The following is a 144,179-nucleotide window of genomic DNA, read 5'->3' as shown; positions in this document are numbered from 1 at the left end:
TCTTAATTATGCAAATGTGGACTGGTCTGTTGGTGAGCCTGAGTGCTAAATAGGTTTGATCATCACACCATCCATGGTGTTCAGAAACAGTCTGAAAAGCTTGTAAGGATGTTGCAGGACACGTTACGCTGAGAAATAATTGTTAAGAAAAAATTCCATACGTTGAGGCGTTTCCTAGTTATTAGCATCGAAGTTAGCCAACCACGCCGTCGCGCTCCCAATATCAAGCGACCCGCCCGATACATTGATTTTTCTCATAGCCTATATGATAGCGCAGGGGACTGCTCAGTTTCGATCCCAACTACCACCCCTTGTCCAATTTTTGTATCGGTCTCTTGTCAGTTTTAGGAAACCAAACGAAGAACGCGTTTGGCGACTCATCACTGGCGGGCCGCTTGAATTTACTCGCGCAACGACCTAAAAGGCCAACTTCCATGCTGATTAACTCGCAGACGGTGCATCGTATCGAAGTTCTCCTTTACAATTATTTCTCACCACTATCTACCCTGCAACTTCCTTACAAACTTTCCAGACTGTTTCTGAGCGCTCTGTATAGGCAGAGACGGAACATGATGCCGGCTTGGTGTCTTCCGCAGAGTCACGAGGCGTCTTTCGTCAGTGGCACCTGAAAGCGTTTGCAGTTTTTAACTTACTGTCGCCATTTTTTTGAACAGACTTTACACTGTGGCGGTTGTAATAAATCAAATTTTTGTATTGAGATATTTTTTTATTTGCAGGATGGTAAAACTAATTACGTATTACTTTACTGCTGAGAAGTATATAAGCATAGAAATTACGCGATAGATGAGAGAGGACTTTTCAATCAAACATAATTTTTCCTATGATTTGAGTCGCTAGCACCAATGAATTACTTCAAGATAGTCTTTAACAACATACAACACAGGCAGCCTTTAGTTCGCTGTATAGCTTCGTCACACGAAGCATATGCCTGGAGATGATGGCAAAATTGCAATACCTTATATTGCGTGTCGCGTGCTCAACGCAAATGAAAAACACTCATTATTCTCCTTCTCGGCAAAAAAAAAAAAAAAAAACAGGGATGTATGAGGAATAAAAATGTTTTGGGTTTGCTGAAACCAATTATGGATGTAACCAAATCCCAAAACAAATTTAAAAATACTATATATAATGTTCATGGGTTTCCAAATGAGAGTCTTTCGAAATGGCGCTGCATTTATGTGTCACTTGTGGTGCAGTGGTATTCTGGAGAAAATTTTTTCAAATCATCCTCCGGACATCTGAATTTGTCTGCTCCCTGATTTCTCTTAATTCCTCAAGACGAATGCCTATATGGTTCCTTTACAAGGACACGGATGATTCTCTTAGCAAATACTAGTTTGCGGTCCCCCTTTAACGTCCTTCCTTTCTTGTGGGGCGGTTCGACCTCTCAGTGCCACAAGGCGAGTGGGAGGAGCAAGATGGTCTGCGGTAGGGTCTCGCCGTCGTCAGTCTGCATAGATACTCCTCAAGCCACGATACGGTACTCCGTACCACTTCTACTCACTTCTTTTCCTGTTCCACTCGCAAATAGAGAGAGGGACAAACGACTATCTATATGTATACGTTTGGGCCCTAATTTCTCGTATCTTCGTGAAATTTATAATGGCGGCAGTAGAATCATCCTGCAGTCAGCTTCAAATGCCGGTTCTCTAAATTCTCTCACTAGAGTTTCTTGAAGTCGCCCTCCCTTCAGGGATACCCATTTAAGTTCCTGAAGCATCTCTGTAGGCTATGCGTATTGTTCAAACGTGCTCGTAACAAATCTAGCAGCCCGCCTCTCAACTGCTTCGATGTCTTCTCTTAACCTGGTATGGATCCCGAACATTCCACCAGCACTCAAGGATAGGACGCACAAACGTCCTGTATGCGGTATCCTTTACAGATAAACAGCACTTTCCCAAAATTCTCCCGATAAAGCGAAATCGATCATTCACCTTCCTTATCACAATCCTCAAATGTTCTTCCCATTTTAAATCGCTTTGCAACGCATGCTTAGATATTTGAACGACGTGACTGTGTCAAGCGGGACACTACTTTGGCAGTTCTTACTGTCTGAAATCAATTAGCCATTAAGCTCGCTAGTATCTGTTTTGCGTCAGACTTGTCGCATTGGTGATCTGGGACAGGCTCAACCCCTCATTGTTAACACTAAGTCACTTTTGTAAAGTCTGAGTTCCAAGTTGTTATCGGTTATCAAAGCGTGGTCTGTACCGTGTCTTACCTGAGGGGAATGTTTTATATTATAGGCTAGTCTAGTTTTTGTTGAGCTGTGATCAGAAACTTGTTTCAGTCATTGGGCCATATGGTTATTTTTCCTCACTTGTTCCAAGCAGCTCTACATTCTCTCTACTCCCTATCAAAGTTACTTGTACTTATTTATTGTTACTCTCGCTGATAGTTTTAAAATACGTGTAATCAAATTATCATTTACTTATAAGCATAGCAGTTCAAAAAAGTATTCTCCTTATTTGAGGAGGTCTATACATACGTATATATTTGGAGGCTGCTTTATTGTTCGTAAATTTTTGCAGCCTACCCCTTATTTATGTGCAGGTCGTGGTGTATCACTAGATTATGCGTTCATCTGTGCGGTGAATCGACCTTTTTATCATTTGCATGGAAACTAACTGGTAGTCTGTTTATGTTACAGACTTGCACTGTAATTTGGTTCGTGGCTATTCGGTCGTGGCGTTTGTATGGCAGTCGTATTTGGGCTGTCCGCTGCCTCACGCCGGGAGATCCGTTGCGTAGGTGTGGCCGGTGATTGTACCGGACGGTGCGTCCCTCGTATACGCGTGTTGGCCGTTAAGTCAACGCTTATGGGCGCACCGTTAAGCGCAGCATTATTAAGTTATGTTATTCACTTGTATTGGTTTCTTACTGTAGTCTTAAGTTTTGCTTGAGTATTAACTGCTGTAGCTACTGTAGTTTTGCCGTTTAGATGTTCGGAGGGTGCCCGATTTTATGTTTTCACTTTGATCTACGGTCTTTTACTGAAAGTGATGTGACTCCGATCAACAGGAAACGGCTCTCTGGTACCTGGTCCTTGGATAGATTTGTTTTATTATTTTAATTTAAACCAATGCCTGATTGTTTTTTCTTCAATACTTGCCATTATTAAAACAAGAATGTTTTAATGTTCCGTATAGTTACATCAATAAAATGTCATGGTAAATGATGTTCAGTTAAACTGTCTTGGCCATTCCTTCCATGACTCCTGCTTCTCAGGCACAACCAGTGCTGGTTCCTGGTGAGATGTTAATTACTACCGAAAGTTGTATGTTTTGGTTTGTATGCCTCTCTAGGAAATCGGTATCACAACGGTTCCACATAGTTGTCAGTATTTCATGTAAGAGAAGGGCAAGCTGAGTTTCGCACAAGAAATGCTTCCTAAAACCGTGCTGATTCGTGGACTCAAGAAATTTTGTTATATTCCACTTCGCACCACATCGAGTGCCGTCTGTCTCTTGACTTGGACGTCTTCAGCGTATTGTTGGCAGTAACTGGTTCCAAGTGAAGCTCAGATGGAACCTACAGTTTACCATGCCATCATCAGTCCTAATTTCGACTTCCTACACCACGCGCATCCAAAATCAACTGGCCTTGCACACGACTCTGGCCTACCCAAAATCCAACATAATTGTGCTCAGTGATCACAGTACCATCTTGCTTCTCCCGCATCCAAATATCAATGTAGACTGCTGACTGATTCTATAATGATTTTTCTCTCGTGGATGGCGTTGGGGGGTTCCAAGGAGTCATAGAGGGCCTCATTTCCATGTAGCCTACAAAGATGGTGACGTCTACATAGTTGGGTCTGAGGCACACAGTCTTAGCAGCAATGTCCTCAAAATTTTCCCTGGCGCCTGGTTACACTCCATAATCAATTCTTCCACTGTTCCCAAAACCGGTCACGATAGTGGAAGCAGGTGCTGGTGACGTAGCGTTGCTCCATAAATGATAGTGAATGTTGCAAAAGAACTCCGCCAATTCTTGATTCGTACGAGTTCTTTACCTGTTGACATAGTGGCCTGCTAAAGGTTTCATTAGTTCTTCGAGCTGGCAGTGTTTACTGTCGGACGTAGGGTGTAGGTTGCAACGTACGGGGAGTTTATTGTAAAATTATCGATATATTGAAAAATATATGTTTGTAGTCTTAGTCGACCTAGAGTTGCTATCTGACCTAAGTTGGCTCTGTTTAAGCGCGCGGTTATGCCCCCAGTATCATTTGCATCGAAATTATCATTACACTAATTATTAAACAAAAATATGGTGATTGCTAGCTACGAAATCAATAATGCGGTGATTAGCATACGATACCAAATTAAGATTTATTCAGAACAGGATGAGCAATATTTCTGGCATAACATGACAATACAATACAATACACTCGCTAACCAAACAAGCCTATCATTGGCACAATGTATCCTCTTTTCCTAACTACTTAAGTCAACACTGAACCCGCAAGTGACTCTATTGCAGTTCTGCCTGAACGGACACAGACTCGCGCCAGTCAAAGAGCTATCGGAGTACGAACTCATTTAGAATTACATTGCCCTACTTTGGCTGATGACTGCTAATATCACCGTAATTCTCCGTGATGATTACGACGGTCGGCCCAGCCAACGTCGTGATACCGTCATTCCCGTGAGCGAGCTTGGCTTTAATCTCCAATGTGGACGTGGTTTGCGACCGTAAACTCCCGTACGTAAGTGTTCAACTGCGGAGTCCGTCACTAGTCAATACTCAAGCTACTTGCACATATGCCAAGAGTAGTTGGTCGACTCCAGTGCGCGGCAGCAAAGGTACACTTCAGATTGCATAGAACACCACAAGTTAGTACAAATCTGTTTCTCTCCTCAGAGGAGCAGATAATGATACGTGTGTGGAGTCGTATGCTCTAAACTATTCAGACTTGGAGAGTAACCCCTGGACTCAATGCCGGTAAATTCTCCAACCTACTTCTCTCCACGCTCTCCAAGCAGGGCAGCCAGACACCGCAACTGCTCTCCTCCACAGCCGACCCCAGAGTTCCCCTACAGAGTTTCTGCAAACCTGGCCGTTCTTCGCCGCATGGATCCGTGCGCGTTTGTACCCAACCACGACACAGAATTCTCCCGCGGTTACTGTTGCCGCCAAACTTTTAACACATTTCTCTACCTGCTCTGCGGAAATCCCGTCACAGTCTTCCGCAAATTTTCCACTGTGGCGCGAAGTCGTCTTTCTCTCTTTCGCATATAGCTCCTTCTCGTTCCTTATTGTGATGGCTCAGCCTCTCCGGACGTCTTTGGTGGTCTGAAGTGCCAGCTGACAAAGGGGTCCGGCCGCGGCCATCCCGTTAGTTTGACATGACATAAACACCTTCCTTAGGGGTTCCGGCCGTGATCCAGCCTCTGAGCCTATCTCGTTAGTCTGACATGACGCACACAACTTCCTTTTCTGTGTCCATTCTCTCCTACCGGTGGGCCAATTATCAATTATTATTCGTGTATTAGTCTGATTTAGCATCATGTAAGGTGCAAAATCTGCTACCTTACAAGGTGTCTTCGGTTTTGGTTCCTTTTCCCTTTCCTATGACAAGACCGACTCCTCCGGAAATTGAATAGGCCACAACTGATGTCGTATTCATCGTGAGTTCCTTCCACACTGGATCCTGCAGCTGCGCTCAGATTTCCTAATGAGACCGCAGTGGACGCTCTGTATTGGAGTTCATAGGTTTACAAAGCAGCCTGTATATCAACGTGCGGGGGGAAACAGCTTCCGATGCCGGCATCTGTACGGTGGACTACCGGCGGCAGACGGCCCAAGGGGAGGGGCGGTGTGGCTAGGCTGCGTCCCACCCAACTGCCAGCAGTTAATCTGCGGCCGTGCCGCTCAGGCCCAGGGGAAGGGGAAGGGGGAGGGGCCAATCAATAGGTGGGGGCGGGCTCTGACGTCACTACCTGCAGCGGCCGTCCGTCTGCCTGCCACCCGTCCGCGGCGAGCCGCCCCATTATCTGGGTGTAGCAGCGCCGCCGGCGAATTCCTCTGCTGGCTAAAATAATTACTTACGTCTCCCTCTGCTTCTTGCAGTAAACCGCCAAACGCTCCTCAGCAGGATCCCCTAAACCCGTCTCCGGGTGAAGGCACCATCCACCATGTCCCGCCGACAGCGTGCCGTAGAAGCTCCAGTTCCACTGCTATTGGCGACTCCGTAACGACGCCTCTTACAGACCCTCAAAAACCTCCAGGGTTGCAGGAGACGCCTCAACGCAAGCTATCGGAAGCAACCAATAATTAGGGTCGCCAATACGGAAACTAGCCGCATGTTTGCTACTGTGGGACACTCAACTGCTATGCAAGTTAGGGGGTGGAATCGCGATGTTATGCAAATCACACCCAAGTGGGTTTATATTCACTCTGCACAAGGTGTATAACGCAATATTATAGTGGCCCTGATAAAAATATGCATTAAATTAATCGATCAAAGTTCCCCTCCAAAAGTGATGACGGGAAAGAATTTTGGCAGGTGTGGCTGTTTAATATATGAATGCCTTCCAAAAAATTTCAAATTACGTTTATTTTCTTTAAATGGAACACAAGATTGATCGAGATTTTGTACAAGGAACAATAATATATATTAACATAAACTAAACACGTAAATACATCAAATGTATTTTCAATTGCGAGTAAGGATAACCATCAGCTGTAGAATGGATTGCCGACAGTGAAAAATTGTGCCGGACCTGGACTCGAACCCGGACCTCCCGCTTGTCGCGAGTGGGAAATCGGGGTTCGAGTCCCAGTGCTGATGATGACTTCTACTAGTGATTGGCTGCGCTGTACGGAGATGGGCTCCGCCTTATAGACCGACCGAAGACGAGTGCGAAAAATCTTAAATATTTTTTCCTTGTGGCTGCGCAAGTGAAACTTCGAATGAAATTACTCTGCAACAGAAGTGGCAAAGTACGTGACCGACTCCTGTGGTGCACAGGAAGCAACTCCTCTCATTTCCCTTCCATCCTGCATCCAGAGATCGACCCTTCTGCTGTGACAGAACTCGGTCAGTCGTCGCCAATAAACATAACTTTCGCCAGTTATGGCCTTGCAACAAATTCATCTTCACTCCGAGTACCATACACCTCAACCTAGGTGCCAGTACCGTTCCTTAGCTCTAAATACCTACAGTGACAGCAAGCGTGTGCTGATGGGACAGTCGAGCAGCCTGCCATAGCCTCCACCAGGTCTTTGCAAGGAAAGTTTTTTTTTTTTTTTTGTGACAAGCGACAAAAGAATATGCTTATTGGGGTGCTTCATATGGCGCCATTCTGTCAGCTATCCTGTAGAGCTCAGCGACTATTTCTCTGAACCTCAGACAATAGGAAGACCATGAAGCAGGGCTGGCGCGTTCCTGTCCAAAACATGAGGCCTTCATGAGAAAACTGCCATTAGCCAATGTAGAAATAGAAAACGACCCTCAGTCTGGCCCCTGAGACCCGACATCAAAAGAGAAATCCTCCAGCCATAGGTCGGAACTCCATCAGCAACTCCACGTGACTGGATGTCCCCCCACTTCCTGATATAGTGAGCGGTTTGCCTCCTCAAAGCAGCTACGTGAAATGAACAGAATTACAATTTGCATTCATCCTAATCCCGATCACGTGCATGCTAGTACGCAGCATCCTATTTCCTTCTTTGAATGCCATTGCAATACGGTAGTGAAACATTGATTTGTATGTATGGAAAACCAGGTTTTAGAAATGCAGGATAGGCTGGTTTGATGGCCCTTAATAAGTGTATGACGACGCCAGAATGCCTGCCATTTTGCAAAAACAACATTAATTATACGAGAGGTGTTCACTAATAAACTCGTTTTTCTTTTCTGAATGCAGGTTGGTTTTACTCAGTATTTCTATACACCACATTATTTTCCACTCTTTTGGCTACAAAATACAATTTTTCAACATAATCTCCATTCAGTGCGGCGGTATTACGCCACCCTACTTGGAAGGCCTGTATGTCCGTAAGGTACTATTCTAATGGTCGACGTTGGAGCTAACGTCCTGCTGCATGAGTAACCTCCCCATCATCAGAGTACTGCTTCTTGCGGAGTACATCTTTCATTGGGCCAAACAGATGGAAGTTGGAAGGTTGGGAGATCTGACCTGTAAGGTGGATGAGGAAGAACTCTGGGCTGTGTAAACTTGTGTGAGGTGTAGTCAGGGGAAAGGAGAGATTCGTTTACCTTTTTGTGTGGACCAACACTGTGAAGTGGTTTCTTCGATTTCCTGAGATTAGCGTAGTACACTTGATCGTTGCACCACGAGGGAGGACATCAAGCAGAATAATCCCTCCAGAGCCCAGAAGACCGTCGTTGTGACGCTACTTGCTGAGGATGCGGCTTTGAACTTTTTCTTCAGAGGAGAGGTGGTGGGGCACCGTTCCATGAATTGCCGTTCTGTTCCCGATTCAATGTGATGAACTCATGTTTCATCGATCAGTCTTTCAATGCGCAAGCAATTCTGCACAGATGGTCTTTCGTTACTTTTTCTGGTCTTCTGTTAGCCGACGAGGAACTCATGGGGCACACACAATTGAGTACCCCAATTGGTGGACGAGTGCCGAGTTAAGCTTCGAGGTGTCTGATTGTGATCCTTCGATCATCTCAAATTAGAGTGTCTGCACATTCACACACTACAGGAGTCGCAGCTGCGGGCGGCCGGCCGGCACGTGGGATATCGGACAGGTCTGCGCGACTTTGCTGTGATGACAGACTCCTCGCCCAACGACTCACCGTGCTTTTTTTACCGTCAGGTCTGCGTAGATATTCTACAAGCACCTATTAATACTTGCGATGTTCTGGTTTTCCGCCAAAAGGTGTCTGTCTCTTCCATAATGTCTCATCACTAGCTAGATAATGACTCCATATTCTGACACCGTTTTCTTGCTACTAGCCACAAGCAAATACTCTAAGTCGCACACTTTACTACTATTGCGCACAGGAAACGCAAATTGAAATTTGCTTCTTTTCCGTACTGTGATAAATAAATTGCGTATTACTGTCGCCCATTAACAAACGAATTCATAAATCCGTAATACTCTCTAATCAGGACCATTCCAGAGAACTCACGACACTAACACGCCTATAGACTCTTATTTCCGAAGCTCCACGGTACTGTCAAAAAATCGTTTGAACATGCTGACAATCTCAAGAAGAGAATGCAAGCACTTGCAGTGGTACTTTTCGTTTCCCGCTAAAAGCACTCGTCTTGGAAGTGCCGGCAGCTGCTGGAAAACACCTGTCTCGATGGGAAAGCTACGCTTATCTCGACCGCACGAAAAGAAATCCATAGGAGTGAGTTTGGGAGAACGTATGTGTGGGAAACACCGATAACCACACCAGATTAGCTGATTATCCGACTTGCTGAAGCTGCAGCCATTATCCATCAAAAACTCGATCGCTTTCACCGTGTGAGACAATTATTAGCGCTCAGATACCAGCTGTACATTGATGTAAAAGGACGACACCTTCAGCAACATCTCAAAAGCAGTATATATCACACAGTAGCTAGCTCATATATAGAGTATGAAACGCGTATGAATACAGATATTTTTATATTTGGTAACTTAAAATGCACACACACCAGTGATGGTTGTTTTTCTCTTCGTCGAACAGTCTTCCTACTAACACGTCACAAACCTTAGCCACGGTGTTTGCTGTCGCAACTGCACCTATCAGTATAGATTACCCGTTTTGTAACCACGCGTCCACACTTCAACACCTGACCTGCTGTCCAGGGGGAAAATAACAGTTAATGGCCTGCTCTTACCATGGAAGACCTACACAACCTAAAAACATACAACTTGTTCTAGCTTAAATTATTAAGTCTAAAAATGAGGTACACTGATGAGCCAAAACATATTAATAGCTTGTTTGTCCGTCTTTGGAACGAAATACATCATTGATTCTAGATATCAGGGTCCCAACAGCTTGTTCGTAGATCTGTGGAGACATGTGGCATTAGACGTCTACGTACGGGTCATGTAATTTTCTTAAATAACAAGCCCCTGATTTGCGTACGCGGAAATGGTGCCCGATAGCGACCCAGATGGGTTCCATAGGATTCACATCACACGAATTTGGTCGCCTGGACATCAACGTAAATTCGCTATAACGCACCTCAAATCTATGTAGCACGTTTCTGGCTCCAAGACTTGTACAATTGTAACGATGAAAGGTGACATTGCTGTTGGGGAAGACATGAAGCATGAAAAATGCAGGTTGTTCGCAGCTGTCAGGGTGTCATCGATTACTATCACAGGTCCCATGCAAGTGCAGAAGAATGTATCCCATGGCACAATACTGATCCCACGACCTGCGTCTATGGCGCTCTGCGCGTTTCGAGCCGCCGTTCACATCGACGACGCGTCTTTGGAGATGACCGTCCACGCATTGTAGGAACCCGAACAGCCGACGCGTTTCCATTGATCGATGGTCAAATCCCGCCTGTCCCGTGCCCACTACGATCGTAACTGACGATGCCGTTGGGTCAGCATGTGAACACGTAGGGGTGGTCTGCTGCAGATCTCCATGTTCAACAACGGTGTGCTAGGAGACCTTCTGCGTGCACCAGAGCACTGTGCTCTTTCGGCAGAGATACACAGTTCAACATCTATCCTACTTTACAGAGCAGACAAGCCTCCGAATCCCACGTTCTGTGAGGAGTTGTAGACGTCCAACCATTTAGCGTCTAGTAGTAGTTCCACTGTCCTTCTGCCTCTTTCCGTAGATGCTGACTACAGTAGCACGCCATTATTCGACCAGTTTCGCCGTTTTCCAGGTACCCGCTCGCAGGCTCTGCGTAATAATAATTTTCCCGTTGTCAATGTCGCCTATCTCAATGGTTTTGCAATTTGCAGCCCATATCTTCGCTATAGTGATCCCCCGTCCGTGTCTGATCCGCTTATTGTTACAGCGTCACGTGCCCACACCACCACCATGCGGTACCTGACGTCGAGGAGGGTTAGCGTTGGTGCATAGCGATAGCAGTGAGCCGGGGTGGGGGGTTGACTGACACTGTCAATATATACTGATAAAAGAAACATCACGCTAGTATAATTATGGATGGCTCTATTCCTGGGCACACAAAATTCCTTTTAAAAAATGATTGTGTTTGTAGCAGGAAACAAACTGACACCTTTCGCTGATATTGCACGTCGCATGGGAGACAGTCTAAAGAATATGAGGATCGGTGGATGCTATCAAGAAACGACTCTGAGAGCCATTCTTCTATCATTGGTCACGGCAAAGCATCTGGATTCAAACTAAATTGAGAGCACCGGAAAGAGAAACTACAGAGTAATCCACACGCTCTCACAGTGAACACGAGATCGGACACGCGTTTTATGAGGCAATGCTTAAAGACTCCATTAACGTTTACTCTGAACTGCACTTTCGACACATCAAAGAATGTGTCTCCTCCCGAAAACTGATCGCAGACTCGTAGCAGGTACCTTAACAGCTTGTCCCTTACTCCGTCAGGACGTGCCTGTGATTGGCTCGTTGTTCTCGACCAACGGCTGGTAACATGAATTTAAATGTGTCTTTAAACTATTGGGTGCGGATTAAAAGTTGCTGAATTTTTTATTAACAAGGTTCAAATGGCTCTGAGCACTATGGGACTTAACATCTCAGGTCATCAGTCCCCTAGAACTTAGAACTACTTAAACCGAACTAACCTAATGACGTCACACACATCCATGCCCGAAGCAGGATTCGAACCTGCGACCGTAGCGGCCGCGCAGTTCCATACTGTAACGCCTAGAACCGCTCGGCCACTCCGGCCGGCTATTTAACAAGCTAGCAGAGCAAGTAACGTCAGAAGTACAGCTGTAGAATGGTATTAACATTCAAACAATAAATATACATGGAAGTTACGCTCCTTTGCGCCAAGTCTCGTACGTGAGTTGTCCAGTACGATAAACACGGTACAACATCATCGCACCGTTCTCACGCTCTGAAGCCACTCGTCGCCACCCGCAAAGTGTGCTCTAATCGCTACCTTATAGCGACGTGAGTGTTCCTACACTGAACGTAAAAACATAGCAATGATTTGCATATAATAAAATGTAGATGTTGCTGTGGCATAAGCAGAACAGCGTGATGAGCAGTTTTTATTTGGGCTGAGTCCAGCTACACACTGCAAAAATGGAAGTGCAAAATCCTCCCTAAATACCATAGATATTGCACCTGATGACTGTTAGAGGAGAAACCCAGTATATTTTCTCTCGTGGCTTAAAGCACCAGCTTTCAACCTGGCTTCGTTGTGTGCTACACTACGTGTCGCAGAATTATGGGATTGCCAGTTATATCGAAATTATATTTACCCAAAGAGAACGGTACAATTCTGTTTACTCGAGAGTTGATTCACTGTATTCTTTTGTTTATTGAGTACGCTACAATTACTCTTCTACTCCCAATCACATTACTTGTTGGTGTAAGCAACGGCGTCAGCCAATAGCGTTCTGAGAGGACATTATATTAGCCACAAGTGATAAAGTGAATGCTAACACTTTTGACACAGCAATGCGCACTCAATATCGGAAACGCAGCGGCACGTCAACACTGAGCGGTGACAGTTACATACACATAGTGAGCTAGCGGAAATGATTTGCATGTACCGTTGCGCTGTTGGAGTTCAACGCAGGGCAGTGCAACTGTGTCGAAAAGCCCTCCCGCACAGACGACAGCCTTATAATCAAACACGCAACATGTGGAAACGATGTTCTTAAGACCGCAAAGAGTGAATTGTGAACTTCGGAAGGAGAAGAACCACTGTAACATCTGACCTGGAGGAGAGAACCTCGCATTAGTTTCTAGGAGAGAAACACGTGGAGAACACTTAACGAGCCGCTTCTGCACCCACACCACCTTCAATGTGCACCCGTAAAGTTTTGCTTCTTAATAGAAGTACGATCATATGGGATATGAAATAACGTTTTAAACCTAACGATTTCTTGATGAGCAGGCCGCATAATGTTTCTTGGATGGAGAGTAATAGACCAGAACGAAAGTACTTCATCCGTGCCGAAGAGTGTTTTGGGACCCTGGCTGTTTGTATTATTAATGACCTTCTCCTTCTTTAATTCTGAGGAACTATAAGCTCCCGCGCCGATATCACACGTTACCTCCTTATTCTTCTGTCTTGTGCTGCTTCCTGCTACGCATTTACGCCCGTGTTGTTGCTTTTTGTTTTAATTTCGTTTATCCATGTACTCTTGGGTCTTCCCGTTGGTCTCTTACCTAATGATTCCTCCATTAATATTCTTGAAATCACTTGATTCTGTTTCATTCTCGTCATATGGCCTCACAATTGAAGCCCATAAGAATTTATTTTGGTCATTATTGCTGCCTGTTGTGACAGCTTGTGGATTTCTGTGTTGTGTCCTCTCCTCCAGCTATGCGATTGATCATCATAGTATCGACCAAACATTTTCCTAGGAACTTTGTTTTCAAATATCTGTAGCTGGTGTTTCTCCCATTTTTGCAGATGACGCAACTGTCTGTAGTGAAGGACTACCTGGAAAAAAGTGCAGAAATATTCATTCTGATCTTGATGGGATTTCAAAAGTGTGCAGAGATTGACAACTCTCTTCGAGCGTTCAAAAACCTAAAACTGTGCACTTCATAAATTCAAAACCGTAGCTTCCTATGAAGTGGTAAACTCATACAAGTTCCTGGCTGTAAGAAGCTGCGGGATAACGAAATGGAATGAGGACATAGCCTCAGTCGTAGGTAAAGTAAAGTAGATGGTTGACTTGAGTTCTTAGGTGAGGCACCCGTGATATGCAATCATCCTATAAAGAAGATTGTATACTCAACTTCCGTATAACCCAGCATAAAATGTTGACTGAATATTTGGGAAAAGTACCAAATAGGAGTAACAGAGGATACTGAACGTAAACAACGTGGGATCCCACAAATGCTCATAGGTTTGTCTGCACCACTGGAGAGTGCGACGGAGATGTTGAAAAACCGCAGCTGCCGGCCACTTGGAGGTAGGCGTCAAGTAACCCGCCAAGGGCCTGCTTACATGGTGTCAAGTGCCGGCATTAAATGATGAAACTAGACGTTTACTACAGCCACCTGCGAATCGCTCCCGGGGAACAGTGAAGATAATATTAGACTGATTATACGGAGCACAGAGTCACTGAAGCACTCTTCCCGCGCTCCACATACGAATGGTATGAGAGTAAACTCAACTACGCCATGAATAAGAAACGATTTTATGCTTTGCAGTTCACTGTGGTTTCTTGAGTACGGATGCAGATGTAAATGTAGTTTTCCATTTAAGTAACAGTAATACATCAATATTAATGTGGGACTTGATACGTATGTTTTATATGTTGTCATACAGTGAATAATGCACCCGCCAGGATAGGCGCGAGCGCTAACGCGCTGTTTCCTGGACTCGCGTAGGTGCGCCAGCCCCGGATCGAATCCGTCCGGAGGGTTAACGACGACGGCCGGTGTGCTGGCCAGCCTGGATGTGGTTTTTAGGCGGTTTTCCACATCCTACTAGGTGAATCCCGGGCTGGTACCCACGTACCGCTTCAGTTCCACGACTCGCAGACATCTGCAACACATTCACACTATTTCACGATTTCCACTAGACGCAGAGAGCTGGGGTACACTACTTCCGTCCCGGGGGGGGGGGGGGGTATGGGGTGGCGGCAGGAAAGGCATCCGGCTACCCTTTACAATTAACCACGCCAAATCTGTTCTTAACCCTGCCGACACTGCGCACAATGCGAGATCAAGGCAGTAGCAAAAGAAACATGCAGTGAATAATGCGTTCCTACCACAAATTTTACCTCCACACGAACAATCATGCTGTTCGTGCATAGTTGGGCTCTAGACTACTTCAGCCAGTAATTTCTAAATTCACCTACTGCATCTGCAGACATGTAGCCTTGCAGGAAGATCGGTACGGCCCAGTTCAATAGCCTCAACCTAAATTAGATAGATGTGGTCTGTGTAAACATCTAAATTACTTTGTGTAAGCATTTACGATCAGCACTCACGACATCACAAGCTTATTGTGTGTACTTGAGATACCATTCCCAGCGTCAAGATTTTTTGGTAGAGTGCCACGTCTCCATGGGTGCACTGAAGAAGGTGGTGGATACTTGGTCTTGTGCTGCGAGTCACTATTGCAACGGACAGGTCTAATACTTCGGTGGTTATAGAGTTCAACGTACTACGTAAAATCTGTTGCATTTTATTCACGCATGTTTGCATATATAGCCAGTAGACCAAATATTGTCGATGTTCATGTAACATTTCTGACTTGTATTTAAGTTTCCAAACATGGTAGATCAAAACGATAGAAATGGAAATTGGCAGGGCTTCGGTTAAAATGCTCGTCTAACCACTGTGATTTACATTTTTCGTGTGCTGCTGGTCCCGGCGGAGGTTCGAGTCCTCGCTCGGGTATGGGTGTGTGTGTTTGTCCTTAGGATAATTTAGGTTAAATAGTGTGTAAGCTTAGGGACTGATGACCTTAGCAGTTAAGTCCCATAAGATTTCACACACATTTCTTTTTAACATTCTTCGTAATTTCCCTACATCACTTTGCGAAAATTCCAAGATTGAAATTTGCTGCCCAGATTTTCTTAATCCGAACGTGAACTGTATCTGAAATCCTCTTCGGGACAGTACCTTAAATCCCAACCGTCCTTGTCTTATTGTGTTTCTAGTCATGAGTAAGACATTCCCTACGTAATTAAATAAAAACAAAATTAAGTAAACCGAAAAATAAGTGTCTGTATTTAAGCAAAAACCAAATTAAAGAAATTAAGAACAAAACGAATGATATTATCACGAGTTATAGCTCGGCTATTCAATTAGATCGCCAGGGTAAGTGACGAGAAGCCAACAGAAAAGTATTGCCCATTTAGTTTTACGGTCATTCTCTTCCACTGTCAGCTAACGCTGTACCTAACTGTAAGCGTTCACAACGTGAAATTTGGGCTTTTAATCATCAAATGCCTCGTGCCCCCAAGGCGAAGGCAAATCCCGGAATCAGAACAGTGGGCGGGAAACACGGACTTGCCGGTTTGCCGCAAAGAGTGTCCCGATTAGAATCGAGGCACGCAAAGCCCGCAGTTACACACGACGGCAGCATCAATATTTGAGTGACCCGCTGCCCCCACCCTGGTTTCCACTGCTCTCTCTGCAGTGCACGTACTTGTGGCTAAAGCTGCTCCAACACACGCGCCATCGATGAATGCTTTTGAACTGAGCTCTGGAAAGCCTTCACTCATTTCCCTCTGGTGTAGCAGATTGAAACTGGCAACGCAACAGCACGTGTTTCGCGGAATTGTTAATTAGAGTAGTATTACGTGGCGAAACTGGCCAGTTCGCTGGGTGACCACAATTACCCTTCATATCACTGGGTGGGAAAGTTTACAGGATGACTGATGGTGGTAATGACGATGCCTGTGACCATAAATAAGCAAAAAATTACAACGATCGACACACGGGATTTGTTCAGATGGTTCAAATGGCTCTGAGCACTATGGGACTTAACAGCTGAGGTCATCAGTCCCCTAGAACTTAAAATTACTTAAACCTCACTAACCTAAGGACATCACACACATCCATGCCCGAGGCAGGATTCGAATCTGCGACCGTAGCGCTCACACAGTTCCAGACTGAAGCGCCTAGAACCGCACGGCCACTCTGGCCGGCCCACACGGGATTGTTTGTTCTATACACTAAGAAGCATATTGTGCTAAATTTGCAGACATGAGTCACGTGAAGAAATTGGTGGTATAAATAGTAAAATTTTTGTGTTTGCACACACTATTAGACTGTCAGTTGCACAAGTTTTCGATAGAATTGAAAGATGGGTATATTCCCGTAAATTGCGTTGCTTAAGTCGAGGGGCGTGCCTGGTACGATTTTTCTATTTCAAACCTGTTGTTGTCATTGAAATTATGAAGAAAAAAGTAACGCAACAACGAAAATTAGAACATCGGAAAGGAATTGCCGACCTTACATTTTAAATGCACTTCACTGCTCACAGACCACAGTAAGACATTGCAAGGTGAGAAACAACTTAATTCTGCTTTGATGGGGATGTATTTAAAAGAAAATCACGTTATGGAAGGGACATAATCTGACAAAGACAGTCCAGTTCCCTACGTTCACTGCTAGGTTTTAAGAATTTGAAAGAATTTTTGAGGACACTGACAATTTTGCATCTGTTTTCGAGATAATTTGCTGTTGCAGTTGAATATGCACATGTAACTGACTGACCTGAAGGATAATTCATGTTTTAATGACTAATCCTTTTATGTTAAAACGGTCAGGAGGTTCAAATGGTTCAAATAGCTCTGAGCACTATGCGACTTAACTTCTGAGGTCATCAGTCGCCTAGAACTTAGAACTAATTAAACCTAACTAACCTAAGGACATCACACACATGCATGCCAGAGGCAGGATTCGAACCTGCGACCGTAGTGGTCGCTCGGCTCCAGCTGTAGCGCCTAGAACCGCACGGCCACACCTACGGTCAGGAGGTTTATGTTGCTTTCCTCAGGTGGAGTTTCCACGTCTCCATAATGAGGCTGCAAAATACTACAGTATTTCGATCGACACATTATACGGTTATGAAACTAAGCAAGTCTTCGATAACATGGCAATTTGAGTGCGAAAATCTGTGAAATTGTCTCCGTTTGGCTGTATGCCGATACTTTACATCAGATAAAAACTGTATTAAGTCTTCAATGTAGCAAAAATAATTAAATAATACTGAATTTTTTTGTTAATAACCTATGTTGTTGCAAAATATGAGGCATAAACCAAGTCGTATGCAGTACTGCCATTCAAATGAGGCGCGTTTGCAGTTTCCCCCTCTTCCTCTCCTCACGTTCCGACAGCGTGCCGTGGCCGTGGGGTAAATGTGAGCGCTATGGCACTTGTGCCACGTCGTGGCTTATGAGCGGAATTCCTGGCCGCCCCTGCTCTACAGTGACGTTATCAAAAAACCACACTCTTGTTTGAAGAAATGTCTCGGTCACAAGGGTAACTATATTGAGAAATAAATATGTAGACATGATGATTAAACACGTAGAATATTAATAAAGTTCATTTAAAAAAATTAATGGTTGTCATATAAAAAATTCAGAGGCATTTCTTTTCAGCATACCCTCGTAAATGCTTTCGATAGAGTTCTCCATTTGTTGAAAACTGAACAGAATATCACTGAAAGTACATTTGCGATTGCAATACTTGCCTTACTGCAGAGTGCAATACTGCCATGATATCTTGAATACGATTAAGGACCTCACCTGTAACAAAGAAAATGTCTTTCTTACTAATCATGTCGAAGTGAGTCGAAAATGAAAAGTAGACTGCATTTTTTCCTGTAGTGAGAGTTGTATAATTTGAGCACAGAATACAGAAATAAGATGAGGAAAAAATCAGATGAAAATGAAATTATTTTAGCAAAGTAATGCCGCACGAAACATGCATGTGCGAGCACACACACACACACACACACACACACACACACACACACACACACACACACTGCTACGGCCGCTCATCGAGGACGTCCTTATAGTTCTGTCAACTTCCACATCTACACTCAACATGGAAGACCATACCTTTTACTGTACCTTGTAGTACCTTTTATTAAAATTTCTTCTCATTCCACTCATGTGTGGAGACTGCGAAGAAAGGCTGCTGGCACATATGTCTTTATTTTTTTTTTTTTGAGTTATCTGTCTTCTGATTGGTTTGATGCAGTCCACCACGAATTCCTCTCCTGTGCCAACCTCTTCATCTCAGAGCAGCACTTGCAGCCTATTTCCTCAGTTATTTACTGCTTGTATTCCAGTATCTGTCTTCCTCTACAATTTTTACCCTGTAATTCTCATTCGAGTACCATGGAAGCTGATCTCATAGCAGATGTCCTATCACCCTGTTCCTCCCTCTTGTGAGTGTTTCCATATATTCTGACGAGACCTTCCTCATTCCTTACTTATCAGTCCACTTACTTTTCAACATTCATCCCTAGCACCACATCTCAAACGCGTCGATTCTCTTCGTTCCGGTATTCCACAGTACATGATTCACTACCCTACAATGCTGTGCTCCAGTCGCAGCTCCAAACGAACATTCTCAGAAATTTCATTTTCAAAGTAAGACCTTTACTTGTTATTAGTAGACTTCCATCGGTCAAGAATGACCCTTTTGTCAGCGCTAGTCTGATGTTGATGCCTCCTTTCTCCGCCCTTCAAGGGTTATTTTGCTGCTTAGGCAGCAGAATTCCTTAACTTCATCTACTACGTGACCATCACTGCTGATGTTAAGTTTCTCGCTGATTTCATTCCTGCTACCTTCGGCTTTCTTCGTTTTACTTTCAATCCATTTCCTGTACTCAATACACTGTTCATTCCACTGAACAGATCATGTAATTCTTCTTCACTTTTACTGAGGATAGCAACGTCATCAGCGAATCTTATCACTGATATCTTTTCACCTTCAATTCTAGTTCCAATCTTATTTTGTTTTCATCATTGCTTCTTCGATGTATAGATTGAACAGTAGGGCCGAAAGACTACATCTTTGTCTAACACGCTTTTTACACAGAGCACTTCATTCTTGGTCTTCCACTCTATTATTCCATCTTGACTCTTGTTCATGCAGTATACTACCCGCCTTTCCCTGTAGCTAACCACTACTTTACTCAGAATTTCGAGCGTCTTGCACCATTTGACATTGTAGGACGCTTTTTCCAAGTCGAAAAATCCTATGAACATATCTTGATTTTTCTAAAGTCTTGCTTTCATTATCAGAATTGCCTCTCTTGTGCCTTTACCTTTCCTAAAGCCAAACCGATAGTTAACTATCACATCCTCATTTTATTTTCCGTTCTGCTGTATATTATACTTGTCAGGAACTTGGATGCATCAGCTGTCAATTGTCGGTAATTCTCGTACTTGTCAGCTTTTGCAGTCTTTGGAATTGTGTGGATGATATTTTTCCGAAAGTCTGATGGGATATCGCCATACTCGTAAGTTCTACGCACCAACGTGAGTAGCCTTTTTGTTGCCACTTCGTCAAATGATTTTAGAAAAATGTTATTTATCTCTTCCGCTTTATTTCATTTTAAGTAGTCCAAAGCTTTTTTAAGTTATGATTCTAATACTGGATCCTCTATCTTTCCTCTGTCGACTCCAGTTTCTTCTTCCATCACGTCGTCGGCCAAGTCCTCCCCTTCATAGAGGCCTTCAGTGTAGGCCTACTCTTTCCATCTATCCGCTCACTTCGCTGCATTTAAAAGTGCATTTCCCGTTGCACTCTTAATATTACGACCCTTGCTTTCAATTTCACTCATCGTTGTTTTGAATTTTCTGTATTCTGAGACAATCCTTCTAAGAATAATTTTCTTTACGACATCTTCACTTTTTTCACGCAGCCATTGCACCTTAGCTTCTCAGCACTTCCTATTTATATGATTCCTAAGTGATTTGTATTTCTGTATTCCTGAATTTCCCTGAAGATTCTTGTTATTCTTTCTTTCATCGAACATCTCAAATATTTCTTCCATTACCCGCGGGTTCTTCGCAGTTACCTTCTTTGTACCTATGTTTCCAACTTCTTTGATTGCTCTTTTTTAGAAATTTCCAGTCCTCATCAACTCATTACTTAGTATTCTTTGCGTATTAATTCTTCCTGACTGATCTCTTAAATTTTAGCCTACTCTTCATTACTACTAAATTGTGATCTGAGTCTGTATCTGCTCCTGGTTACGCCTTACACTCTAGTATCTGACTTCGAAATGTCTACCGCAATCTAACTGAAATTTTCCAGTGTCTCCCGTCCAAGTATACCTTCCCCCTCTTGTGACCAGACTATTAGCTACTGCTAGCTGAAATTTATGCAGAACTCAGTTTGTCCTTCTCCTCTCCCATTTCTAGCAACAGCCCCATATTCTCCAGTATAACATTCCTTCTACTCCTTCCGCTACAAATGAATTCCAATTCCCCATGACTATAAGATTTTCGTCTCCCTTTACGCAATGAATTACCCGTTCAATATCCTCATACACTTTCTCTCTATCTTCACCTTCAGCATACAACATCGGCATGTATACCTGAACTATCGTTATCGGTGTTGGCTCACTGTTAATTCTGATAAGAACAACCCTATCACTGAACTGTTCACAGTAACACAATATCTACCTTACCTTCCTATACATAACGAATCCTACTCCTGTTATACCATGTTCTGCGGCTGTTGATATTTCACGATACTCATTTGACCAAAAAACCTTGTCTTCTTTCCATTTCACTTCACTGACCCCTACTATATCTAGAGTGAGTCTTAGAATTTCCCTTTTCAGATTTTCTAGCTGCCTTACCACATTCAAGCTTCTGACATTCCATGCCCCGACTCGTAGAACGTTTGCTTTCGTTGACTATTCAGTCTTTTTCTCATGGTAACCTCCCCCTTGGAAGTCCCCTACCGGAGATCTGAATGAGGGACTATTCCGGGGTCTTTTCAAATGAAGAATTCAACATGATACTTTTTGAACTATAGGCCACATGTCCTGTGGATACACATTAAGTGTTTTTAATAAAGTGGTTTCCATTGCCTTGTGCATGCTGGTGCCTTTGATCATTGCAGGTTTATCAGCCTTTAGGGTCTAGCGAGTGTCCTGAACCTGTCATCATCTCCGCACTCTTTGACAATGCCGTTGGCAAATCAGTTTGAGAGTGACTTCCTATGCTGGAAGTCTTCGGCCGCCAAAGCTGATGATTTTTATTCAAAATACAAGCTGTGCCGGAGTTCTAACCTAGGATCGTGGACGTTTTGATTACTAATCGAAGACGCTAAACTTATTTTTGTGCAGCTGGTCGGGACGGGCGTTATATGACCTGTGCTGCTAGTTGATCTTTGAATAGTTCACTCATTTTTTTCTTTTATTACGGATGCCAGTCAACCCTCTGACCGAACACGCTGAGCTACCGTGCCAGTGGACCTCTAGACCACGCCTCTATGAGAGTTCAATGCAACTTTATACCTGTCTGAGATGTCATCTGCATATTTTTTATGCACGGTCTCTATTGAGTTGATGCGAAGTGGGCAGGAACATTCATAGTCCTTGCGGCGAAAAGTTCTTGAAGTTTTCTCAGCATCTTCTCAAGAGGTAAGCGGTGTCGCACCTGATAGCTAAGAATTTCATACATTTCTGTTACACTCTAATGTTAGTTAAGCAAGTATGTGACCATTCGAAAAATCATGTGCTATATAATCTCATTGCCCCCTGGCCGACCGATTAGACGTGGCTTCAATCCATTTCAGGCTTTCTATTTCACTCGGCGCGGTGTCTTTTCGGGCATATCCTTTAATAAGCTGTTGGCGTAAACTAAAAACGTAACGTAAAAACACACACGAATATTCACTGAAGACACTGTTCTGCGTCTCAAGAGACATAAATACACTCCTGGAAATTGAAATAAGAACACCGTGAATTCATTGTCCCAGGAAGGGGAAACTTTATTGACACATTCCTGGGGTCAGATACATCACATGATCACACTGACAGAACCACAGGCACATAGACACAGGCAACAGAGCATGCACAATGTCGGCACTAGTACAGTGTATATCCACCTTTCGCAGCAATGCAGGCTGCTATTCTCCCATGGAGACGATCGTAGAGATGCTGGATGTAGTCCTGTGGAACGCCTTGCCATGCCATTTCCACCTGGCGCCTCAGTTGGACCAGCGTTCGTGCTGGACGTGCAGACCGCGTGAGACGACGCTTCATCCAGTCCCAAACATGCTCAATGGGGGACAGATCCGGAGATCTTGCTGGCCAGGGTAGTTGACTTATACCTTCTAGAGCACGTTGGGTGGCACGGGATACATGCGGACGTGCATTGTCCTGTTGGAACAGCAAGTTCCCTTGCCGGTCTAGGAATGGTAGAACGATGGGTTCGATGACGGTTTGGATGTACCGTGCACTATTCAGTGTCCCCTCGACGATCACCAGTGGTGTACGGCCAGTGTAGGAGATCGCTCCCCACACCATGATGCCGGGTGTTGGCCCTGTGTGCCTCGGTCGTATGCAGTCCTGATTGTGGCGCTCACCTGCACGGCGCCAAACACGCATACGACCATCATTGGCACCAAGGCAGAAGCGACTCTCATCGCTGAAGACGACACGTCTCCATTCGTCCCTCCATTCACGCCTCTCACGACACCGCTGGAGGCGGGCTGCACGATGTTGGGGCGTGAGCGGAAGACGGCCTAACGGTGTGCGGGACCGTAGCCCAGCTTCATGGAGACGGTTGCGAATGGTCCTCGCCGATACCCCAGGAGCAACAGTGTCCCTAATTTGCTGGGAAGTGGCGGTGCGGTCCCCTACGGCACTGCGTAGGATCCTACGGTCTTGGCGTGCATCCGTGCGTCGCTGCGGTCCGGTCCCAGGTCGACGGGCACGTGCACCTTCCGCCGACCACTGGCGACAACATCGATGTACTGTGGAGACCTCACGCCCCACGTGTTGAGCAATTCGGCGGTACGTCCACCCGGCCTCCCGCATGCCCACTATACGCCCTCGCTCAAAGTCCGTCAGCTGCACATACGGTTCACGTCCACGCTGTCGCGGCATGCTACCAGTGTTAAAGACTGCGATGGAGCTCCGTATGCCACGGCAAACTGGCTGACACCGACGGCGGCGGTGCACAAATGCTGCGCAGCTAGCGCCATTCGACGGCCAACACCGCGGTTCCTGGTGTGTCCGCTGTGCCGTGCGTGTGATCATTGCTTGTACAGTCCTCTCGCAGTGTCCGGAGCAAGTATGGTGGGTCTGACACACCGGTGTCAATGTGTTCTTTTTTCCATTTCCAGGAGTGTATATTAATCATTGAGGATAATTGCTGAACACAATTCCCGAGAGGAGAACCATACAGAGATGACGATCCATGTCTTGGAACCTATTTTTAACGATGTTTGGCAATTGTTGTTAGCCAGGAGATGGGCTTTCTGAAATAACAGCTGACTTCAATTCTCGTTTTGCTAAGTGAACTTATGTCATGGTCGACAGATTGTATGTAACCTGAGCAAGAGGATAAAATAAAGAAATTCGACGATATTACGCACCTGTATATCATTACAGGCAACAAGCCAAATGCCGGTCGATGTGGACGAGCGGTTCTAGGCGCTTCAGTCTGAAACCGCGCGACCGCTACGGTTGCAGGTTCGAATCCTGCCTCGGGCATAGATGTGTGTGATGTCCTTAGGTTAGATAGGTTTAAGTAGTTATAAGTTCTTGGGGACTGATGACCTCAGATGTTAAGTCCCATAGTGCTCAGAGCCATTTGAACCATTTTGAACAAGCCAAATGTCTCCTGTTTGCAGTGCGATTCTTTGACAGGAAGACCGGCATACAAGGTAGACGCTTGTCAACAGATTCAACGTCAACGACAACAGAACATAACAAATAGGACGACAGACTGCAACGTGAGCGATCGTAGAATATAAAACAAATGTATACAGAATATAGCACAATGTACTGCAGAATATAGCACAAACGGCTACAGAATGTAATACAAACGACTGCAGAAAGTAAGACGAGCGACTTGTTAGCTTTCCCTCGTATGGTATAAATTATGTTGAAACAGAGAGATTCATATGTTTAGAGAAGATTTCATGAACATTTAGCACTGCCGTATTTGGTAAGCTGAGAAGTGTCAGTCACCGTCTAATGTCTGAGTCGTTCCATGGACAAAAGTAGCATTTAACACTTTCGACTGCAGCTATGGTCAAACCCTGAGATGAACCAGTCACGTTACCAAAATTTGTCAATGGGCTACAGTTCTCTTATGCTTGAAGGCGTACAGTTGTTTCCACAGTTCTACTTGCCGCCGGCTTGACAACTGAACGAGCCATTTCCTGACTGCTGAAAACGTTATTCTGGAATTATGCTGATTAATAATAAGTATACAAATATATTTCTGCGTTTATCACTGCGTTGTAGTGATTCATCTGCCTGAAGCTACTGGTGCAGCGCACAAGCAAGCTGTCAGCCTCAGATGTACATAAACAGCATAATAAAAGCTCACGTTTCACTAAAATCCTGGTGGAGCCCGCCTCAGAGCGATGGCGTCAGGAATCTCTCGCGTTGGACTAAGCACTGTGGGGTGTTACTACTACATACAGTGAATGATTCTGGGGAAAGCTGGTTGCAGCATATCGTCTAAATGATTATGATTCTCGACAAAGAAGTCAGTCGAGGACGGTCAAAGTTTCAGCAATGCTGCTGGGAGTGAAACGGGCCAGGTAGGGTTGATAGAAGTGCGATCTTACGAGTAAAGAATATATTCCGCATTCATAACTTCGAAATGTGTCAACTGAGGGAGGAATACGAAAAATATACAGAAATGGAATAACCGTACAAGAAGACTGAAATCAATTATTATCTTATCTTGATACTAAAGGCCAATTTAAAAACTTCACAGTTAATGAAATGCTGTATTGTGGAAGTGGCCATCATCTGGTGGAATGTAAAATTTATATCTCCTATAGTTTCAGTAGTGGTGAACAGAAGAAAACTCAGCGTGCTGACTAGTCTGAGATCGTAAGGTATATCTTGGACAGTTTAAGGAAAGGTAGTACTAAGTAAGCCTACTCACACCGACAGCGACTTCCAAAAAGTAAATAAGAGAATAACACTGTAGATTCTGAGAGAACGTAGAAAAGGAATATGAGCATTTAAAGAAAGCCATAGAAGAAGCAGCGAAGAAAGCCCTCGCTGAGTATGAAAAGAACGTCAAACCAGTTTGATGGGATGCAGAAATAGCAGCGATGACAAAGGAAAAAAGAAGCTTATCTGACGTTCCTGAATGTGAATGACAGAATAGATATGGTACACTAAATAAAGAAGAAAAAAGAAAATTGATAAAAAGAAAAACAAGGGGAGTGAAGAAAGATGTGGATAAGAAGAGAGGATGATTGGTAAGACTCTAGTGCTGATGCATGGAGAACTAGTCAATGCAGGTCAACTAATGACAATTTACATAAAAATAATATTAGTCTTGGTCTATGGACAAAGTATTTTACGGATTTATTCCACGAAAATCGGCCAGGATTTTCTCATAGATGTGAGATAAGGAGGCAACAGGAGTATTACCGCGTTTACATATAGAAGTTATCCAGAAGGATGTGAGGAACTGTAAGATGAAAGACGCACCAGGAGATGACTCAGTATAGGTAAAGCAAGGAAAGTTCGGACCACCAGAGTTGTTCGAGACGCTAAAGAGGCTGTTTGAAACAGTGTAAAATAGAGTACATACTATCGGAATGAGAAACATGTTACATAACTCCGATGAATAACAGGGAGTCACACAGTGACCCAAATAATTATGTGGCACTGGCAGTGAATCCTTTGGTTGCAAAACTATACTTGAATGTAAATAAACATCTGGTAGAGAAAGAAACAAGTGACAAGCCGCAAGAATCGAGCAGGATTCCGAGCAGGAAGGTTGGTAATAGGCAATCGTCCGTGAAAACGCATAAATGTTGGCTGGAGACGTATGTCGCATTGATTGATTTAGAAAAGGCGTACGATAACGTGCCCACCAAGGAAACTGCGTGAAATGTTGAAAAAGATAAAGTTAGATGAATGATTCGTAAAAGCTGTTACGAAATTATATGAAAATAATACAGCGAGAGTAAGGATTGAGAATAGTTGGCCAGAAGAATTTCAGCTGAATAAGGTTTTGAGGCAGTGAAGAGGCTTCCCAACGATCCTCTTCAAGCTACATCTAGCGACAATCCTGCAGACTTGGTATATAAAGTGTCAGATTATTGGAGTTACGGTAGGGCACAGCAAGGTATTTAGCCTGTATTTTGCGCAAATGACCAGATAGTATTAGCGGGAGATGAAGATGGTCTGACGTATGCGGTAGGAAAGCTTGCATAGGAACACAGTAAGGCTGACCTGAAGATGGGAATGAAGAAGTGGAAGTACCTGGCCGAAGGAAAAACCAAATAGTTTTAAGGCAGACAGAGAATTAATTGTAAGTGTGAAAAAGGAAAATATCTTCTGGTATTATTTAATAAACAGGGCACAAGAAATGATGAATTCACTAGCAGGATTAATAAAGGACGAGCTGTAAGAAGCACAATTGAAGAATAACAACGAAGAAGAGAATGTGTAAGACTATAGTAGAATCCTGGGGCGGTAAAAAAATAGTAAAGAGAAGATTACTGAAGGGGAACCTGAAGCTCTACTAGAATGGATAGCATAAAAAGAGGTCGTAATCCAATAATGAAACTGGTTAAGATAAATATGAAGACATCCAACAGAAACAGTCGATAGGTTTGGCCATATGAATAGAGTGCATGAAGATAGGATATCAAATAGGATACTGCCATGGATACGATCCGAGCGAAAGAAAACTGGGCGCCCAGGACGCAACTGGCTAGGTAATGCTGAGGAGGCCATGCAAGCATAGAATGTGAACGTTGTGGAAAGTAAAGAAAGAAGATGGTGACTGGGAGCGAGAAGCAGCGCCAGCCGTGGATAATACGCAACAGTCCTGCTGAGGAAGAGAACTAACAATATTTAAAAACCAAAGGACAGACAGTAATCGTTGCTGATACCAAAACATAATAACACTAACACACAACCTATGGTGGACGTACATATGTCAGACACGTCTTAAAACCAATGGCAGTGATTTACAAATTAGAAACACAACTAGAGCCAGACCGCACTGCCATGACTCTGAAGAAGCCAATAAGCCTGATAAGTAAAATAAATTTTGCCAAGGTTGGTCTTACGTAAATACACAAGTAGCTCCGCAGTGGGATAGAGGACCACTGAAAGCATGTGTTTCAACAATCTTCTCACCAAATTAATTGTCTTCGGTGCTCCGCTGGCGGTGCAGTGTACGAAGACACCACCGGGTAGTTCCTTAGGTACAGCTGGTCCCAGTATCTCACTAGCCCTACCCTTCACACTACAACATGTAGAGGCCAAGATTTCAAATACCCTTGACCAAAGGCATGTCCTCCAACGACTGATTTAACCAGCACTGTGCGCCACAGCTGCTCGGCGTGCGGTTTATACACTACTGCGTTCGCGGCAGCACGAACACTCCAAGCGACTCGACGAGGAACACACCGAGGAGGAGACTGCCGCACAGCGCTCCCAGCAATGGCGGGCGGGGCATAGCGCCACCTATCGGAACGCTGTAGTACTTGTTGCTACGTTACAAACGACAAAAACAGGACAGAGGGAAGACCCGAGCCGATGGACAGCTCAGATGTTTAGGAAGACGTTTGTCACTGCTCTCATCAAGAAACATTACGCTACTGTCATTGCCCACTTGTTGATCGTGGTGTTTTTCTCCAATATGGCTCTGTCGCTGATGTTTGGCGTGAGCTTTTGTGGTACAGGCTGTTCGAATACAACATTTTGCTTAAGAAAATTATAATGGAACAGCATAAACATGCATTTACTCAGTGTGTAGTCGACCTCTGACTTGATTGATTAATGCCGATGTAAACAATCCATGGTAAAAGTAAAATTGGATTAGGAAGTGAACATTTGTTTTGTTACTTTATAATTAAATACATAAAACAAACCATTTTGTACAATATGAGCTCTTCCTGGTGATGTTACAATTATTACTGAAAGCAAGGAATCTTGCAATAGAAATGGGGAAGCCATTACGCCCCATGGCCAAACGTCTTCCCTTGTCGCCCCGTTTCATGAGCGCCTTTCCTACGAAGGAAAATGCAATCTTAGCAGACTTCGGGACAGGGTCGAGATAGGATTGGCAGGTGGTCCTTGTCGTTTTACGTTTTGGGAACGCCTTTTTTGTGGAACGAAGTTTACTGCAGACGGACTGAACGGTGAAGAGTGTGCAGCCAGTAGTGTTACAGCGGGGTCGTGTTGTGGTGCACTCTGCAAGACAATAAATATTTGTGTTGACAGTGGCACAAACCACGGAAGAAGGCGATAATCAGCACATGTGCATTAACAAGGCGTCTCTTGCGAAGTGTAGCCGTGGTTCCGAGACTCTCCCAGGCTAAAATTATGGTGTTACAAGAGTTACACCATCTTATGTTATGTTATGTTAACCGGGGACCTAGAAACGACGGAGAGGCTCCGTCCCCGCCGCAGCCGCAGTGGTCCGCAACCCCACGACGACTACCTCAGTCCACTTCACCCCTTCCCCCCCCCCCCCCAACCCGAACCCAGGGTTATTGTGCGGTTCGGGTGTAACCAATATGTTTGCGTGGTTGTGTAATGGTAGTGGACGCGTACGTGGAGAACTTGTTTGCGCAGCAATCGCCGACATAGTGGAGCTGAGGCGGAATAAGGGGAACCTGCCCGCATTTGCCGAGGTAGATGGGAAACTGCCTATAAACCATCCACAGGCTGGCCGGTTCACCGGACCTCGTCACAGATCCGCCGTGCGGATTCGTGCCGGGGACCGGCGCTCCTTCCGTGCGTTAGACCGCACGGCCAACCGGGCGGGCTTACACCATCTTACTTCAAGAATGTATATCGAAAGTTTGGTCTAGCCAGTTAATCACAGACATGTTTCATCTGCAAAAGTAACTTTTATACCAAATTCTCAACTATTTTGTTTGTGAGAAGGTACTATAGAGACAATTTATGTCGTTGTTCGTGTAAATCATTGCCACACTAAGTTTAACTTAAACTCCGTGAAAAGTGCTTTTGATTACGTATCGTGACAGGTAGTCATAACCAGTGTCACCATCTTATTTTAACAGCCTACCACTGGTCTGATTAAATACTATCTCAAAATTACTACACTCCTGGAAATGGAAAAAAGAACACATTGACACCGGTGTGTCAGACCCACCATACTTGCTCCGGACACTGCGAGACGGCTGTACAAGCAATGATCACACGCACGGCACAGCGGACACACCAGGAACCGCGGTGTTGGCCGTCGAATGGCGCTAGCTGCGCAGCATTTGTGCACCGCCGCCGTCAGTGTCAGCCAGTTTTCCGTGGCATACGGAGCTCCATCGCAGTCTTTAACACTGGTAGCATGCCGCGACAGCGTGGACGTGAACCGTATGTGCAGTTGACGGACTTTGAGCGAGGGCGTATAGTGGGCATGTGGGAGGCCGGGTGGACGTACCGCCGAATTGCTCAACACGTGGGGCGTGAGGTCTCCACAGTACATCGATGTTGTCGCCAGTGGTCGGCGGAAGGTGCACGTGCCCGTCCACCTGGGACCGGACCGCAGCGACGCACGGATGCACGCCAAGACCGTAGGATCCTACGCAGTGCCGTAGGGGACCGCACCGCCACTTCCCAGCAAATTAGGGACACTGTTGCTCCTGGGGTATCGGCGAGGACCATTCGCAACCGTCTCCATGAAGCTGGGCTACGGTCCCGCACACCGTTAGGCCGTCTTCCGCTCACGCCCCAACATCGTGCAGCCCGCCTCCAGTGGTGTCGCGACAGGCGTGAATGGAGGGACGAATGGAGACGTGTCGTCTTCAGCGATGAGAGTCGCTTCTGCCTTGGTGCCAATGATGGTCGTATGCGTGTTTGGCGCCGTGCAGGTGAGCGCCACAATCAGGACTGCATACGACCGTGGCACACAGGGCCAACACCCGGCATCATGGTGTGGGGAGCGATCTCCTACACTGGCCGTACACCACTGGTGATCGTCGAGGGGACACTGAATAGTGCACGGTACATCCAAACCGTCATCGAACCCATCGTTCTACCATTCCTAGACCGGCAAGGGAACTTGCTGTTCCAACAGGACAATGCACGTCCGCATGTATCCCGTGCCACCCAACGTGCTCTAGAAGGTGGAAGTCAACTACCCTGGCCAGCAAGATCTCCGGATCTGTCCCCCATTGAGCATGTTTGGGACTGGATGAAGCGTCGTCTCACGCGGTCTGCACGTCCAGCACGAACGCTGGTCCAACTGAGGCGCCAGGTGGAAATGGCATGGCAAGCCGTTCCACAGGACTACATCCAGAATCTCTACGATCGTCTCCATGGGAGAATAGCAGCCTGCATTGCTGCGAAAGGTGGATATACACTGTACTAGTGCCGACATTGTGCATGTTCTGTTGCCTGTGTCTATGTGCCTGTGGTTCTGTCAGTGTGATCATGTGATGTATCTGACCCCAGGAATGTGTCAATAAAGTTTCCCCTTCATGGGACAATGAATTCACGGTGTTCTTATTTCAATTTCCAGGAGTGTATTTACTGTGTGGAAAATGTTCAACATTGAAAGCTACTGTTGTTTGGTTTATTAAACAAAAAAGCCCAACCTCACAATATACATGGGTCGCTTTTTTACATTACCTGCTTAAATTTAATTTATTTAAATTTAATTACAGAACGTCTCATGGTTAAAGTAAGCTCAGTCAAATGACAGTTACTAATCTGATTTTGTCTTTGGAAAGTTGGATTGTGAAGTCATTATACGTTCTAAAAAAAAAAAAAAAAAGCTCCGTCTTTAGGCCACAAGTGGCCCTTCCGGGACCGTCCGGCCGCCGTGTCATCTTCCGAGGAGGATGCGGATAAGGAGGGGCGTGTGGTCAGCACACCGCACTCCCGACCGTTAGGACGGTATTCTTTGACCGAAGCCGCTACTAATCGGTCGAGTAGCTCCTCAATTGGCATCACGAGGCTGAGTGCACCCCGAAAAATGGCAACAGCACGTGGCGGCGGGATGGTGACCCATCCAAGCGCCGGCCACGCCCGACAGCGCTTAACTTCGGTGATCTCACGGGAACCGGTGTAGCCACTGCGGCAAGGCCGTTGCATTATACGTTCTAAGTTGAATGAAAACTATTTTAAAAATTGTCAAGTGGGAATTAGTGAAGTTCGGTGGCAGGAGGAACAAGACTTTTGATCAGATGAATATAGGGCGTTAAATAGAAAATCAAACAGGGGTAATGCAGGAGTAGGTTTAATAATGAATAAGAAAATAGGAATGCGGGTAAGCTACCACAAACAGCATAGTGAATGCATTATTGTGGCCAAGATAGATACGAAGCCCACGCCTACCCTAGTAGTACAAGTTTATATGCCAACTACCTTCGCATCTGACGAAGAGATTGATGAAATTTATGATGAGATAAAAGAAATTATTCAGGGAGACGAAAATTTAATAGTCATGGCTGACTGGAACTCGATAGTAGGAAAAAGAAGAGAAGGGAACGTAGTAGGTGAAAATGGAATGGGGGAAAGGAATGCAAGAGGAAGCCGCCTGGTAGAATGTTGCACAGAGCATAACTTAATCATAGCTAACACTTAGTTCACGAATCATAAAAGAGGTTTGTATACATGGAAAAAGCCTGGAGATACTGTAAGGTCTCAGATTTTATAATGGTAAGACAGAGATTCTGGAACCTGGTTTTAAATTGTAAGACATTTCCAGTGGCAGATGTGGATTCTGACCACAATCTATTGCTTATGCACTGTAGATTAATACTGAAGAAACTGCAAAAAGGTGGGAATTTGAGGAGATGGGACCTGCATAAACTGACAGAACGAGAGGCTGTAGAGAGCGTCAGGGAGAACATTAGGAAACAACTGACAAGAAAGGGGGAAAGAAATACAGTAGATGAAGAATGGGTAGCTTTGAGAGATGAAATAGTGAAGGTAGGAGAGGATCAAGTAGAGGGCTAATAGAAATCCTTGGGTAACAGAAGAGATATTGAATTTAATTGATGAAAGGAGAAAATATAAAAATACAGTAAACGAAGCAGGCAAAAAGGAACACAAACGTCTCAAAAATGAGATCGAAAGGAAGTGCTAAATGGTTAAGCAGGGATGGCTAGAGGACAAATGTAAGGATGTAGAGGCGCATATCACTAGGGGTAAGATAGATACTGCCTACAGGAAAATTAAAAAGAGCTTTGGAGAAAAGAGAACCACTTGCATGAATATCAAGAGCTCAGATGGAAACCCAGTTCTAAGCAAAGAAGAAAAAGCAGAAAGGTAGAAGGCGTATATAGAGGGTCTATACAAGTGCGATGTTCTTGAGGACAATATTATAGAAATGGAAGAGAATGTAGATGAAGATGCAATAGGAGATATGATACTGCGTGAATAGTTTGACAGATCACTGAAAGACCTAAGTCGAAACAAGGCCCGAAACATCTACTGACAGCCTTGGGAGAGCCAGCCCTGACAGAACTCTACCATCTAGTGAGCAAGATGTATGAGATAGGCGGAATACCCTCAGACTTCAAGAAGAATATAATAATTCCAATCCCAAAGAAAGTAGGTGTTGACAGATGTGAAAACTACCGAACTATCAGTTTAATAAGCCACAGCTGCAAAATACTAACAAGAATTCTTTACAGACGAATGGAAAAACTAGTAGAAGCCGACCTCGGGGAAGATCAGTTTGGATTCCGTAGAAATGTTGGAACACGTGAGGCAATACTGATTCTACGACTTATCTCAGAAAATCGATTAAGGAAAGGAAAACCTACGTGTCTAGCATTTGTAGACTTATAGAAAGCTTTCCACAATGTTGACTGGAATACTCTCTTTCAAATTCTGAAGGTGGCAGGGGTAAAATACAGGGAGCGAAAGGCTATTTACAATTTGTACAGAAACCAAATGGCAGTTTTAAAAGTCGAGGGACATGAAAGGGAAGCAGTGGTTGGGAAGGGAGTGAGACAGGGTTGTAGCCCATCTCCGATGTTACTCAATCTGTATGTGGAGCAAGCAGTAAGGGAAACAAAAGAAAAATTCGGAGTAGGCATTAAAATCCATGGAGAAGAAATAAAAACTTTGAGGTTCGCCGATGACATTGTAATTCTGTCAGAGAAAGCGAGGGACCTGTAAGAGCAGCTGAACGGAATGGACAGTGTTTTGAAAGGAGGATATAAGATGAACATACAAAAGCAAAATGAGGATAATGGAATGTAGTCGAATTAAATTGGGTGATGCTGTGGGAATTAGATTAGGAATGAGACGCTTAAAATAGTAAATGAGTTCTGCTATTTGGGGAGCAAAATAACTGATGATGGTCGAAGTAGAGAGGATTTAAAATGTAGTCTGGCAATTTCAAGGGAAGCGTTTCTGAAGAAGAGAAATTTGTTAACATCGAGTATAGATTTAAGTGTCAGGAAGTCGTTTCTGAAAGTATTTGTATGGAGTGTATCCATGTATGGAAGTGAAACATGGGCGATAAATAGTTTAGACAAGAAGAGAATAGAAGCGTGCGAAATGTGGTGCTACAGAAGAGTGCTGAATATTAGAAGGGTAGATCACATAACTAATGAGGTGTTGAATAGAACTGGGGAGAAGAGAAATTTGTGGCACAATTTGACTACAAGAAGGGATCGATTGGTAGGACATGTTCTGAGTCACCAAGGGATCATCAATTTAGTATTTGAGGGCAGCGTGGAGGGTAAAAATCGTAGAGAGAGACCAAGAGATGAATACACTAAGCAGATTCAGAAGGATGTAGGTTGCAGTAGGTACTGGGAGACGAAGAAGCTTGCACAGGATAGAGTACCATGGAAAGCTGCATCAACCCAGTCTCTGGACTGAAGACCACAACAGCAACAACGAGGAAAACACAGTTGATGAATTAGCATTGGTTACTGGCCTAGTGGTATATGCTGTCACAGTGTTTTAGAGGAAAACATTAATTGTTAGAACGATAACTGCAGGTAATAGTGAAACAAAGTGTACAATTTGTCTTTGAATACAACGTCCACTAAACGCTACGGAGGCAGTGTGGTAGCCTAATTATTATCCAGGAAGATACGAACGCAGTTAACATGAATAAGAGTTCGTTTTTAAAAAGTGTTCAGAGTGTTAATATTGTTTGTAACAGTTGTACGTTACAATAAACAATCAATGTTCTGGCAAGGTCATGCTGTTCAACAAGCGCGATCAGATACTCATTATAAAAGAAAATAAGAGACCATATAATTACAAATAGAAAAGAGGGTAAAGGATCATTATAAAACGTCTTCGCATAATTACTTATGTATTACAAGTAGTAATTTGTGACATAGTGCAGTGCTTAACTCAAACCTTAGTAATCGCTTTTTTATGGGGAAGTTCTTATCTATTGTGAATTTTAAGTGGATACGTTTTCTGAGGACCTTGAGATCAATTTCAGTGCTATGTGAGTGGTCGTTTCCTTCAGTGATATACAAAAACGGAGTGTGTTCTGTGACTTTTTAAGGCTCGTAGATGTTCAAAAAACATGTTCCTCACACTTATGCGCTTTGATCCATGTAAACGAATTGGCCGGATTTGTAAGGTAGGCATATAGATGTTTAGATAAATGAAAAAAGAAGAACGTGGTATTTTACAGTTGGCCGTGTTCCAAAAAAAAAAAAAACTAATTTAATTCACAAACACGGAAGAATGGCTGCAGGTGCTTTCAATTTGATCAAGATGATCATCTCAATGTAGCTTAGGTGAGGTTTCTCTGAAGCGATGTGGGCGAATGATGGTCTAATTGCCGCCCGCTGTGGCCGAGGGTTCTAGGCGCTTCAATCCGGAACCGCGCTGCTGCTACGGTCGCAGGTTCGAATCCTGCCTCGGGCATGGATGTGTGTGTGATGTCCTTAGGTTAGTTAGGTCTAAGTAGTTCTATGTCTAGGGACAGATGACCTCAGATGTTAAGTCCCATAGTGCTCAATGCCATTTGAACCATTTTAAAGGTATAATTGCTGAATTTGACACGGTCTCAATGTTTACTACTGCTCACCAGCAGAACTAATACTCTGCTCCTAACGACGTGCTATTCTCCCTTACCAGCTTTCAAGTAGTGCATTTGGATAGAAGTCGAAACGTAATACCGGCGCCTTAACTCTATCACGCGATGTACTGTGCCTACCACTGATAATCTCGAGAACGGCAACGAAGTAAGGTGACGTCAAATTACTCTGTTACACTGCAGATCGAACGTTATCGTTAGCACTTTTGCAACGTTTCGTATTCAGCCTCATTCCTTGGTGTCCGATTTCAGATTTGTCGTGTGCATTGCGTGCCTGCGATTTGTGCAATGAACTGTTACTACAGATAAGAAATAGATCAGTATGAGAATTAGTTGCGTGTGGCATTACGTCGGTTGCAACTGTCTCTGATCTGTTCCCGTCGAAGACAATACAAGCGAAGTTTTCTGGTGCGCAGTGAGTTATATACGTGTCATACTCGGTTATTAATACGAGCGGTAAGGGAACGGGTGTCCTGAAATGCAGGCGCTTTCTGCAGGGTGCAGTGCAGCACCGGTAGCGGCTTTCAGAGCGCCGCGCCGTTTGTTAGGAAGATAAACGCGTGCAGGACGGCCGGCCTGGCCGCTATCTGGGCACGACACGGCGCGCGCCGCCGCTCGCGTGTCACCTGCCGGTGAGCCAGCTACTGTGCCAACGTGCAGTGGCCGTCGCCCGCGATTTACACGGCCACTGCTGTTGCAGGCGGCTTCACCGGTCGCGGGACGTACGCTCGATGGGCATACTCGGTTAATCCATTCAACCACTGTCTCAATGGCCTTAAACAGGTTGCGTGATTTAGTACCTAGAGTGCAAAAGTTTCTCGACTGACCTGATGAAGCGGTTCTATGAGCACGTTTGTGAATGCTGCCGACGTAGTTTCGGAAGTTATGAAAGGACTCGTACAGAAAGGATACAAATAGTCGTAATTCTTCTTAAAAAATTTTATTATTTCAGCAATCAGTTTCGTCGGTTCATAAGCATCATCTTCAGGCCCCTATGCGAAAACAATGGCGCACATAGAATAGCCATCGTGTGTTGAAGTGGATATCGTGGACTTGTAATTATTGCACATGTGCTCTCCAAACTCAAGAGGCCAACTGCCGACTGCCAAACGCTATCCTGCATTCGGAGTGTACACATCGAATAAACGGAAGTTCACGGTATCCAGTTCACTATATGCTACTTGTACTATGTGCGCCAATATTTGGCTGTTTCCATTCCTTTCTCGCATGGGGGCCTGAAGATGCTAATGAAACATCGAAACTAGATGCTTAAATAACAAATTCTTTCTGGAAGAATTATGGTTATTGGTATCCTTTTACTAAGAATTACTGAACAGCTGAGGTCCCGTATCCACATCAGTATGATGGATCTACAAAAATTTATTGTGGAGATCGTGGATTATTGACGGGACTGATTCGGTGGGGTATTTCACACTCACGGAACGTGTTTCCTGAGTAAATTATCAATTTTTTTTCTAATAATTTCCGGGTATGCAGCCGGATCCCGTCGACATTCTGCCACGATATTTCGGCCCAGAGACGTCCGGCCATCATCAGGTGAGTACACAACTACTGAAGAGCCCAGGTGCAGTCGCGGTATTTATGCCGATTCTCGCGCATGTGAAATGTACTGGCATCCTACAGCGCATGCGTCAGGTGTTGACATGCGCAGCATAGCCGAGTTGTACGTGCTGCCCTCGGTGGTGAAAATAAAAGTTCATCTAGTCATTGAGTATCGAATGACACTGTCGATTCCGCTGTGATTGTATAATTTTAATAACAGGATTCCAATTTTTATCCAGCTGAAAGCCGTTGTCACGATTTATAAGATTATTGGCAAGACGTATTTCCACTGATTCCTTGATAACGGAATCCCAAAAACCGGAAACCGGGGATAAAATTTTTGTTCCATTGTATTCCATTGAATGTCCCAATGAAATACAGTGCTCTGCTACTGCCGATTTTGACGGTTGCCACCATATACGTAATTCCGAGGATTTTGTCAGCCGCTTGAAGGAAGTTAAGCTTAGCAGCTCGGATTTATTAGTCAGCTTTGATGTGGTCTCACTTTTTACCAAAGTGCCTTTAATGGAATCATTACATCTTATTGGTAACTTATTCAGTGCAGAAATGACGGCCTTGTTTGAACATATACTCTCCTCAACGTACTTTTTGTTCAATGACGAATTCTTTGAACAAACAGACGGCGTCGCCATGGGGAGCCCTTTGTCGCCTATGGTAGCTAATCTCTTTATGGAGGACTTTGAGGAGAAAGCACTTGAGTCTGCTGTTTTAAAGCCTACGGTCTTCTGGCGGTACGTAGATGATACTTTTGCTGTATGGCCTCATGGCAGACAGGAACTGGAGAAATTCCTCCATCACTTAAACTCATTACATGAGAACATCAAATTTACGATGGAGATTGAAATAGAGGGCACTTTACCATTTCTAGACGTGCTAGTACGCCGTAAAAATGATGGGTCATTAGGACATTCTGTGTACAGGAAACCGACTCACACAGATCTGTATCTCCAGGCGTCAAGCTGCCATCACCCAGCACAAACAGCCGGCGTTCTCAGTACCTTAATACATCGAGCGCATATAATATCGGATGATGAAAACCTCCACGCAGAATTAGAACACTTGGAGAAGGTCTTCAAAGGGAATGGCTACACTTCTCGCCAAATAAGGAAGGCCATGCGCAACTATCATAACAAGAAGCAACGCACTGAGGACGCAGATGACGACTTTAAATCAACTGCGTTCCTTCCATACGCCGGGAATGTGTCGTCGAAAATAGGCCGATTGCTGAAGAAAAATAAAATGAAGGTTATCTTCCGTCCACCAGCAAAGAGCCAGGCCCTGGTTGGATCCGTTAAAGACGATTTACAACTGAAGAAAGCAGGCGTCTACAAAATTCCCTGTGAATGTGGTTCTGCATATATTGGCCAGACGACAAGAACTGTCCATGAACGATGTATAGAACATGAAAGATACACCCGTCTGCGGCAACCGTCAAAATCGGCAGTAGCAGAGCACTGTATTTCATTGGGACATTCAATGGAATACAATGGAACAAAAATTTTATCCCCGGTTTCCGGTTTTTGGGATTCCGTTATCAAGGAATCAGTGGAAATACGTCTTGCCAATAATCTTATAAATCGTGACAACGGCTTTCAGCTGGATAAAAATTGGAATCCTGTTATTAAAATTATACAATCACAGCGGAATCGACAGTGTCATTCGATACTCAATGACTAGATGAACTTTTATTTTCACCACCGAGGGCAGCACGTACAACTCGGCTATGCTGCGCATGTCAACACCTGACGCATGCGCTGTAGGATGCCAGTACATTTCACATGCGCGAGAATCGGCATAAATACCGCGACTGCACCTGGGCTCTTCAGTAGTTGTGTACTCACCTGATGATGGCCGGACGTCTCTGGGCCGAAATATCGTGGCAGAATGTCGACGGGATCCGGCTGCATACCCGGAAATTATTAGAAGAAGAAATACGCCGGGAAAATTTCAGAAGTCACAAATTATCAATTGTTAGCGAACAAAAACCAATGAAATGGTAACACCCCACCAGAGGCGGTAATATAATCTGTAAAAAAATTTCTCACTTCTTCGTCGCATACAAGTTGTTCACTTTCCTTCATATGTATAGGTTGTTCCGAGTCTTTGCACGAAACGTCTAGGGCTGGCAGATCACATAATGAGGAACAACTTTTGTTAAGACCAAAATCTTCGCTGACGCTTCCAGGCGACGCAAGGCGTCTAGTTTTGGAATTCGCCGGTCCTGTGATGACGAGATTTCACCGAACTTCTACAAGCCAGATGTGCTATACACGTCTGTAAACTGGTAGTGATTTTCAAGAAGAATTCCTTAAGAATGAGTGTTCATAAACAGAGGAAGTATTTAGAATCTCAGCCTATCCCGCCTTTCTCGTAGAGCAAATAGGGAACACACTGCATACGGACAGCCTAGCGCCGCTTCTCAATGGCATAACAAGTTGTAACAGACGACTAATGTCATCTTGAAGCGTCAGCAAACGTTTTGTTTCCAACAAAAGTTGTTCCTTACGACGCGATTATCGTCACTAAACAGTTCATGCAGAGAGATTAAAACATGAAAATGTACATTAAAAGCCGGCCGAAGTGGCCGTGCGGTTAAAGGCGCTGCTGTCTGGAACCGCAGGACCGCTACGGTCGCAGGTTCGAATCCTGCCTCGGGCATGGATGTTTGTGATGTCCTTAGGTTAGTTAGGTTTAACTAGTTCTAAGTTCTAGGGGACTAATGACCTCAGCAGTTGAGTCTCATAGTGCTCAGAGCCATTTGAACCATTTTTTTGTACATTAAATGGTAAGTTTGGTGTAAGAAAACGAAACAGACAAATTTTGAGGTCCAGAAATGTCATCCAATAACACTTCGGGATGTTGAAATTGCGAAGATTAACTCTTTGTACTAGGTCACCTGACTCGGAGGCGAATGTGAGTTTACACCCTCTGAATTTGTGACACGCGTGAACGACGTAGACACCATCTTATGTCCTCTTTGCTGTGAAGCCAGTTGTGAGGATTTCTGCCCATGTAAACTCAGGTCAGCTCTTTAAGCAGTAGCTAGTGACTAGTGTTAAATCCTAACGTACTGTAACGTCGCTGGATGATGTTTCTTAAGGTGGATTTGTACCGCCAAGGTGTTCAAGAAACCATCTACTGTAGATATGTTTCATGTTATATTTACGACGTCTCCTCATTTTCAGCACAATATGGAGATTTGATATCTAACTTGAATCACAGAGAGACGCGACGAAAAAGTCTACCGTAATGTCGGGAGTGCAGTTTCTTCCGAAATGCTTTGGAAGGGCACGAAGGCGTGTGCGTGTCTCTCTCCTGCGGATCTCTGCTTTTGTACTCATGTCATATTGTATTTATGACGATATGTTCGGTTATTTTCCTAATTTTGGTGTATTCGCTAGCATTACACTCACGAACTGTAAAGAGCTTCTTGGTATTGTGTAAAAGATCGTAACAGGTTATTGTTTTATGTCGGTGTACCGAGGCAGACTGCGTCAGTGCACCAGGTTGGAATGGTGAACATTGTCGTCTTCAGCAACTTGACACTAGGTCCGTATTACGTAAGAGTTGTGGGATCTCTATTCACCTAAAGTGAAATTGAGTCCTGTCTCAATTGGATATCAGATCTTGAAGGGTCTCTGCATGAACCTCTTCATGATTTTGCCATGCCACACAGCTTCATTTGTTTGACTCTGGCACCTTAATTGTTGGTGCAAATGGATATAAAGAAGAAAAGGGAAAATGAGCAGCTGAGTGTGTTTGTGGTGGCCCCAGTATATGTTGTGGATTGGCAAGACAGCCAATCCACTAGGAGGAAGCCCAAAGGCACGCGTTTAAGCTCACGCAGGCTGGCGTGAGGTCTGGAACAGGACACGGAAATGAGAATAGTCAAAAATGTACGTAGCTGCTGGAATACTTAACTTTAATCCATAATTGGTGAACATCGCTCTTGACGGTACATGTTTTACAGCATCAATAGTGACTGGTAATGGCGTCTTGCTAGGTCGTAGCAAATGACGTAGCTGAAGGCTATGCTAACTATCGTCTCGGCAATTGAGAGCGTAATTTGTCAGTGAACCATCGCTAGCAAAGTCGGCTGTACAACTGGGGCGAGTGCTAGGAAGTCTCTGTAGACCTGCCGTGTGGCGGCGCTCGGTCTGCGATCACTGATAGTGGCGACACGCGGGTCCGACGTATACTAACGGACCGCGGCCGATTTAAAGGCTACCACCTAGCAAGTGTGGTGTCTGGCGGTGACACCACAGTATACTATCCATATTTCATTTCAACATTTCATTAGGTGTTGGCATTTGTCGGAGCCTCATATGCATTTAAGTGCCATATTTCAATGTATCTATTCTTTCCTCTTCTTGTCCGATCAGTTGAATGTACGAATGAGAGTGTAACAGGATTTCAGTGTGTAGCTCCGTGGGAGTGTAGTAGCATGCCACTGTGTTAGAATAGCCAACAGTAGTAAACACGTAGAAAGTAGCAAAGACGTTTCTGTTTGCCTTGGACGAACCTTTTGTATAGGTTGGCACCACAATAGGGATTCCTCTGGCCACTTCCGTAGGTACGGGGAACGGTTTTTTTTTTGGAGAGCGAATGCTCCTGGGGTGTTTCGTGGGATGCCAGAAAGGTGAAACCTACTGGCGGTAAGTGTGCCTTTTCGATGAGAAGTTCATGCCGTGTTTTATGTAAGTTTTTCAAAGCTAGTCAAAGCAAATGATTCCTTTAATCGTTCTTAGTTTATTATCGTTGACAAATTTTACTTGCTCATTTACAATTGAAATGTTACTCAAACATGTGGAGCCGTGTTGAGTTTATTGTGATTCAGTTCATTTTGTTTAGCATTCCTTTCGCGAGACCATGTATATTGCGTATGATATCCGTGATTTTATGACGAAAGTTTGTACAATTCGTTTCACTTGATAACTTCCTTTGTGCACGCTTTTGTTTGTGAGGACCACGTGCTCGTGATATAATGAGAAAGTCTGCAGTGCCAAAACCATAGTAATCTTCCGCTGCAGAATATCTGAATTAATTGTGATTCTTACTTATGTTTCATTTTTATAGCAGTACACATCAACAGAAATTTTATTCATTTATCCCGAATGTTAAAATCAAGGGAACAGCCCCTCTTGCTAGCCACATGTGCTGTGGTGAAGGTTTTAATTCTTTTTCTTCCTATTAGTCTCTCAAGTACGTGTGAATGTAAGTGTTCGTGATTAAACCATCCTCTGATCATTCCTCTTCCATAGATCACAGACCTTCCACGCGACTTCGAAGCCAAGTTCTAGGATTCATTAATATGTGACGCAATAGATTTCAGGCGAAAGCAACCATCATATTACTCACTACACATATTTTGGGTCCAATTAAATTTACTGATTTAATAAACGTTCTTTTGCTACAATTTTTGTTTACAGAACTATAAGGAACACCACACAAGTAGTTCAGAACATGAAAAGCATAGAGTTTCCAGACACAGCTACACCGCTCTCATTTGATGTAGCGAACATGTATTCCAATATGTAAATAACCGAATCAATAAACAGTATAAAGCAACATCTTAAGACACATAGCAAACTTCCACACGAATACATCACAGAAACAGTCAAGCTTCTTGAGGCAATATCAAAATAGAACTGTTTCCAGTTCAATAACAAATTGTGTTTACAAAGTGAAGGGTTACCAATGATATTCCCAGTGTCTGGAACCATAGAAAACATATATATCAACAAGAAATCTACCACATTCAGAAAGCCATAACTGAAAAGGAAAAACTCATGAATGATCAGACCAACATGGGAAACCACACACTCATTAAAATAACTGACCTATATACATTTATGTATGCCAACAAATGTACATGTGTCGTCCACTTACTGCCACCCCCACTTACTAGCACCCTCCTACCCAGGCCCCATTCACTACCATCAACTCCCCCCAGTTCCTTTCCTGTATCACCCACACTCAAGTTCCTCTGCCCCCGCATATAAACATGCTGAAATAAAAATTCTTCATTAATGTACACTGACTCACCTCCACCCACCCAGATTCACTAAAACACACGCGCACACACACACACACACACACACACACAAACACAAACACACACACACACACACACACACACACACACACACACACACACATAAAGGAAACGTATCTAATAAATCGCATTTGGCAGCGCTTAAAGCCTATAAGAAAACAAATGCAAATATGAACACTCACAACTAATCAAATTATTCCAGGCTAATATGCCATGGTCGAAAGGAAATCCCTTCGAGCACAGTATAATAGCGGAGAATATTTTATTAATTGTCACAATTCCGACCGTGGAAGTTTACATTTTCCAAATATGAACACTTGAGTCATGTGCTGAGTGAGAGTATATCTAACTGCAATTCTATTTCTAAAATGAAGCGAAGTGCAAATAACGCCAGTTTTACAGGAAGGACTTTCAAAAAAGGCGGGAATAACAGGAAGGGCTTTCAAAAACGGCAGAAAACTGCCAAGTGTATATGCACAACGAAGTTTTTCTCGACCTTAACCTGCGGTAAGAACGAAGGAAACAGCAGTGGTTTGAAAAATATGTGAACAAGTGGCTGAATCACGTCAAATAAATTGCACACCAACTTTGTAAAGTAGTACTGTTTCTAATCTATGAGAAGCAATATTTATAAACGTAAGCATCGATATTTCCAGAATGACCACAGAAAATGATTTGTAAATAAAAGTGAAACGCATCTGGTGCAAAATTATCTTTACTTAAATACAGTAAACTGGAGGTGGAATAACCAATAATAATTGGTTAGCTTTATGACATTACTAACAGTCTTATGTTGTACTTTATTCTTCCATAAAACTTCGAATTGTTTCCTAAGGTATTAATTTTATTCGTATTTTACTACTGTGGATAAATTTGGAACATATCCTGTTTTCGAAAACGACGAAACATAACATTCAAAGTTTATAAATAATATTGGTTAGATATAGCGTCTTAAAAAAGTCCCTTTGCAGTCATAAACAGTTCTTGTGTTGTAATAACGAAGTTAACCTACTGTTATTACTCACTCCTTTCCTAACGCTCCACTACACGTTGGTGCTCCATTTTCATACACTACACTACACTTCACTGACACTGAATATACTATCGTTTTCATGTTGTGTATACCTCAAGTACTTTGATTTGTTGTTGTGGGATGCGATCGCCCTTTGTTTTGTTTTGATGGTTGTAGATCCCTCTGCTACGTGTGTCTGCGTGCCTGCCTGACTGTCTGTCTCTCTCTCTCTCTCTCTCTCTCTCTCTCTGTGTGTGTGTGTGTGTGTGTGTGTGTTTTTATTTTTTCGACTAGTGTCTGTTATATATATCTGTTTACTTTGACGTCAGCTTTAATTATGGTTGGGTAGTGGTTTTCTTGTGGGAGGTGTTCTGCAAGTGCTGAATGGCTAGTGCAACAATTCCACGCTCTTTTATGTTCTTTATATCCGATTTTATACGTTCTGCTGCTGTTACAATGAAGATGTCACATTTATCACACATGTAAGCGTAACATTCCTCTTTAAATATTTCTGTATTGCTTAGGGCAGACCAGTACAACATTTTAAATAAGATATAAAGAGCATAACGAATACGGAGATTTGGCACCAGGCATTCAACTTTTACTGAACAGCTATGGTAAGGAACTCACAACCCCACTGCAACAGAAACAGATATGAAAGAAATGAAACACACCTTCTAACACTACGAGCAAACTTCAAAATGCAAAAGGCAATTCATAATAAGTGAACAAACAAACATTAGGAACCAAACGTTATTTGTACTAATAAAACATATAGTAGATAAATAAGTGTCCCATCTTGTCCATAACAGCCACGAAAACAGTATCACATAAACTACGCAACATAATTACTCATTATCACCCACCACAGTGACTTAGCAATACAATAATGTGTGTATACAGAACTTGGGACATACCACTCGCCCGCTATCCCTTGTAAAACAAAAAAGTGATCCATAAATATACTGAAGTGCGCGCAGATGAGCGAACACACACACACACACACACACACACATGCATCCAAATATCCAAACAGAACAAAAGACGATTCATTCTGCAGCAATGTAACAAGATATGTTAAGTTGAGTAACACAAAATGAAAACAAAAAACACTAAGTGCTGGTGAAGTGGACTGCGTCTAGAAAAAATTAAGAATGAAACGAGTAATAATAGTAAATTGATTCTGTTTAATAGTAGTAATTATAACATGAGAACTGTTTACGATCTTGGCTAACTGTTTTTATAGAAAAAAATGTTGTTAGTATGACCACACATAAGAAAAGAGAAATGCGTATGGTCTAAATTAAATTTCTACTGAAGTTGTAAATCACGGTTTATAAACTATATTACTTGTACAGCTGCGACTGTGAAAAAGACAGCGTGTTTCATGGGCCAATTTGTTACAATGAGTGACAACGCAACTACACCTGCTCTTGTTTATTTCGATGCAGTTCAGCTGTCACTAGTAAAGTGGTAGTGACAGTTAAAAATATGACTCAACTGGCACACTGTAGTCGTGAGTGGATAGGTTGAGAATTTGGGTCTGACAGGAGACATCCCAGGGTAATCCATGCAGCAGCAATGACTGCTGTGCAGTTGCAGTGACTACTGTGTCCAGACAGCTCAGTGGTCAGTGTATCTGCCTAGTTGGCTGGAGACCTGGGCTTAGAACCAATATCTGTAATTCATTTATTTCATTCATAATGGCTGCTGGATCAAAATGGTGTCTGTTCTCACATGGGAACAGAAGGTGGCGTCAGTAGTAGGGGTGCTGGCGTAATTTTGATATAAAATTGATAAGCAAATTAATTAAATTGATCAATTAATTACGCCACCCCTCATTACCACTCCCAACCCCCCCTCCCCAGGTAACGTCACGTGTTTTCTTCAGGTGGCATGTGGGTCCCTACCCATTCCCCCTCTCCACCCCTCTCCCCCACCTATCCTATTGCCGAAAATTCCGCATTTTGGCAGGAATTTGAAACTTCCTGGAAGATTAAAACTGCGTGCCGGACCAAGACTCGAACTCGGGACCTTTGCCTTCCGCGGGCAAATGCTCTACCAACTGAGCTACCCAAGCACGACTCACGACCTGTACTCACAGCTTCAATTCTGCCAATACCTCGTCTCCTACCTTCCAAACTTCACAAAAGGTTTGCAGAAGAGCTTCTGTGAAGTTTGGAAGGTAAAACGATGTAGTTAATCTGAAAAATGTGTTCAGATGTGTGTGAAATCCTATGGGACTTAACTGCTAAGGTCATCATTCCCTAAGCTTACACACTACTTAACCTAAAGTATCCTAAAGACAAACACACACACCCATGCCCGAGGGAGCACTCGAACCTCCGCCGGGTCCAGCCGCTGAAAAATATATTCAGAATCAGTTCAAAATACATTGAAGAGCCAAGGAAACTGGCACACCTGCCTAATATCGTGTAGGGTCCCAGCGAGCACGCACAAGTGCCACAACACGACGTGGCATAGACTCGACTAATGTCTGAAATACTGCTGGAGGGAACTGACACCATGAATCCTGCAGGGCTGTTCACAAATCCGTGTGAGTACGAGGGTTGGAAGATCTGTTCTAAACAGCACATTGCAAGGCATCTCAGATGGGATAATGTTCATATCTGGGAAGTTTGGTGACCAGCGGAAGTGTTTAAACTCAGATTTTTCCTGGAGCCACTACGTAGCAATTATGCACGTGTGGGGTGTCGCATTGTCCTGTTGGAATTGCCCTAGTCCGTCGGAATGCACAATGGACATGAATGGATGCAGGTGACCAGACAGGACGCTTACGTATACGTCAGCTGTGAGAGTCGTATCTAGACATATTAGAGGTCCCATATCACTCCAGCTGCACACGCCCTACACCATTACAAGGCTCCACCAGATTCAATAGTCCCCCGCTAACACGCAGGGTCTATGGATTCATGAGGTTGTCTGCTTAACCGTACACGTCCATCCGCTCGATACAATTTGAAACTAGGCTCGTCCGACCAGGCAAGAAGTTTCCAATCGTCAACAGTCCTATGTCGACGTTGATGGGCCCAGGCGAGCCGTAAAACTTTTTGTCACGCAGTCATCACGAGTGGGCCTTCGGCTCCGAATGCCCATATCGATGATGTTTCGTTGAACGGTTCTCACGCTTACACTTGTTGTGGTCCAGCATTGAAATCGGCAGAAACTTACGGAAGGGTTGCACTTCTATCACGTTGAACGATTCTCTTCAGTCGTTGGTCCCATTCTTGCAGGATCTTTTTCCGACCGCAGCGATGGAGATTTGATGTTTTACTGGATTCCTGATATTCACAATACTCTCGTGAAATAGTCGTACGGGAAAATCCCCACTTCATCACTAGCTCGGTGATGCTGTGTCCATCGTTTGTGCGCCGACTATAGCATTAAGTAACTCACTTCAATCTTGATAACTTGTCATTGTAGCAGCTTGTGATGTAATAAAACAAAAGTGATGTTGTTATACAATGGAAAAGCTGGAATTTGAGATTTCGATTACTGTTTTATCAATCACAACTGGCGTACGAATCATGGATTGACCATTGTCATAAGATATTGCATTATGAAATGTGAGTAGTCTGTACTTGCTGTTTTGCGTGGCTTGAGGCAGTCACAGCTAGCGTGCTATTGATTAAGAAATTGCTTTATCGTCTATATAATTACTTCATGACCTTAGATACGATCATACCCGGTTATGAATTTATTATTATGGCAAAACAATTTCCTAAGGGACCAGAAAGTTCTTAAGGGCGCAAAAACAACTGTAACATCACACAAAAAGGGAATTCAGTATTAAAGCTGATGCAAGAAGACGATAAATTTAACACGCGCATTGGACTGCTGATCTTGGTGTCTGTAATCTTAGCACAATGCATAATTAAAATGAAAATAATACTGAGGAGATGATAGGAATGAGCACTGCTAAGTGATTCAATAATTCCAGAACAAATATTTGTTATAACTAAAACATATATAGTACCTTATGCTTAGTACAACAATGATGGTAGATTTTTATGTCCGTTTCATGTCCATCGAGCGCTCTTTTATATAGCCATTGTCCTCTTGAGTCGCCCGTGCGTCGTCGTGATAAGTTATAACAGTTCTTCTTTTTACACTTCACTCAGACTTAGACGGAACACGTTTTTATACATATGGTAAAATTTAGATCAGACCGCCACAAACATGCGTCCGTCTGACTTAAGAGAAACATTACAAGTATGTAGCACTTAAGGCTTCATTTGTTCTTCAGCGAACAAAATTGTGAAGGATAGCATATCGATCCGTATTCTTCTCAGTTTATATTGCCGCTCAAAGACGACGAATTACATTATTTAGGAAATTCCACCGTCGCTATGCGACGTCTTATTATACATTAATCATTCTTTATAAACAAGTATTCGCCTTCTGTCTGAAAGTGTTAACTATTTGCTGTTTTAATGAAGCCAAAAATATCGAATATCACAAGCTGCAGCTGATCGAACAACTGTGCCAGACACTTGTCTTATATAGAAGCTGCCGACCGCAGCACCGTATTCTGTCTGTTCACATAGCTGTGTATTTGAATACGCATGCCTGTACTAGCTTCTTTGACGCTTCAGTGCATAAGATTGTTTCGTGAACGCATGAAGTTTATAAGTTAATAGATTCGTCTTTGCATGAATGGACAGCTGTGAATTGAGTTTAGGGATTCGAACTTGCAGATTTTACATGGTAAATATTATATTAAAAGTTTCGATGAAAAGAAAATAATGTAGACTTTACTCGCAGAAATCTGATCTCATGTATCTAGTCAACATCGGAAAACTATAATTGTACTGAAATAGTCTATAGATAGTTTATGAATTAATTCAAGTTTTAAACAGAAGAATCACCTACTCTGTGAATGAGAGGTCGCCGTGCAGAATACGCCGACGAATATATCGTATCTTCGACAACGTAAAGAGAGAACGTTTTTGCCAATAGGTTGTTTATTAATTTTCATTGAAAAAGTATCATATAAAAAGTCAACAACAGTTACAGAAAGAACTTTAACTAATTTTCCCGTAAGAAATTCATGGACTAATACAGTCAGTTTACAGAGGTTCCTTCTCTTCTCCAACAACTACAAAAAGATAAGGTTAAACTCAAACGCAAATATGAATTGAGTCACGGATTCCTTAGTGACTTTTGCCACATTAATTTCCCGATTTGGTACAGGTATTCAATGCACAACATATTAAGAGCGAAAAGCCATTAAAACATTCATTCAATTTTTTCATTTCGCTTTACTAAAAATTTATTACAAAACAGAGCACATGCTGCGTCCTGTCGGGGGAAGCATCCTAGCATTCGCCTTAAGCGACTAAGGGAAATCACCGAACATCTAAATCGGGATGGCCAGACGCGGAGTTGAGCGGCCTCCACACGTCCTTCTAAGGCAGCACCATACCACTGCACCACTTAGGCCGGTGCAGCGTGAACATTGTTTCAATGTTTATCAACGTTTTTGTGAACCAATAGCATCCATTAGATGTTCACAGAAAAATACGATTTTTAGCGTTGCCAAACTTCATAACACAGAAGGCCATAGACGTCCATGAGAAGTTTTTAGCTGGTAATCTGTGGCGTGTCTGGATCGCGTGTTTGCGGTTTTCGAAGGCGGTTACTAATTGCCCCGGCGTTTGAAAGCAATATTCAGATTCCCATGCAGATAAAAAGACGACTTTTTCAGCGGTAATTTATATCTTTCTAGCTTAACGCTTTTATTTGTAAGGTAGTGTACTACTTTGTTACCCATACAGGTAGTCTACATAACGATAAACACAGACAAGCAACAAGGCAGGACGCGGGTAGGAAGACAGGAAAGATAAAGTGGACAGAGGGAAACAGAACAGAACAGAAAGAAACCGATAATTGCTGGTTCCAGCTACGGGGAGACAACATTTGCGCGTCTTATTAACCCTCGAGTTGGAACTGAAAATAATTTTCTAGTTGTTTCGGAAGTGGTAGCTGTGGAAACTGGTGGATCCTGAAAGACAGGAGAAACGCATGAACAAAAATGCGTGGAAAGTGCGAAGAGAGGATTATAAAATCATTGGTCACGAGATATATCGTCAAAAGAATTCCTTGTGTGTTATCAGCATATGCACTCCGGGAGCTGTTAAAAATCTTGAAAATTAGTGAGGTATTTGTGAAATTCATTCAATAAAATAGTGGAAATGAATCTGCAAAACGACGAGCTTTTAACGAACAAATTACGTAAACAACAAAATACTGGAATATCCGTACAGTCAAGATGTGCATGGTGCAGCGCTTTGCATGTTTGTTAGTACTGCACAGGGCTACGTTTATTGGAGGAAAAAGACAGGAATGGTATAAATGCATTTTTCACCATCAGCTGCTTTTTTATTTATTGTGTTTAGATGAAGCTTGCAATCTGTTTCTAAAATAGATTCGCTCTAGTTCCTTTATAATGTGTAACATCATGGATAGGGGTCGCATTATATGTGTCGTCTGTAGTAAGGTAGAGTGATAGAACGATAAAAGGAGGCAGTATTGTAGAGAAGATTTGTCCGTAGAGTCCTGTGAAATGTCCTCCACTCCTTCCTCAATCTTTCACCCTTTCCGTCTTTTTTCCCGTTGATGTTTGCTTTAAGCGTTCTCAGAATTTCTCATCTAACAAATTGTCAGGTGCACCTGAGGAGCCGAGAGTGTAGTGACATTTCACAAGAAAATGATCTAAATGCACGTCTGGTAAGATTTTAGGAGGCAAAATTTTGGTCCCCCCATCAACACATCCGCAGCCTTTGCATCAAGATGAGTTTGAAATAAAATTTGGGAAATGCAAAAATCTACAGGTTAGGACTTCTATAACAATTCATACCATTCCTAGATAGCTGTTATCGTGGGTGTAAGAAGAGGAAGTGGAGAAAGATAAGGACGTGGTCAAAGAAGAGGACATGGTCAAGAAAGGGGATAGAAAAACGCAGCATTGCTATTGTTTCCATTGAAGGAAAAGATTGCGATTCTGTAGACACTGACTGTGTGGGGATTGTAGAAAGTGGCTATGAAAAATATCTGTGTTGGGACGACACCAATATATTTTCATTTTGGTATTTCAGTTTTAATGACTATTTACTTATCGTTTTTCAGCTTGTTGGGTTGATTTCACTTAAATTACTCACATTTCCTTTCTTATAATGAATATGTATTGTGACCTATATATTGCGTACGTCGCACCAAAAAAATCTTCAAAATGTAAGACAGTAAAATCGAGATCTCCGCTTCATTTGGAACATTTTTTAAAGTACAGTAATTCCAGAGTATTTGATACGCCAGAAATAATAACAGAAGGCATCAAGGACTATAATAGTTAAATCTGAGTCATCAGTCTTCCGACTGGTTTGATGCGGCCCGCTATGAATTCATTTCCTATGTCGACCTCTTTATCTGAAAGTATCACTTGCAACGTACGTCCTCAATTATTTGCTATATGCATTTAAATCTGTCTTCCAGAACAATTTTTCCCTCTATAGGTCCCTCTACACTATTTGTACCATGGAAGTCATTTCGCGATGTGTTAACAGATGTCCAACATCCTGTTCCTTCTTCTTGTCATTGTTTTCCGTATATTCCTTTGCTGACCGATTCTCGGAGAATACTTACGGCGTACCTTGTCGGTGCTTCTAAATTTCAACATTCTTCTATCGTTTGTGCGAATGTAAAGTGACAACAGTGAGAAAATAGATGGTAACGTCCACGAGCAAAAAGTTAGATCCATTGCTTAAATTGCATAAAATAGAATTGTAGAGAACATTGTTGCTCTGTTTGGTGTTGGAAGTTCAACGGTGTCGGATTAGAAGAATAATCGGAAGGGAGTTGTAGACTTTCGTTTGAAAATGAACACTTCTGATGAAATTATCGCCGTTTGTTTATCTACAGATGACGTCGACAGAGATGATGATTATATCATGAAGCTTCGGGTAATTATGAAGACACTATGACACCTACAGGAGCAACAACATAGTTAGACTTTTGTTTATTTTGGATACCTAACAACTTTGGCTGAAATAATGCTGAAAAATGCGTGTTGCAATGCTGAACAAATGCACGTGTTGCACACAAATGACATGCGAAACTTGCTGTGTTCTCTCTCCCTCTCTCTCAACCTTTTTTTACAATATCTTCAGTTGGCTGCACATTTTACACATTATCTTCCCACGAAGATAATGTGTAACATGTGCAGTCAACTGAAAATCAATTTAACTTATGTGTTTATGGTATATAATCAATGCGATTCAATTATTTTTTTAATATTGCAGACTAACGGGATTTTCGATTCTCCGGATGATCTATGGATCAAGTCTAGTACGACTAAAGGATGCTCCCCTGCACATGTAAACTGCATATTGGTGCTAAATGTTAAATGTATCGACTGCACTATTTCTTGTAATAAAAATATGCCATACGGCTCGGTATGCGCCTTTGTTACACACGTACGCAACTCTACGTACCCCACGCCCAGTGGCTTATCGGCCGAGAAGTTAGGCATCCCATTACCATAACCGAACAGAGCAATTAGACCCGTCACGGCGAACTGTGCGGACGTCAGCCGGATTGCTGCGGAGATGGCATGCCGGTGGTGGCGTGAGCAGCGTTCTGAGTTATTGCGAATTAGAACGCAAGGAATGCCGTCGCCTCGCTGGGATAATTAGCTGGGGGTAGGCCGCACGCGACGCAGACGCAGCCAGCGGCGCCTGCCATCCGACGAGCGGCATCGACTCATAACGCGCGGAGGGGACTCTGCGTCAGGCTCAGACGGCTTACTTGTTCCAAACTAAGCACATCGAACAAGGCATTTGTTACCCCCAAGGACACAGCGCTTATACCGAGTAACACCGTCTCTAGTCTTGACAACGACGTCACCTGAGCTATGAACAGGTTCCACAAGTTCTTTCCCGTAAGCCGTACGTCACGCACCGATGATCAGTTTCGGGGATGTTCACTGCTACGTTTCCCTGGCTGTTCCAAACTATCTTCTATGTGGTTAAGCTCGATCATTTAATGGGCCAGTCGATCCCCATAGGGTGCCTAATTCTACGTCAACAAAGAAGGTATGTTTTTGGGTGGGGTCCGCCTTTAGCAAACCACAATTTCGTTTTTTGTCCCAGACAAAAGAGCTTCAACCTCAAAATGAGAAGAACATGTGTGTGCAGCACTATGTACACAGCTGTTACATCATGCAAAACACATTCTGTGATTTACACGTGCTTTCAACACCATACCGATCTCCGATATAGGATATCTGCTAGTATGTGATATTTAGTTACTTTCCTGACTGCCAGAAGGCACGGAAAGAAATCAGAGGACACGGTGATAACATTGGAGGTTGCACATTACTATCTCATTCGCCTCAGCAGCACTCCTGCTTCGTGTGCTGGGTTAGTAGGTTGTCGTAATTTCGCGTCTTACGATTAGCGCTGCGTGCCTACTTGTTTTCGTTCAGAGACATGTGAGTCCTCGTGTGAGTGGCATTGCAGTTCGTCGACTAGCATCTGGTGTTCGTGTAGTACTTCCTAACGCGGCGTTGTCATGCGCCGTGATGTGCAACATGCTTCCCACGTCTATTCCACATATAGGTTTCGTCAACTTCAGTTTTGATAAACGAACGTCGCATGTATAGCCCAGCTCTTTAAAAGTACACGACTGGTTGTTGTATGAGATCAAAGTTATTACAGATCCAGTTTATAGTGGGTACTTTGATTCGTAGTTATATGTGTTTTGTTAAATTGACGGGGTATCGTTACGTCACTCAGGCCCCCTTTACTCATCATGATGCTTCCACTAATATGGTTCTTTTGGCGAATGCAGAAGTGGACTATACAAATACTGAGGTTTTTAATCTTCCGGCCGAGGTAGATGGAAGGGTGGTTGTGATATTCGACTTCATATTACTTATACCAGCCAGGGATAATACTTGTAATAAGAACGGCGACCTCCCTACCAGACGTGAGCGTCGTGTGGTGGTATTGAAACCCGCTTAAGAACAGCGTAAAATATTACATTAGCGGATCTTCTCCCACAGAATTGTGCTCCTGAGCCAATCCTTCTACTTAAAGATCAAAGTGGACCTCTAAGAGACAATGCTCGTGATTATCCCCCACTGCTCATGCGTAGGGATTTAACACAGTCACTTCCGTGCTGCCGGCCCTGGTCATTCAAGACAACGTCGCATAGCACAAGACGATGATGTATCTCAAGAGCCTTTTCTTTCCATAAACTGCGACATAGTTGAGAATATAAACAGTGATCCAGGCACTGTCAAATGTTTTTTATTCCAGTCTTTGATCACAGTATTAAGACCTTCGGCGATGACCGGTTTCAGTCAGTAATGACCATCTGCAGATCTGTTCTACATCATGTGCTAATGTGATGAAGCTGTAATGGCATCGTCGAAACATTGAAATACGATGCCATTACAGCTTCATCACATTAGGACATGATGTAGAACAGATCTGCAGATGGTCATTACTGACTTAAACGGGTCATCGTCGAAGGTCTTAATACTGTGATCAAAGAACTGAATAAAAAACATTTGCCTTTTATTTTGGCTAGCCCTTCCCATATCACTCCAATTAAGGACCCTCTTCTCCAGTCTGATTTCGTGGAGGAATCCAGGGGTGCTCCTGCACCTGATCAGGTAGTTATTGATAAGTCATTTGGCAACTCTCCCGTCATCCAGGCCGCCTCGTCAGCGCCGCCTACTAAGGAATCTGTTCCAGGACCCTACTTACCTCATCCGGCACTATCGGATACCTCTCCGGTTGTCGCAGCTTCCCACACTACTCGTGCCTTTTCTCACGGTCTCCACGTCACAACCTCTTGATGAACACAACTTGAGTGATTCCCAAGGGCAGGAGAACCCTGTCGTCAGCAGGAGCTTCATACGCGAGCCCCTATCATCGAAAATTTGGGTGCGGAGGTGTCTCCCTCTCATCCTAAAACGGATTTTCTGCATGACCGACTCATGCAGCCGCATGAGGTTGCGGCGAATCCGAGGAGCCGCAGTAAACAACGTATCCAGTCACAGAGTCGTATCATGGAAAAAGAAAAACCAGAAGATTGGGAAGACGTTCACATTTCCCCTTTCTCCGTTCCGTTCATTGATACCAGCCATAGACACTGGTACATAGCTCCGTTCGATGATAGATTTGTAATTATAGATTTATTCCAGTTCTATTTATGGAAGCATGTACTTTCTTCAGTTTGAATATTAACAGGATTGGTTCTGAATTCCGGCTCGCCGTTTTGCGACAGTTTACATACGACACTTGGGCAGATAGAATTCTTTTATTGGAAGTGTTATTTCACCAGTTTTCATTTCCTGGGTTCTTGACCTTTTTTACTGTGGCTTCAGAACTTTCTACAGGTATTGCCTTACTTTATAGGGAAGGAATTACATTTTGAGATTTGGAAGTTCTCTTTTATTGTAGGGGTGTAGGTTGCAGTATAGAATGCACCTTCTGTCATCTCACTTTACTTCTTCTCCACTCCCTTCTGGCTCTCATCGTTCTATGGAACGTTAGCGTTTCTAAAGAGTAAATCGTTTACTTACTTCGTACATCCCCTACAAAGATTTTACCGAGTGGTAATTTTAATTGTGTTCTCCAGCCGGCGGATGAGTCTCCTAGTTATAGTTTTAGTAAGGACCACGATGATATGATACGCTCTTTGCACCTACGTGTTGCAAGGATTTGTCGGTATCCTGCACTTGTCTGATACACTTGTTTTACTGCCACCTCTATTAGTCAACTTGATTGCTTTACTCTTTCTGACGCCTAAACTTGATATCAGCCTGGTTTACTAATCATTGTGCTGTAGACGTCACATTTAGTTATGCGAGGCAGCCGGTAAAATTGTATCGTCTTCCGTGGATACTCGATATAGCCTGTCAAATATATCATTTCCTTGGTGTTTCGTTCAAGGCTTTTTGGCCCGTTGCCTTCGTACTACAAAACGACACACATTTATTGTGGAAGGGTGGATGCTGTATGCCAACCCACAAATTTGTAAAGCTTCCTTGTGTCGAATTGGGGCCTTTGCCTTTCGAGGGCAAGTGCCCTACCGACTAGGTTACCCAAGCATGGCTCACACGTGTACTTCCACCGGCATCTTGCCTCCTTCCTTCCTAACTTCGCAGAAGATGCGGAAGTAAAGCTATGAGGACGGGTCGTGAACCGTGCTTGGGCAGCTCAGTCAGTACGCGTTCGATTCCCGGCCGGGTTGAGATTTCCTCCGTCGTGGACTGGATGTTGTATTGTCCTCGTCACCGTTTCACCGAAACGCAAGTCGGTCATTGTGATGTCACCTGAACTAAGACTTGCAACTCGGCGGCGACCTTTCCCAAGATAGGGCCTCCCGACCATCTATTCAACAGTCCGCTTTCAGCCGTGACACCTTGCACACGGGCTCGGGGTGAAAGCAACACTCAGCAGGCGTTGTTGTTTACCCCCTAGTGTGCGGTCGGCGTCGTTGTATTGGCTTACAGTCCCGGTACCGACCCGCCATGACGTTATCACATCGACAAACTACAATCAAGTTAACGTTCAACGCATCGTGCACAGGACCAAAGGCCCATAAAATAGAACGCTTCCTTCGAGACGAAATCCACATAGAAACGCCTTTTCGAAGCGTACCTTATCTTGTGATTCTTGAACAGAGTATTCGTTGTTACTAGCTGAAATTTCTTACAAAACTCAATTAGTCTTTCACTTCTCTCATTCCTTGTCCTAAGCCCATATTCTCCCGTAACCTTTTCCTCTGCTCCTTCCCCTACAACTGTATTCCAGTCCCCCATGACTATTAGATTTTCGTCCCCATTTACGTTCTGTATTACCCTTTCAATATCCTCATATACTTTTTCTATCTCTTCATCTTCAGCTTCAGCTTGCGACGTCGGCATATATACCTGAACTATCGTTGTGGGTGTGGGTTTGCTGCCGATTCTGATAAGAAGAATCCTATCACTGAACTGTTCACACTAACACACTCTCTGCCCTACCTTCCTATTCATAATGAATTCTACTCCTGTTATACCATGTTATGCTGCTGTTGATACTACTCTGTACACATCTGACTAGAAATCGTGTTCTTTCCATTTAGCTTCACTGTCCCCTATTATATCTTGAATGAGACTTTGTATTTCCCTTTTCAGATTTTCTAGATTCCCTACCACATTCAAACTTCTGACATATGACGCTCAGACTCGTAGAACGGTACCTTTGTCTTGGTTATCCAATCTTTTTCTCATGGTCACCTCCCCATTAGCTGTCCCCCCCCCCCCCCCCCCCACCACCCATCGACCCGAATGCGAACTTTGCCAATGGAGAGGTCATCATGACACTTTTTCAGTTACAGCCCACATTTCCTATGGATACCAGTTACGTGTTTTTAATGATATGGTATCCTTTGCCTTCTGCATCCCTTTGCCCTTGATCATTGGTGATTCTTCTACCTTTAGGGGTAGTTCCCCCCTCCTCAAGGACAAGAGAGTACCCTGAATCTCTGTCCTCTCCTGCGTCCTGTCTGACAATGCCGTTGGTACAACGAGGGTGACATCTTATTCTGAATGTGTCGGCTGCCAAAGCCGCCTGTCAGTGTGGCCGAGCGGTTCTAGGCGCTTCAGTCTGGAAACGCGCGACCACTACGGTCGCAGGTTCGAATCCTGCCTCGGGCATGGATGTGTGTGATGTACTTAGGTTAGTTAGGTTTAAGTAGTTAAGTTCTAGGGGACTGATGACCTCGGATGTTAATTCCCATAGTGCTCAGAGCCGTTGGAACCATTTTTTTGAACCTGCCAAAGCAGATTGTTAATCAAAATCTAAGCCTTCTTCACTTGAGATGTCTTAATCGTACCTTGTGGGAACAGTTAATGTCCGTCGTATCCACTCCACTGTCAAGACCCGCACGACATGAAAAGAGTGGCAGACTTGGACATTGCCCTTCTCCAGGACGTCCGTCTAAAGCTGTGTTTATAGCGTAATGGCTACACCACCTGCAGCCTATGTCTACATCCACATCTATAAGATTACTCTGCTACTCCCAGTAAAGTGCCTGGCAGAGGGTTCAATTAACCACCTTCAAGCTGTCTCTCTACCGTTACACTCTCGAACGGCGAGCGGGAAAAACGAGTACTTAAATTTTTCTGTGCGAGCCCTGATTTCTCTTATTTGATCGTGATGATCATTTCTTCCTATGTAGGTTTACGGTCGCAGGTTCGAGTCCTGCCTCGGTCATGGATGTGTGTGATGTCCTTAGGTTAGTTAGGTTTAATTAGTTCTAAGTTCTAGGCGACTGATGACCTCAGAAGCTAAGTCGTATAGTGCTCAGAGCCATTTGAACCATTTTTTTCTTCCTATGTAGGTGGACGCCAACAGAATGTTTTCACAATCGGAGGAGAAAACTGGTGATTGAAGTTTCATGAGGAGATCCCGTCGCAACGAAAAACCCCTTTGTTTTAATGATTGCCACTCCAGTACACGTATCATGTCTGTGGGACTATCTCCCCTATCTCGCGATAATACAAAACGACTTTTTGATGTCATCCGTAAGTCACACTTGATGCGGATCCCACACCGCACAGCAATACTCCTCAATAGGGTGGACAAGCGCAATGCAAGCAGTCTCTCTAGTAGACGTGTTGCACCTTCTAGGTGTCCTGGCAATGAATCGGAGTGTTTGGTTTGCTCTACCCACAACATTATCTATGTGATCGTTCCAATTTAGGTTATTTGTAATTGTAATCCCTAATCATTTAATCGAATTTACAGCCTTCAGGTTTGTATGACTTATCGCGTAATCGAAATTTAGCTGATTTCTTTTAGTATTCATGTGAATAACTTAACACTTTTCTTTATTAATGGTCAATTGCCACTTTTAGCACCATACAGACATGTTATCTAAATGATTTTGCAATTCGTTTTGGTCATCTGATGACTTTACAAGGCGGTAAATGACAGCATCATCTGCAAATAATCTAAGAGGGCTACTCAGATTATTAACGACGTAAGAGACAAAGATTAGGAAATACAGAGGGTCTATAACACTTCATTGGGGAACGCTGGATATTACTTCTGTTTTACTCGATGACTTTCCGTCTATTACTACGAACTGTGACCTTTCCGACAGGAAACCACGAATCCAGTCGCACAACTGAGGCGATATTCCATAGGCACGCTGTATGGTTAGACACTTGTGAGGAACGGTGTCCAAAGCTTTCTGGAAATATAAAAATACGGAATTAATTTGACATCCCCTGTCGATATCACTCATTTCTTCATGAGTATAAAGAGTTAGATGTGTTTCGCAAGAACGATATTTTCAGAATACGTGCTGACTATGTGACAACAAATCGTTTCCTTCGAAGTACTTCATAATGTTCGCATACAGCATATGTTCCAAAACCCTACTGCAAATCGATGTTAGCGTATGGGCCTGTAACTCAACGGATTACTCCTACGTCCTTTTTTGGATATTGGTGCGACTTGAGTAATTTTCCAGTCTTTAGGTACCGATCGTTCTGTGAGCGAGCAGTTGTATGTAACACCTAAATACGGAGCTATTGTATCAGCATCGGGTGATTGTGCAAGAGGAACGGCCATTTTTTCTGCGAGATGGCATGGAAGCGACACACGTGACATATTTGGCGAACTCGCAAGGCATCGCACTCACACTTGGCGCAGTCCGCGTCGTTAGCGTCTACAAACTCTCCGGTATTTCACACCGCGGTGACAGGCACGTCTTGTATTCGGAGGATGTCGCCCGTCCTTTGCAGGGAAACATGGAGCGTTGCACAGTGAACAGAGATTTTAACAGTGTTCTTCAGTGAACTATGTGGTCGATTCTTGTAGCGTAGACACGTTTTTCGAGTTGAGTATGTAGTGCTGAACAGGTCCCGATAGCTCGGCGGATTAGGTCTTCCCGATATTAATATAAAGGCACTCACCTTGTCTGGACAACGCAATGTCGTAACATGTACACAGGCACCGTATCCCAATAGATTATTTTCCTGTCCCCAGCCGTGTAGCCTGATTCCTCCCGTTGATGATGGACGGATTAGTCCTAAATAGCGACATATCGGCGAAAATTTTTCAAGCGTCAATTTCTTAGGTCCTGATATCCGTTCAAAGAATCACCTCATTACTGGAGACTTATTATCCCGTTGTTATCAACTATCTTGCCTCTCCCTTTTTGAAACAGGCTCCCCGCCTACATCTGGACTCATTTTAGTCCTCCTATATTACGGGTGGAGATTGCTTCGTCGTGGTATATCGTTATTCATCGTTTGATACCGACTGGCGACCGCCTTTTTCGAATAGGCTTTCGCCCGACTGATCAACGTGACGAGGTTCATTATACTGATACCTTACTTCATGGGCTATCTCTTGTGAACGGAGTCATTGACTTTCGTTTATCGAATGCCTGAAACTTCTTTTTCAGATAAATTCTTACTCCTCCGGACGTATCCCTTATTCCTGAGACGGAAACTGTGAATTTGTTTCTCCGAGCAGCATATCCCGTCGCATCTAACGCGTTTGAGAGTTTCAAAAGGTATTTTACAACGGAGTTTACATCACAAGACAGTGTGCCAGAGCCGAAATGAAAATTACTAGCATTTTTTAAATTACATTGTTCATTTAAGATGTAGCTCGTTGCCATCCTAGCGTCTTCCTGCATCAAAAACAGCTGCCGGAGTTGGAGCATCAGCTTTCAGCAGCAATTGAGACAGAAAGAAATCTTAGTGATCCATCTGATCCATCTATGGCGGCAGCCACTATTTTCGACATGCCACTTACTATCTACATCGGAACTAAATATTACGCAGCTGACTTCATGAAAAGAAATGCAACAGTAAACGATGTCAAGCCAAATTCTGAGTAGTAGTAATAAATCTTTATGTACTGTATTCTATTTTACACTCAAATGTAGAACCTCCTCGCAGGCAATGTTTAGACCCACTGTCCAAAGTTTGCAGTGAGAAAACGTTTACGTGATTGGGAAGTGTAATGTTACATGCGCTTAAGATACTGCAGAGATTCATTAGTTTTTGTTGCTTCAAGGCATAATAACGAAACTGAATTAGTCACATTCTTATTCAACCTACATACTTTTTGCAGACAGCATAAACCGTTAAATTTTTATGTTTCATTGACTAAGGAAAATCATAATCACTATTAAGGAAGAAGGAACATTGTTTAGTTTTTCCGTTTTTTCGAATTCAGTCCGAAGATAGTTTCTATGGAACTTTCCCCACGTTAATCTACACTGTGAAAGTCTCGTCATCTGTGAATAAACTGCAATCAACATTTCTCTGAGCCTGCCTACCGTATTCTACCCTTTGCGTTCCTCTATAATAGTTATCCCCCACACTTCCTTAAAAAAAATGGTTCAAATGGCTCTGAGCACTATAGGACTCAACTGCTGTGGTCATCAGTCCCCAAGAACTTAGAACTACTTAAACCTAACTAACCTAAGGACATCACACACATCCATGCCCAAGGCAGGATTCGAACCTGCGACCGTAGCAGTCGCACGGTTCCGGACTGCGCGCCTAGAGCCGCGAGACCACCGCGGCCGGCACACTTCCTTCCATTGCGCATGATGTATCAGTATATGCCTTGTCAAATGTTCCGTTCCTTTAGGCAAGTTGTGCCAGAAAATTTCTTTCTCCCAGGTCGATTCAACTCGTCAGTATTCAATCTGCCAATCTAATCTTGAGCGTCCTTTTGTAGCACCATATTTCAAAGCTTTCTATTGTCTTCTTGTCTGAATTATTTGTCGTTCACGTTTCACCTCCGTTAACAGGCTACTGTTCAGAGAAATGTCTTCAGAAAGTTTGTAACATACATTCATATTCCACGTTAAGAAATTCATCAGAAACCCTCTTCCAGCTATTGCCAAAATGTATTTTATACCCTCTTTTCTACAACCATTGTCTCTTATTTTCTGCGAAAATAAAAAAAACTCATCTACTAATTTGAATTTCTCATTTCGTGATGTAATTTGCTCACCACTGCCTGATTTAATTCCGTTACCCTTCACTTATCTTTTTTGTTGTTGCCGGCCGGAGTGGCCGAGCGGTTCTAGGCGCTTCAGTCTGGAACCGCGCGACCGCTACGGTCGCAGGTTCGAATCCTGCCTCGGGCATTGATGTGTGTGTTGTCCTTAGGTTAGTTAGGTTTAAGTAATTCTAAGTTCTAGGGGACTGATGACCTCAGAAGTTAAGTTCCATAGTGCTCAGAGCCATTTGAACTATTTTTGCTGTTCATCTCGTAATCTCTTTGCCGTCTCTGACAAAAGCACAACATTGATTCAACGAGTAACGTGAATAATACAAATTTATCGTGTGTGTTTAACATGAGCCACAATAGTTCTACGCGTACTCTGGAGAATCTGGAACGCACAGTGGTCGCGCCACTGCACTCATTGTCTACTACGGTCCGTGAGAGCGGTGGGTTTGTTCTTTGCTTTCCGTGTAATTCCTTAAGTAGTGGTGGGCCTCCCACGCGCAGCCGCAGTGGGAGTGTGGCAGGTGGTGGTTGCGGGATGGAGCGGTGAAGGGGGGGGGGGGGGGGGACGGTCGCTAAAAGCCCTGCGAGCTCCGCGCCACACCGCTGCTGGATGAGGAACTGATGCGCTGCTGAATTATGAATCTGCAGCCTTCCGCTGGCTGCGCTTTCTGTTGCCGCTGCAGCACCAACCCTCAAAACGCTACGGCCTAAAAGGCCCTCGCGATAGTTCTAAATATTGCCGGGTATAGTCTGTCTGTAAACTCAAGAGCGAGCAGCGCTTTTGGTGGGGGGAAGTGGCCTTTCCCGAAAGAACCCTGCCACCAACCTACAGGGGCACCCAAAATCAGTTGCCCCTTACCTGTCTAGCGGCGTAGATCGGCACGCTGTCAGTGTCAGTCAGTTAACTTTGTGTACTCACTGATATACTTCGGTATCCAGAAGTGATGGATAATCGCCCAGCATTGCAAGAAAATGTGCAGAATACGAAGAAGAGGATGTATTTGCCGAGTAACGGGCGTTCAATCGTCTCTAATGTTATTACAACGTGTGTTAAAGAGGCGACACAAAAAAAAAACTGTTGGCTGATACTACCAGTCCAAATCAAGCGGCTGCAATTTTAAGCAAGGGTCAGCCTCGCCACAATAGGACGCATATGGAAGGAACGCGAAAATAAGCTGCGTCGTTTTCTGGAATCGTCACGAAAGAAAACTAATAATTTAGGAAGAAACCGATCGTTATAGACACATTCACAATCACGTAAGACCTTTGATGCTTGTGGAACAGCAGCATTTAAATGTACACTCCTGGAAATTGAAATAAGAACACCGTGAATTCATTGTCCCAGGAAGGGGAAACTTTATTGACACATTCCTGGGGTCAGATACATCACATGATCACACTGACAGAACCACAGGCACATAGACACAGGCAACAGAGCATGCACAATGTCAGCACTAGTACAGTGTATATCCACCTTTCGCAGCAATGCAGGCTGCTATTCTCCCATGGAGACGATCGTAGAGATGCTGGATGTAGTCCTGTGGAACGGCTTGCCATGCCATTTCCACCTGGCGCCTCAGTTGGACCAGCGTTCGTGCTGGACGTGCAGACCGCGTGAGACGACGCTTCATCCAGTCCCAAACATGCTCAATGGGGGACAGATCCGGAGATCTTGCTGGCCAGGGTAGTTGACTTCCACCTTCTAGAGCACGTTGGGTGGCACGGGATACATGCGGACGTGCATTGTCCTGTTGGAACAGCAAGTTCCCTTGCCGGTCTAGGAATGGTAGAACGATAGGTTCGATGACGGTTTGGATGTACCGTGCACTATTCAGTGTCCCCTCGACGATCACCAGTGGTGTACGGCCAGTGTAGGAGATCGCTCCCCACACCATGATGCCGGGTGTTGGCCCTGTGTGCCTCGGTCGTATGCAGTCCTGATTGTGGCGCTCACCTGCACGGCGCCAAACACGCATACGACCATCATTGGCACCAAGGCAGAAGCTACTCTCATCGCTGAAGACGACACGTCTCCATTCGTCCCTCCATTCACGCCTGTCGCGACACCACTGGAGGCGGGCTGCACGATGTTGGGGCGTGAGCGGAAGACGGCCTAACGGTGTGCGGGACCGTAGCCCAGCTTCATGGAGACGGTTGCGAATGGTCCTCGCCGATACCCCAGGAGCAACAGTGTCCCTAATTTGCTGGGAAGTGGCGGTGCGGTCCCCTACGGCACTGCGTAGGAACCTACGGTCTTGGCGTGCATCCGTGCGTCGCTGCGGTCCGGTCCCAGGTCGACGGGCACGTGCACCTTCCGCCGACCACTGGCGACAACATCGATGTACTGTGGAGACCTCACGCCCCACGTGTTGAGCAATTCGGCGGTACGTCCACCCGGCCTCCCGCATGCCCACTATACGCCCTCGCTCAAAGTCCGTCAACTGCACATACGGTTCACGTCCACGCTGTCGCGGCATGCTACCAGTGTTAAAGACTGCGATGGAGCTCCGTATGCCACGGCAAACTGGCTGACACTGACGGCGGCGGTGCACAAATGCTGCGCAGCTAGCGCCATTCGACGGCCAACACCGCGGGTCCTGGTGTGTCCGCTGTGCCGTGCGTGTGATCATTGCTTGTACAGCCCTCTCGCAGTGTCCGGAGCAAGTATGGTGGGTCTGACACACCGGTGTCAATGTGTTCTTTTTTCCATTTCCAGGAGTGTATTTTGTCGGTAAGTCTCTATCTCGGTTACTACTCACCTGTTTCTAAGACATATTGCTTAAAACATGTGTGCATTAGCTGCTCTAAACACAGCTGAAATTTCCTTCGAAACATGTACACCGATTCTGTATATCTAAGTAAGAGGTTTGACATACGAGGTGCGTTCACACATTAATTTTTATTTTTTGGTAAGAACTTTGTCAATCTACATCAATGTTGTCCTCTTCAAAATATTCCCCATTACATACTATACACTTACGCCAGTGCTTTTTCCAATTCCCGAAACACTTTAGGAACTGTTTCCTAGAGATAGTTTACAAGTCTCTTAACTGTGCATTTTTAATCTCATCCACGCTCGAAAAATCGGTCTCCTTTGAGGCCTACTTTGAAATGTTTATATCACTTGTATGCCCTTGGTTTACTCATAACAGACTTACCCAAAGTAACATTTAACATTTCTAAAATTTTCATACACTTTATTCCATTCTTATAAAAAAAATTAATACAGATTCTCTAATCTGTTTTTTTACAGAACAAATAATCGTTGATGCCACCAAAACACATGTAACCTTTTCGACAGCTGACAAAAGAGTAAATACCAAATATGCATAACATTGTACACATACTTTCCAGACATGTTTACGAAGACAGTGACAAAAAGTAGTGCCGGCCGCGGTGGTCTCGCGGTTCTAGGCGCGCAGTCCGGAACCGTGCGACTGCTACGGTCGCAGGTTCGAATCCTGCCTCGGGCATGGATGTGTGTGATGTCCTTAGGTTAGTTAGGTTTAAGTAGTTCTAAGTTCTAGGGGACTGATAACCACAGCAGTTGAGTCCCATAGTGCTCAGAGCCATTTTTGAACAAAAAGTAGTGCAAATCGAACTAACACAACAGACAAAATTATAAATTCCTGGCACTTTTCAAACAATATTCGTGTTGTTAGAAGTGTTAAGTTTCAATGCAGCTCTTCAAAGAATATTTCTACCTTTTAGTAGAAACACAAAGTAAGAACAATCCTTAAATTCTACAGATTGCTTGCATTATGTGGGGTTCTTTTTACGAATAGCAATAGACGAACATACATTCACATAAACAGGCATTCGGTTCTATGTTTGTAGTGGAGTCCTGACTTCCGTTCTTATCTTAATATTATTTACTCTATAATGTTGTGTTTCGTAAGAAGCTATCGTTTTTTATATTCCTTATGGTCTAAACTTATTTGTCTAAAAATAAACGCAACCAGGACGTATCTGTACACGGCGTCGCCACAGATTTAAAGAGCGCGCCGTGGCAGGGGTGGTACTACGTTGTGAAATAGCCTGTAGAAGCGCCCTGTGACGTAGCCGAGTAGGCAGCGTGCGGACTCGCTCGCTCGCTCGCTCTTCAGTTTACCGACAGACTATAGCTGGGAGCCACGCGCGTAGTGCTTCGTAATAGAGGAGACTATTTAGAAATACAGAAAGGTGCATACAGGAAAAAGATCACGAGTTTTAAACTGTGTAACACCGCCGAGAGTTTATAATTGCCTCTGACGTGTCCCTCACGAAGACACAGGGAAAACATCATCAAGTTCCAACATTTTTATTGACAGCAAAAATACGTCTCCTTCGACGTTAAGAACAAAAATGCACAAAATACAGCGTCTCGCTAGGTACTGGTACAGAGGCTTGTCAGAGCGGCTAAGTCGCCTGACTGTTTCTAGTCTGCAGTAACACCACAAGGAGCTCCGTAGAAAATTCACTTGTAGGGGAGTAATCCGTGTTGCGAGACTGTCTTTCTGATTAGGTCCAAGACAGGCACGGAAGAGTTTGTCCTTAATGCTGTCTAAATCCACAGAGAAACAGTGATGAAAGCTGAGAACAGCGGCGCCGGTTTCTACTACGGGCTTCGAGAGCGTCCTGAGACGATGAGGTGAGTAGCAACCTCTGCTAGCCAGTAGAGTCTCTTATTTATTTACTTATTTACACGTCAAGTTCCGTAGGACCAAATTGAGGAGCAAATCTCCAAGATCATGGAACGTGTCAGTGCATGAACTTACAACATAAAAGTAATAACAGATAAAAATAAATGTTCATGAACCTGAAAGAAAATCAGTCCATAAGTTTAAGCAAACGCTATCAGCAGTACAATGAGAATCAGCTTAATTTTTCAAGGAACTCCTCGACAGAATAGAAGGAGTGACCCATGAGGAAACTCTTCAGTTTCGATTTGAAAGCGCGTGGATTACTGCTAAGATTTTTGAATTCCAGTGGCAGCTTATTGAAAATGGATGCAGCACTATACTGCACACCTTTTTGCACGTGAGTTAAGGAAGTCCGATCCAAATGGAGGTTTGATCTCTGCCGAGTATTAACCGAGTGAAACCTGCTTATTGTTGGAAATAAACTAATATTGGTAACAAGAAACGACAATAAGGAATATACGCCCGCATCTCATGGTCGTGCGGTAGCGTTCTCGCGTCCCACGCACGGGTTCCCGGGTTCGATTCCCGGCGGGGTCAGAGATTTTCTCTGCCTCGTGATGGCTGGGTGCTGTGTGCTGTCCTTAGGTTAGTTAGGTTTAAGTAGTTCTAAGTTCTAGGGGACTGATGACCATAGATGTTAAGTCCCATAGTGCTCAGAGCCATTTTTTTGAAGGAATATACATATTGAGAGGCCAATGTCAAAATACCCAGACTCGTGAACAGAGGTCGACAAGAGGTTCGTGAACTCACACCACTTATTGCCCGAACCGCCCGTTTCTGAGCCAAAAATATCCTTATAGAATGGGAAGAGTTACCCCAAAACATAATACCATACGACATAAGTGAATGAAAATAAGCTAAGTAGACTAATTTACGTGTCGAAGTACCACTCACTTTCGATACCGTTCGAATAGTGAAAATGGCAGTATTAAGTCTTTGAACAAGATCCAGAACGTGGGCTGTCCACGACAGCTTACTATCTATCTGAACACCTAGGAATTTGAACTGTTCAGTTTCACTAATCATATGCTCGTTCTGTGAGATTAAAACGTCAGGTTTTGTTGAATTGTGTGTTAGAAACTGTAAAAACTGAGTCTTAGTGTGATTTAACGTTAGTTTATTTTCTACAAGCCATGAACTGAGGTCATGTACTGCACTACTGGAAACCGAGTCAATGTTGCACACAACATCCTTTACTACCAAGCTAGTGTCATCAGCAAACAGAAATATTTTAGAGTTACCCATAACACTAGAGGGTATATCATTTATATAAATAAGGAACAGGAGCGGCCCCAACACTGATCCCTGGGGCACCCCCCACTTCACAGTACCCCACTCAGATCCCACATCACAGCCGTTATCAACATTGTGAATAATGACCTTTTGCTGCCTGTTGCTAAAGCAAGAGGTGAACCAATTGTGAGCTACTCCGCTTATTCCGTAATGGTCCAACTTCTGGAGCAATATTTGAGATTAACACAGTCAAATGCCTTTATTAAATAAAAAAATACGCCCAGCGTTCGAAACTTTTTGTTTAGCCCATCCAGTACCTCACAGAGAAAAGAGAATATAGCATTTTCAGTTGTCAAGCGATTTCTAAAGCCGAACTGTACATTTGATAGCAAATCGTGTGATATAATATGATCAATTAACCTTACATACACAGCCTTTTCGATAACTTTTACAAACACTGATCGCATAGAAATAGGTCTAAAATTATCTACATTATCCCTTTCTCCCTTTTTATAAAGCGGCTTTACTACTGAGTACTTTAATCGCTCAGGAAACTGACCATTCCTAAAGGAAAAATTACAAATATGGCTAAATACAGGGCTAACATATGCAGCACAGTACTTTAATATTCCACTAGACACTCAATCATAACCATGAGATTCCTTAGTCTTCAGTGATTTAATTATTGACTCAATCTCCCTCTTGTCTGTATCACAGAGGAGTATTTCAGATGTCAATCTCGGAAAGGCATTTGCTAAGAAATTTATATGATTTCCTGTAGAAACCAAATTTTTATTTAATTCACCAGCAATGCTCAGAAAATGGTTGTTAAATACTGTACATATATCTGATTTATCAGTAACAGAAAAATTATTACTCCGAACTGACTTCATATCATCAACCTTGTGCTGCTGACCAGACACTTCCGTCACAACTGACCATATGGCTTTAATTTTATCCTGTGAATTAGCTATTCTATTTGCATACCACATACTTTTTGCCTTGCTAATAACATTTTAAGCACCTTACAATACTGTTTGTAATGGGCTACTGTAGCTTGATTGTGACTACTTCTAACATTTTGATGTAATTCCCGCTTTGTTCTACATGATATCCGTATCCCACTAGTCAGCGAACCGGGCTGTCCATTACTGCTAGTACCCCGTTTAGAATGTTCTAATGGAAAGCAACTCTCAAAGACCATGACAAATGTGTTACGGAAAGGATTGTATTTATCATCCATATTATCGGCACTATAAACATCTTGCCGCTCTTGTTCAAAAAATGGCTCTGAGCACTATGGGACTTAACATCTTAGGTCATCAGTCCCCTAGAACTTAGAACTACTTAAACCTAACTAACCTAAGGACATCACACACATCCATGCCCGAGGCAGGATTCGAACCTGCGACCGTAGCAGCCCCGCGGTTCCGGACTGCAGCGCTAGAACCGCACGGCCACCACGGCCGGCGCCACTCTTGTTCCTTGACAAGTTTTGAAAAACTCTCTATTGCTGTTGGATTAACTTTCCTACGTAATTTGCAATTAAATACGACATTGGTTTGAGTACAAAAACCTTTTAGTGTTAAAATTTGTGTATCATGGTCTGAAAGGCCATTCACCCTTTTACTAACAGAATGCCCATCTAGTAATGAAGAATGAATAAAAATATTGTCTATGACTGTGCTACTGTTCCCCTGCACCCTAGTTGAAAAAAAAAAACACAGTTTGCATCCGATCATATGAATTTAGGAGATCTACCAACATTCTTTTTCTTGCACAATCATCTTTAAGCCAGAAGAACTGGCTCTTGTAGTCAATGCGCCGGCCTTTATAGTTGTTGGCGGCGGAATACTCGTGCGGTCGCGAATAGGTCCCACGGAAGTGGCGGCCTCTGCCAGCGCTGTTACCGCCGCCTGTCGTGCGGTAGTGACCGCGACGTGGAGAGCTCTCGATGCTGAGGCGTGCTGGGGCCATGTGGACAGCACGCGTACCTGAGGTGCCCGAGGGGAAGCCGCTCCATTTTCCGTAGGTCTCCAATGTATCAATCCCAGTTCGGCGTGAAAATAAGGCATAAGTTTACCCAGGTGTGCCACATCCAGAGGAGGTCAATCATTGGTTCAAAAAAGGCTCTGAGCACTATGGGACTTAACATCAGAGGTCATCAGTCCCTTAGAACTACTTAGACCTAACTAACCTAAGGACATCACACACATCCATGCCAGAGGCAGGATTCGAACCTATGACCGTAGCGCTCGCGCGGTTCCGGACTGAAGCGCCTAGAACCACTCGGCCACAACACTCATTGATGTTTAGGTCTCATGAAGATACCGAATTGAGGAGATCTGGGTTGCTACATTTCACACGCACAACTCGAGTTAGCTACTGTGCAGATCTGCTAGTGGCAGCAATAGTCTAATGCGAAGTATCCGACTCCAAATATCTACTATATGCAATTTCCATCTAAATGTTCCCTCCAGAGCTGATTGCCATGGATGGTTCAAATGGCTCTGAGCACTATCGGACATAACATCTTAGGTCATCAGTCCCCTAGAACTAGTTAAACCTAACTAACCTAAGGACATCACACACATCCATGCCAGAGGCAGGATTCGAACCTATGACCGTAGCGGTCGCGCGAATCCGGACTGAAGCGCCTAGAACCGCTCGGCCACAATACTCATTGATGTTTAGGTTTCATGAAGATACCGAATTGAAGAGATCTGGGTTGCTACATTTCACACGCACTACACAACTCGAGTTAGCTACTGCGCAGATCTGCTAGTGGGAGCAATGGTCTAATGCGAAGTATCCGACTCCTAGTATCTACTACATGCAATTTCCATCTAAATGTTCCCTCCAGAGCTGATTGCCATGGATGGTTCAAATGGCTCTGAGCACTATCGGACTTAACATCTTAGGTCATCAGTCCCCTAGAACTAGTTAAACCTAACCAACCTAAGGACATCGCACACATCCATGCCCGAGGCAGGATTCGAACCTGCGACCGTAGCAGTCGCGCGGTTCCGGACTGCGCGCCTAGAACCGCGAGACCACCGCGGCCGGCGGTTGCCATGGAACTTCATTCATTCTTAGCAGTAGCTTCAGACGAGAATGGAAGGTGATGGCGAGAAACATGATTCAGTTCCCTGTCTCTTACGATCTTATCACGACCATTGTTCTTATTCCATTATATGCTGTTGCGAGTGATACATCAGTTTCGCAACGTTGGTAGTCTGCGTTGGCACATCAACAAAACGAGCTACTTCAGTCATGGTGTGATGGTGGGCTCACTACGTGAAGTTTCTAGTCTGACTGCGCTGAATGAATGTAACCGACAGTCACATACACACCACTTCACAGCCGTTACTTACCTCAGGAATGGCGATGCACATGGCCGTCTGATGCTGGTTCTAGACTACTTTTATCGCTCCAAAGCCATCAGTATGCTCCTTTAAAGGAGTTACTAATTTTTGTCTCGCGAGCTTAATGAAGCACAAGAATAAACTTAACACTGTACTCACAAAAGCGTAGAATTTCACTTAGCGCAGTTAAATTATAAAGTCTTAAAGAAGAAATGAATAACTTAGTAGGGGATATTTAGATGAAACAGAAAAAGACACGATTTATCGTCAGGTGAGAGCTCAAATAAGAAACTGCATCGGGATGGTGTAACTATTGTTGTTGTTGTGGTCTTCAGTCCTGAGACTGGTTTGATGCAGCTCTCTATGCTACTCTATCCTATGCAAGCTTCTTCATCTCCCAGTACGTACTGCAGCCTACATCCTTCTGAATCTACTTAGTGTATTCATCTCTTGGTCTCCCTCTACGATTTTTACCCTCCACGCTGCCCTCCAATACTAAATTGGTGATCCCTTGATGCTTCAGAACATGTCCTACAAACCGATCCCTTCTTCTGTTCAAGTTGTGCCACGAACTCCGCTTCTCCCCAATCCTATCCAATACTTCCTCATTAGTTACGTGATCTGCCCATCTAATCATAAGCATTCTTCTGTAGCACCACATTTCAAAGGCTTCTATTCTCTTCTTGTCCAAACTATTTATCGTCCATGTTTCATTTCTATACATGGCTACACTCCATACAAATACTTTCAGAAACGCCTTCCTGACACTTAAATCTATATTCGATGTTAACAAATTTTTCTTATTCAGAAACGCTTTCCTTGTCATTGCCAGTCTACATTTTATATCCTCTCTACTTCGACCATCATCAGTTATTTTGCTCCCCAAATAGCAAAACTCATTTCCTAATCTAATGCCATCAGTATCACCCGATTTAATTCTACATTCCATTATCCTTGTTTTGCTTTTGTTGATGTTCATCTTATATCCTCCTTTCAAGATATGCGTTGGAATATGGGTGACGAGTAACTTAGAGTAACGCAATGATCTAACCATATTTCTTTGGGCTGGATCATAGCCAGCACCAACCAGCCAGCCAGGCAGATGCCGTACCCGCGTAACAATCCAATGATGAAGAAAAGGAATAAATATGAGGAAACAAATGGATTGGTAAAATATTTGAAGGATAATAAACGTTGTTACAGCCCAAGGTGATTGGAAAGCAGTAGTGCACCGGAGAACTAAAAATGTAATTAGTAGAGCATTGTGGTCGATAAATTAAACGAGTCTGGATAAAGGATTATAGTCAACACAATTTTTCTCAAGATGGTATAGCATACTTCAAGAAGACACAGGGAAATACAAACGGAACTACAATGTGATTAAATAAACATTGGATATTGTAAGACGTAGCCACAGTCTAAATCACAACCATGTATTGATGAACATAAAAGTCTAATTCATTGTGACAGAGAACATTCCTTCAATTTATTCCTGTCATTTATGTGCCCTTTCCTCTATAGATACGAACTTCCATATCCGTTCATTGTTGGGTAACACTTTTCACTTGTCCGAAGTTACATAATTATAATCCATATCACCCCGTGATTTTGCTAAAAGCCTCTTTTCACTCTCATATGCTTCTTCGAGAACATGTACTGTACTTTCGGATGTACAGCCTGAGACATGGTAAACTGCTGACGAGAATAAAATGTGGAGGAACGGCTATAAACACGGGAGAGGCGTTGATCATCAGTTAGGTTTCATAGAAGGAAACGCAATCAAGGAATTAGTTCAGAATTTGGAGTTCTCAATGGAAAGGAATATCAAGAAAAATCAGTAACCCTTCCTTTAATTTGTGGGCCTAGGGATAGGCTTCAACAATAAGAAATTAAATAAGGTTTTGTAAATCCTGACAAGTGTGTGGTATCACACCGATATAGACTAGGAAGCTGCAAAATATACGAAAAACATAGGACTGCTGTTGGCTTTCAGATATGCAGACAAAATAATTTAAACAAATTGCTGGTATCAGTACTGAGGGACGAACAATTGAATAAGGTTTTGTAAATCCTGACAATTGTGCGGCAACACACCGATATAGACAAGGAATCTACAAAATATACGAAAATGAAATAGGATTGCTGTTGGCTGTCAGATATGCAGACCAAATAATGTAAACTAATTGCTGGTATCAGTAGTGAGGGACGAACAAAGACTATTTCGTGTAAAGAGCGTAATTAAAGAAGCCCTGCCGGTAGTCAGTACACCGAGTTCCGAGCAATGACCATCAGAATTCATAGATCTATGCTGACGGGAGCACCCTCCGCTACACGGCCGCTTCCGCGCCGACCTACTACCGGCAGTCAACGACCAAAATCCAGGACAGCGACCACATTTCAGGAGAATTCGACGACAGGGTGATATAGAATAGTGACATTATTTCATCTGCTCAACTCCAGGCAGTAATATTTATACCCTCCCGGGGTCACCAAGTCATCATCCACACAGCTGGACTATGCTATGAAACCCAGGCTGCGCCAGTCGCTGTCGTGAAGACAACGCTGTGCCGGTGCCGCAGTAACCGCCACCGCCACCGGGAATGAGGAAGAAGTTTCTAAAAGTGAAACATAACATTTTATTGAGACCTACACCACGGAAAATTTGGAGCAAAAGTGGCTGCAAGCATATGAAATTGAAACTAGATGCTATCGAAAACAGTTAATATCCAAATTGATATAAAGTTCGATATGAAGAAGTTGGAAATAGAGTAGGTGCGGGAGGAAAGTGTATAGCAGAGTAAGCCACTGATTTGTAGGTCGTTTGGTACAGCAGCCAGCAGTACTGAAACTGGATCTGGAAGGAGGAGCATAAGGGTAGGCGGATACGAGTAACGGAATAGCGACGGGAAGAGCATCCCGCCACCCCTAAAACTGACCATGCCACATGCCTTAATAACACAAGAAAAAAAGAAGCAAGTATGACTACTATTAACGCATGCTTCTTAACCTAAAAACCTAAACGTGATTGTGTCTGAAAATAAAAGCAGAATTTCAAAAAAATATATTTTAAGATACTTCTAAATGGTTTGAGAATAACCGTCCGAGACGGAAATTTCATGTTTTTATGTGTATCTGTTTCATATAACAACCTACATAATTGGGTGTACCCATATTAACTTCTTTCCCAAAAATGAATCCTCTTACTTTATGCCTACGGTTGCTTGCAAAGCGAAACTAAGAAGAGGGTAGGAGAGAGGTGTGGCGTATTTGTGGGAGGGGAGACAATATCGCGTGAGTCCGAGAGCAACTGAAATCGAATTATTCGTCTGCCTGCGGACAGAAAATTCATTTTACGTCTCGTTGGGAGAGAGCACGCCACTAACTGCGACGGCTAGCGGTGTGCCCGCCGGAATGCTGGATGGCAGGCTGAAGCAAAAGCAATTGCTCCGTGCCGCCTGCGGACCGAGAAGATAGAATTTTTCGTTTATTACGCAGCTTCCTGATTGTCAGACGTGACATTTTAGTTGGTGATCTCTGTTACCCTTGCGCGTTTTCATCCAGGGCAGAACCGACATGGATAATTTATTTTGATTTTCCACATCCCACTTACGGTGACCCGTACGACTAGTACGGCCTATTCAGGAGCACAGTGGCAGCGCCGGAAATGTCGAAACAGGTTAACACGTAAGAAATTGGAAGTTCCAAACAAATCGTTTTCCCTTGATTAAAATTGTTTTGGCTGTCGCTCCGCGTTATTATATAAAATACTTTAAAACATATAAACTATAAAAGCGACGTTACGGCTTTCCACAGGGCGAGGCTTGCCCTGAGGAAGGCTGCTGTACAATGACGCGATACAACACACAGAAGAATTTTGATGATCTTCACATCGGCCGAAGAACCCTACATAGTTGAGTCAGTATTGCTTTTTTTTTTTTTTTTTTTTTTGCTTTATCTTTAGGTTTTTGACGGGTTTGATTCGGTGTTTCATATGAGAGGGTTTTTCTCCAGAATTATTTTACCTCCTGTTCTTCTTAGTGGTTAATTTCTGGTATTCTTCTACGAAACCACTTATCATAGTCTCCAATTTTGCTTCCGTTTTTCATGATTCACTTAACGTGTTACTGTACTCCCGGGACATGTTTGTACTAACATCCCAGAATTTTTTTTCAGTATTGCTAGTTGTACCTAGTTGTGCCTGTGCCAATCTCTCAGTGATATCTTCATTGCTACAGTCATCCTGTGTAATCCTATTTCCTTGACACTAGATTTACTTTAACTCTTCTGCTGCTCTGTCTTCTTAAAGGACGTAGCTACTCACCTTTCTACTAACCCTCACTTCCTTACTGCCTTCTTTTACGTCTAACTCGTATTCTTTGTTAAGTATCTGCATATTACCTTAAACCTATCTTCTAGGCCTTGCTTACTATTGACTTATATGGCTATATTTGCTACAAAGCTACCACTAATATCTACTTTATTATCCCAGTTGCTTCTTTAACGCGGAAGTTAAATAAAAAGCAAAAATAATACGGAAGTCCGTTTTGCAGCACATAAATTCTACAGTATATAATCTGAGATGGCACACATTTTTCAGGCTATAAAGAGAGCCTTAATGTTTTATCATACTACACTGAAGTTAAAATTTTATCACTGTAGTATTTATTAAATATTAGGAGGTATTAATGAGTAATAATAAATTAAGTCACTTACTGTTAAGCGAAGTGATTACTATACATCGAGAGATTTTTTTTTACATGCAAATGTGTTACTGTGCCAACAACTGTAAATTTATTGGATATTAAAGAAAGATTTTAAAATACTAATAACGATAATATTTCCACAACGGTCTAAATTAAAAACATGCTTAGGTAATTCACTTTGTTAGTTGATTAAGGGGAAATAACAGCAGCCACATATGAAAAATTGTTTATAATTATCGTCAGATTTTTCACGAAATAATTATTATTTCACTAGACAAAAATGTAATAAATTATAATATTTTAATGAAATTGGGAGTGTAGTAATGTACTGTGATTACAATAGTAATTTCGTTTGCTTTTAATACACGATGCATATTGACGTTTTTAAAATGTCTCTAACATTTGCACTGGCATATTTGAAGTACCATTTCCAAGATTTAAGAGTACACACTGATTCTCCAGCGGTCGTAAGTTATGGACGTCTGAGGTACTACCTGAAGATCTTATAAGTAAAAAAACAAAATGCATATGGGTGTAACAAAACAAAAAATGCTCACCGAAATGTCAGCAAGTGTTACCATATAAAACCTTGTTCCCGAAATGTACGGAGCAGGTTTGTCCTCACTACCAAAACTCTGGGATCCCTGCTTTCGACGGTCTATGAGATGTACGTCGGGTGTGAATGTCGACTGTCTGTCTGCCTCTCTCTCTCTCTCTCTCTCTCTCTCTCTCTCTCTCTCTCTCTCTCTCTCTCTCTCTCTCAATCTCTCATTTCTCTAAATACGACAGAACTCTACACCAAACTACACTCACAGCAGTACTTCCCCTGTCAGTTATTGATCTGTTTTAAACTTCAACCCGCATACGATTTGTCTTATTAAGTTCCTTCATTTAATTTCTGATTCTAGTTAAACGTTAGTTTGTCTTGCACTCTTGCTAAAGAGAATTATACAGCTGAAGTCGGTCTGTTCTTTTGAGAAAACACTGCAGGACACCGTGGCCTACAAGATCAAACGCTGGCTTTCTTATCCACAGTGTGGATTCCTCTGTACACAGTTCCTTTATTTAACAGTGGAACTGCAAATTACATTTTAAGAGTAACAGAGAATTTTATTTAATTGGAATATGTTAAGTAGGACGAAGGTTAACGTAAAAGGTAACAACAGAGGTTCAGGGGAAAAAAAACATTATTTCTGTGGTTAAACAGCAGTTATCAAGCACAGTTATTATCAAAATTTTTAGACGTGACGTTCATGGTATGTGAATGGTATACGAAGAACCGACATTCCTCACCATCAACAACTGTACGAAATTAGTCCTCAATAAATTCGCCGACTGTGAATATCTTGGCATCGGCTGTATTTCCCTGCTTCACGTAGGATTTACCAAGGCGATCAACAAATGAGCTAATGCTCATTTCTAGTTTAGCTGCTTCTACTTCAGGTTGTACAGCAAACTTGCTAGATGCCGGCATACGACGACGGAGCTTCAGTGACAAGGGAAATTTTCTCCTTCCCAGCCATCAGTGTAAATGAGCATCTAACGAAAACACTCAGTTACTGTTTGTTGGTGAACGACGGTTCTCAGTAACACTGATATAGTCATTTTGAGTTTTGACATCTACTGATTTGTGAAAAGTATGTAAATATATTTCAATAAAAAATCGAAATAATTAACAACGTATGGTATTGAGTTTCTGTTGTCTCAGCAGTTGTCGAGTTTGTCCGGAAATATTTTTGGCTGGCTGCGACACCCTCAACAACCGCAATTAAGACCTCCACAGGATTCAACAATATCATCAGTGGATAAAATAACATTAAAAGGAAGGTACAAGGTGGACGACAGAACTAAACTAAAGGGATTGAGGTATGCTGAATAGTAGGGTGAAATCTACAGTAAAAGAATAAATCGAAAGAGAAAACATGTGTCTCATTTCCCGAACTTTTACACTGATAATTGCCTATTAACGTATAGCTACAGTGTCAGATAACAGCTATTAACATGTGAGCCGATCAATTTCAGTGTGATGTATATTTTACGTTGGTAAACTCGAAGTTAACCAACAGTCACGTAATATTCTATTGTCTTACTTATTGAGATGAAATGTTAGGAGAAAATGGAAACACTAACGAGAAAATTATCTGATCTGGTCTTCTTCTGAATATTTTGAACTATTTTCTCTCAGGAAGTCGTACTGTCACATCTCTGAATACCTAACATGAAGCTCACGTGATAACTCGACAGATGTTTGTGTGATCTCTGTGAAGGACCTAAAGGCGACAAAAGAGTCTGACGTGCTGTTTAAAACAGATTGGTCGACAAGTCAGTGTGAACTGAGTGCAAGGCCATCGAATGTTGACAAGAAGCCACGAAGGCGCCATTATTCGTCTCCAGTCTCCAGCACCGCACCTCTATTCTACTACGAGCAAACACTGCAAAGTCAAACAAAGCGACGTGCCATTAGTCCATAATACACGCCAGCCGATCGCGATCGTGGCGTGAGATAGCAGACAAGTGGGGGCGCTGCGAGGGCAGAGCAAACAACCAGCCTCTGGAGGGCACTCCGCCCTCTCCACGACTCCAGCGCACGTCAGCTGGACAAGTAGGAGAGCACACTCCACCTGTCCAGTTCCTCCGAAGACATCTCTTCAGTCCGTACACAACTCGCTACTGCAACGTCTTCACGCCCGTGTACTCGCTGTAATCAAACATTTACACCGACTGTGAGTGAACTGCTAGGGGAACGCTCAGTTACTGTCAAGACGTGTACGTAACACAACTATCACGTCACCATTTATTTGCGTAAGGCGAACAGGGAAACATTTTGTTCACGTACGAACGCAGTGAAACTTGTGCTTTCTGTAGCTTGGATACCAGTATTATGACACAGCTCTATTAATTATTACACAGAGTAACTTCCACATCCTACTGCTGATGTATACCAGTAGAGGTATGAAATCGTAATTCGGTTGCAATAATTACAAGTCTCTTCTTTGAAACTGATATGCAAAAATTTATTCAAAATAATGTCTATTGCTAATTATACGTTTCTTCCACTTCTCCGGCAGGCTATGAATGCTACGCCAAAAAAAAAAAACCTGTTCTTCTTGTGAAGCGAACCAGTCAATGAGCCATTTTCGGAACTTTCGTACGAATTGAATCGTTGTTCAGAAAGAGCGTTTCCCAGTGATTCAAACAGATGGTAATCGGATGGAGCCAGGTCTGGAGAACAAGCCGCATGCCCTAGTGTTTCTTAACTGAAACCCTCGATCGTTTCCCTGACCAGTTTTGCTGTGTGTGATGGGGCGTTATCATGGAGTAATATGACTTTGTGTTACCGTTTACCATATGACGGTCGTTTTTCACGTAATGCTCTATTTAAATCGATCACTTGCTGTTGGTAGCTATCAGTATTACGAATCCACCACGTTTTAGCAGATCAGCCGGCCGCTGTGGCCGAGCGGTTCTAGGTGCTTCAGACCGGCACCTCGCGACTGCTACGGTCGCAGGTTCGAATCCTGCCTCGGGCATGGATGTGTGTGATGTCCTTAGGTTAGTTAGGTTTAAGTAGTTCTACATCTAGGGGACTAATGACCTTAGATGTTAAGTCCCAAATTGCTTAGAGCCTTTTTTTTAGCAGCTCGTGATGGATGACACCCTTCTGATCCCACCAAACACAGAGCATTGTCTTCTTTCCAAAGCGATTTGGTCTTGCAGTAGATGTCGATGTGTAGGGAAGCAGCCTACTCACGCCATATAAAATTCGCATCAGTCTATCCATTGTGTGCCAGCCAGTCCGCTGTAACTAGCTCTGACGTCATTAATGTTGCGCAATACTTTAAAAATCAAGTAAATAACCTGAAACGTTTCTAGCATGTCCGGAGTATTACTAAATCAATATGTGTTGAATATCAGTTCAATAACTTTAACCATTTTCGAAATTTGGACGTTTTTCTGCAAAAATCATAAGCGCAACAGAAAAGAGCTAGAAACTTAAAAATTTATATTTAGATTCCTTTTGCATAATAACTTAGTAGAAACAGTATTCTGCATCTCACAAATTAAAATTTTAGTTGAAATTCATGATTATCTGGTTTTTATCTTAAAAATTAAGGAAGCAAGATAGATTAAGTAGGCGAATAAATAAAGCTAGGATGTTTAAATTTAAGTAGAAGGGAGATCCACTATTATCATAAATATGTGAGAAGTTTCAACTGAATCACTATAAAACTATAGCGATAGCGTATCTCCAAAGGGCAAGTTTAGAGCTCGTCTACAGTGTGTAGTGTAATTAAATTAATTATCTCGCCCAAAATATTTGACTTAGCCACATCAGACTTTTATTATGATTACTTACCTGTGTGCTGGTTGCACATTTAAATTGAGAGCTTCATCGGCCATCAGCAAAGGAAGCAATGATTTATTCGATAACTTAAAAGTGGTGCATTACTAGCCGAGCGGCTAGTCGGGAGATCAGATGTGATCAGGCGTTCCCTCAGCCGTCCGCACCGCGGCTTTATATGTAAGAACGCTGCACGAGAAGAAGAAGGCCCCAGTTCTCTCCAGACGCTGATTAGCGCACCACCTGTGCCGGGAGTCGCGTCGCTTCGGTATCGTTGATATAAACAGCCTCCGATGCAGTAATAAGTTACTTAGGATACGCGTAACCATGAAATCGTTTTCGAGTGAAGTGCTAATTTTGGGATGACGTTAATGATCTATCTTTAGTTTGCATATGTCGTATTTTCACGTGCCGCCGCAGGACAGACATTCTACCATTATTAGTGTGGCGTTTGATGAAAATTATCATCAAATTATGGCGAGCATTCACTTAAACATTTAATTTGTACAGTTATAGTAGCATCAGCACATTAGGCTCTGAACTGCTCTGGTAGTTGGATTGTGTAGATTCTTTTTGGTCTGTGACTTTCAGAATATAGTGAACATTTTAGAGAGAATGGTTTTTGATTATGAATCCCAGACAATCTCCTAATTCCTCAGAGCTATAAGCTGTAGCTATAAATGTATTTCTCAGATGAAGTGGGCACTAGGAATTCTAATTACAGGCTTCACGTTTTGCTAATCACTTTCTGGTTGCCAATATTGTAGTTAGAGAGCCAGTGTTGAGAACGGCAAACAGCATAAATACAAAACATTTATTCTATAATTCCACCCGCCGCCCACAGATTGTTTACCTGGATTCACCCACGATTTACGACGCTTGGGATTTCAAAATATATCTAGTTTTCATCACCTGTTGCTAATCGATGGAGAAACGACTTTATTTTATATCTGGCGAGTAGCATTTCACAAATGGTCTTTCGATTTGCCTGCCATCTTTCACTCAGTTCATGTGGAACCCATTTTCCCACTTTCTGCACCTTTTTCATAGCTTTCAACCGAAAATAAACGGCTTTCAGTGTCATATTCAATTGTTCCGCGAGTTCCTGTTGAGTCTGAGTATCATCCTCAGCCAGTAAAGCCTAAAATTCGTTGTCTTTGAAATTTTTCGGTGGTTTCTCGCGTTCGTAGTTTCTCATGTCAAAATCACCACTTTTTTTTTCCTTTATTGAGTTTCGATTCACCCCCGAAGGGGGCGAGCTGGCAGCAGCATAGTATGCCGCTCTTCAGCCTACAGAATTGGACACCTGACCTATTCAGTGGAACCCGAAACCCAACCACCCTTTGGCGCAAGTCGAGGAATCTGCAGCCCACACGGTCGCAGAACCGTCTGAGCCTCTGATTCAGACCCTCCTCTCGGCTCTGCACCAGATGTCTGCAACCGGTCCTGTCTAGTTTCGACTGAAACTGTGGTAGATAACTGTAAGTTTTGGGTTTCATAGATTTCGAAGGTTTGAGGCGCACGCTTGTTTAATAAACTTGTCTGTAGACCAATCTGCTTCTTCAGTGTAATATTTTAGGTTGTTCATGTGGTAAAAATGAAATGTCGTGTGGCTAGGGCCTCCCGTCGAGTAGACCGTTCGCCTGGTGCACGTCTTTCGAGTTGACGCCACTTCGGCGACCTGCGCGTCGATGGGGATGAAATGATGATGATAAGGACAACACAACACCCAGTCCCTGAGCGGAGAAAATCTCCGACTCAGCCGGGAATTGAACCCGGGACCTTAGGATTGACGACCTGGTATGCTGACCACTCAGCTACCGGGGCCGGTATCTCTCTTCCTTCGTTAACGGCACCTTACAACTTAATCGGTAACCGAGCTTTCAGAGTGGTCAGAGCTAAATTATTTTCATTGCCTTACGCTCAGAGTTTGGGATAAGCCAAGGACAAAAGCCAGTTTGTGTTTTTTTAAATGTTTTGTAACCCTAGTCCTTTAAAATTTATGTAATGGAAGTTTCCTTTAACACACACACCCATGCCCGAGGGAGGACTCGAACCTCCGCCGGAACCAGCCGCACAGTCCATGACTTTGCCACAGTCATCAGTTACCTAAGGGAGGGAAGTCTTGTGCGCCATCTGTCTGTGAACTGTGGTGAAAACATGTTCTGTGTGTTACCGTATTGGGCAACGGCCTTGACGCAGTGGATACACCGGTTCCCGTGAGATCACCGAAGTTAAGCGTTGTCGGGCGTGGTCGGCACTTGGATGGGTGACCATCCAGGCCGCCATGTGCTCTTGCCGATTTTCGGGGTGCACTCAGCCTCGTGATGCCAATTGAGGAGCTACTCGACCGAATAATAGCGGTTTCGGTCAAGAATACCATCATAACGATCGGGATAGCGGTGTGCTGACCCCACGCCCCTCCTACCCGCATCCTCAGCTGAGGGTGACACGGAGGTCGGATGGTTCCGATGGGCCACTTTTGGCCTGTAGACGGAGTGGTGTGTTACCGTATTGTGTTTAACTGTTAGCGATCCGTATTCTCAGAGGCGGAAAGTGGGGACGACGCCAGCATTTGCCTAAAGGAGCGTCATAAAACCGCCTAAAAATCGTATGCTGGCGGTCTAATCCGCCGCAAGCCACTGATACGGTCTGGCTCACATTCCCGTCTCGAGCGTTAGCGTTCTGCGCGTTCCACTACACGAGCAGGTACTTCTACGCCTACTCCGCCAAAACTCAACAGTGAAGTAAGATTTTTTGGCAAAATCTGAGTAGAATAGAACTTTGACTTAATTATCTTAGTGTTAAAAATTAGAGTCCTAAGAGTCTTTTAGGAAGATTCTCAAATTTTTCGATATGTTAATTTCTTTTTTTTTTCAATTCTGATATACACTGCAATGATAAAAGTCCTCTGATATCTCCGATTACGTCCCACAAATTTTTAGTGGGATTCATGTCTGGCGATCTATGTGGCCAAGTCATTCGCCCGAAATGTTCAGAATAATTTTCAAACCAATCGAAAACAAGTGCCACATGGTGCATTGCCAACCACAAAACATTCCATCGTGTTTTGGGAACAATGATTAGCTACAAATGGTCTCCAAGTAGCCGAACTTAACCATTTAAAGTTAACGATAGGTTCAATTGGACCAGAGGACTCTCGACTGCATGTAAACACAGGGCATACCATTATGGAGCTACCACCAGATTGCAGAGTGACTTGTCAACAACTTAGGTCTATGGCTTCGTGGGGACTGCGCCACACACTATCCCTACCATCAGCTCTCTTCAACTGAAATCGAGAGTCATCTGACCAGGCCATGTTTTTCCAGTCCTCTGTGGTCCGTCCGGTGAAATCACGAGTCCAGAAGAGGCACTGCAGGTGATGTTGTGCTGTTAGCAAAGGCACATGCGTCGCTCGTCTGCTGCCATAGCCGATTAACGCCAAAATTTCCCCAAACTATTTTCATGGATACATTCGTCGTACAGCCCACATGAATCTTTGCGGTTATTGCACGCCGTGTTATTTGTCAGTTAGCATTGACAATTCTACCGAAACGCTGCTACTCTCAGTCGTTAAGTGAAAGCCGTAGCCGAATATTTTGTCTGCGGTGAGAATACAAATGTCAGCTGTACCAATGCAATGCCCTTTTATACCATGTGTGCGCGATAGTACTGCCTTCTGTATAAGTACATATCGCTATCCCACGGTTCATGCCACCTCAGTGCAGATTCCCGACGGTAAACGTGGAAAGTCACCAAGAAGGTGAAAGAATTATGTTCCCGATGCTCCAGGCCACAGAAAACTTCTCTAATGTGAGTGTTCGAACAGAAAAAAGTGGTCATTCGGAAACGTTTCCGAGAAATCTACTTTCATCAAAACCATTGTCATGAAATGCGCTTGTATTCATTTAGGTCTAGCAGCTCAAGTTCTCTTTGTATAAAACAAACATCAAAAATGTTTTGCATCACCTTGGTCCCGAGAGTTCCGGAACCTGTACAGAAAATTGGAATAGGGATCAACATAAACATCATTTCCCTCCTTTTTATTGCTCATAAAAACCACACATTGCATGTTGTACCTCCATAAAGCGAGACCTTGAGATGTGGTACTCCAGATTGTTGTACACACCGGTACCTCTAATACCAAGTAACACGTCCTCTTGCATTGATGCATGCCTGTATTCGTCGTGGCATACTATCCACAAATTCTTCAAGCCACTGTTGGTCCAGATTGTTCCACTCCTCGGCGTAGATCCCTTAAAGTGGTTGGTGTCTGGACAACATACTGGCCCGTCTAGTCGAGCGATGTCGTTGTCCTGAAGGAAGTCATTCACAAGATGTGCACGACGGGGGTGCGATGGTGGTGGGTAGTGTTTAACGTCCCGTCGACAACGGGGTCATTAGAGACGGAGTGCAAGCTCGGGTTAGGGAAGGATTGGGAAGGAAATCGGCCGTGCCCTTTCAAAGGAACCCTCCCGGCATTTGCCTGAAACGATTTAGGGAAATCACGGAGAACCGAAATCAGGATGGCTGGAGACGGGATTGAACCGTCGTCCTCCCGAATGCGAGTCCAGTGTGCTAACCACGGGGGTGCGAATTGTCGTCCATGAAGGCGAATGCCTCGCCAATATGCTGCCGGTATGGTTGCACTATAGGACGGAGAATGGCATTCACATATCGTACAGTCGTTACGGCGCCTTCCATGACCACCATCGGCGTATGTCGGCCCCACATAATGCCACCCCAAAACGGCAGGGAATCTTCATGTTGCTGCACTCGCTGGGACAGTGTGTCTAAGGCGTTCAGCCTGACCAGGTTGCCTCCAAACACGTCTTAGACGGTTGTCTGTGATGACAATCCTGAGCGGTCCATTCGGCATGTTGTTGGGCTCAACTGTGCCGCGCTGCATGGTGTAGTGGTTGCAAGGACCTCACCATGGACATCGGGAGTGAAGTTGCGCATCATGCAGCCTATTGCGCACAGTTTGAGTCGTAACACTACGTCCTGTGGCTGCACCAAATGCATTATTCAACATGGTGTCGTTGCTGTCAGGGTTCCTCCGAGCTATAATTCTTGGGGAGCGGTCATTCACTGCAGAAGTAGCCTTTTGGCGGCCTGAGCAAGGCATGTCATCCACAGTTCCTGTCTCACTGTATCTCCTCCATATCCGAACAACATCGCTTTGGTTCACTCGGAGATGCCGGCCGTGTGGTCTCGCGGTTCTAGGCGCGCAGTCCGGAACCGCGCGACTGCTACGGTCGCAGGTTCGAATCCTGCCTCGGGCATGGGTGTGTGTGATGTCCTTAGGTTAGTTAGGTTTAAGTAGTTCTAAGTTCTAGGGGACTTATGACCTAAGATGTTGAGTCCCATAGTGCTCAGAGCCATTTGAACCATTTTGATCACTCGGAGATGCCTGGACACTTCTCTTGTTGAGAGACCTTCCTGGTACAATGTAACAATGTGGACGCGATCGAACGGCGATATTGACCGTCTAGGCAAGGTTGACCCGCAGACAACACGTACTGTGTACCTTCTTCCTGGTGGAATGACTCGAACTGATCGGCTGTCGCACCCCCTCCGTCCAATAGGCGCTGCTCATGCATAGTTGTTTACATATTTGGGTGGATTTAGTGACATATCTGAATAATCAAAGGGACTTTGTCCGTTATACAAAATCCACAGTCAACGTCTATCTTCAGGAGTTCTGGGAACCGTTGTGATGCAAAACATTTGTCAATGTATGTATAAGCACACCTTCCTGAAGTTTTCCGTTACAATGTCGGAATGTGGCCGGCCGAAGTGGCCGTGCGGTTAAAGGCACTGCAGTCTGGAACCGCATGACCGCTACGGTCGCAGGTTCGAATCCTGCCTCGGGCATGAATGTTTGTGATGTCCTTAGGTTAGTTAGGTTTAACTAGTTCTACGTTCTAGGGGACTAATGACCTCAGCAGTTGAGTCCCATAGTGCTCAGAGCCATTTTTTTGTCGGAATGTGGAAAGCAATTGCATGAGGGTAAACGTCTGCAACCATCACTGGGACTTACCGCGGGCAAAATATAGTGAATACTGATAACCTTTTCTATTTTTGTGCCACAGTCATGTAATACTCTTTGAATGATATTTCCACCATCTGATGGTAAGAAATACTTTAGTTTGTATTAATATTATGATTTCAGCCTTAAGGCATTATAAAGTGCGACAATATAGCGTATAATTTGATTTAGATAAGTTACCGTCAAGATCTATTGATTGGTAAACACAGCGTCTAGTCAACCAGTAACTTCCATAGTATATTTTGGTACCAAGATCACTGCACATGTAAATAATGTATTGATGTTAATTCTCTGTCTCTGTTGTTTTATGGTACGTAAACATGTTTGCTGCCTATCCGCTATGCATTTCCGTGATTTTGTACTTATCTACACTCTGGGACTCCCAGTTCAATAGATCTTGACGAAGACCTCACTTCACTAAGTCTAATCATGATAATAATACAAAATAAAGAAGTTATTTCAGTCAGATGGCTGAAATATCATTAAAACATGTAGAGAATGTAGCAGCGGCATTGAACATTGTGAGTCTGACAACGCATTTCACATCATTTGAAAACGTAACTTTCAATAAGGTTTTTAGATTCAGTAGTAAAACACAAGCTTCAGATTTGTCGCCATCAGTCTGTTCATTGTTGAGCACAGCGAAAACAGCTTCATCTACGTCTCTGGAGAATACGAATATGCTGCCTGTAATCGTGAAGCCTATTTCAATCAGTGCTCAGATTTCTAGTTGGAGCCTGAATGAAAATTCAACTCCCAGCATGCTTCGACACAGCCATAGGCCAAGAAATATTTATGGACTGTTGATAATAACTAATTATAGCCGTTAAAAAAGTTATATGAGCATTAGCTAAATAAGATTCATAGTTAAAAGGAAAGGGTGTAATGATGCTGTCACCTAATAAAATGGCGAATATGTTAAATACCTCGACTAATATTTTAGTTTAATTAGAGAACAAAAATATCGTCACACAGTAAACACATCGGCAACCAGCAACTAAGGGCGGTATGAGTTGTGCTTTAAGTTCCTGGTTCGACAGTGCACGTCGTTGAAGGAGATTTGATATCCTAAGCTGAACTCAACACATGTCGATTTCTTGCACATGTATCACGTAGTAATGATACAATAAAATTAGGAGAGTCTATAGCAGTCTGATACAATTCCTTTGTTTTTCGACTGAATTTCTCATAGGCCCAGCAACGATAGAGAATGTTTAGTTAATCACTGCACGATTTTCTCTGCCTCGTGATGACTGGGTGTTGTGTGCTGTCAGGTTGGTTAGGTTTAAGTAGTTCTAAGTTCTGGGTGACTGATGACCATAGACGTTAAGTCCCATAGTGCTCAGAACCATTTGAATTTAATCACTGCACAATTGGAATGTTACCTGGGGTATCAGTTTGTAGGTAAGTATAGGAAGAAATTATGTTGTAAAAAAGTAGCTACAGACAGAAAGTAGAAGCAGACATTTCGAACTGAATGTGACCGACAATACTGAGATACCGGCTTCCTGAAACCTGACGCATGTTACTCCCTCCGGAGGAAAAAGCTGAGAAGCAAGAGCAGCTGCAGGCCAACACACTTCTTGCAAGTAACACGCACGCCTCGCGCCATCCGAGCTACTGCCTGCACAACTTCTGTCCGGGCAACTTCTGACACCGCCCGAGAGGGACAGCGATACTCCCCGAGGAAGCCCCCACACACGTCACACGTACAGTATGTGCCCGACAACTTCAACTCTCCCACTACTGTAGGCGGCAATGCCGACAGAAATACAGCAACGTTATGCGATGGGATACCACAGTTACGGTCGTTCTTATTTATTCTATAGTAGTGCATAATTACTACGGTATTACACTACTCGCCATTAAAACTGCTACACCACGAAGATGACGTGCTACAGACGCGAAATTTAACCGTCAGGAAGAAGATGCTGTGATATGCAAATTATTAGCTTTTCAGAGCATTCTCACAAGGTTGGCACTGGTGGCGACACCTACAAGATGCTGACATGAGGAAAGTTTCCAACCGATCTCTCATACACAAACAGCAGTTGACCGGCGTTGCCTGGTGAAACGTTGTTGTGATGCCTTTTGTAAGGACGAGAAACGCGTACCATCACGTTTCCGACTTTGATAAAGGTCGGATTGTAGCCTATCGCGATTGCGGTTTATCGTATAGCGACATTGCTGCTCGCGTTGGTCGAGATCCAATGACTGTTAGCAGAATACGAAATCGGTGGGTTCAGGAGGGTAATACGGAACGCCGTGCTGGATCCCAAAGGCCTCGTGTCACTAGCAGTCGAGATAGTTATCTTATCCACATGGGTGTAACGGATCGTGCAGCCACATCTCGATCCCTGAGTCAACAGATGGCGACGTTTGAAAGGGAACAACCATGTGCACGAACAGTTCGACGACGTTTGCAGCAGCATGGACTATCAGCTCGGAGGCCATGGCTGCGGTTACTCTTGACGCTGCATCACAGGCAGGAGCGCCTGCGATGGGCCGGCCGGAGTGGCGTGCGGTTCTAGGCGCTGCAGTCTGGAGCCGAGCGACCGCTACGGTCGCAGGTTCGAATCCTGCGTCGGGCATGGATGTGTGTGATGTCCTTAGGTTAGTTAGGTTTAATTAGTTCTAAGTTATAGGCAACTGATGACCTCAGAAGTTAAGTCGCATAGTGCTCAGAGCCATTTCAGAGCCGGCGATGGTGTACTCAACGACGAACCTGGGTGCACGAAAGGCAAAACGTCATTTTTTCGGATGAATCCAGGTTGTGTTTACAGCATCATGATGATCGCTTCCGTGTTTGGCGGCATCGCGGTGAACGCACATTGAAAGCGTGTGTTCGTCATCGTCGTACTGGCGTATCACCCGGCGCGATGGTATAGGGTGCCATTGGTTACACGTATCTGTCACCTCTTGTTCGCACTGGCGGCACTTTGAACAGTGGACGTTTCATTTCAGATGTGCTACGACCTATGACTCCACCCTTCATTCGATCTCTGCGAAACCCTACATTTCAGCAGGATAATGCACGAACGCATGTTGCAGGTCCTGTACGGGCCTTTCTGGATACAGAAAATGTTCGACTGCTGCCCTAGCCAGCACATTCTCCAGATCTCTCACCAACTGAAAACGTCTGGTCAATGGTAGCCGAGCAACTGGCTCGTCACAACACGCCAGTCACTATTCTTGATGAACTGTGGTATCGTGTTGAAGCTGAATGGGCAGCTGTACCTGTACACGCCGTCCAAGCTCTGTTTGACTCAATGCCCAGGCGTATCAAGGCCGTTGTTACGGCCAGAGATGGTTGTTCTGGGTACTGATTTCTCAGGATCTATGCACCCAAATTGCGTGAAAATGTAATCACATGTCAGTTCTAGTGAAATATATTTGTCCAATGAATACCCGTTTATCTTTTGCATTTCTTTCTGGTGTAGCAATTTTAATGGCCAGTAGTGTATGATATATCTGAAAAAGTGCAGGACACAGTTCTACAAAGTGCACTTTATTTACCAGCGTATCTGGAACACGAGTCTTCGTCAGGGAAGAGATAGGAGACTCAGTATTAGAATCAACATTTAAAAGAGCTTTGGCGGAGCTAAGACCAAATAACCTAGAAAATATAGATAAAATTCCATCAGGAGCTCTATACCACTGGCGGAAGCAACAAAACGACTCTTCACGTCGGTATGTAGAATGTATAAGACTGGCCATATACCATCAGATTTGCGACAAAATATCTTCTGCGCAATTCCCACTATTGCGACAGTCGGCAAGTGCGAAAATTATCGCAAAATCAGCTTAACAGCTGACAGGAATAATATACAGAAGAACGGAAAATAAAACTGAGAATGTGTTAGGTGCCGATCAGTTTAGCTTTAGGAAAGGTAAAACCCGCAGAGAGGCAGTTCTGACGTTTGACTGATAAAGTAAGACAGACTAAAGAAAAATCAAGACACGTTCATGTGATATTTCGACCTGAAGAAAGCGCTGATGATGTTAAATGGTGTAAGTTGCTCGAAATTCTAAGATTGGGGTGAGATATAGGGAAAGACGGGTAATATGCAATATGCAAAAGAACCACGAGCTAACAATAAGATCTGAAAGACGAAGAACGAAGTGCTCGAAATTGGAAAGAATGTAAGATAGGGATGTACTCTTTCGCCCCAGCTGTTCAAACAGTACCTCGAAGATGCAATGACGGAAATAAAAGAAAGAATCAAGAGTGGGATTAAAATTCAAAGTGTATGGATATCATTGAAAGATTATTTTCTTGTTCTACTGATTTTTATTTGTGTGAACTAGTCTTCGGCTTATTAGGCCATCTTCAGATAACTACTGGCTATTGTTTACAAGGATCTTGTGTTCTTACGAACCAAACAAGGTACAACGCATTTACATACGATCTTTAGTCGTGGTATTGTCTTTGGAATTATCAAACGGTGTTTTGACTTTTTGTTCTATCAAGAAGCGACGGAAGAATCCATAATTAATGAAAGATACGTTGTTGACATTGCAAAGCTTAGTGAAAGCAAAGAAGAATTAAGAAGAATATGTTGAAAGGAATGCACAGTATGATGAGCACAGAACACTGATTGAGAGTAAATCCAAGAAAGACGACAGTAGTTAGAACTAGTAGAAACGAGAAGAGCGAGAATTCAACAACAGGACTGGTGATCTCGAAGTAGATGAAGTTAAGGAATTCTGCTACCTAGGCTGCACAATAACAATGACGGACGGAACAAGGAAGACATAAAGAGGAGACTATGAGTGCATAAAAGGATATACCTGTCTAAGAGAAAACTACTAGTTTGGAACATAGGCACAATTTGAGGAAGAAATTTCTAGCAATGGACGTTCGGAGCACAGTATTGTACGTTAATGAAACACAGACTGTGGTAAAAACGGAACAAACGAGAGTAGAAGCATCTGAAATATGGTGCTACAGACGAATGTTGAAAATTAGGTAAGAAATAAGGAGTTCTTCGCAGAATCGACACGGAAAGTGACATTTGGAAAACACTGCCAAGAGTAGGCGACAGTAAAGTACAACATAAGTTAAAGCATTGTGGACTAACTTCCACGGGACTAGAGGAAGCTGTTGAGAGTAACAACCGGAGAAGAAGGCAGAGAATGGAAAATATCCAGCAAACAACTGAGGACGAAAGTTCGCAAGTATTACTGTGAGACGAAGAGGCTGGCACAGGAGAGGACCTCGTGGTGGGCCGCATCAAACCACTTAGAAAATTGGTGATTCGAAAGCATTGGCTTGTGTAAGTCTGCAGACTCCGGTGGCCATTGTTTTAGATCTCCTAGCAAGCTCTCCATTTCTTCATACACGATCAACGTTGCAAGATATAGTTTTGCCGGTTAGTTGTACACTGCTTCAATAAATGTTATGATTTGAGGAATAAATTAATGGGAGATCAAATACAATAAAATATCAATCGGGTCGAAACCCGTCGGATGTTCTCTCTCCGTTGAGACTGCCGTTGTATGCGCTTGTATGCCTAACTCTGTCTCTTAGTTAATCGATTCAAACAATAACACAACGTACTATGGTTCCGCCAGTTTCTGTTCATTTGAGCCCCTGGGAACTATAAAAAGGCGAAAAACGATCTTTTTCGGTTCCCTCTTCTAGTCTTACCACTTTGTTTTGTATCTTGTTTTCTGGAGGTAGTACGGATTCCAGTATCATCCACAACATCTACAATCACGACGAAATACAGAAAATACGTCCTTTACGCCTCAACGTTGCCGAAATATACATGGAAAAATTTCTCCGCAACTCAGCGATCAAGCTATTTTGCAGGCGTCCGTCTTTCATGTGTAAAAATTATTGTAATCGTACTACACTTTAGTCGACTAGTCGTACTACACTTACCACTATTTTCAAGATCACTATGTTTGTTGACCACGGATGGTAATACCGGAGTGCCTCATTGTCTTGGGTTAGAATCGTTCAAGTATAAATAAGTAGTCCCTACTGTTGCTGTTGGTTTAATGTGCATAACAGACGAACACATGGAAAAGCTTAATAACGAGAAATTTTTGTAGAGCACGTGTATCATACAGTACGCTGAATCGATGAGTGCAAGCAAATACTGAAAGTCACAACCGATTCTCAGTTTCAACTAATTCTATTACTAAATTATGACGTGGTTTAAGAAGCGTTAATCATTTTTACTAGAAAGACATGGAGATAAGCGATTTCCATTATTATAACACATACATTAGCAGTGTACACAGGTACGCCCCATGTTCGATAGGCTCCAAGTGAAGTAGACAACCAGCATAAAAATGAGCGACATATTTAAAAAAAAAAATGGTTCAAATGGGTCTGAGCACTATGGGACTTAACTTCTGAGGTCATCAGTCCCCTAGAACTTAGAACTACTTAAACCTAACTAACCTAAGGACTTCACACACATCCATGCCCGAGGCAGGATTCGAACCTGCGACCGCAGCGGTCACGCTGTTCCAGACTGAAGCTCCTAGAACCGCACGGCCACACCGGCCGGCAACATATTCAAGCAGGACTCGCGCTCTGAGGCTTCCATACACACTTAATTACGTAGGGTATATGTAGATAATCATAGAAACTTCCTGTGGTTCAACTACCTGGTGAAAATCTTTCTACTGGACTCCACTTCGCAATTTACGTGTCCTCATCCATCTATGGAAAGGGGACCCACAGTTTAAAGTGAAAGCCGAAGCAGGTGATCTACATCTACATCTACATACATACTCCGCAATCCACCATACGGTGCATGGCGGAGGGTACCTCGTACCATAACTAGCATCTTCTCTCCATATTCCACTCCCAAACAGAACGAGGGAAAAATGACTGCCCATATGCCTCTGTACGAGCCCTAATCTCTCTTATCTTATCTTTGTGGTCTTTTCGCGAAATGTAAGTTGGCGGCAGTAAAATTGTACTGCAGTAAGCCTCAAATGCTGGTTCTCTAAATTTCCTCAGTAGCGATTCACGAAAAGAACGCCTCCTTTCCTCTAGAGACTCCCACCCGAGTTCCTGAAGCATTTCCGTAACACTCGCGTGATGATCAAACCTGCCAGTAACAAATCTAGCAGCCCGCCTCTGAATTGCTTCTATGCCCTCTCTGAATCCGACCTGATAGGGATCCCAAACGCTCGAGCAGTTCTCAAGAATAGGTCGTATTAGTGTTTTATAAGCGGTCTCCTTTACAGATGAACCACATCTTCCCAAAATTCTACCAATAAACCGAAGACGACTATCCGCCTTCCCCACAACATGCTTGTCCCACTTCATATCGCTCTGCAATGCTAGGCCCAAATAATTAATCGACGTGACTGTGTCAAGCGCTACACTACTATTGGAGTATTCAAACATTACGGGATTCTTTTTCCTATTCATCTGCATTAATTTACATTTATCTATATATAGAGTTAGCTGCCATTCTTTACACCAATCACAAATCCTGTCCAAGTCATCTTGTATCCTCCTACAGTCACTGAACGACGACACCTTCCCGTACACCACAGCATCATCAGCAAACAGCCGCAGATTGCTATCCACCCTATCCAAAAGATCATTTATGTAGATAGAAATCAACAGCGGACCTACCACACTTCGCTGGGGCACTCCAGATGATACCCTCACCTCCGATGAACACTCACCATCGAGGACAACGTACTGGGTTCTATTACTTAAGACGTCTTCGAGCCATTCACATATTTGGGAACCAATCCCATATGCTCGTACCTTAGTTAGGAGTCTGCAGTGGGGCACCGAGTTAAACGCTTTCCGAAAGTCAAGGAATATGGCATCCGTCTGATATCCTTCATCCATGGTTCACAAGATATCATGTGGAAAAAGGGCGAGTTGCGTTTCGCAGGAGCGATGCTTTCTAAAGCCGTGCTGATGCATGGACAGCAACTTCTCTGTCTCAAGGAAACCCATTACATTCGAACTGAGAATATGTTCGAGAATCCTGCAACAAACCGATGTTAAGGATATTGGTCTGTAATTTTGAGGACCCGTCCTTCTACCCTTCTTATATACAGGCGTCACCTGCGCTTTTTTCCAGTCGCTCGGGACTTTACGTTGGGCAAGAGATTCGTGATAAATGCAAGCTAAGTAAGGAGCCAATGCAGTAGAGTACTCTCTGTAAAACCGAATTGGAATCCCATCAGGACCTGCCGATTTATTTATTTATTTGTTCTGGCGACTGCTAACATCGTTGAAAGGTGAATGCTATGTTAGAAAGAAAACAGAAAATTTCGCGGTTCGACCAAGACTCGAACCCACGATATCTCGTTTTCCAGGCACTCGCTTTATCACTTTACCACCAGGCCCGACACGTTTCTAAACAAATCATCAGTAGATCTTGATGAGTGAATTTGCGAGTATCAAAATATGTGACATAAATGTGCGAATCCTTTAACTGCATTGACTTACAAACTTAAAGATTTCTTTTTTCATTGCCAAGGGACCAAAGACCCTGTTACCATACATAAACTTCAGCTTGATACCTCTACCCGGTCCTAAGAAAATGGCTACTCAACAGTCGGGAAGAAAGACAGACAGACAACAGTAACCCTGTACGGATTCCGGTTTTATCGACTGACTTAAGGAGCCCTAAAAAATGAACGATTTAACTCAGATTTATGTTTGCTTGCTGAAAGTCTTACTTAATGTAGATCTGTCATGAACATAGGCCTACCACCGACAAAACATCAAAACAATATGTGGCGCCAATCGTAGTTATATTTGGAGCAGGATGTCGGCAATAGATGAATACAGTGGTCTACGATTCCAGTTGTCTACAGTGCCTGGTTTTACGTCGTACATTCCGTCAAAGGAAAGAATAATCCTAATTATGACTGCATCTTTCTTTCGTAATATCTTCTTACACTAAAAAAATACCTTTGCCACTCTAATTGCCTTCTCAGTAGCTGCTAACATGAAGCCATTATAAAGAACGGTACTTACGCTCAAAGAAAGTTGATAACTTTATTACTTCGTCATTCATAACTTTATCGAAAAGACGTTTGTCTCAGCCATTTCTTTGTGATGGTGATCTTGTAGCGCAGTCTAAACGGAGAATTACAACCAGTATATAGTTTTCCTAATCAGACAGAAGACATAGCATACTATTCCTCCGCAGTTTAAATCAGTCCCGATTTCTATTTAAATCAAATTACTAGGCGTCCTAGAATTCCATTAATCTTGTATAAGGATCTACGCTTCACATTTAGGTGCCATTCCATCAACAAATTTACGTGAAGCAGCATATTTTATTTGTTGTTACTGTTGTTGTTCTTGTACAATCTATACCCACTTGAAACTGCTTTCTGTTGTGAAGCCTCGGCCTTCTTCTGCAACTTCTGTTCTCCACATTTCCTTCCATAGCCAAATTTTCTACTTCTTGATGCCACAGAATGTGCACTATCAATCCATTCTTTCGTTTTCAAGTTGTGACAAGGGGATTATACAATGATTATATTGCCCGCATCTCGTGGACGTGCGGTAGCGTTCTCGCTTCCCACGCCCGAGTTCCCGGGTTCGATTCCCGGCGGGGTCAGGGATTTTCTCTGCCTCGTGATGGCTGGGTGTTGTGTGATGTCCTTAGGTTAGTTAGGTTTAAGTAGTTCTAAGTTCTAGGGGACTGATGACCATAGATGTTAAGTCCCATAGTGCTCAGAGCCATTTGAACCAATGATTATACAATCACCCATCCAATTAATTGCTTGTTGTCCATATTTCACTTCCGTACAAGGCTACAACTCCAATACTTTCAGAAAAGAATTTCTAACAGATAAATGTATGTTTAGTTATTGCAATATTTCTCTCTTTATGTAATCCTTTGCTTAGTATCGCAAGTTTTCGTTTAATACAATAATTCAGCCATACTATTATCTTTCTCCCTCAATATTAAAAACCTTTCTACAATTCGCAGTGTCACATTTCTAAATACAGTTTCTTCAGTATGTCTCTTCTTCAGTAGTCTTAATTTACTTTTGTTACTAGTTTTCAAGACACTGGCGATATGAATTAAAAATTCCCCTTCAGTCACAACTTTTCGTCTTTTATTAAGTACTCAATGCATTTCGGACCCTGTGGGCCCATCATCAGGTGTAATTTGTCTTAATACGTGCTTTATTTTTTTCTCTTGAATGAGGATAATGCATATAACAGTTACGAGAAGATTTGATGTTAGGTTATGAATTTCGTAAGTCAAAAGAGGAATATAGCCTATATGCGAAATAGTGGAAAAGATGAACAGTGTAAGCCGGCCGCGGTGGTCTCGCGGTTCTAGGCGCGCAGTCCGGAACCTTGCGACCGCTACGGTCGCAGGTTCGAATCCTGCCTCGGGCATGGATGTGTGTGATGTCCTTAGGTTAGTTAGGTTTAAGTAGTTCTAAGTTCTAGGGGACTGATGACCACAGCAGTTGAGTCCCATAGTGCTCAGAGCCATTTTGAACAGTGTAAACTTACCACATAATCGAAGAAAAACGTTTTAGCACCGGCAAATATTCGATGGAGGAAAGAATGTAACCCGGAAGCGACGTAGATAACTCTGGGACCAGTAATTAAATGTAAGACACATGGGGTCGAAAATGTCGGTAAATACCCCAAAACTGGATGAGAAATGTTGAAAATCACCAAAGGATGTACCTCGCTGCACGTACAGCGGTTGGGATTGGGTGTGAAGGGACGATCGTGCGATGCAGTTTTTGCATTCGAGCAAACGGTGCCAATCTCCAACACATTCTGTATGTGTGATACGAGGAGCTACGTACTTATTGCCCTCGCTGAAGTCCGCAGCTCGTGATCTCGCGGTCGCGTTCTCGCTTTCCGAGCACGGTGTCTCGGGTTCGATTCCCGGCGGGGTCAGGGATTTTCCCCTGCCTCGAGATGACTGGGTGTTTGTGTTGTCCTCTCCATTCATGAAAGTGGCGAGATTGGACTGAGCAAAGTTTAGGAATTTGTACGGGCACTGATAACCGCGCAGTTGAGCGCCCCGCAAACCAAGCATCATCATAATCATCGTCATCCGCGCTGTAACCAAGTAAAAGCTGTTCATATATTGTCCCTTTTGTCCCTTCTTCTTTTGTTTACAGACGTTATTTAGTAAAGAAAACGTAGCTAATTTGCTGGTAACGACATAATTCGGAAGCTTATAATCATTTACATGAGACGCTGTACGGTAGGTTTTTGTTGTCCTGTACAACAAACCAACAGAGACCGCGAGACCGGTAAATAAAATAATGAATTTTACCTAAATGTAAATACGTCATTGCCTAATGTAGCGCCGACCATGGCGTGTCAAAATCCAAACGTGCAGCGTGTACGGGCCGTAGGTTGGTCAAGACCCGGCCAGCCACTCGGCTTTGCTCGGTTCTACTCGGAAGTATAACCCGGCAGCGCGCTACATTTCATTTAGCATTGCGGTGCGGAATTTTACGGTCGACACGACTTTCTGAATTCGGCACAATCGTGCTATCAGCGCTGTTTACCCTTCCCTATTTGTTCCTGGTGTGAAGGACTTCGCAGATCCAGTGGCTGTTTGCACGTCCGCAGCTCGTGGTCGGCGGTAGCGTTCTCGCTTCCCACGCCCGGGTTCCCGGGTTCGATTCCCGGCGGGGTCAGGGATTTTCTCTGCCTCGTGATGACTGGGTGTTGTGTGCTGTCCTTAGGTTAGTTAGGTTTAAGTAGTTCTAAGTTCTAGGGGACTGATGACCATAGATGTTAAGTCCCATAGTGCTCAGAGCCATTTGAAGCTGTTTGCACAAAAACTGATGTTCTCGCGATCTATATTCACAGACCTATAAAATGAGAGGGAATCACAGAAGAGAGTGATGATAATTATCAATTCTCACAAGCAACGTTTACTGCTTATTTGTTATGAAACGACATTATAGTACCATTAGGAAGGTACCAAAGGAAAATACGGCACAGAGTGTGTTACTGTGAAGAGTTCAGTGGTAGCGTTATTCTTATCGAAATCGACAACGAACCAACACCTTCAGTGATAGTTCAGATATACAGGCTGACGTAGCTAGCTCACGATGAAGAGATAGAGAGGATATTTGAGGGTATTGAAAGAGTAATGTAGAACGTTAACGGACATGAAAATCTAATAGTCATGAGGGACTGGAATGCAGTTGTAGGGGAAGGAGTAGAACAAAGGGTTACAGGAGAATATGTCCTTGGGACGAGGAATGAGAGAGGGGAAAGACGAATTGAGTCCTGCATAAATTTCAGCTAGTAATAGTGAATACTTTGTTCAAGAATTACTAGAGGAGGAGATACATTTGGAAAACGCCGTGTCATATGGGAAGATTTCAGTTATATTACATAACAGACAGAGTGAGATTTCGAAATCAGATAGTGGACTGTAAGACGTGCGCAGGATATCACAATTTAGTAGTGATGAAGAGTAGACTGAAGTTTAAGGGAATAGTCAGGATGAATCATTAAGCTAGTAAGTGGGATACGGAAATACTATGGGAGGAGGAGATACGCTTGAAATAAGAAATAGCTCAGTAGGCAGTACAGTCGAAGAGGAATGGATATGTCTAAAAAGGGCAATCACGCAAGTTGGAAAGAAAAACATTGGTACAAAGAAAGTAACTGACAAAGAATCAGGGGTAACAGAAGAAATGCTTCAATTAGTCGATGAAAGCAGAATGTACAAAAATGCTCAGAGAAATTCAGCAATACAGAAATACATGTCGCTAAGGAATGAAATTAGTAGGAAGGGCAGGGAAGCTAAGAAGAAGTGGTTGCATGAAAAAGTGAAGAAATCCAAAAAGAAATGATATTGGAAGGACTGACTAAGCATACAGGAAAGTCAATAAACCTTTACTGAAATTAAAAGCAAGAGTGGTAACATAAAGAGTGCAACGGGAATTTCGTTGTTATATGCGGTGAAGTGAGCGGATAGGTGGAGAGAGTACACTGAAGGCCTCTATGAGATGGAATATTTGTCTGATATGATAGTAGAAGAAACACGAGTCGATTTAAAAGAGATAGAGAACATAGTATTAGAATCAGAATTGAAGAGAGCTTTGAAGGATTTAAGATGAAATAATGCAGAAGGAATAGATAACATTCCCTCGGAACTTCTAATAGCATTAGGGAAAATGGTAACAAAACGACTATTCACGTTGGTGTGTAGAATGTATGAGTCCGATGACTTCTAGAAAAATATCATCCACACAATTCCGAAGACTCCAACAGTGGACAAGAGCGAGAATTATAGAACAATTAGCTTAACAGCACATGCATCCAACTTGCTTACAATAATAATGTACAGAGGAATGGAAAAAGAAAACTGAAGTTCGATAACGATCAGTTTGGCTTTAGGAAAGGTAAATGCACCAAAGAGGCAATTTTGACGTTGTGGCAGATAATGGAAGAAAGACTAAAAAAATCAAGGGACTTTCATTGGATTTGTCGACATGGAAAAAGCCTTAGACAGTGGTGCAAAATGCTCGAAATTTGTAGAAAAATAGTGCTAAGCTACAGGGAGAGACCGGTAATATACAACATGTACAAGAGCCAAGACGGAAAAATAAGAGTAGACGACCAAGAACGAAGTACTCTGATTAGGAAGGGTGTAAGTCAGGAGTGCAGTCTTTCGTCCCGAGTGTTCAGTCTGTACATCGAGAAAGCAATGATGGAAATAAAAGAAAGGTTCAAGAGTGGAATTAAAATTCAAGGTAAATGATGCGATTCACTGATGGCGTTGCTACCCTGAGTGAAAATGAAGAATAATTACATGATCTGCTGAGTGGAATGAACAATATAATGAGTACACTATATGGACTGAGAATAAATCGAAGAATGACGAAAGTAATGAGAAGTTGCACAAATGAGGACAGCGAGAAACTTAATATCAAAACTGATGGTCACTAAATAGATGAAATTAAGGAATTCTGCTACCTAGGCAGTAAAATAACCAATGACTTGCGGAACAAGGAGGACATCAGAAGCAGAATAGCAATGGCCAAGAGAAGTCTACTAGCAAGAAACGTAGCGCTTCATTTGAGGAAGGAGTTTTTGAGAATGTACGTTTGGAGAACAGCATTGCGTGGCAGTGAAACTGGTACTGGGGGAAAACCGGAACAGAAGAGAATCGAAACATCTGAGATGTGGTGCTAGAGGCGAATGTTGAAACTTAGGTGGACTGATAAGATAAGGAATGAGGAAGTTCTGCGCAGAATCGTAGAAGAAAGGAATATGTGGAAAACACTGACAAGGAGAAGAGACAGGATGACAGGACGTCTGTTAAGACATCAAGGAATAACTTCCATGGTACTAGAGGGAGCTGTAGAGGTTAAAAACTGTAGAGGAAAACAGAGATTGGAATATATTCAGCAAATAACTGAGGACGTAGACCGCAAGCGCTACTCTTAGATGAAGAGATTGGCCGAGGAGATGAATTCGTGGCGGGCGGCATCAGACCAGTCAGAAGACTGATGACTTAAAAAAATACTGCGCACGAAGAATTTAAACTTTTATATTATGAAAGAGCAGAAAATTAGAACAATCGACGGACAGGATTAATTGTTCTGTGCATCAAGGAGCACTTTGTGCTAAATTTGTAAGCATGAAGCGCTCGAAGAAATTGGTGGAGCAAATAGTGACATTAATGAAGTCGCAACTATTGTTCAATTTTCAGTTGCTACAGCCTTCAGTGGTAATGAACGAAGTATACTGAGATGTCATATATTACTGTGAAGTGAGTTGTATAAGTCAGGGGGGCGTGTCTGGAACGATTTTTCGATTTTAATCTCACTATTGTTGAATTTATGAAGGGAAAACGAGTTTAGGAATGAAAATTAGAACATCCAGAGTGGATAACAGACTTATTTTAAGTAGGGTTGATTGCAGACTGCCCACAGTACGACACTGCAAGGTAACCTTTTTCTGATTTGATGGGGATGCATTTAAAAAGAAACTCACGGCGCAGAACGGACAAGTTCAGACAAAGACGAACCAGTTCCCTAAGCTCATTGTCGTCAAAGAAATCGCTAGTTTTGGAGTATTTATTATGGCCTTGCAAGAATAACAACGACAGTTTTATAAGGGTTTTGAGGGCACTGTCAATCTTAGATCTATTTTCGATCTGTTTTCCAGACGATTTGCTGTTTTAGCTGAAAGATCCTGAAAGCCCCCCTGTGTTTGTGCAGATATAACTGACTGACCTACAAGGTAATTTCAGTTTTAATTACAAATATTTTTGCATTGGAACAGTCCAAGACGTCTACATTGATTCTGTCATGTAGATTTTCCAAGTCTCCATTGCCAAAGTGATTCAATATTTTGCTCGACATATTTGTCTAGAGGATTTTTTTCGATTATGAAACTACGTAAGCCACAATTGCGTGGCAACTTGAGCGCGGAACTGTGTGTAAATGTCTGCGTCTCTCTGTACGCTGGCAGTTTGTACCAGATAAAAATTATCTCTTCAGCGCGCCAAAAATAATTAATTAATACTGAAAACTTGTATTTTGTGATATATGCTGTTGATAAAAGTGAAATATAAAACCAAGTCATATCCAGTACAACTGTACTGCCATTCAAATGCGGCCCGTTCACTGTTTCCCCCTGTTCCCCCTTCCTCGTGCTCAGACATCGCGACGTGGAGATGTGGGAAGTGTGAGGTGAGGCTGAGCACGTTGGCATGGCCTGCCAGCCGAAATCTTGGCCGCCCCTGGTCTAATGCAGCGGAAAAAAAAGTAATGCCTGCTAGACACAAGAATCAGACGATGAGACCCATATGCTAAAATCGTGCACAGGAGCGCAGAGTTACACCAGCGGGGGATACCTGACTTGTATTGGTATGGTGAGACAGACCGATAGGCTCAACCGCTGCACATGCGACGGGGCACATCATGGGGGGACGTCACATGTTTTACGTTAGTCCTCCGCTTTTGGGATGTTCCCCGATATTTGCGATCCTATGTGCCTTATATTACATTGACTGTATAAGCGTCATATACATCGCTTCGGAGATTTTTAAACGTTAATAAGGATCACTTTGTATAGTACCTTTTTTGCGACTATCTATCAAAAAGATCAGGCAATTCAAATGAGAGAGACTCGAGATCACGCGGATTATTACCTACATTCGTTCTTCCTGCGCAGTAATGGCGACTGGAACAGAAGAAGGGGGAAGTCAGTGCGATGCACAAAGTACTCTCCATCACACACCATAAGATGGGTAGCGGAGTAGTAGGTGTAAAGGCAGATGATCTTACTCGCATATTTTCCACTGAATGGGATTACATCAGCTTAATTAGAGTGTGAAAAAACGGTCAATGGGTGGTACTAATTATAAAAAGAGTACAGGAAGTACACACCCCAGAAACATCATACGTAGTTATGTATTGCTTGTCCGGCATTGCGTAGAAAGTAATGTCGCTGGTCTGGATGTTTCTGACTTCACTTAAGTGTGATTGTTGCATTGGGCAGTTGCGAACAATTGAGGACGCCGCTGCAACAAAGGGTTCCCTGGCGTAGTCAGCGGATGCTGCGTAGGCCACGCTAGGCCAGCAGATTGCGCGCGCTGATGAAGCGCCCGGTGGCGCCCGCAGAGTGGTAATGGCTGATCAGGGCGCAATCTGCTCTCGGCTGGGCCTCCGGACGCCCGGCTGACGTCAACCGGGGCGGCCGCAAGCTGATGGCTGCAAGCCGGACGGATCCGGCAACGGCGCAATTTGCCTATCCAGCCGTTCGAGTAAATCTCAGCAGTAGCGCTTACTGACACAATGGCTGTGACCTCGGGACCCCCGCACAGGATCCCCGTACAGCTATCCCACCTGCTGCCATCTGCGGACTGGGGGAAGAATCGGCGTAGGGGCTAAGGGGGTAGGGGGGTGGTAGTTTGGTACCCAAGTTTCTCAGTCTTGGCTATATGATTTGTAACATACCGTGTCACAATCGCACCCTTCATATACTTCAGCACTTTCTTAAATGATTGAAAACGTCGTTGTAAGTAACAGCGATGTGTTTTGACGATCAACAAAAATAATCAATCTTGATCGAAAACATTTATTGAAACACTGTATTCCATCGGTACCCGGTTTCACTCGCCGCTTGTGTCTTCCGACACTAGCTCGTCCTCCGTTCATCTTCTCTGCTCACCACCCTTAGAGACATGGTATAATGACGATAAATTTATGACTGAAACTTGTTATAATTAAAATTACATCAATAAATATTTGCCATCAAGACTGATTATTTTTGAAATGAATGATTTTAAGTTCCTCAAGTTGTAGCCCCTCACCTGCCCCGATCTCAGTCTAGCCTTCTTTGTCGTCGAAGGCTTCCGGAATCTCGTTTTCTGGTTCAATAGGTACTTTGTTACTCTTCTTTTCGATAACGTATCACATGTTGTAGCCCCTTTACAATTTGATTAATTCATTAACTGTATGCATTCCCAACTCAGTTCGACGTCTTCATTTATCTGCAAAATTTCATTTCAGTTGCCCGCATACGCATTCTGTCTTGCCTTCTTATGTCCACGATTCGTACTTCAAAATATGTGTAGCAATAACTTTATAATATTTAGCTTTTGTTTCTTTCCGCACTTTATTGGATAGTGTTGTCTGTGTTGCACTACACGTCATCTGATATTTATTGAATTTGTTACGCATTTCATGTTTCAACTGTTAGCTTACCTCACATTTTAAGACGTTAAAACGGCAAACGAAAGAACACGACCATTTACCACTATTTTGGAAAGTACAGGAAATTTTCCTTGAAAGGTCTTTCTGGAAATTTTTTTAAAATTGTGTACTTTTGTGCACGCGACCGAGTGGGAACGACACGTTATTTGGCAATACGCAAACAGAACAACAGTCTCTTGGTGCGTAACTTAGTGCAGGGTTAGAGTCGGTCACTGCACAGTGAAATGTCGTTGTTTCTAGGTGGCCGCAGTCTGTGCCAGGATGAAGTCCCACAAGGCGACGGCTTGGATGCACTGACGAAGGTGACGTCCCACGAGGAGAAGCTAGGTAGGCACACGGCTATGGACCAGTGGTTGGACCTGCGGCCTTCGACATGGTGTTTCGTTCAGTTCCATCTTAGAACTTGTCCCAAAAAGCGATAGCTTGGAGACGATGTCGGTTGTGACGATCCGTGAAGTGGTGCAGGACGCTCTCGGCGATGGTCCGCGATTTAAAACGCGGCCTATTAGGTTCTTCTCGCATGTAGGCGAACATCAGTCGTCAAACACTGGTGCGTTCGGTGACGGGATATCCTCACCGAAGGATCGTAGACGGTCGGCATTTGGCCACGGAGCGTCTCCCGATGTGCAACTGCCATAGACTGCTGAGCGGCAACCCTCGTATATAGGCGGGTCGCGGAAGGATGCAGGACCCAGCACTTGCAGCACGTGACTGGCGACGCCTTGGCAACACCCTGTCTGGCGCACCTCGTGCAACGAGGATGTTTATTGACCGCTGGAGACTGGAAGGAAAACAATCCCTCCTGTTTGTGTGTACATCGGATTGTTTCCCGGTGGCCGTTAGCCCCTTAGCGAGGGACGGGGAATGCAGGACATTCGCAATACACGGCTGTATGAAGGGTAGAAGCATTGTGGGCGTCTGCCGCACCACACTAAACAGCTCTTGCCTATCTGCTTGAGGCAGATCGTCCTTTCTTGGCCGTCAGCAAAAACAATGGTTTTTCTATAGCTACCTGGTCTTATTGACCTTGGTATTTTTGTTTTTTGTATAACTACGGAAACCAGTCATAGGAGCACTTTTTCAAGTGCTAGTTTATAGAGTTATACACACGTCAATAAAAGATTTGAATCACCTCGGCTCCTAGAGTTCCGAAACCTGTACAGAAAATTGGAATAGTGATCAACATAAACATCATTCCCGACCTTTTTATTGCTCATGAAAACCACACTTTGCATGTTATTCCAACATACAGCGAGAGCTTAAGAGGTGGTGGTCCAGATTGCTGTACACATCGGTACCTCTAATACCTAGCAGCACGTCCTCTTGCATTGATGCATGTCTGCATACGTCGTGGAATACTATCCACGAGTTCATCAAGCCACTGTTGGTCCAAATTGCCCCACTTCTCAACGGCGATTCGGCGTAGACCACTCAGAGTGGTTGGTGGGTCACGTCGTCCATAAACAGCCTTTTTCAATCTGTCCTAGGCATGATCGATAGGGTTCATGTCTGGAGAACATGCAGGCCACTCTAGTCGAGTGACGTCGTTATCCTGAAGCCATTCATTCATAAGATGTGCACCATGGGTGTGCGAATTGGCGTCCTTGAAGACGAATGCCTCGCCATTATGCTGCCGGTACGGTTGTACTATCGGTCGGAGGATGGCATTCACGTATCGTACAGCCGTTATGGTATCTTCCATGACCACCAGCGACATAGGTCGGCCCCACATAATGCCAACCCAAAAAATCAGAACCTCCACCTTCCTGCACTCGCTGGACAGTGTGTCTAAGGCGTTCAGCCTGACCAAGTTGCCCCCAAACACGTCTTCGACGGTTGTCTGTTTGAAGGCGTATGCGACACTCATCGGTGAAGAGAACGTGATGCTAATCCTGAGCGGTCCATTCGGCATGTTGTTGGGCCCATCAGTACCGCGCTGCATGGCGTCGTGGCTGCAAAGATGGACCTCACCATGGACGTCGGGTGTGAAGTTGCGCATCATACAGCGTATTTCGCACAGTTTGAGTCGTAACACGACGTCTTGTGGCTGCACGAAAAGCATTATTCAACGTGGTTGCTGTGCTGTCAGGGTTCGTCCGAGCCATAATCCGTAGGCAGTGGTCATCCACTGCAGCCCTTGGTCGGCCTAAGCGAGGCACGTCATCGACAGTTCCTGTTTCTTGTTTCTCCTCCATGGCCGAACAACATCGCTTTGGTTCACTCCGAGACGCCTGGACACTTCCCTTGTTGAGAGCCCTTGCTGACACAAAGTAACAATGGGGACGAGATCGAACCGCGGTATTGACCGTCTAGGCATGGTTGAACAACATACGAGCCGTGTACCTCCTTCCTGATGGAATGATTTTAAGTGATCGGCTGTCGAACCCCTTCCGTCAATTAGACGCTTCTATCTATGGTTGTACACATCTTTGGGTGGGTTTAGTGACATCTCTGGACAGTCAAAGGGACTGTGTCTGTGATACAATATCCACTGTCAACGTCTATCTTCAGGAGTTCTGGGAACTTGGGTGATGCAAAACTTTTTTTGACGTGTGTACTTTAAAAAAAGGACGCACCACAGAGTAATCATCTGAATGGGACACAAACCTGTAGATGTGATGTACATATACTGACTTAAAAGAAATTACAATTTCAGAAAAAAATTGATGATTTATCCAAAAGAAAGAGAGTCACAAATTGAGGAATTCAATAAAACGTCCTCTGGCCCTAACGCAAGCAGTTATTTGTCTTGGCGTGGACTGGCTGAGTTGTTGGATAACTTCCTGAGTGATATTGTGCCAAATTCTGTCCAATCGGCGCATTAGACCGTGAAAATCCCTAGATGCTTGAAGGACCCCACCCTTAATGGTTGTAACGTTCTCAGTTGGGGAGAGATCCGATGTAGGTTTTGGCAATCATGAAGACAAGCAGTAGAAATTCTCGACGTTTGCGGTCGGACATCAGTTCACTAAAATGTAAATGCAGTCTGACTTATAGTGAAGGGTAACAATGCGGGTAGTTGACGTACCGCTTTTCTATAAGGGGGCCGTGGATGACAACAATGAAAAGGCACCCCAGATCACCAGTACTAGCTGTCGGGCCTTGTGGAGAGTTCCAGTCAAGTTTTTATCCCATCGCTGTCCGATGCACCTCCAGACATGTTTCCGGCCTGGAATCTCATTGACAATAGAACTGTCTTCAGAGATGAGTCCGCCTACGAAATGATTTCTAACGATCCCAAAGACGTGTCTGGAGGCATCCAAGACAACGGTGGGATACCAACCTGACTGTCGCCCACGATACATCCCAACAACCAGGATTAATAGACTGGGGTGCCATTTAATTTTCTAGCAGGATTCCCTTTATTGTCATCAAAAATGGTTCAAATGGCTCTGAGCACTATGGGACTTAACATCTGAAGTCATCAGTCCCATAGAACTTAGAACTAATTAAACCTAACTAAACTAAGGACATCACACACATCCATGCCCGAGGCAAGATTCGAACCTGCAACCGTAGCGGTCGCGCTGTTCCAGACTGTAGCGCCTAGAACCGCTCGGCCACCCTGGCCGGCTTTATTGTCACCTGTGGCACCCATATAGCGAAACGCGGATGACACTTGTCACCCCTTTATGGCAAGCCGTCTTGAGCTTACCATTCAGCAAGACCACGTCCTCCCGTACATGGCGAGAGGCTCTACAGCTTGTAGTCGTTCTCGCCAAAACCTATCTTCGTCGCTGGATTTCTCACCAATTGAGAACGTGTTATGGGCAGGGCCCTCCAGCCATCTCATGAGTTTGAGAATCTAACGAGCCAATTGGACAGAATGTGGCAATATATCCCTCTGGAGGACATCCAATAACTCTATCAATCAATGACAAGAGGAATAGCTCCTTTCATAATGGCCAGAGATGGACCAACGCATTACTGACTAGCTCTTGAATAAATCATCGAATTTTTCTGAAGTTGTACACATCTGTTTGCGTGTGAATGTACATCACATCTAATGACTTCTAACCCATTCGGATAATTCCTTTGTAGTGCGTCGTGTTTTTTTTTTTTATGCCCCGTGCCACATAGTGATGTAGCAGGTCGATTGGACGATGAGCGGCTCTCTACGTGAGAAGATAATATTCAGAAAATGAGTGACATAAAGTAATGGGTAGCAAAAGTTGTAGCTCTAATTATAATACTGATCATTTGTAATACAGTCATTCGGTATAATTGTGGCATCAGTATAATGCAATACACTTCTAGATTTGCTAACCAAATTACAAGGAAAGAGTCACCCGCCAATAAGTGACGAGATATTATTCTCCGGTCTCCAACCGGATCATGCAGTCATCTGGATACAATATTCCCGTGGTTCACCTGGTTTCCAAAACACCGTATGCTGACATTGTCGTAACATGAGTCACAGTAAACGAGGAGGTACGAAATTGTTCGATGTTACGTAGCAGATCTTTTAGAAATCTCAGTGAAAGAGGAGGCGCTTATATGCAATCCTCGATCTCCGTGTTGGCTAGGAGCATAAACTTATTTCACTTTCAAGTCAATTATATGTATTAAAATCAGACAGTGTGTAGATTCAATAAACGCACTACAGTGCCATCCTTGTTTTTCATTATAAATCGAAAGTGTCTACAATCCTGTCAGTAGGCACACTTTATCAGTTCATAACATGATAGCGCCACCGACTATGATGGACCTAGGGACGTGATCAGAAGCAACTGCAACACGAAGTTACCTCATCTTCACTCTCTTAGTGAAACGCGTTTGCCCAGGTTATTTACATGGCTCCTATGTCATTGCTCACGGTCTAAGCGTCTATCACTTATAGTAATACTTGGCACTGGTTCTGAGAACGACATAGCATACTCTGTATTACAAAATACTAAATACAATAGATACGATTCTCACAATATGTTACAGCTCTAAGAATATGACAAGTTGCACAACAGAAGCAGATAGTAAAGTCTAAGAATTCTTTTCTGTTCTTTTCTCTTTCGACAGTAGAGCATTTCTGACAATGAGTCCTCACACTGGTTTGAGAGAAATGTTTCCGAAAACGCAGATCAGATGCCACAGAATTTTGTAGAAGCAATCGAAGATTGTTTATACACGACAGTGTTAAAAATGAAACGGGCATACAAATCATGAAATAAACAGGCATTACAGAAATTATAGACTAAAATTAAAAAACGTTTAGATTATCATGATTTTAGGTGCAGTAAATTACATAGAAATGAATAATTTACTCAGAATGAGGGAAACATGAAGAGAGGCACCAAACCATTCTTTTTAAGTTGAAATAATGAAAAAATTAAGGCGTAGCCTCGGCGATCAATAAGAAACCGTTCTTGTATATGGAATTCATTCTTTCTTTTTTGACGTCATGCTAGAATATATGATCCCCAATAGGAACCTTTGAGATTCCTCAGGTGACCGACGAATTACTGTTGAGAGTAGCATGTGCCCTAAATTTATGAGATACTTCAGATAGGTTAGAGACTTAGCCCGAGAGACTGAAATTCAGTGTGACGGGGAGCTATCTAAACCGCTTTTGCGCCCTTTAATCGTCAATTCGCCAAGTACTGGTGATGAGAATTTTGCCCACTTAGCGACTGCCAGCACACGGTCGCGTTATAGCTGCCTCGACTGCTGAGAACCGGGCTATGTGGCACAGTGCTGAGACAGACACTGAACTCGTATTCTATAGGACGGCGGTTCAGATTCCTGTCGAGTCACTCTGCGAATTTCCGCCATGACGATTTCTTTGAAAAGGCGGATGATTGTCTACCGTTTCTCCATTCCGATCTTGTGGTCAGCCCGTAATAACCGCTTCTTCGACGGGCTATTAAATCGCTGAGGAGAAGGCTGTTCATAGTACCAAATGAAAGTGATGTTCAGATACCATTAATGGAAACAATTTCCCTGGATAGGTTTTACCTTGAGAAAAACAATTTTTCTTCATTTTTACCCAGACATATTACGGTGACGTTACAGCATCATCGCTGTATTATTTGTTTTCTTTTTATTAAATAACAGTAAAGTTACTCTTTCCTGTCTGTACGGATAATAAAAATCAGTTTTTCCGTTATGAAATAAAAATAAACTGAATAAACCACTGATGATGGCGTAACCTCAGTTAAACATCTCTGGGTACAAATGAGGAAAAAAGTGTTCTGGTCTAGGTGGAATCTATCCTACAGTTAATTCAGTTATAAACAAACACAGACACAAGCGCGAGCTTCAAATTCAAGGACTAGTACACTAAAAAGATTACCAGTAATCATTGTTACTCATGAAAAAATAAACGCAATCAAGTAAACAATACTTCGAAGTTTGCCTGCTGCGTTGCTTTGATGAAAGCGATGAGCGTCATTTTTCACATGTAGGTGTCGACAAAAGACGCTTGTGTTTTCTTTCATTTATTCAAGCTTCCTTGCTGGTTCAGTTTCGAGCATAACGACCTACAATCTGTGGCTGTCAATTGTCTGACATACGCTCTTCACACTTTAGAACTTGATTCACACCATTCTTTAAGAAGATTTTTCATGGGTTTTGTCTGTTTTGAGTGCTACTTTTGTCTTACTCCTCCAATTTTCGTTTCCCCAATAGGCTAGTGTAAGAAAAAACTGTATGAGGCTACATAGATTATGAACTTCAATAACCAATGAGTATATGTGCTGTAGGTATATTTTGCGAATGAACAGGGATTGTATTTCTCTGATTTACTTTTAACTTTCTGAAATGTTTCGTTCCAAAATTGGTCAGCGTTTTGCTACTTAGCAGTAGATGACGGGTGATAATGCCCGAAACTTCCAACAAAAACTTTTAATAAATGAAATGAAAGATTAATATGACTGTAGTCGACATTTACTTGCGAAAAGTAGTCTCCATCTGATGAATCGAAGCGGCTGAAAGTTTGCTAGGTCGGATAATAATGATAAAGATGATGATGATGTAAATTATGGTATTCTCTAGCCTATTTTATAAGTATGTTCATGGATAGCGACAAGAATGAATGTAATATTGAACGGTTATCTCCATTTTCCGTTATTATATTTGTCTTCCGCTCTTTCATTCAAGCTATGTTAGAGCGTGCCGGATGTGTGTGTGTGTGCCAAGGCACGTCATATACACGCGGCATACCCGCTTGGTTCAATGTTCGGAAGGGTACATTTAAGGGACCAGTCCGAAGTCAGTAGTCGAATGATTTGATGATTATTATATTAAAATTTCGCAACGGATAGCGCGGGGGAGGGCTCAAGCAACCAAGTGGACAAGTAACTAAATACCACGCTCCAACCTGATCTATAATCTCTACCCTGGTTGTCCGCAGCTCGTGGTCGTGCGGTAGCGTTCTCGCTTCCCGCACCCTGGTTCCCGGGTTCGATTCCCGGCGGGGTCAGGGATTTTCTCTGCCTCGTGCTGACTGGGTGTTCTGTGCTGTCCTTTGGTTAGTTAGGTTTAAGTAGTTTTAAGTTCTAGAGAACTGATGACCATAGATGTAAAGTCCCATAGTGCTCAGAGCCATTTGAACCATCCACCCTGGTTAATTTTCCTTCCCGCCAGTTTATCTTGACTCCAATTTAGCACCAACATTGCTCTCTACAAAGGATGGGGTTGTTATGATCACTGAATCCATTAAATCAAATTTATATGACACATTTATCATCTATATACTCAGAAATTTTACAAACGTTATAACTGCAGGTAACAAAGCCAAGTCGAATTAAATTCTGTTTTTGTCTAGCACTGAATGCGCCCTTATTAACAGGAATCCATTTGATACCCTCTCGCACTGAAGGTGCTTAGACTATCAGACATCTCGTTGCTGCCTCTGTAGTCCGTCTGCTTGGACCGTGATCGAAATTCACACCCCAAGTTGCTACTTGGACCTAATAGCTAAATTATAAATAAGATTCTTGGCGGGAAAACGTGGTAACAAAGCAGACACAAGCATCTCCCGTATACACAAAAAAAAATTCTTTAAAAATAAAACATGAAACATGCTGTGAAATTTAACACACTCAAATTAAGAATTAACGGAACATGCAAGCAACCTCACCATAACTAATTTTCAAGAACGAACTGGTAGTTCGCTGGCAGTGCAATTCGACACCACGATGGTGACCGATACCAAAGGCTAATTAATTTGTTCTCACCCCTCTGTTCGTTCTTGTTTTCCAGTCTACACAATAATTCACACGCACAACCTGTTACTTACCAAAGTAGTAAGGACGTGCTGCTTGAATATGGCGGTTATCCTGAATCAAAAGATCCGTGAACAAAATTTATGAAATGGCCTAAAAATTACGTCACACGCTTAGAACCTTAAGTAATTCACACAAAACACACGCATATCCTAGCAGGTTTCACATGGAATCGTCGTATAAATTACTCAGCAGCAGTTACGGTCACGTGTTAAGCTAACTAGGTGGGGTGAGACCCAGCTTACTTTAAAATTGCAAAATGCTGCTGCTAAGAGTGGAACTATACGATTTTTTGTGCTATTGCTGCTCTCGTCTGCTGACGGCACCAACTGATTGCAGTACTATAAATGGATAACGTGAGCCCCCATGCTCACCTCTGGAAAAGGAACCCTAACTAAAAACTTTAATTGAACAGGCAAAATTTCTCAAAAAGGAATGGCCGTAACGACACGCTAACTAGTTCCATCCTGAAAAAGAGCGGGTTAATAACAGTGTAACACACAATACCACATCCCACCGTGATATTGGCGGCAGAGACGGAGATCGCCCTCGATTCCGTCCGCTCAGTTCAACAGCTACCCCCACAGTGACTCTATCATGGCGGCTCTCAACGGCCGTTCTCTTACATACAGGGGTGGGACCAACCTCGAACTACCCCTGGCAAACAGGTGAATCATCGCTGCATCTACTCCAAGTTTATGTTGGCACTAACCGACCTACAGAGTGACCACATCTGTGTCGCTACTGTAGCGAGCCAGAGGGTGTGTTGGATCTTCCATCGAGCTACGGACCCCCTTGAAGATGTCTCCCGCAGTCGGAGACGAAACGTTGGGAATTGACCCAGAATTCATGAACCGGATAATTGTAATGGACACGATATTTCCGGCCGTGAAAGTCTACATTTTAGTATCATAAACATCTACAGTATTCCATGTAATACAACAAAGAAACTAATTATAAAGAGATGGAACAACCCGTTCCCTGTCAGCATTGGAAAACGTAGCTTAGTATGGTGTTAAAATTATGCAGAAGAGGCGAAGTACGAAATAAAATGACATTGCCATCAGAGACAGTCGTAAAAATATATTTCACTGTATTCTCTCTGTTTCGCACAGGAGTAAAAAAAAGAAAAAAAATGTACGGTCATTCACAGCTAACAATGTAGAGAAAGTGCTGCGGTGAACATTGATTGAAACAAGCGGAGGAGTACATTTTTCCAGCGGCTATGGGCTATGACATGAAGAGAACAACCTCATTAGTGGGGAACATTGCGATCCGCCGGCGCTCGTATGCATCCGCTGTCAATCAATTAGCGAACCAATTAAACGCGGGGCCAGTCCGTCCGGGCTGAGGGCTCGCGGCGACAGCGGCAACGCAAACAGCCGGCAGAGCCAATGGCTGTGGCCGTGCCGCGGCAATGGCATAGGCACAGCAGCGCCCACTGTTTGCACGCGACACGCCGCTGCCGTCTCCCGTGTGGGAGCCACTCGCCCTCCTGTACTGTGCATCCAGCGTGTGCCCCTGTAGCAGCATCACGATGCTTTTCCAAGCAAATAATTCACAGGTGTAACGTAAACTTCATTAACACATGGGGGGCCGCTGTTTTCTCTACCTATCGCTCGAAAAGTGGACTCATTTCATACGAGAAAAATGTGCCCCCATTCTCTTGACTGACGCTGTCATCTGTTGCCAATTTCTACCATTATTCCGGAAGAAATATTAGGAAACGAATGGCTGAGCCAATAAGATTGCGCCGGCCGCGGTGGTCTAGCGGTTCTAGGCGCTCAGTCCGGAACCGCGCGACTGCTACGGTCGCAGGTTCGAATCCTGCCTCGGGCATGGATGTGTGTGATGTCCCTTAGGTTAGTTATGTTTAAGTAGTTCTAAGTTCTAGGGGACTGATGACCTCAGATGTTTAGTCCCATAGTGCTCAGAGCCATTTGATCCAATAAGATTGCAATGACGTAATTTTGTGTATGTAGTCGTTAGATTTCCAAGTTTTCTGTAATTTTGCTTCAAATACGTCGCGTTTATTGCGTGAGCAAAAAATTTTGTAAGCTAAAGAGAAGGAAATTGGTCAAAAACTTACCTCGCAATTTTTTCTTGGGAGCCCTTTCTGTCATTATTTTAAAATTTGTACCCTATCAAAGAACTAGAGTAAATATGAAAAAAAATGATTTAAATAATGGCATAAATGGCTGGTTTCCTAGGCCCAATATTCTAAGTGTTCAGTCTTAAAAGCGTGAAAAGCAAGCTACCAAAGTTTATCTTCTTGCTTCTCTCTCTCTCTCTCTCTCTCTCTCTCTTCCTGCTTCCCTCTCTTCCCTAGATGCTCTCCCGTCATATGGGGTCCACTGTTTTCATAATTTATAGTTTTTAAATTTTGCGCAGCTCGTATCTGAAGGAAATCAAAACTGCTAATAAATAACTCTTTACCATCAATTTTGATCTTCCGATGATCTTCCGGCATCATGAAGTTATTTAGATAGCCTACATAAAACGTTGCTTCTGTGGCGTCAAAATAAAGGTATATAGTGTGTCATCATCCTTTCAGGGATTACGATCTTCGGCCTGTTCTAGCATCAGTCCTCTTTGGCCTATAGGTCTGTAGGATAAAGGAATGGAAATGAAGTCCTTTGCTTCTTCACAGAGCGTAGGGGAACGATGCAGGAGACCCGCACCGTTGTACTTGACAAGGTCGTAATGCAGGTTTATAACTATATTTCCTCCATTTAAAAATGGAGTCAGAAGCAACTCAAATTATAAAACTTTTTATACGTATTATTACGTGTTGAGAGTACTCCGTTTACACGTTATGTTCCGAAGTTCATTTCTGTGTACCTTACCGAAGTCTTTTCTAGGTCCACAAATTCCATGTTGGTGGGCAAATTGTTTTCCTACCTTTTCTGTATTAGATGCTTCATAGTAAATATGCTGTCAATACACGCTCTCCATTTTCGAAAACCATTCTGTTCTTCTTGCAACAGTGACTTTTCTAGTGGCTTTAATCGGTGATTTAATAAACGAGCATATAGTTAACAGCTTGACTTTATACTTACATCTCTATGGTTTGTGGGCTTATTTCTTTCCCATTTCTTAAATACAACGTTAACCAGTATTGGGAATCCTCACTGAAAGCCAGCAGGTATTTCGTAGATGAAGAAGGCAGAGATTGAATAAAAGTCCTCCAGTCTTGTTGAGTTCTATATTTTGCCATTTGTTCCTGCTTTTCACGTATTTTTGCTGCCTCCGACCCTCCGAAAGTAAGTAAATCAGTATTTTAATTAACTCATTGGACCTTTCTTGAAGCTTAATAGAAATGTCTATTTCAGGTTTAAATCACGTCTCAGAATTTAGTGCTTTTATAATGTTCAGTCTTTTCATCGCATGTTATCATAGCTATACATGTGCTTTCTCTTTCTGGTTTATTTAAATCCTTAATAATTTATAGGCAAAGTCTTGTCTCCCATACACCATGAATTTTTCCCACTTGTCTCTGTGTGCTCTTCTTGTTACAGATTTGGCAGTATTTCAAGCAGCTATACAGGGTGTACCAGAAATGCTCCGACCAACTTCTAAAGTTGTAGAGAGTGTCTCGAGGAAAAACTCGAAGATAGGAACCTGCATCCGGGTACGTCACCCAACAAAGCTGCAGAACCTCGAGGTTGTAGGTGCCGACGCCTACTGGGAGACTACCCCTTTGACAGCAAACGCGACTTTGTACGCTGATGGACTGTAGGCGGAACGTCTCGCAATGTTGTTTGTTATTCATCAATCGCGACAGATTGTCACAATTGCCACTGGATAGATGGAGCTAGCTGTTGCGTAGACAGGCCATGACTCCTACGAGTGCAATGGTCGGTTGCCTTGATGGGTCAAGGGATTGGACACTGTTTCACTTCTACAGTTTATTTCTCTACTGGAACATTTAACATCTCCAGTATTTTTCTGTTAATAGGATAAACAGTTTTGCAGGTGCAAACCAGTGCCCAAAACCGTCACCCACACAGGCAACAGGTCATCACATTTACAGGAGACAGGGTCTGTCTACGTAGCAGCTGACTCCATCTTCCCCACTGGCAATCAGTTGCGATCATTGAGTAACGAACGACATTATGAGATGTTGTGTCTCGGTACACAACGCAATGTTTTCTGCCCAAGGGGTGGCCCAGCCGCAGGCTCCGGCGCCTATACATTGGCCGCCCTGTAACGTCATTGGATGACGTTCCCGGATACCGGTTCCTATCTTCGGCTTGTTCCTCAAGATGCCCACTGTAGCCCTTACAAATTTGTCGCAACATTTCTGGGACACCATGATCTGTTATTAACTGTGGGTACATTTCATACGCAATTTCGTTATCCCTGCGGGTCTTTTCTATTTCGTTATTCCATGTTCTCAGACCTTTCTTTCGTTTGGAGAGTGCTTGTTTGCACAATACCTTATATGCTATTCTTTTCTTACAGTTCTTCATCCCCTGCTATAGTTAACTAGTATCTGTCTTTCCCTGATTTTCTACCAAATGTCTGTGTCATCTTCGCTGACAGAGGTCTGCTACTGATCTTTCTGTCAAAAGAGTAATTCTGTAATTTCCTTCCTTTTCCTTTTTATAGCACTAATTTATTTCTTAGCTTTTGACCATTTAGTTCTTAGAAGAATTTTGGCCATCGGCAGACAAAGGTCGCTGTATATATCACTACTTCTGTAAACTGTTACGTCATTCAGCAGAGATACTCCTTTTCTGTTACCTGCCACATAGCCTATGACTGATTGAACCTATGTTCCTCCAGGTGTAATTATGAATACCTCTCTTCCTAAACAACGTATTAATACTTTCAAGGCATTCAGTGTACAAAATTCTCGCACCTTCTCGACGTTAGTATTAATTCAGGCTTCCCTGAACTTTCCTATGATGTCTTTGACAGGAATATTTCCAACTCGGGCATTCCAGTCTCCACAGATTTATAGTAAATTTTGTTAATCTCTTTGATGACTATATATATAGTTTGACATCGATATATGTCCGCCCCGATAGCTGAATGGTCTAAGTCATACCTGGATGATACAGCAGATGGAGAGTTTCGTCGTGAACCCTCAAACTCTGTAGCAGTATTTGCCCCATTTCCTCTTTTTGTCCCCGGTGCGAAAAGGTCTTCGCAGTTTTTGTTTCTCATCCGGTGCAAGATGTAGCACTGGTTAATGGTGGTATGGATTCCACCCTTCAGTTTTGTTTCATGGTTTCCTTAGCCCCGCACATTGCTCTTTCTTTATGCCTTATTCTACAACTATTAGCATGTTTTTAGTTATGTGCGTCCCCAACTCGACGCAACGAGTGCACATACTACTTTTCAGCTCGTTACTGTTAAAAAATTTAAAAAAAAATTTTAAAAATAAATAAATAAATAAACTAAAAAAATCACAATAATACACCAACTGCATCCTTTGTATCACATCTCCAGGATGGAAGGGAGGAGGCATCGTGGCCAGACCTCGGGTTGCGACCCCTGCCAACCTTGCCTCCGCCACCCCACTACCTGATCCATTTCCCAAAAAAAAAAAAAAAAAAAAAAAAAAAAGTGGCTAGCGTTCAGTCCCCGTGATTGCTCGATCGCTGGATCGAGTCCAGTTCGTAAGTTTTTTTTATTTTCAACACAGTCATTTTCTTTACTATTTATATTAAAATAAAAAAAATAAAAATAAAAAAATGGTCAGCGTGACGGACTGCAGTACTGAGGGTCCCGGGTTCGATTTCCGGCTGGGTCGGGGATTTTCTTCGCTCAGGGACTGTGTGTTGTGTTGTCTTCATCATCATTTCATCCCCATCCGGCGCGCAGATCACGGAATGAGGCGTCGAATGTAATAAGACCTGCACCCAGGCAGACGGACCTGCCCCGTAAGGGGCCTCCGAGCCAATGACGCAAAACGCACATCTCGTCGGTAAATAATTCAATCTTTAACTCAATTTCTGTTGTGTAGATACCTCTGACACTCCAGCTTGCTACATTAAGTCTTCTATTCCAAATCGTTTGACTTTGACCTTGCTGAGATTGTATCCGTTAAACCTGTCCAAATTTCGTAGTACTTGAAGCTTATGTCTCCACAGGAAAAGACAGTACCCGTCTATAAGAGTGTACCACGACTGATTAACTGTTGGCGCAGGATGGGATGTATTTTATTTTATTTTATTTTTGATTTCCACGCATCATAAGGTAATACTTATAACATCCGATATCCCAACATTCTTACTGTGGCGTCTAATAAAACTGTGTGGTGGCTGCACGTCTTCAACCTCTAATAATTTTACTATTCGCCTTACATAAAAATCTGGTAACGCGTTTGTGTATACTTCTTGGCATCTACCAATTTAGCAAATTGATGTGTACGTGGAACCTAACCTTTGTTTGTTCTACTTCGATATCTTCGAAGCAGAAATATCTTTGCTTTGGCCAAGCGCGCTCTGGCGTCACTGTACGTAACGTCTAAGCGTGTGAAAGACTCTCTCAGCTGCCGTGCATGTAGAAGAAAGTATTGACATCCCTGGTCACCAGAGATCACTCGTTGGAGACTGTGGTAAGTGTTTTCTGTAGAGTGACCGTGCTATGGGTGCCGATGAAAAGTCTTCAGCCAGTTTCTCGTTGCAGCGGACGAAAATATAAATACCGCGGTTACTCTTCACACTGTTTAGGAACCATTGATTTTCATGCCAAATCTCAGCTAGCAAGTGAGGTGTATCGAAAAACTGTTTCGTGCTTTGCGGCGTTTCTACTTTTAGTCCTTGTAAATATCTCTCTTAGTAATTATTGGGAGGAATTACGCTCATCACGTGGCCTTTGGCTTCACAGAGAGTATAATGAAATTTACCTAATGGAAATGGAAATGAGAGTTTGGCGTCATTGGCCGTGAGGCCCCATGCGGGGCAGGTCCGGTCACCTTCGTGCAGGTCTTATTACATTCGACGGCACGCATGTTGCTGGTCCTGTACGGGCCTTTCTGGATACAGAAAATGTTCGACTGCTGCCCTGGCCAACACATTCTTCAGATCTCTCACCAATTGAAAGCGTATGGTCAATGGTGGCCGAGCAACTGTCTCGACACAATACGGCAGTCTCTACTCTTGATGAACTGTGGTGTCGTGTTGAAGCTGCATGGGCAGCTGTACCTGTACACGCCATCCAAGCTCTGTTTGACTCAATGCCCAAGCGTATCAAGGCCGTTATTACGGCGAGAGGTGGTTGTTCTAGGTACTGATTTCTCAGGATCTATGCACCCAAATTGCGTGAAAATGTAATCACATGTGAGTTCTAGTATAATGTATTTGTCCAATGAATACCCGTTTATCATCTGCATTTCTTCTTGGCGTAGCAATTTTAATGGCCAGTAGTGTAGCTTCTAAAGAGACATCTACGTGTCTTCTACTTCAGATCTCGTCTTACGTCTCGCCAAAGGCTGAGCCTTGACATTGCGGAGCAGGGCTACAGAGGGACCACGTTGCGCTAATTATTACGGGAAGGTTAATCCTATTCAGGTCTTGATGTATTAACGGTAATTTTCCAGAGTAATAGTAAGAAACGAGTATCCATTTTAAATTGTGCTTATTCTTTTGATAATTGGGAGTCACACTTAACAGGGTTTCCACCCTTTGGTAAAAATATATATTTACAGCGGGATGATAAGATTGCAACGGGTATTCTTGCTGTATCAAGATCTATAGCTGAGTGCAGGCATCCTTATTGCTTCATTGTACAGACCTGAATGAACATTCACCCACAAATTTTGAGAAAAGTAGAGTCTGTCATTAAATGGGGTTAGAGTGCCTTCACACGAAAAACTGCAGACTAGCTAAAAATACGTAGAGGGATTAAATATTGACACGGGATGGCTTTTATGTTGCTTGACACCACATTAACAACGTTACCTCAAGATGGTTTGAATATCGCAGCTAGAAATAAATTAGCAATAATTAGTCAGTAGCTCTTGGTGGTTTTGAAATATGACATTTTTTTCAATTCATTCTTATTATCTTTTGCGGCAGGATAGCAATCGTATCGACACAGTCAGTTGACATACGAGAGCGAAGTTGTGTAAACCACATGTCTGTGAGTCGAAAAAACTATGTGTGTTATCGTATTCTAGATGTTTGTATTTCGTATTTTCCGAGGCGAAGATTGGTGATAGCCCGAATTTATGCAAACGGGCACGGTAAACTGCTTGAGAATCTCACTCGATCTGGCCGATACACAACACCTACTGTCGTGAATTTGCCGCACGGCTTTGATGCACATCTGGCTCACATTCCTTCCTGCAAGCTGGCGCGTTGCCAGTTTAGTTACAGACGTAAGTATCGTCTTGCTCGTATACGTCAGAAAAATTACCGCAATCGGAGTTTGTCTCAACGAAAAAGAGCCATACACGGGGACATAATCTTAACAGTAAACCGTCACACACACACACACACACACACACACACACACACTTTTACACCTGTGCTCGTAGTGCCGATATCTTTCTCCCCCTCTCTCTTGTTCCATTCCCGATTGGTTTGCGGATGAATGACACAGATGTTTCTCTGTTTCATGTCTAATTTATCTCGTATTTGGGAGGAAAATACTCGTATGTTTTCTGTTTTTCCAGTTTCAAGTCCGCTGTTATAAATATAAAAAATTTGTGGTACCATCGCTTGCCTTTTGATATCTGGAACTAGAACTGATGATATCTCTCTATCGCTATCGCTCTTGTTAAACGATCCCTTGATGAAAAGCACTGCCCTTATTTGGAGCTTACGTAAAACGTCTATCCACTTTTGCTAGTATACTTCCCCTCAAAAACGAGCAGCACTCAAGAATCGCCCGAATGGGTGTCTTAGAAGACACTTCATTAGTGGCGGAATTACATTTCCTGAGATTTCTTTCAGTACATCTCTCTCGAATTTGTTTTTCCAAGTTGTTTCATGGTGTCGTTCCACTCATTACTGACGGAGGCGGTGCAGTGGTATAACTCTGCATTTGCATTCAAGGGTACGGTTGTTTAAATCCACTTCCGACCATCCAGAACAAGACTTCCCTTAATTTTCCTAGATAACAAAAGGCAAATGCCAGAATGGTTCTTTTGAAAAGGACACGGCCAATTCCAATCCCAAACCCATCCTCAAGACCGGCCTGTGATCTTTTTGTGAGAACAGTAACCCATATTTTGTTAAAATGGCTGTCTGAATATCGTCATCAATTCTTTTCCGCAAGGAAAACTGCGTACAACAATAATATGAAACGTGGAGCACTCCGAAGGCCATGTAATTAGTTTCCAGAACTAAGACAGCATCTATCCAGCAACGATACCTTCAAAGCCGCCAGTTCCGAAAATTGCGTCCAAGTTCATCGGTGCATCTAGCCGATAATAATGATTTTTTTTCCTTGAGGCACCAAGGCTTACACACTACTTAAACTAACTTATGCTAAGAACAACGCACACATCCATACCCGAGGGAGGACTCGAACCTCCGGCGACAGCCCGATAATAATGAATAATTAAAACCGGAGTATCGCAATGAACTTAAGAGGGTCAATATAGGATACACTAAAGATGCGTACAGCAACGTAGTTTTCATTTTCTCACAGTCAATGATGATTAAGCTGAAAATCGTAGAAAGTCCTGCTGTACGATCTGCGGTGATGACTGCCAGTTTTAACGTTCTGGACGAATGCTACCTACGTCCGTTTACTTCCGTACCTGTGACAAAGCAAAGGCTGCGCAATAAAGGCGAACAACAAGGTATCGTTCCCACAGCTAGAGCTGATTAAACTGAAAATCATAAAACGTCCAGCCATATAAACCGCATAAATGACTTCGGACTTCTACGTTCTGGATGAACAGCCAACTTAAGTGCAGACAGTCTTGTAGGTAGGGCAACCACAGCTTGGGTTATGACTAAACCGTTTCATCTGTGTTTTGTCTTTTATTTTTAGATGACTACTGTTTCCGTGGCACTAGAAGACACATCTTCACGTGAACATATAACTAAATCATTACAGCTAAAATGCTTGGAACTTTTCACGCAACATTCGTTGTCCGTCAGAACAAAACACCGCTAAAAGGTGGTATGCGAAGAAATAAGACAGTCGGATTCCAATCCAGTATGGTGGATGGGGCTGCTTCTCCATTCTATAAGCAATCGCCGACAGCAGCCACTGAAGCTGTTTATTAAGGCCAAAATGACAATGTCCAGTTGCTTATTTCTGTAGCTTCGGTAGTAGCATACGAGTACACACACAATGCATGTTATTTATAGGTGAGAAATCCCACTAGCAACAATCCTGCGTAATGCATGCACCAAGTCCTCGTCAAAGGTACAATAAGCGAGAAGGTAATAAAATATTATTCGTCGTATCTGGATGATGAAATTATCCACGTAACATATATTACACAGAACTATAAAAACCAGTTAGTGAGGAATAATCTCCGTTAACGATGTTGAAACAGAGCAGGATAATGAAACGCAGAATGATGAAATACAATATGAATTTGACATCGCTAATAGATTTCTACCAAAAACAAAAAAGTAAAAAAGAAAAAAGTACGCAGAACGTTACTGATGTGTGTTCCGCGTTCTGCAGTAGCAAAGCGGCCTTATTCGTTACTTTTTGTGAAACAAGGCACCCTCTGTCTTTTTTACAGGTACAAGTCAGGTTGCAGGTAATTTCGCCGAATCATCATTCGAATTCACTACAATTGCTTAATGACCGAAATCTAGTAGGTTTTCGCCATTTGCAAGATCTTAGTGACATCGAATGTGGAGTTCCGGACTAGTGTATAACTTCTCATTTTCGTTGCCCCTGATTCGTTCGAGTGGATTGTACAACCTTTAAGTATTTCCCTACAGGAAAAGATATTTGAAGTAACAATAATATAGGTATTTAAAGATATTTAAGTATAGACGTTAGTAAAATGAAAGTAGAAACAAGTTCGTTATTAAATGCTGACTGTAGGAGGTGTTAATGAAATTGAATAAAAGCACTTCATTGAGACCTACTTTACATATTTCCAAAAGTTAATGTCAGTATTCCATCAAAAGTCTAAAATCCCCAAGAGTCTGTACAGAAAGCAGTCGAGATGGACGATTCCAAGAAATCAATCTGAAAAATCAAAAACTTCGTCGTAATTCGTTAAAGTTCTATAAAATTGAACAATTGCGTGCACTACCCCAAAGTTCATTACACATTACGATTTTGTGGTGCCTAAGCATAAGTTGAAATATATTCCATTCGTTTCCTGAACTGCAAAAGGGTGCAACTGATGATAACATCATTTGGTGTTTAGCTTTCGGTGCAAATTCGAATAGGCGAGTGTACTACATATTGTACGAGAAATTCGACTGTCTTAAATTCATCTCGCAACATTCGAATGTTTGCTCTATTGCTTTGTAAGCTAATATTACCAGAAATTTGAGCCATTCAGCAAATTCTTAGTTGCAATAAGTGAAATTTTAACTTGCTTTCTTCTCTTCACATTAATAATTCCAATTCTATGATGTTGTCTAGAAGTTTTTTTGCAGGGAAGTATCGAGAACAATGAACGAAGAAATTCTTTTGCGAAATTTAAGATTGCGCCAGGGTTCTTAATTGTATTTACGGATGTAAATTGTTTTTCTACTCTTGGTAACATATTCTGTATTTGCTGATGAACTAAAAAACCTTTCGTTGCAAAAATGCTTCTTTGTTACAGAGTCTGTCTCTATAACCCGATGTGGAAGAGATGTCGTATGGACCACTATAATGTGATGACGACCACGTCAACATATCTCCACGGACAGCAGTTACCATCGCACAGTCACTACAGTGCACAACGTGGGAACCAAGCATTGGACAGAAAAATGATTGAAGACGGTTATACAACAGGTGTCTCTCCTAAGAGTCGTCAGGCACCTTTTCTCTGGTGTTTCGGGAGATATCTGTAGTTTAGTCCTTGCAAGGTGTAGCTGGATCCAACCCAAACAAGAGCTTCTCCTCTTGTCTATATTATGGAACGCCCTGTGTCAACGGAAAAAATTGATTTCTTTCCCGTTGCAAAGACAATGATTTTTAAAGTGGAATTTCACAGGCCATTTCGATAGAGCGTTCCCAAATTACTCTGGTGCGACACTCGGTTTAGGGATCGGAAAGCGCAGTAAAACCTTTTGTCAGCCCCGTCTCTTGTACGGTTCTATCCCGCTATGCAGCTGCGCTTCTTAGCCGCTGCTGGAGTAGTAATTATTCTTCACTTTTTACCAAGCACAATATCGCACATGAACTTTGTGTCCACTCTATAGCGTGCGTACTTAAAATTCCAGTTAAAAACCATTTTGTTTCTGGCTAAAGACAAATCCTCGTTTCTCATTGACACTTGGCGTCGCATGAAACATGTAATGGGCAGCATCTGCTTGGGCCGACTCCATCTGCACATTGTAAAAAGGAAACTGAAAATATCTGACGAAACTCTATCGAAAAGTCGCCTTACGTCTCTTAAGAGAGACACTCACACTCCACTCTCTCTCTCTCTCTCTCTCTCACTCACTCACTCACTCACTCACACACACACGCATATATCACAAAGTCAGTATAAATTTGAAAACTTAATAAACCACGAAATAATGTAGATAGAGAGGTAAACATTGACAGACATGCTTGGAATGACATGGGGTTTCATTAGAACAAGGAAAAAAAAAAACTAAGTTCACAAAATGTCTGACAGATGGCGCTGCACAGCAAAACTGCTACCGTGACGGGTGAGAGGTACGCCGATATGTTACGGAATCGCATCATCTCCAGTCTGGCTGGTAAATACCTGCTGGAACGTACGATGTTTATGCAGGATACCCCATATTGCTAGAAGCGTGAAAGATCTCTTGCGCGCGTCGTTTGGTGATGATCGTGTGCTCGGCCGCCAGTTTCGTCATTCATGGCCTCCCAGGTCCGTGCGATTATATATATTACCTGAAGACGCAAGTGTATCGTGATCGACCGACGTCCCTAGGGATGCTGAAAGACAACATCCGACGCCAATGCCTCACCATAAATCCGGACATGCTTAACAGTGCTGTTCACAACATTATTCCTCGAATACAGGTATCGGTGAGGAATAATTGTGGACATATTGAGCATTTCCTGTAAAGAACATCATCTTTGCTTTGTCTTACTTTGTTATGCTAATTATTGCTATTCTGATAAGATGAAGCGCCATCTATCGGACAGTTTTTGAATTTTTTATTTTTTTTTTGTTCTAATAAAACCCCATGTCATTCCAAGCATGTGTGTCAATTTTCACCTCTCTATCTACATTATTCCGTGATTTATTCAGTTTTCAAATTTATACTGAATTTTTGAAGGGCAGGTCACCGGGTGTGGGATGAACATTTTTTTTTTTTTTTAAATCAGCGATTCGGCAGAGTAGGTTGAGATCCCAAGTACCACACCCTACAGCCATTCGCCCTGTGAGCTGTCGTTTGCAAGTAATCGACGGAAAAGAAATTTTCGTGGGCGACTAAAACCTTCAACGTAAGAGTGAGTTCCAAAATGGCGTCATAGTCTGTCGGTTAAGTTATTTAGCTGGTTTTCTGAAGTCTGATTTCTGGTCCCGAGTAGTGTCATTTATTATTCAAAACGTTTATCAGTATGACTCATCGCTATTTTTATGGTTTTCATTGAAATGCATTTTATTTATTTCAAATCCTACGCCGCTTCACTTTCATCTTCTTAAATCGACCAGTGATTCAGATCTCACTAGAATAATCAACATCGTCCAAGACGACACAAAAAAACATGAATCATGGTTATCAGTGTAACAATTGTCTTATAGGCTGTCGTTAAATTTCGAAGTGTATGTCTCCATTAGATGAATCTTGAAAGCCACATTAGAAAATGTAAAACTTAGCTTTCATTGGATACAACACGCTGTACAGTTGGAACGAGCGGATTACTCCACCGAACGGATTTTCCCGGCACGCGATGCGCGCTGCTTCGCGCCTTCTCCAGCCTCTAGTCTCCTCCGGCACTCCACCTGATGCTCAGCTGTCAGACGGCCGTCACTGACGCCCACGGCTGCGGCTCCGCCTCGGCACAGCCGCTAACACTGTTCCGCTCGTCTCGCATCTCATCTCATCTCATTTCATTTCTAAGCCGTCTGGAGGCGTATCACCTCGCATCTATAGGCTCCTTGGTAGATGTGAAGAAGGTCAAAATTGTCAACTGTTCATCTACTGTTTCTCGACGTACCACAATTTCTACACAAATCTCACCCTCACTTACACACAGCGTCCTCAGCTGGGGGTGGATATACTTCAGGCTCTGTCTTTTTGTACAATTTCCCCCCCCCCCCCCCCCCCACGGCTCTCTCTAGTGTCATGGAAGATATTACTTGATGCCTAAAAACGTTTGTCACCTAGTTGGTACAAGGTCTGACTAGATTTCAACATGGACTCCGGCATTTTTCACGTAAAGAAATATCATAGCTGAAAGAAGCGATATGTGAAACAAAGACATCGTAGCTGTGTAATTCCATCATATATTTTACGAAATTTGGAACAATTTGAGAGCTTTGAACACAAAAATTGGAAAATTTGCAATTACGGCAGCGCCTGCGGCGGTTCCCAATATAATAGTGTTCTGGATGTAATATTAATTTTTAAGCGAATGTAACCGTTTCCATAAATACAGGAATAAAATTTTAACTTTTTGAAAGAAAATTTGTAACACCTGTTATGCGAATGTAATTGTGAAATTGAGAGGCACTCACTGAGAGGACGGTTACAACTAAACTTTCGCCACCTGAGCCACCGTAGAAGGAAAACTATTTATTGGACAGGTACCCAGCTTTATAGAAATGATGTTCAGACTGTACGTAGCAGGATTTGCCTTGTTAGCGGTGTTCGTATCATGAGGTACCGATGGTGATACGGCGTCGTAGGAAGAACTCTGACTCAAACACCAGTGACATGCAGCGTGAACGGCACACGATACTGTGATCTGCTTCATCAGCATGTGATTCCTGCTCTGCGGAGAGAGGTTCTTTGAACTAAACTGTTTTAAAGCACAATGGAGCTCCCCCTCACAGTGCTCGCGAGGTTACTCGGGTGCTCCTGGCACATTTACAGAAAACTTCAAACTTACAGAAAACTTCAGACTTCATGGCCACCAAGATCATCAAATTTGAAACCATGTGATTTCTGGCTGTTAGGTTACCTGGAGGGTAACGGGACATTAACCCACGTTAGAGGTTGAAGATAAGCATAGCGAGGGACAAAGCCACCATCCCATCTGAGATGTTTTCAACAGCAGTAGAACAATCTTTAGTGCAGTTCCAGGTTGTCATGGATGCAGACTGTCATCACATTTAGCATAGTTTGTAAAGTGGAACGTAAATGTGGTACGCAATTAACAGACTTTATCCTCACTTGTGGAAACTAAAATGTGTATCTTTCAGTGGTTTATTTATCATTTCTCTTCGTCATGTTCTCACAAATGTTTCCACACTCAACCCATTTGCTAAGTTGTCTTAGAGTATGGAAGACAACTGTGACAAGGACTGAATGTTCCAATGTACTGCTATATTGTACGAACATAAACTGGTATTGTTTTACTATCACGTTATAAAGACACAGGTATGTCACATGCATTGTAATCAACTACTGAGATTCGTGAATACAGGCTGCTTGTGAACATGTATATATTTTAGAGATTTTTGTTTGCATGTTTCACTAGATGCGTACTTTTTGACGTAGGTAGTGCATCGAAAATGAGCACACTAGTTTGAAAAGTACACACCATGTAGGCATATGTATGCAACTGTGAGAGGAAATTAGACAAACAACAAAAAACGTCATACTGGTTGTAGACTAAATATCTGATTATTGCATTTAATACACAAGGCCTGAAAGAGAGAGAGAGAGAGAGAGAGAGAGAAATTGAAGTGCCCAGCAGGAATAATCGGATGTCAATGTAACTCCTTACATGCACACCTCATCAGCCGATATGTAAATGATTCTCTGACAGAACAGCCACCAGAGTGTACCTCTGTTGTTCATGTTTAGTGCTGTTACTACGCCTCATAGGGTATATAACAAGCGTAAAGAGGACAGATGTGGCGTGGTTGATATGAAGCACACGAAGATGCTGCCTACTCGCGTGAGACAACGTTACCACCACCTGACAGTTTTAAAGGGGCCTCGTTGTGGGTTCCTGTTTGCCCGGTTGCGATGTGACTCTGGGGGAAAGTGAGAGGAGGCGTACCCGTTGCCAAGGTTCCAGTCGACCACAGCTGACTGACCACCCCACGGGAGGGTCGCCATATTGTGCACCATGAACACAGCCACCCTGTTACACCTGACAGCGAGGTATGATGTTCCTGAATCGTCTCATCCTGCACCACTGGTTGAAGACCATCCGGACTAGTGAATTACCATCCTTTATATTGGTGCCCTCCCATTAATACCATCTCACAGGTGGCTACGTTTCGAGTCGTGCCGTGATCCCTAAGCATGGGCTGCTGATGAACAACGTCACCCTGTCACCCTGTCTTCAGCGATGAATCGTCTTTCTGCTCCACCCTGGATAATCATCGTTGGCGAATATGGTGGTGACCTGGAGATGGGTCCTATTCCTCCATTGTTTTGACTAGGCAGCGCGCTTTCTGCTATTAGTGTCACGGTGTGAGGATCCTTCACATCTGACTTCAGGCTACGGCTGGTAGTGAGAGAGAGAACTATGACGGCACAACGGTACGTCACGGACATCCTACGTCTTCAAGTGTTACCTCTCACTCGAATGTGTCGTGATGGCATTTTTCAATAGGACAATGGTTGACTAGATGTGAAACGTCTCTGTCTGAACTTCCTGCATGATGTGCATTGAGGGCCAGCAGGATCGGTAGATACGTTTGCGATAGAATACCTAAGGGACCAGCTCGAACGTCAGTATCCGTGACATAAAGGAGAAATCACAACAGCTGTGGGCCAGAATCCCTCAGAGAGGATACAACGAGTTAGACACCCTTCCCAAATGCGTCCAGGCCGGAGGGTTCAAATGTCATACTGAAAGTGGGCTTCAGGTCACGGCTGGTAGTGACTGTGGGAACTCTGCACCGGAATGTTGCAGACATCCTGCCTGTGCATGTGTTACCTCTTATTCGGCGGTATCGTGGTGCCATTTTTTCCACAGGACAATGATCGACTTGACGGGGAATGTATCTCTCTAAACTGCCTGCGTAATGTTGCGGTGCTCCAAGGCCAGCAAGATCGGCAAGTCAATCACCGATGGATTACGTATGGTACCAGCTCGAGAGTCAGTATATAGAATATCAAGGCCAGGTTACAACATTTGTCGGCAGACTTCCTCACAAGGGGATACAACGGGTTTATGAAACCCTTCCGAACCACGTCCAGACAAGAGGAATTGTATCATCGTACTGAAAGAGGGCTCTTACTGCCATGTTATTTCTAAATATGACCTCATTTTGAAATCTCTGAAATGACATCACAAACTGTCTCAAGCCATGGAGTTTCGTTGCGTTTCCCGTTCTCTTCTGAGTTCTTAATATTTTGTCAGGCAGTATACGACTCATACTTAGCAACTGAGTCATGTTTTCGTAAGCACAAGTACCACTGTTTAAAGATGTCTGCCTTCGCTTCACTCTGTAAAACCTTTATTTTTTAAGGTGCTGAACACGTTGGTTAATGGGGCTTCGACACTTCCGTATTCTAAAAAACTTGTAATCTACATATCTAACTTTCTTATCTTCCTGTCTTAGAAATCTTCCGGTTTCTTGCTTTGTATCGTTTTTTATTCGCCAATTTAGAAGTATTGGCTTTTAGAAAATAGTTCAAGATTGTCACTTCCTGGATAATTTTTTACAAAATAACTGTACACTTATCGGCTACTCCTATATGACCAAAGAGCTGAAGATCGCTGATAATAGTTGAAAGTGATAACGATCAGCTCCAGGTTTACCGCATCACAAAGCTAAACAAAGTCGTCGTTATCGTATTAAGTATCGTTGGCAATTAAATACATTACTATACGTATCCTGAACTATTTAAAATTTCTGTCTGTACTTACGAGCCGGCGCGTTAGTGATATGGTACTAGACACAAAGTAAAAAGGAACATTAAAAGTAAGGAGATATGTTCTAAGCAAAATACGTGTTGAATACATAAATACTGTAATATGTAACATTTAAGTACTTGGTGTAAGTATTGTGTGTTGCATATTCCCATTATTTCCTTAACAAAGCGTGGCATGATAGTCACAAAACAATCAAGAAATTTTCCAGTTATAGAAAGATCAAGAGGTTTCTTGTCGATATATGCACATGTCCTTCTTGGGTTAGTTATTGTTTGCCATGATCTTTGAACAGTTAACTAGTCGACATTGCGTGCTATTGATGTAGCATCTGCCTGGCCATTACTTAAACACTAATTCATTCGATACAAGTAAATATTCCCTAATGGAAGATTATTCACTCTTATTAAAGAAGCAGATTTCATTAATATAATCTGGAAAGTGGAATCAGTCAACTTTAATAAGAGGCAGAGTTTCAGAACAGAAATTGATTAGGTGCATTCCGTTGTTGGCTAGAGAGCGGTAGGGGAAAAGAGAAGAGCTGATGCCGTTGGAATCGCTTTTAATTTGGGAGGTTTCACACCAGGCGACCCCTGAGCGCCCCAGCAGAGCCCGCGGAGCACCGCTGCGTGGTGGGTGGCGGCAGGCCACACTGCAGGGGCTTCGTGGGGTGTCATTAATTCTGCGCACAGCGGGTAGCATGGCTGCGCCGCTCGTAAGAGTAGGAGCCGTGACAGCGCAAACAGAGAAAAACGAGAGGAGGTACTTCACTGCGATCCTCTGCTTTACTGCTAGCAGCTTCGTGACATCCACTCCTGGGAAATGCTGCGAAATTTTGAGAAAGTTTTATGACGTGGCCTAGTTGGAGACAATGCAAATTATAGTCTGTCAGTCTGAGAATAGAGGACTATTCAGCATAAAGATTGTAAATATTTTTAACAATTTGGACTAATATCTCGATGATCTCCAATGATCAATTAATTATAGGATAAAAAGTATTTAGTAGGCATGTTGGCACATTGCTCTTTTTGTGCGGACTGCGTTAGCAATAACCATTTTTTTATGAATGACGATATCCGGAATTTCTTGACTTTTCCGTCAGATGCTACTTTTTCTGATGTTCGTATATTTACTAGTATTTGAAATCAGAATACAGCTCTTCTTGCATGGATTTTCTACCTACCGTTAATTGAATTATAGTAAACGTTTTTTAATAATTCAAAGGATTAAATTTCCGGAATTGCCAGTAGGTATTTGTTAAATGATTTTTACAGTTTTCCACTTAGGCTGTATTTAATCAGACGTCTTCCCAGTTTCAGCATTTAAAAAAAATAACTGTAGATTTGTTTCCGTCACTAATCGTGAATCTATTGCAGTGTCTAAGAATTTTGTGGGTGGTGAAAAGAGGGGGGGGGGGGGTTGGTCTTCGGGCACTTGACATCAGTTTTATGTCACTCTTTAAAATAGATTGTTATAAGCTGATATACTATCTTGTACTTTTTCCAGTGATGGTTACAATGTCTTAAGCTACATGCATTCTACATGCATACAAAGCAGATTGGTTTCGAAGAACATTTCACAAACAACTCAGCGAAGTTCTTGAAATTTCTGAAAAAACTGTCGCTGTTGGAGTTTGTTCATTTAACATTTTCAGGAAACTTTCCTTTGTGCAACAGTATTTCTGATTACGGTTTTGCATAAAGTTTTCTTCGATTCTGAATGTTTAGGTACATGTGGTTAGCTATAGTGGATTTGTCGTATTAGTTCAGCAGCGTGATCTTTGTAGAGTTTATAGAAATTTCTTCCATTTTTGCTATTTACATCTTTACACAAGTATTCCTAATACATTGGCAACTTTTCGTGATGTTTGCGTAAGAAGAGGACGCTTATGCAGATCAGCGTTGTCAGCTGTTTTTCCTCTAGTGTTCCTGTTACTGAACTTCGCCTGTTTTTCATTAATCATTTCTTCAGTACATTTTATTGAGTACTCATTGTTGATTATTGAAATGCAATCGTTTTGAATGTGTCAGTTTATTTCACATTATTATAGACCTTTATCTTTCCATGGGTAATGTATCTTCCTTCGTCAACATGGACCTAAATTTGGAATACTTGTGTTTGTTTGTCTTGATTATTTGTGTATTTTGATATCACTGCAGCATACTGTAAAAGTGCCAGTAGCTTTACACAGTCTCAGTCCCGATGGAGAATGTGGCAGGAGGTGTGGACTCGCCTGATGGGCGTTTAGACTTCCTTACTCCGAGCATGCGGATTCATTAGACGGGAGCCACAGCAAACGCGGGAATGCTTACATTGCAGCTAGATATCTGTATAGAACTGATGCAATATACAGAAGAAGCATATCTGTGTGTAGATAAAAATTTTCACATCTTGTTATCCTCTTAGAAATAGTATCTATTAATATTCAGAAATATAATATCCTTACATTTAGATTATGTTTGACCTGTTTAAAGTTTTAAAAAGTGTGTGGTGAATCTAAACTTGTTTTTATGCATGTAAATATGTTCACACATGCTATACCTAAAGACTACGTTATAACTACTGTAAACAGTCTTTTTGTCTTAGTTCTGTAAAAAGTTATGGCTCCAAAACAGCACTGAATATCATCTTGTAATATGCCTATCTTCAACTAACAGGATCACTGGTAATACCGATTGACGTGGTGCAGTGATTAGCACAGTCGACTCTAATTCGGGAGGACAATGGTTCAAGCCATCGTACGGCCATCCCGATTTAGGTTTCCCCTGATTTCCCTAAATCACTTCAGGCAAATGCCGGGAAGGTTTTTTTGAAAGGGCCAATTTCCTTCCCCTTTCTTCCATGATCCTGTGGGACCGATGACCTCACTATTTGGTCCCCTCCTCCGAATAAACCAACCAATCAACCACTGGTAATACTGTGACAAAAATCTCAACACCAGACAAAATGAAGTTATTACCGATTTTACCCTGAAAGAGCTATAATACATATGAAAATGGCAGCGTATTCAACGATGCCGTACACTCTGTTAGTAAAGAGTTACAAATTATACTGTTCTCGCGGATATTTGTAATTACAAACACTTGTACAATTTGTAAACCATCACTAACAGAGCGCAGTACCATGTGTCAGTATACAGTATACAGCCGTTGTCATGCGTGTGACGCCTTGTTCTGGGTAAACACTATTAATGACTTTTTAACTCAACAGGAATTATGTAATGAGAGACTAAATGAATACAGCGTAGATGGAAAATTTAACTATCATTCAACAAATGAGGTGATCACCCTGCAAGAAGAATATTTATTTCTATGTGTAATCGCAATAAAGCTTTTTATATGCATTTTGTACTATATAAGTAAGTCCTGTCGCTGTGTTACCTTGTTTCTTATTAATAAAGAAACTGAGCCCGATGTTTCGGCACTGCCCCAACGACGAATTATTCTCAGGGACATCGAAAACAAGACATTTCACAAGTAGGCAAGAGAGAATATTCCGGGAAGAGGAAGGTAAGGAATTCCTAGTACAAATCTGTAGTGTAGTTGCGGGTACTGTGACCACATTTTTAAGAGAAGCAATTGTGCAAAACTGTTTCTGTGCAACGAGTACATTATCTCAGAACAAAGTTTTGATGTGTTATGTCCCAGGTGTTAAATTCCCCACACCAATGCAAATTGCAACATCATTTCCCCATCCCCCCTCCCTCATCACCCCTCCTCACACACACACACACACACACACACACACATACACACACACACACACACACACACACACACAAATACCTCTAACGCTGGTCCCGGCCGCATTTTTTTACCTTCTAGTATACTCCAAAAGACAAAGTACCCCGTAAACCTAGAAGTAAATGCAGCAAATAGTCAAAAAGAAGGTATCTTCTCACTACGGTGGCCATAGAGAACTCAACAACCGTGAACTTTGAGACCAGAAGTGGTTTCTGTGCACCAAGTATAGAGAGCTGTTATAGGAGTATCACGTAGCTCGTAATTTAATACTCGGCTGTTAGCAAACATTTCGCCAACTGTGATAAACGAAATTTCTAACAGTACATGTTACCACATGTCTCGCTGATTAACAGGAGAACATCGTAGTTCACCTTATTGTGCACCAGTTTTTGTGAATTGTAAGGCGTTTCTACAGATTACCATGGCGTATTTTACTCATAAATTTAACATATGACGTCTCTGGGAAACCTTCACGACTGTTAGTGTAATGAAACTGGTTACCTAATTTTACATATATGTCTAGACTTTCCAGCAGACAGCCCTACAGGGCTGCTCACTAATTTTATTTCAGCCTTTCGTAAGAAAATTAGTACAGTATTACTAACACTTACAGTGACGAGGGACGGGAGATCTTCGCGCCAGAGTTTTGTAAATATTGTGATTTGGTTGCTATTCCTTTTTTTAAAAAATACTGATAAAAAAATTTTTATTTCCTCTACCAGATTTTATAAATATACAAATTTTTTCAGCTAAACGTAACCATTTAAATTAAGTCTAATGGCGGTCGTCATGAAGTCTACCTCTTACTTTGTTGTTGGCCGGCCGAAGTGGCCGTGCGGTTAAAGGCGCTGCAGTCTGGAACCGCAAGACCGCTACGGTCGCAGGTTCGAATCCTGCCTCGGGCATGGATGTTTGTGATGTCCTTAGGTTAGTTAGGTTTAACTAGTTCTAAGTTCTAGGGGACTAATGACCAAAGCAGTTGAGTCCCATAGTGCTCAGAGCCATTTGAACCATTTCTTACTTTGTTGTGAGTTGACAACGAATGTATTACTCCATAAATTGTAACATTTCGGCAGCGTAGACCCTTTGGACATCGAATTTCTCTGTGTGGATGGTAACAATGATATCAACAATGTTTCATTTCACTTTAGTTTCTGATTCTTTCTTGTTCCTTCTTACCCCGTGCCGTTTTGTCCAGTCTCAGATACAACTCTGATTGAAAACGTACTGTCACTCTCTTTCTGAGAAGTATTAGACATTTTACTAGAATTTACGGATTCCGAAAGCGAATTTGGTGATAGTGATGAAGTAGCGAATCAAACTGAAGAGGAACAAGCTGTGCGCGAGGCTGCGGAACAGTGATGGCGTACACAGAGACTGAAGACGAACTCTAGGCACCTGCAGCGGATGATGATGCAGCCTCTGAGATTAGTGAGAAGTATTTTAAACTATTGAATGAGTAGAAATAATGAGAGAAAGATTTGAGAAGATTTTTTCTGCAGAAAACGTTATCATAATAAATCATAACAATGAGGAAACACTGAGACAGAGAGACTTGAATTCATGACATATATAGGGTTATTCATTCTTGTGGGGAAGGAGGGCCATAGTAAGTCACCTATTCCAGATTTATGGTCCAACACTTCAGGAAGGTTTGTTTATACTGCTACTATTAGTAGAACTATGTTCCGTCAGTTAACTAAAATAGGAGGATTTGATGACAGAGTCATGTGAAATAACCGGTGGGACCATGACAGGTTTGCTGCAGTAGGAGAACATTTGATAAAATGAATTAATTACTACCAGGATATTATTCTGTTGGGATGCACACTGTTACTAAAGAAATCTTGTCATTGTTCAGTGGAAGGAGAGCCTTCAAGATCTTCATGAAGGGAAAGCCCGGAAGGTATGGTATACTTACACTAATGCTCGCAGACTCTAAAACCAAATATGTCCTCAGCATGGAATCGTATGCAAGGAAGAAAAGTAATGGTTCACAACAATGAAATCAAGCTGCAGCTCTATTGAAACACCTGGTTGTATACATGATTCAGGGCGCAGTAGGGCCAGACAGATATTATTCTTCAGTTGATTTGGCCGAAGATTTGTAAAGGAATCATAGGATAAATTTCATGGAATATTACAAGCTAACAGGAAGCATGTACCTGAAGAACTTACAGATATGTCAAGAAGACAATTATATTCCAGTAAATTTGCTTTCAGTGATTCTAATAGTGGAAAAATCACAATTACAGTTGTTTCTTATATCCCTGTGAAAAGCAAAACAAGAAAAAACCTTCTGTTGACGTCGACTCAACACTATGACGCCGCAATTGGTTTACTTACTGACACTAAGAAGAAAACGGTCATAAATGTACACTCCTGGAAATGGAAAAAAGAACACATTGACACCGGTGTGTCAGACCCACCATACTTGCAACGGACACTGCGAGAGGGCTGTACAAGCAATGATCACACGCACGGCGCAGCGGACACACCAGGAACCGTGGTGTTGGCCGTCGAATGGCGCTAGCTGCGCAGCATTTGTGCACCGCCGCCGTCAGTGTCAGCCAGTTTGCCGTGGCATACGGAGCTCCATCGCAGTCTTTAACACTGGTAGCATGCCGCGACTTTGAGCGAGGGCGTATAGTGGGCATGCGGGAGGCCGGGTGGACGTACCGCCGAATTGCTCAACACGTGGGGCGTGAGGTCTCCACAGTACATCGATGTTGTCGCCAGTGGTCGGCGGAAGGTGCACGTGCCCGTCGACCTGGGACCGGACCGCAGCGACGCACGGATGCACGCCAAGACCGTAGGATCCTACGCAGTGCCGTAGGGGACCGCACCGCCACTTCCCAGCAAATTAGGGACACTGTTGCTCCTGGGGTATCGGCGAGGACCATTCGCAACCGTCTCCATGAAGCTGGGCTACGGTCCCGCACACCGTTAGGCCGTCTTCCGCTCGCGCCCCAACATCGTGCAGCCCGCCTCCAGTGGTGTCGCGACAGGCGTGAATGGAGGGACGAATGGAGACGTGTCGTCTTCAGCGATGAGAGTCGCTTCTGCCTTGGTGCCAATGATGGTCGTATGCGTGTTTGGCGCCGTGCAGGTGAGCGCCACAATCAGGACTGCATACGACCGAGGCACACAGGGCCAACATCCGGCATCATGGTGTGGGGAGCGATCTCCTACACTGGCCGTACACCACTGGTGATCGTCGAGGGGACACTGAATAGTGCACGGTACATCCAAACCGTCATCGAACCCATCGTTCTACCATTCCTAGACCGGCAAGGGAACTTGCTGTTTCAACAGGACAATGCACGTCCGCATGTATCCCGTGCCACCCAACGTGCTCTAGAAGGTGTAAGTCAACTACCCTGGCCAGCAAGATCTCCGGATCTGTCCCCCATTGAGCATGTTTGGGACTGGATGAAGCGTCGTCTCACGCGGTCTGCACGTCCAGCACGAACGCTGGTCCAACTGAGGCGCCAGGTGGAAATGGCATGGCAAGCCGTTCCACAGGACTACATCCAGCATCTCTATGATCGTCTTCATGGGAGAATAGCAGCCTGCATTGCTGCGAAAGGTGGATATACACTGTACTAGTGCCGACATTGTGCATGCTCTGTTGCCTGTGTCTATGTGCCTGTGGTTCTGTCAGTGTGATCATGTGATGTATCTGACCCCAGGAATGTGTCAATAAAGTTTCCCCTTCCTGGGACAATGAATTCACGGTGTTCTTATTTCAATTTCCAGGAGTGTATATTACAATGAGACAAAAGGCGGCTTGACACAATTTTCAACTAAGAAGACTGCAAGAAGGTGACCACTATCAATTTTCTATATATTCCCGTGGACATAACAGCTTCAAACGTTTGTACATTGTTCCTGCTCAGCATCCCAGAATGGAGTACCATACACTGAAGAAAGGGCTACGAATATTAGAGGACTCCAGGAGCGTGGGGATTCAGTAATGGGAGGTATTCTTGGAGGTAATATCAAGCGGAAGTTCGCTGCAAAGGAAACTGTAGGAGGAAGGGGAAGATATCATTTTTGTTGTCGTGAAACCCAGTCAGAAGCGGTGAAGTACAATAAAGTGATCAAAATAACAATGACCTGTAACAGCTGTAAGAAATACACATACAGTAAACACAGCAAGAAAACTGTTATATGTTCGAAGTGTGAAGACGTTTCCGAAGAAACTGACGAATAAGTGATCGCAGAAACTATCGAAGATTAACTGCTGTATTTAACCTAAAACATGTGGAATACATTTAAATTATAGTGAAGTGTTGTTCAATAACTCTGCAATGAATTTTACTACCAATGTAATAGGATAATTCTCAAGAAAATAAGAATAAATAAACTAAAATGAGATTTAAAAGTTTCTGAACTTCGATTGCACATCATTAGCTCTTTAGACAATATTTTAGTAATAAAGGTCAATAACAATTAAAGAAATTTGAATCATAATTTTTTGTGGCCTGCAGAAAGTACCTCACCCTGAAGATCTTCCCCCTTGGTACTGTGCATTACAAAAAGAATCGTTGGTACTGTAAGTTTAAGCCATCAGTGTCGGCTCATAACCGAACTTTCGCGAGCCACGTGTTTGCAGACGCATGTTTACTGGAAGATTTTTGCTTCTGTTACGGGATTCCTGCACTCATGACAGTTGTCACTGTCTATTATTAAGCATCTTGTGTAAGCCAATGCTATTGAGGTGGGGAGTGATATATCTAATCTAGCCTCTCCGAGCTATATGTAATCCTGTTGGTGTCAGTGTGTTTCCATTCCCTATTTATACAGTGCACATCATCATCTACAAAATACTTAAAATATTTTCAATCCTCCCGTTATACAGGAAACTTCTGAAGGTGTAAAAGTTTTCCGTGTCCTTTGGCATCAACATTCCATTTCGAAGTGCATATAATTATCAGATTAAGGTGGTGGTTTCGGTCGCAGCCGGATGTTTGTTATAATGTAGAAAGGGATACACCCAAAGTTGTCTTTTTTCTTAAATAAGGCAGCTTTTCGAACTTAGCTGAAATTAAAGAACTATGCAGTTATTCTTGCCCTCTTCAAAGAGAATACAAATTACGTAGTTAAACGTTAATATCCAATTACCCGCTGGGAGAAAGGAACACTTATTTAAATTACTGGAGCCCAAATACCACTAATTGCCATATCTCCCACTGAGGCAGTCAACGGGGCGCTTGGACGTTATGAACGTCCATTAATAAAGAAACTTTTATAATAGGTTTGCCGGAGAGAAAAGGACTTTGCTGTCTTATCCTTAGTGAATAATTGTGACGGTGTCTTATCAGACATCCTTCACAGTAATGTTATTCAGTTGTGGAATGCGATAAACTAGAGCCGTCTGGTTGATACGTAGGCAGCACTGTGTAACGATAAGTGTTGCTGTTCGCGATCACAGTCTTCACCAGTAAACGCGAATGTCAGCCAACTGCTCAGCTCCGCTGAAAGCACTCTAAGACAGCCTTTCCCCAAAAAATTTATAGAGTACTGAACCAAAAGTGTTGTATGAAATGTTTACGTACATCCTTTTAAAGTTGTTACAAGAAAACTATTTTGTTGTATCGTCAATCCTCTGACTTCAGTTGTGCTATTTTCTAATGCAGTGAGGATTCAGCTGATCATTGCTATTTTTATCTTTTTAGTAAAATATCGAAATTAGTGTTAATGCTCAAAAAATAAAGAATTTTACTAATTTTTTCTGATGAGATTGTTTAAAATTTTTCCATTATATATACTTATGTACTACTTGCCATTTTTGCGTGGTCAGGTAAGGAGGATTGGTTCAAAAATGGCTCTGAGCACTATGGGACTTAACATCTATGATAATCAGTCCCCTAGAACTTAGAACTACTTAAACCTAACTAACCTAAGGACAGCACACAACACCCAGCCATCACGAGGCAGAGAAAATCCCTGACCCCGCCGGGAATCGAACCCGGGAACCCGGGCGTGGGAAGCGAGAACGCTACCGCACGACCACGAGATGCGGGCAAAGGAGGAACTCTCTTCAAATCTGTTTCTACTTTTTATACGTTGCCACGTATTGACAACTATGTGTAGGAATGCAGTAAAAATATGTACACAGCTTAACAAGAAAGATGAAACACCCATTGACAGGTTTTGGTCTCAAGTAATTTTGTACACTTACACACCGTCGGCGGGTGTCTCTGTAGCAAAGAGAACGATCACCAGAGTGCCTTCAGTGCTGCTGTGTTCAGAGTTTTTACCAGGCCTAGTAGGGTTATAAGAAGGCGAACTGTGCCAGATGTTAAAAAAATGTTCAAGTGTATGTGAATTCCTAAGGGACCAAACTGCTGAGGTCATCGGTCCCTAGACTTACACACTACTTGAATTTACATATGCCAAGAACAACACACACACCCACGACCGAGGGAGAACTCTAACCCTCGGTGGGAGGGGCCTAGCAATCCGTGACATGGCGCCTCAAACCACGCGGCCACTCCGCGCGGAGTGCCAAATGTTACGTGACCACTGCGGAGGATAGGAACATGCCACATACTAGTGTGAGGCTGTGTTATCAGCACCTGCCGGATTTGAAAAGGGGTCTCACTGATAGTCTTCATTTGGCATGCGCTCGAATCGTGCAATATTGAGATCTGTGTGGCATTTGAATGTGAGAGTGGCCCGATGTTGGCCTGCATGGGAATGTGAGGACAGGCATACTCCTCGCCAAGGATTCGGTCGACCACGCCTTAGCACCACACGGGACTGCTACCGTATTGTGCACCAAGCACACCTTGACATCTACGTCTCGCGTCCCACAACAACCCTGCGACATTCTCAAACTGTTTTACATTCCGGGCAACCGCAGCTGACGAAAGGTATGATGTTTGGAAGATCGCCGCATACAGTTGGTAAAATTCTTCTTCATTAAAAAGCAACCGGTTTCGCGGCTTTAAACTGTAATATCAGGCGAACCTACATGGTAAATAGCAAAGTACAGTGTCACCACATTTTGTGGATATTGAAATTAGTAAAGGAATCTCTAACATATATTCACAACGTTCAAAAGTCTTATACATACCCATCGCTCCTAATCGAAATTTACTATTCAGACAATATCTCCAATACTATGGCGAGCGAAAGGTAAGGAAGACATGCATCATTCTTTAAAATTTGCCTTCAGGGTGTCCGACAAGTCATTCCCTGATTACATAAATTGACAACTCAGGCTAGAAGAAAGATACAAATATGAAACTTGTGTCGAATTGTTTACAACTATCAAAGTTTTTTCTCTGTTGTAGGTTCGCAGTACGTAAGTGGTGGATGAGGTGCAGGGCCCAAGAAGCCATGTTAACCAATCAGGAGAAGGCACAGTGTGTCCTGTGGTACCATGAGACACGATCACCAACCACAGTGCAGAGACACCTCCAGACAACATTTGGAAGGAATCCACCTGATGTCAAGAGCATTAAAGCCTGGTATGAGAGGTCACAGGATCGGTTGCTGACCTTCTGAGGTCTGGTAGACCAAGAACCTCAGCAGACAGGGTGAAAGCTGTAAGGCAGTCTTTTCTGCGAAGTCCGAAGAAATCGGTACGCAGGGCCTCACGTGAATTACAGATGCCAAAAAGCTCTCTCCATGACATTTTAAACAAACGTTTATTGTTTCGTGCATAGAAAGTGTAAATCGTTCAGGCCTTGTTGCCCAATGACAGTACACGTCGATATGACTTTGCGGTCGAAATGCTATCACGTATTGAGGACGATGATGGTTATCTCAGAAGAATTGCCTTTTCCGACGAAGCGACCTTTTTTGTCAGTGGAGTAGTGAATCGCCATAATGTGCGCATTTGGGGTTCACAACCCACTGGCGAGGTCATGGAGTGCACCAGAGGCAGTCCAAAGGTGATGTTTGGCGCGCTATTGCACGATCGAATTATCAGGCCATTCTTCTTCGCTGAGGCTACCACCACATCTGCAGTTTATCCGGACATGTTGCAACTGTATGCTGTTCCTCAGCTGCTTCAGTATCACCCCGATGTCTTGTTTCATCAAGGCGGTGCACCGCCTCATTGGGGTTTTGACGTCCGTGCCTTTCTCGATATGACCTTTCCTGGGCGATGGATTGGTCGTGATGGGCCAACGCTTTGGCCTCCACGCTCTCCTGACATAATCCCATTAGACTTCTTTTTATGGGGTCATGTCAAGGACGAGGTCTACCGAAAACGTGTACCAGATCCTGAAACCCTGCGGCAACGGATAACCACAGTCGTTGAATCGATCCCTCCAGTGATGTTGGCTAATGTGTGGACGGAAATTGAATATTGCCTAGATGTGCTACGTGCTACCAAGAGTGCTCCTGTGGAAGTTTACTGATGTGTGAAAAAAACTTTGATAGTTTGTAAACAATTAGACACCAGTTTCATATTTGTATCTTACTTCTAGCCGGAGTTATCAATTTATGTAATCACGGAAAGACTTTTCGGACACCCTGTATTGCTAATGGGATAAGAGCATTGAATACCAAGAAAGTTTTGATTAATAGGAAGCTATACGTGGCACAACTGGCTTTCGCTAAGCAAGTTGCTGGTGATCAGTTTGATATAGCATACGAGCATGTGGCTTATCATACATCTCAGATGAGGCTGAAATTATCATCCTCACATCAAAGGAAATAGAAAAAGCTTATCCCGAGAATATGAATAGGTTAAGAAGTAGGAACCTACAAAAAGTTATTTTCATTTTGCACCTAGGTTATGCAACCTAACTAACCTTACGTTCGATAAGATAGAGGAGATGCTTTTATAAAAAGCTTTATCCTACAATTTGCAAACAGCATGGTCTCAGGGACCAGTAGCTCATACGGTGACCGCTTTGGATGGTGCTCGACTATCTACTGCAGAGCGTAATGAAGTTGCGGTCGATCAGCTTATATCTAAGCAGGAAAGGATGCGAAATCAAAAGCAGAGAATGAAAACTCGGACAGCGTTGTTATAAGATCAGTTAATAGTAACTCATCAGAACATCGAGGACTCGCAGTACAGGATGACAAAACTAAGTCAGCGGTAGTAATCTTAAAGGTGGGCTACAGAAGTAAATATAAAAAATTATTGAGCTTAATAATGTAATGAAAATTAGATATTATTTAACTACAAATTAAGTAGTGAACATAAAAAAGGCATTTAGTAAATCTGAAATGTTTCCTAATAAAACTGAAAAAATGACTTATTAATGCACCCAACAGCACAAAAATTACGTGGTACTGTAAAGCTTCACAAAACAGGTAAACCGTTACGACCGGTTATGAATGCTAAGGGGTGACGAGAAGGAGGCAGCTTATGAAGTAGAAAAGCTGCTTGCAGAATAACTCAACAAACATTTCCGGCGCTACTAATTTCAGTATACAAAATAGGAAATAACTTGTAAACAATTTGCAGGATGTACTCATACAGCCAACAACACGTATGACATCCGACGTCAATAACATGTATGCTAATATACTATTATTAAGATGAAAAGTATTATCGCGGAGAATCTGAGTAGCTTTCCAG

The sequence above is a fragment of the Schistocerca nitens genome, chromosome 1 (assembly GCF_023898315.1).
Source record: "Schistocerca nitens isolate TAMUIC-IGC-003100 chromosome 1, iqSchNite1.1, whole genome shotgun sequence".
NCBI lineage: Eukaryota > Metazoa > Arthropoda > Insecta > Orthoptera > Acrididae > Schistocerca > Schistocerca nitens.
Note: the sequence above shows the minus strand (reverse complement) of the source record.